General features: G+C 42.7%; 1 pseudogene; it reads right to left on the bottom strand.

The window, feature by feature from the left end:
• Positions 1–14,218: 14,218 nt before the first annotated feature.
• Positions 14,219–83,547, bottom strand: LOC103112485 (cytosolic iron-sulfur assembly component 2B-like; annotated as a pseudogene).
• Between the last annotated feature and the right edge of the window lie 52,226 nt (positions 83,548–135,773).

Genomic DNA, 135,773 nt, shown 5'->3' with positions numbered 1-135,773 from the left:
TGGGGAATGTTATGCATGTACAAACTATTGTATTTACTGTTGAATGTAAAGCATTAATTCCCCAATAAAGAAATAAATTTTTAAAAAAATAATAAAAAAAATTAAAAAAAAAAAGAACAGAAAGGAAACCACAAAGCAGAATTTGGCCTGGAGCTGGTATATTGCACCAAAGTAAAGACTCGGAGGTGGGAGCTGTGGAATCACACACGTGCAAGACCCCAGCAGCAGGGGAAAAAGTCTCCATTGTGCCAGGGAATAGGAGAAAAAAAGCTTTCACTATTCTTATTTTGCTAAAGCTGGAGAGAAGGACTTAAGACCAGGGAGTGATGGAGATGAGTTAGTGCATGAAGACCAGACCCTGGAAGTTGAAGTACAGTGTCAAGACATTTAAAGGGGGTGGGGGACTGGGCAGATTAAGTGCACATATTTCCACGTGCAAGGATCTGGGTTCAAGTCCCCGCTCCCCACCTGCAGGGAGGATGCTTCATGGGCGGTGAAGCAGGTCTGCAGATGTCTTTTGCTCTCCCTCTCTTTTTCTTCTCTCATTTTCTGTCTGTCCTGTCCAATAAAGTAGACAAGATGGATTCCAGGAGCAGTGGCTTCATAACACAGGCACAGAGCCCTAGTGATGACCCTGGTGGGGAGAGAGAGACAGAGAGAGAGAGAGAGAGAGAGAGAGAGGGAATTAAGGAGGTGGGGAGATAAGTCAGCAGGTAGAGGCTACTTCATCATGTGTGAAGTCCTGGGTTTGACCCCTTGCCATCACATCCCTGGGACAGCAGGGGGACAGTGCTAAGGGAGCTTCCTGGGTGGCAGGGTGGTGCCTCATTGTTTCTCTCTCCCTTTCTCTCTCTCTCTCTCTCTCTCTCTCTCTCTCTCTCTCTCCATTTCTAAGTCTATAGAATGAAGAAAGAAATCTGGTAGGATTGGGACTAAGAGGTGGTACACCCAGTTGAATACACACATCGCGGTGCATAAGGACCTGGGTTCAAGTCCTCTGCTCCTCACCTGCAGGGGGCCAGTTTCACAAGCAGAGAAGCAGGGCTGCGGGTGTCTCTCTGTCTCTCTTCCTCTCTATTTCCTCATTCCCTCTTAATTTTTGTCTATCGGTGGGGGGGGGGGAATGACCACTGGGAGTGATGGATTCATTGTGCAGGTACCAACCCCAGTGATAAAACCCTGGAGGGAATTTAAATTAAAGAAAGAATAAAAGAAAATCTGGCAGGATTGAAGTAATCTAAAGGAATTCGAGCACAGACTTGTAACATCAGAGTAAGCTGGAAGGCATTAAGTGTTCAGAAGGCATTGCAAAAAGAAGCCTACGTTTTGCAGGAATACTCCTTAGGAGACAGACATGGCTGTTCCCTCCACCCCACAATACATCGCCCCAGGCTTGGGGCGGGGGGAATGGACCTGATGGTTGCTTTGTGGTGAAAAAATAATTCAGTGTGTGGATGTCTTTCCAGTCTCCACTCTAAGGAGACGCTTGCATCCCTCACTGAAGGAAATCTGTGGATTAAAAGCTTCAGTTGTCATCTGGATTTTAACTTTCTCTCTGGGCCCACAGGATCTCTGGGACCTTGGCCATTGTCCCAGGGGTGCGGAGGCTCTTTTATTTGAGATGAATCAATAGGATGCCGCCTTCAGTACCCTGTGAGCAGACCTCCTCACGTCCAATAATGAAAGTGATATTGACCCAGCTCAGCGGTGACGGTTCCGGGTTCAAATGCCACAGACACTTTGAAGAAAATGTAAGAGACCTAGTTCACCCCCCAAAAATGTGGGGAAGGGCATTTTAATCTTCTTGAGGGAGGGAGAGAGAGAGACAGATAGAGACAGAAAGACAGAGAGACAGAGAGAGAGAGATCCAGTTTTATTACTTTGAGGCAAAAGCATCTCCTCTGACCACCAACAATGACATACCCTTTTGCCCTAATTAATTGCAGTCTGAGAGCCGAGCTGAGCTTTTACTTACCTTTCTTAGAAATGCAGAAAGAAGAGCATAAAAGGACTAGTCTCTTGTCACCTGGAATCAGTATAGATTGTTGCTGCTTCTGTAAAAGACTCCCATGCCCGAGCCTCCAAAGTCCCAAGTTCAGTCCCCCCATACCACCATAAACCAGAGCTGAGCAGAGGAGGCACTTAGGTGAGGTACACTCACTGTCTCATTGATTTTTTAAATAAATTGAATATTTATTTATTATTGGATAGGGACAGAAAGAAATTGAGAAGGGAAGAGGAGAGAGGCAGAGAGAGACAGAGAGACAGAGACAGAGAGAGAGAGGCCTGCAGCCTTGCTTCACCACTCATGAAGCTTTCCCCCTACAGGTATAGACCAGGGGCTTGAACGCTGGTCCTTGCACATTGTAACATTTGCATTTAACCAGATGTACCACCACCTGGCCCCTGTCTCACTGATTCATAGGCTGAGGAGTATAGCTGTTCTCTCCAGGCTCTGCTGAGGAAGGAGCTGTCTCCTTTCACTCATGGGGCTGTTGGCAGGCTTCAGCATCTTGTGGGCTGCTGGCCAGAAGCCTCACTCAGTCCCTTCATGCAGGGACCTCTCCACTGTAGCAATTCACTTCATCGAAACTAAACAGCCAAGCAACCAAGAGCAGGAGCAAGATGTGAATCAGAAGGCATTTCCCACCACATCTTGAGAGAGCTGCCCCGCCACCTGTGCCGGCTTCTTCTCACAAGTCACTGGTTAAGTAAGGGGGGAGGACGCTGCACGTGGGAGTGGGTGGCAGGTGGTGGGGATCTTGGGTTTCCATTTTTTTTTTTTGGAAGCAGCTTATCACAGAAGCAAAGTTAGAGAAGGCTTTGGTGGACTGGGGAGGGGGGCTGTTACTTGGTGACAGAGGAATTGGCCCTACTTAGGATTTCATTTCGAAGCTTGAAGTCTTATCTAGTGCCCTTTAGATATAACTGGATGGTGACTTAGGAGTATGCTTTAGTGTTGAGGAGATTTTGTTCTGACACTTGTGAGAAGTAGTAAGGAAGGGGGCCAGGTGGTGGCACTCCTGGCTGAGCACACACAGCACTGTGCACAAGGACCAGGGTTTGGAGCCCCTACTCCCCCCTACATGGGAAGAAGCTTCATGTGTGGTGAAGCAGGTATGCAGGTGTCTCTCTTTCTTTCTCCCTTTCTGACTCGCTCTGCCCCCTCTCAATGTCTCTCTACCCCATCAAATAAAAGTTGAAAGAAAAAGAATAAAAGGAAAAATGACCTCTGAGAACTGTGGATTCATAGTGCAGACACCGAGCCCCAGAGATAACCCTGGTAACAGTGTGTGTGCGTGCGTGTGTGTGAAATGAATGTAATCAATAAGGGAAAAAAGTGGTAAGGAGACTTTATTCCAGACTATTGCGATAGGGAAGAGAGATTGACTTCCCTCAACTCTAAAGAAAACAGAGACAAATAGGGGTCAGGTGGTGGTGTACCTGGTTGAGCACACATGTTACAATGTGCTAGGTCCCGGGTTCAAGTATCCAGTCCTCACCTTCAGTGGGAAAGCTTCACAAGTGGTGAAGCAGGGCTACAGTTGTCTTTCTGTTTCTCTCCCTCTCTGTTTCTACATTCCTCTCAATTTCTGGCTATTCAATAAATATAATATAATTAATATAACATAATGTAATATAATATAATTAATAAAATAAAATAAAGAGACAAGTAAGGATTCACATCCAATGGGTGAGGGGAGGCAGTGGGTGAAAAACTACCAATAGGAAGTTGACTAGGGGTCAAGGAAGGGGATGAAGCGGAATGGATTAGCTATCGAGAATGGGGGTGAGAAGAGTTTAATGGGATGTCAGGAAGGGGGAGATTCTTGATTAACTGGCAAAGCAGAACTCTTTGCTAAGAATAGGCTCAGCAGGTCCAGGTGAAAGCTCGTCTGAGAAGACTCAAGGTGGAGGATGGAGTCTTTGTGAACTGTCTTTGGTTAGTATCTGCATGTCTGGGACTCTCTGAATCACTTGCAAGCCTCAGTCTGTTTAATGGTCTATACTCACACGTGGTAGGGATGCTGTGACCTCCTTCACTGCATTCTTCTTCTCCCTCCTCCTCTTGCTCCTCCTCCTCTTCCTCCAGAGAGAGAGAGAGAGAGAAAGGGAGAGAGAGAGAGAGAGAGAGAGAGGGAGAGAGAGAGAGAGAGGGAGGGAAAGGGAGAGAGAGAGAGAGAGAGGGAGAGAGAGAGAGAGAGGGAGGGAAAGGGAGAGAGAGAGAGGAGAGGAGAGGAGAGGGAGAGGGAGAAAGAGAGAGAGAGAGGGAGGGAAGGAGGGAAAGGGAGAGAGAGGGAGAGGAGAGGAGAGGGAGAGGGAGAGAGAGAGAGGGAGGGAGGGAGAGGGAGAGGGAGAGAGAGAGAGGGAGGGAGGGAGAGGGAGAGGGAGAGGGAGAGGGAGAGGGAGAGGGAGAGAGAGAGAGAGAGAGAGAGATTATAGCACTGAAGCAATGTGGTGTGGGCTGGATTTGAACCTGGGTCATGCACATGGCAAAGCAGTGAACTAACCAAATAAGCTATTTTGCCAGCCCCAGTGATCTTCATTCTTGTCTCCAGAATACTATCTTCTGAAATTGAAGCTCTTTCTGCCAGATGAAAATCATGCTAATCTTCTGGATGCTTCAGGTGATTAAGGCAGAGCCTCCATCTTGATTCTTGGTAGAGATCTCTGTGTCACAAAGTCTCTGTTGAGTGGTTTTGCTGTCTTGTTCCTGTGCCAGAGGCCAGCCCAGTGACCCCTTGACCTAAAAATCCCAAGCTTCACCCGAGAAAGTCTGATCTGACCTGCCTGTGGACAAGGCAAGGGGAGCTTTGGCTTCTTTCCGTTATCAGTCAAATCGTAACCTTTCTCCCAAAGTAGTCCATGCCCATGGGCCAGACTTTTAGGAACATCTGTACCCTCCAGCCCCCAAACTCCCCTGAACACACCCGTAGTTAATCAACCTGGGTTTGTGACTCTTTGCTCAAGTAAAGGTTTCAGTCACATGGAGATTTCTGAGCTTCTCAGCAAGAATGTTAGACACTTTGAAAGGGTTTGGACCTTGGTTGGTGACTTGGGGACAGGCTCAGGGAAATAGAAGTTTTGCTTTGAGTTGGGTCTCGGTACTTCCAGCACCGAGAAAGAAGACTAGAGCTTTGGGAAAAGCTGAAGTTGTTCAAGTGGCAGCTGTCCTTCTCCTTCTCCTTCTCCTTCTCCTTCTCCTTCTCCTTCTCCTTCTCCTTCTCCTTCTCCTTCTCCTTCTCCTTCTCCTCCTCCTCCTTCTCCTCCTCCCCCTTCTCCTTCTTCTTCTTTTTTGTTTCCAGGGTTATCACTGGGGATTGGTGCCAGTCTTATGAACCCACTGCTCCTAATGGCCTTTTCCCCCACTTTATTGGACAGGATAGAGAGAAATTGAGAGAGGAGGGAAAGAGAGAGATAGAACTTGCAGCCCTGCTTCACCACTTATGAAGCAACTCCCCTGCAGATGGGGAGCGAGGGCTCGAACCTGGATACTTGCACGGTCCTTGCTCTTCTTACTATGTGTGCTTAACTGGGTGTGCCACCCCCTGCCCCCCACCCCCACCCCCACAGATGTTCTTCATATTAGCTAAGAAGAGGGGTATTTAATCAGTCTCACAGCAGCCTGGTCTCTGTTTTTACTTAGACAAAACTATGATGTGACTTTGCTCGATGAGCTGTCTATCACCATCATCACCAGCAGGGTGATTGCTAGGGCTTGGTGCCAACGCTATGAATCCACTGTTTCTGGCAGCCATTTTTTTCCCTTTCTATTTTATTGGATAGGACAGAGAGAAATTTAGAGAGATGGGGAGAAAGAGAGAAGGAGAGAGACACTCACAGGCCTACTTCACTGCTTGTGAATTGTCCTCTCAGCAGATAGGTAGTGGGGCTTGAACCTAGGCCCTTGGGCATTGTAATGTGTGCATTTCAGTTGGGTGTGCCACTGCCCAGCCCCCCTGGTGAATGGGTCTAATGTTGGCATCCTGGGAGATAGTTTTTTTGTTTGTTTGTTTTTATTTCTTTATTGGGGGATTAATGTTTTACAGTTGAAAGTAAATACAATAGTTTGTACATGCCTAACATTTCTCAGTTTTCTACATAACAATACAACCCCCACTAGGTCCTCTGTCATCCTTTTACAGGACCTGTACCCCCCTCACCCCCAGAGTCTTTTATTTTGGTCCTGTAAGATGGTTTATGCCCAACGGGAGGACACCATAATCTGGGTGTGAGTGTCATGCCAACTGCCTACAGCATGCAGGCTTAGATGTGAGTGTCAGTTCCCAGGTGTCCAGGGGCCTTCATTTTAGAGCACTGTCAGCAAAAACACATTCTCTGCTATGAACTGAGTTGTGTTCCCTTGCCCCACATTCATATGTAGAGTCCTAGCTCCCCATCTCCAATGTGGTTATATTTGGAGAGAAGGTTTTACAGAAGCAATTAGGGTTAAATGAGGCCACAAGGGAGGGGCCCTAGTCTGATAGAGTTGGTGCTTTTGTGATACCAGAGATCTTGTGTGCAATCTCTCTCTGCCTCCCCCCCCCCTTTCTCTCTCTCTCTCTCCCTTTTATCAGAGCACTGCTCAGCTCTGGCTTATGGTGGTGCAGAGGGTTGACCCTGGGACTTTGGAGTCTCAGGAATGAGATTCTCTTTGCATAACCATTATGTCATCTCCACCCCCCTCCATGTATGGTGCACACATGAAGGAAAGGCTGTGGGAGAACTAACAAAGGGGCTGCCATCTACAAACCAGCAATAGAGTCCTCACTAGGAACTCTGAAAATATGCTTCTGTTATTTGTTTTAAAAATATTTTATTTAGGGGTCAGGTGGTGGCATACCTTGTTAAGTGCACATGTTACAGTGTGCAAGGACCCAGGTTCGAGCCTGTGGCCCACACCTGCCGGAGGAAAGCTTCACGAGTGAGTGGTGAAGCAGGGCTGCCAGTGTCTCTGTCTCCCACCTTCTCAATTTCTCTCTGTCTCTATCCAATAATAATTAAAAATAGATAAAAATAAATACAGCATCAATTCACTAAAATATTTAATTTATTTATTTAGGACAGAGACTGAATGAAGTTGAGAGAGAAGGGGAAGGTAGGAGGGGGGAAAAGAGAGACCTCTGAAACACGCTTCACCGCTCATGAAGCTTCCTCCTATAGGTGGGGACTGGGGGCTTGAACTAAGGTCCTTGAGCATTGTAATGTTGGTCTGCTTCTAATTCTGCTTCTAAGACCCCTTCTGTTGCATTGCTTAATGCTGTGGTCTATTTACATAATCACTGCTTTACCTGAGACCCGCCCTTCCTACAGGGCATTGGTTTAATCTCCACTGGTTAGATGCAAGCTTAATACTTCCGAGCACAAGTGCTTTTTCCCTCTCCCCACCCCCTATCCTGCATACTTCCTCTTCCGACCTGACACTTCTGCCTCAGGAGATATAAAGGACAGGATTTTCTAATGAAGAGAGATTAGACTGATTGCACTGCATCCCCGCTCTTCAATAAAGATTGCACTGCGTCCCAGCTCAGCCATGAGTCCCTGGCCATCTGTCTCCCACCCGTGAAGCTAGCCAGGCATCTGGCGCCTGAACAGGGACTGGCATTGTAACATGTGTGCTATACCAGGTGCACCACTGCCTGGCCCCTGCTTCTTTTGTTTAAGGCTCTCTGGTCACTTTCTGACTGCAGGGAGAATCAGACCAAGGCAGTGAGACAGGCACCTGTCCCTTTTACTCAGCTCAGAGTGGCCACCCACCTTTCCCTTCCCTGCTTGGTTCTTCTTTCCACCAGCAACATGTTAAGATAGTTGATTGGTTCTTGTGGCATTTATCATGTCACTTATTGAGGGTATCTATTAACTTCTACTGTGGTGGCTAAGCATTTAGCTTTGCTATACTGCTTCCTCTCATCCACACTCCTCCAGTTTCAGTGCAATTTTTGGTTCAGGACATGTGGAGTTTACATTACTTTCTGAATTACTAGGAAAACTGTCAGGACAACATGTCTAGAGTAAGTGAAAGGGGAGAAAGATTATGTCCTGAGAATAAGTCTCTGGAGAGAGTGGGTGGAAGTAAGTGCATCAGAAATGTTCACCCCCCTCCCAAACCTTCCCAGCAAACACTGTGTTCCTGGGCTTGCATACAAAGGGATGGTGCATCAAGAAGACTAGAGGCCTCAGAAGTGTTCTTCCTGCATTTTGGCTTCCCAGGGAATGGAGATTTGGAGCAAGAATGCTCCTTCCTCTACAGGAGTCTGCAGTGTACATGTGGAGGGATTCAGCTGTGTTGCTGAATCTGAGACTTTCCAAGACTCTCTGGTTTTCACATCTTAGTATTTATTTATTATTTTATTATGTATTTTATTAGTGATTTCGTGTTGATTTACAAAATTATAAGCTAACAGGGGTGTAATTCCACACTGTTCCCACCACCAGAGGTCTGTGTCCCCATTCCCTCTATTGGAAACTGAAGCGGTTATTCTAAGAACACAGATAGAGGTTGACTATTATTTCTATAACTGTCTGTCTGTCTTTCTATCTATTTTTAAAAATATTTATTTATTCCTTTTGTTGCCCTTGTTGTTTTATTGTTGTAGTTATTATTGTTGTTGTTGATGATGTTGTTGTTGGATAGGACAGAGAGAAATGGAGAGAGGAGGGGAAGACAGAGAGGGGGAGAGAAAGACAGACACCTGCAGCCCTGCTTCACCACCTGTGAAGCGACTCCCCTGCAGGTGGGGAGCCGGGGGCTCGAACTGGGATCCTTACACTGGTCCTTGCACTTTGTACCACATGCGCTTAATCAGCTGTGCTACCGCCTGACTGCCCTATTTTATTGCCCATTTTTCCCCTATGGTCCTGCCTTCTTTTCTTTTCTAAGTCACATCTACACCTCTTATTTATTTATTTATAAAATGGAAACATTGACAAGACCATAGGATAAGAGGGGTACATTTCCACACATTGCCCACCCCCACAGCTAATCCCCTCCCTTGATAGCTTCCCTATTCTTTATCCCTCTGGGACTACACCTCTTACTACTTCCAAGTGACCTTTCTTTTTTTCCCCTCTTCTCTCTCCAGGTCTTGATGGAATTGGACTCAGAGCCCTCTGATTATCTTCCTCTAACATTTCTCTAACATTTCTCTGGGGGCAGGTATGGATCAAAATTCTTTATGGGGTGCAGAAGGTGGGAATTCTGGCTTCTGTAATTGCTTCACCACTGGACATGGATGTTGGCAGATGGATCCATACCTCTAGCCTGTTTCTGTTTTTCCCTAGTGAGGCAGGGCTCTGGGGATGTAATGTTCTGGGACATGGTAGTTGAGGTCGTCTGCCCAGGGAAGTCAGGATGGAATCATGGTAGCGTCTGCAACTTGGTGGCTGCGGCTTAGTGAGTCTCTGAAGAAATCCCAGTTGTAGCTTGTTGAGTTTTCAGGTGATTTTGGTTGCTTTTTTTTTCTAGTTTGTCAGGGAAGCAATCCAAAATGGTTCCTATTCTATGATCACAACTCCGGAAGTTTCCCACTCGCCATGACTCTTATGTCAACTCAAGGGCCTAGGATCACTGAATACGCAGGTCAAAGAATGGGCATTGTGGGAAGATCAGAGTAAAATGTGGTGCTGGTCAGATTCTACTATGACTTACCCTTTGAGTTGGAGACTACCATTACTGCCATGTTCAATGTCCTGCCAGACAATAGACTTTAGAAATGATGCCCACACAGCCTGAAATTTGATGAGCTATTCTCATGCTCAGCTGAGCTCATTTCAGAGCATTCAGACTGTACCACAATTAGCTGCTGACACTATCCGAAAATAATATCAAGCCAGGCCAGTAATTATACACTGCAAGAAACTATGTATAGAAAAGCTCATTCACTTGTGTGGTGGCGCAAGTTTCTGCAGTGGGAACATGGAAGACCGGATGGGAGTGAGTGTTTGTGCTGGTATGAAAACCCAACTGCAAAGACTTCACTAAATATTTAACCACAGCCTACTGGAAAAGCATCAAAAGTCTCTTCTGGGTGGATGGGTCAAGGGGTGGAAAAGGTCAGGTCTTTCTCAAGTGTACCTGTAGGTGGCGCTGTGAGAGGAGGCTGACACTGGTTGTCATCTATTGATGCTGGGGCTTTAATCCATGGTAAAGCGCATACTACCTACAGGATTATCTCCTCGCCTGTGCCAGTTGTCAACAAATGGAAGTCCAGATCTGATGCTTTAAGATTTACTGCTTTCTGGTTCTTTTGTCACCATCTTCCTTCTCGATTTCTGGATGTCTCTACCCAATAATTAAATAAAGACAACACACACAAACAAACAACAACAAAAACTCTGGTCCATATTCCCAGAAGGATAAAGAATAAGGAAGTTTCTAATGGAGGGGATGGGATACTCTGGTGGTGGCAATTGTATGGAATTGTATCCCTGTTATCCTAAAATCTTGTTAATCATTATGAAATCGCTAGACAAAGAAGACTTAAATTAGAGTCCAACATTAGAAGGGAGTTTCAAAGACCATAAATGTCAGGGAAGCAAGAGGACATTTCTATTCTTCTTCCTCCTTCTTTTTTCTTTTTACCTCCAGGGTTATTGCTGGGTCTCAGCGCCTGCCCTACGAATCCACTGCTCTTGGAGGCCATTTTCCCCATTTTGTTGCCCTAGTTGTTGCCCTTGTGTTTGCAAGAGGACATTCCTTCAGGGAATGATGGTGCAATGAACAGAAGCCTTGAATCTGAGCAAGAGGCAGTGACTCATTCAGGACACACCCCCTGGTCAAGCCAGGGAGAGGACATCCCAGCCAAGACACACCAGAGGGCAGAGGCCCAGAGATGTGGATTCTACTCTGAAAATCTGACCTGTATCAACTACCCCTATCTTCTAATCTTTCCAAGAAGGAAGGATAAGAGCTAGCACCTTTTCGAGTTTGTAAAATCTGTGTCAACATCTTAGTCCCTTCAAAGGCTTTCTCATAAAATATCTTGTGACCTACAATTTGCTTCTGTAATTTTTGCTCAAGATCAAGTCCACACGGATTGGCTAATAATTGGCTTATAATGGCCTAACACAACACAGATGGTTCACTCAAGTGTGAGTAGTTTAGGGATAGCTCCTCACAAAGATCTGGGCAGCATGTGGTCACCAGAAGGCTGATCAGAACTAGTCAGTCACACTCTGCTCAAATCCAACGGAAGCAGACGTTAACCTAAAAATCAGTCTGAAGTCCAGGTCTTCCCAGACTGTTGTTGCATCAAGTGTCACTCACTTTTCCTTTCAGTCAAAATCTTTTTGTCTTCCTCCTCTTCTTCCTCCTCCTCCTTCCCCTCCTCCTTGCTTTCCTCTTTCCCTTCCACTTTCCCCTCCTTTTGTCTTTTGGAATGATCTCAACACACTTTTTTTTTTTTCTGGAATGTTTTCTTGCTTTTGGCTCACTAGCAATTTCTTTCTTTTTAAAGATTTTGTTTATTTATGAGAAAGATAGGAGGAGAGAGAAAGAACCAGACATCACTCTGGCACATGTGTTGCCGGGGATCGAGCTCGCTACCTCATGCTTGAGAGTCCAAAGCTTTACCACTGCACCACCTCCCGGACCACTTTCTGCGTCTTCACTTAGAGTCACGCTATGGTGTTGATTCTCGACATGGACCAAGCTCCTACAGCACAGAGCACCTGTCACTACACTGGGCAGAACCAGAATAGTCACACAGCACATGTTGTCAGGATTGCTTTCATTCTGGCCAAGGATTAATAAACTAAGATGTGTCATTTCTCACCATTTCAAAAATGTTTTATTTATTGGACAGAAACAGAGAAATTGAGAGGGAAGGGGAGGTGAAGAAGAGAGACACCTGCAGCCCTGCTTCACGAACACTTATGAAGCATCCTCCACCTGTAGGTGGGGGCCGGGCTCTTGAAGCCAGGTCTTTGCATATAATATCATGTATGTTCTTGCGGGTGCTACTATTTCTGACCGCTTTTAGAAGATTATAAAGAGGGGCCTGGGCAGTAGCGCACTGGGTCAAACCCACATAGTTTGAAGCTCAAGGACCTGAGCAAGGATCTGGCCAGTTGCAGTCCCCGGCTCCCCACCTGCAGGGGGGTCGATTCATAAGTGGTGAAGCAGGTCTCCAGGTGTCTGTCTTTCTCTTTCCCCCCCTTCTTCCCTTCCTCTCTCAATTTCTCTCTTTCCTATCCAACAACAACAATAGCAGTAGCAACAACAACAGTGAAAAGGAGATAGCCTCCAGGAACAGTGGATTTGTGGTGCTGGCACTGAGCCTCAGCGATAACTGTGTAGGCAAGAAAAAAAAAAGATTATATAAGAGAAAGCAGTATTATCATCGCACCAGTCAAGTTGATTTACAAATCACCCTTATTTATGACTATGCCACAGACTTTGGTCATTAAATGAAGTCGGGTTTCTCTATTATAAGTCTCTTTCCTTCCCTCCTCATTTCTTTCTTTTCTTCCTTTCTTTCTTTCTTTCTTTCTTTCTTTCTTTCTTTCTTTCTTTCTATCTTTCCAGAACACTGCTCAGCTCTGGCTTATGGTGGTGAGGGGGATTGAACCTGGGACTTTGGAGCCTCAGGCATGAGAGTCTGTTTGCAGAACCATTATGCTGTCTCCCCTGCCCTCTACCATAAAGTTTCTCTTCCCCTATTTCCTTTTTCATACTGTGCTTTGGAGAAGGAGGCCAATGAGTGGGGTTTACAGAGTTTAAATTTCATTAAAAAATTTTTAATATTGAAAGGACAACAGTGTTCGTATTATTATTTTTTAACATTATTATTTTTGAGTACATTTATTTATTTTTTTTCTGTTTTCATTTTTTAAAAAATTTCTTTATTGGGGGATTAATGTTTTACAGTTGACAGTAAATACAATAGTTTGTACATGCATAACATTTCTCAGTTTTCTACATAACAATACAACCCCACTAGGTCCTCTGTCATCCTTTTCCAGGACCTGGACTCCCCCCCCCACCCACCCCAGAGCCTTTTACTTTGGTGCAATACACCAACTCCAGTTCAGGTTCTACTTGTGTTTTCTCTTCTGATCTTGCTTCTTCTTCTTCTTCCTCCTCCTCCTCCTCCTCCTCCTCCTCCTCCTCCTCCTCCTCCTCCTCCTCCTCCTCCTCCTCTCTCTTCTTCTTCTTCTTCTTCTTCTTCTTCTTCTTCTTCTTCTTCTTCTTCTTCTTTTACCAGAGCATTGTAAGCTCTGGCTTATGGTGGTTCGTGGGACTGAATCTGAGACCTTTAGTGTCTCAGGCAAGAACTTTTTGTATAACCATTATGCTTTCTCCCCAGCCCTGATTTTTCTTTTCTTTTTAAAATTAATTTAATAATGATTGACAAGATTGTAGGATAATAACAGGGGTACAGCTCCATACAGTTCCCACCACCAGAGTTCTGTATCCCATCCCCTCCATTAGAAGCTTCCCTATTCTTTATCCTTCTGGGAATATGAACCAAAGATCTTTATGGGGTGCATAAGGAGGGAGGTCTGGCTTCTATGATTGCTTCTCCACTGGACATGGGTGTTGACAGGTTGAGCCATCACCCAGCCTGTTCCTATCTTTCTCTAGTTGGGTAGGGGTCTGGGGAGGTGGGGTTCTAGGACACATTGGTGAGGCCATTTGCCTAAGGAAGTCAGGATGGCGTCATGGTAGCATCTGCAGCTTGGTGGCTGAAGAGCATTAAGATATAAAGCAGAGGGGGTCAGGCAGTGGTGCAGTGGGTTAAGCGCACATGGTGCGAAGTGCAAGGACCGGCATAAGGGTCCCGGTTCCAACCCCCAGCTCCCCACCTGCAGGGAAGTTGTTTCACAGGCAGTGAAGCAGGTCTGCAGGTGTCTGTCTTTCCCTCCCCCTCTCTGTCTTCCCCTCCTCTTCTCCATTTCTCTCTGTCCTATCCGACAACGAACAATATCAACGATGGTAATAATAATGACCACAACGAGGCTACAACAACAAGGGCAACAAAAGGGGGAAAAAATGGCCTCCGGGAGCGGTGGATTCATGGTGCAGGCACCGAGCCCAGCAGTAACCCTGGAGGAAAAAAAAAAAGATATAAAGCAGAACAAATTGTATAATAATTAGGAACCCGAAGCTAAGAATATAGCGGATAAGATTTGGGGGTCTCTATTTTGGAAAAAGCTAGGAAGTCTATTTTATTTATATTTTTTATGAATATAAATTAAAGGTTTTTTACAAAAATGTGATATGTTAGTTTCTCATAGCCAGTGATTCGAGAAAAGACAATGGGTGGAACTGGGAGCTAATAAGCAAACTTAGGATAGAGATGGCAGGCATTGGTTCACCACCTCCAGCAGATGGGTGTTTTCCAAGGCAGCTGCTACCTGCTCTTTATCTGCAAGCTGTTTGCTCACTGCATGTTCCGAGGCATGCGTCCCTGCTGTAATGTGCACGTCCATCTTGAAACGCTGGGGAAAGGATCGCGAAGCTTGACTTTGATGGCCAGGCCAGTAAGGGTGGCTGTGCTGCAATGTAAGATGGTAGGTGGGAAGGCAACAGCCACAGTGCTCTCTGGGTGGCTCACCTGAACTCGTACTTGCTCTACTATGTTCAGTTCTTCCAGTGTCATTGGAGGCTCCAGTCACTGATGGAACATATCAGCAAAGATCTTGCACGTCAGTGCTGTCAGGGACGTCCTCATCCTCCTCGCCCGCGGTCACTGGTCGCTCCCCAGAACGCTCATAGATGAGAGCATTAGTGTTCTCCAGGAGGCCGCCCTCCAAGCCGTCCTGTACCGCCCCCCCCCATGCTAGCAGGAAGTCTATTTTAGATGAGATTGAGTGTGTTCAGGGTGGTATGGCCTTAGACAGGAAGTCTATTTTAGGTATATTCCAAAGGCCTCATGTTTTTACTAATTTTTGCCTGAGCTCGACAGCTAACATGCAGGAGGGCTAAAGGTATTGTCTGGGGAGATGGTTTCAGAATTGGAAATAGGACTAGAAAGTTGTTGAATCAGGGCAGAGAGTAGCTCCCAAGTATGGGAAAAGTTATAAATTCCATTAACTGTAGACCCCATCGATGTGACCTAGGGTCCATGTCTAGTCACATTCAGCACAGGAGCCTGTGTAACCTCTGCATCCCTGCCGGTCTGAGCTCCCAGTCCATGATCATAGCTGGGAACATTCTAGGCTGCACTCATTTCAGGACCAGTCTTCCTTGAAGAGTGGGGCAGTCTCTACTTTTGTTGTTCTACAGTGAGGGCAAGGTTCTGAAGAGGCCCACAAGGTCCTGATGATGACCAGTCATCAGCCCTGATTTTTCAAAATCATTTGTGGTCATCTCTTTTAGGGAATTAGCAGAATTACAAACTACAAAAACGTTATTTGCAAGTCACAAGAGGAGGATTTTGTCATTGATGTTTTCCTCCTATTGAAGTAAAGTAAGAAAAGGGTTACGAGGAGCTATTATGTTCATATTAGGTAAACTAAATGGATGCGCCTGCTTGTCCATGCCAAACTTCTGTGACTATTTTTTTTTCATTAGGGGATTAATGTTTTATAGTCGACAGTAAATACAATAGTTTATACATGCATAACATTTCTCAGTTTTCCACATAACAATACAACCTCCACTAGGTCCGCTGCCATCATGTTCCAGGACCTGAACCAGCCCCTGGATCCCCAGAATCTTTCACTGTAGTGCAATACATCAACTCTGTTACTATTTTTTTTTTGTTGATATTTTAAAAAAAAATTTTATCCCGAAGGAAGAGTTTGAGAGAATCAGACCAACCAATTGGTCACATAGAAAATGACTAGTTTGGCTTATAGTCCCAAAGATGGTCTTTGAGGTAGTAATCTGAGCAAAACTGCTGTGTTCCACAGACAATGTGAGAAGCCACACACAGGACTGTTGTCTCATACCATGCACTGCCTCCGCCCTCAAGAGCTCTGGAAGCTCTCCTGGTGGTAAGGCTGAGGCAGATGGGGTGTTCTGAAGAACAACTAGAGCATTTATTTTGGCTCCAAAGCTGGTTACTATTATAGGAGGGAGAAAAAAAAACTGGGCAGTAACTAGTTGTGGCAGAAGGGACGGCCTCGACAGATGAGCCTGATATATTATTTTAAGAACTTTCTTCTAGAGCCAAGTCCTAACACCTCGTTGCTTTATGCAAAGGAATGTGCTTTATGCTTTTATGCACATTTTCTTTAGAGAGCTTGGTCTCCTTGAAAATGGTGGAAACCAATTGCATAACTGTGGATCTTATTTTAACAGAAAAAAAAATGGTGGTGCTTTTGCTTTTGATTGTACAATATAACGTCACAAGGACCGTCATCTTTCTATATAAGTGACATTCCTTGGTTAGTTCCATTTAAAAAAATCATGTGGGAACCTAGTGGCGGCGCACTCTGCTGAGGGTACATTATAATTTGTAATGACCCCTGATCATCACTGAAGAGATTTCCTTCCTCACCACTGAAGGGAGTCTTCAAGAATGGTGAAGCACTGCTGCAGGTCCTTCTCTCTCTCTCTCTCTCTCTCTCTCTCTCTCTCTCCCACCACCCCCCAACCAGAGCAGTGCTCAGCCCTGGCTTATGCTGGTGCGGGGGATTGAATCTGGGACTTTGGAGCCTTAGTCATAAGAGTCTGTTTGCATAACCATTATGCTATCTCCCTCTACCTCAGGTGTCTTTCTCTCTCCCTTTCTCTATTTCTCTTCTCTCTTGGTTACTTTCTGTTTCAACCCAATAAATGAATGAATAAATAAAATGTTTTTTAAAAAAATTCATTTGTTTGGTAGAACCACTTCTAATTGCCAAATAGTCAATGGACCCCCCTATTTCTCAACCTCCTTGGCCATTGAACTGGGGTTCTATGTTCATATTAGACCAATGAGTTGTGAGTGAAAGGACTTTTCTCACTTCCAGTTCAAAGCAGTTAAAAAGAAAATAGGTATAAACTTTTCTATCTTTCCATCCCTGTGGTGGTGGCCATTTTAAACATGGAGGAGTCACAAGAGAGAAGAAGCCTCTATCATGGAACTACCATATCAAGGCAAACATCTTTGTATAATTATTTTTAAAAATATATTTTGTTATTCTTTTCATTTTTATTTGTGATTAATAGTGGGTCACAAGAGTGTAAGATTACAATGTATGGTTCCACATTACATCTACCACCAAAGTTCTGTGCACCCACTTTCCCATCTTGAGGTGATTAAGCTTAGTGAAATAAGTAGAGAACTGCAGGACAACTACTGTATGTTTTCATTCACATATGAGATCTAGAGAACTGAAACACATGAACTTGAAAAGACAAATAAAAATAGAAGCAAGAAAACTGTTTTTAAGACTTGTGAGAACGATAGTGGTTATCTTTGGGAGATAAGATGGGGACACAAAAATAGTTTATTCTTATTCTTTTTAACTTTTAGAACATTTTATTTATTTATTATTGGGTAGAGATAGAGACAAATTGAGAGGGGAGGATAAAGACAGAGAGAGACAGACACCTACAGCCCTGCTTCACTACTCAGGAAGCTTTCTCCCTGCAGGTGGGGACCAGGGGCTTGAACCTGGGTCTTTGTGCACTGTAATGTGAGCGCTTAGCCCCCACATGGCCCCTATTATTATTGTTTTTAGTAAGTGGGAGGATGACAGAAAAGAACCATTTGCCCCTGGTATATGGTGGTACAGAAGATTGAACCTCAGGCTTCACTCATGCAAGCCCTGGCCTCTAACATTGAACTTTCTGATCTTGATGAAACATTTGCCTTGGTAAGCCACTGAGAGTTCAGTATTGTTTGGTTCCCATAGCACAAACTAGCATTATGCTGGCTCTTACTGTCATTGCAAACATGGAGAACTCCTAACCAATTCACCATGAGGGGTCCTGGAAATAAGGAGATTGATGTCTGCTGAAGATGTGGACACAGGACAGGGGTCCTGGTGGCCCTATTTTGGTATTGTTCCTTTTTCTCCATGCTGTTCTTATGTGAACACAACTGCCCTGGGTTCTTTGATGATATCAGAGACCTTTCAGAACTTCTTTCAGGGCAGGCTTGGTGATGGTTGCTTCCTTCAACTGTTGCTTGTCTGAGAAGGTTTTGATGCCTCCATCTAGTCTGAATGACAGTCTAGCAGGATATAGTATTCTTGGCTGAAAGCCTTTCTCATTGAGCACTCGGTAGATATCTTGCCATTCTCTTCTGGCCTGTAGTGTTTGTATGGAGAAGTCTGCTGCTAATCTTATGGGTTTTCCTTTGTAGGTGACTCTTTGTTTTTCTCTTGCAGCCTTCAGGATCCTTTCTTTATCCTTGTTCCTTTCCATTCAAAGTATGATATGTCTTGGTATCTTTAGGTCTGGGTTAATTCTGTTTGGGACCCTCTGGGCTTCTTGAATTTTTATGTCTTTGATGTTGTCTAGACTAGAGAAGTTTTCAGCTACTATGGCCTGGAGAATGCTTTCTTCCTCTCCTTCTCTTTCTTCCTCTGGTATGCCAATAATGTGTATATTGTTTCTTTTGAAATCATCCCATAGGACTCTGTTGTTGTTTTCAGCCTCTCTTAATCTCTTTTTGAGATCTCTTACTTCTTTTTTAGTTGTCTCTAATTCATCCTCAATCTTGCTAATTCTGTCTTCAGCCTCATTGATTCTATTCTCTCTGCCCTCTACTGTTTTCTGGAGTTCATCTATTTTGTTGCCCTGCTCTGATACTGTTTTAGCTTGTTCAGCTAGTTGCCTTCTTAGCTCAGCGATTTCAGCTTTCAGCTCTCTAATAACCATGAGATAATTAGTATTTTCTTCCATATTCTCATTTGTTGTTCCTGCTTTTCTGGTTACAATTTTTTCAAATTCTTTACTCACTCCTGTGATTATTTCCTTAGCTAATGTTTGGACGTTGAACTCATTATTTTGTGTTTCATTCTCTGGGGGACTTTTAGCTGGACTCTTGTCTTGGTTTGATTCTCCAATATTTCTTCTTGTTTTAACCATTTTGTATATTATGTTATGAGTGCCCTTTCTCAGTAATTTTCAAATTACTGATCACTATTGCCTGGATTTACTTGGGTCTAAATAAGTTAATTAAAGGGTTCACAGTGGTGGAAGTTAACAGTTGTTTCAATAGTATTTTAATCCCTGAGTTGGAGCTCAGTGGTTTAAAAGCCTCTTTTTTTTTCTTCCCTGTAGGCTATGGGAGCCTGAGGGCTTTTAAATTATCAATAGGCTTCTTAGCTTAATCACTGACTCCTGACCAAGAGATAAATCAGGGTGTGGCAGAGATAATCCAGTGGTTATGCAAAGAGATTTTCACAGCCCCTCAGCTAGGCCACTGAGGTATAGGTCTTCTGAGTTTCCTGGTTAGATCTCTGTCCCCTGGTGTCCCTCCCTGTTGCTGCTCCAGATTCTGAGGGCAGTAGCAATGGAGACTCAGAGTTGCACTTGGTGAGACTCTGGGGAGTCCTCTCCTCCCTTCAGCTGTCCCCTTGTTGTGGAGAAGACTAGAGGTGGTGTCTCCACTGATAAACTGTTGAACTGTTAGCAGTCACTTAATCTCTCCTTAGGCTCCTCTCTCCTCTGTCACCAGCCACACGTGTTTGTACTCACCGGTGATTTACTGGGTTCCTGTCGTCATTCTAGTCCTGTCTTGTTTTGGTCCCGGGTGGTCTCCTTTGGTGTTCCTAGTTGATCCGGGAGAGGAGAGGAGAGGAGAGGAGAGGAGAGGAGAGGAGAGGAGAGGAGAGGAGAGAAAGCCATCTGCTGCTCTCCCCTTCTCTGTCTTCCACTCCTCTCTCTTTGATAATATTAACAACCACATGATCTTGGCCCTAAATCACCTCAGTTCAAGGGTGGGTCACACCTGTCTTTTTTTTTTAATTTCTTCATTGGGGGTATTAGTCACATCTATTTCATTACCTCAATGAACTTGAAGTCCTGGAGAAGAAATACAGCAGGCACTCAAGTATCTATTACAAGATACACAGCAGAGTGACAAAAACCTTTCCTGGCCTTGGGGAAAACAGAAGTTGTAGGTTGTAAGTTGACTGAAAAGACAGGTCATCCCCTTTAAGCCAGTGAAGAGAAATACTGGGCTAGGGAAATAACATTGTCATTTATACAACAGACCTTCATGCCTGGAGGCACCTGAGGACCCAGGTTTAATTTCCTGCACCAATGTAAGCCATTGCTAAGCTGTGCGCTGGTTGAAACAAAATAAAACAGTTTAATGTAGCAATCAAAAAAAGTATTCTTTCTTCAGTGATTTGGGAGGTGGTACAGTAGATGGATGAATTGTTGCACTCCCAAACACAAGCTCCTGAGTTCAGTCCCTGGCATTGCATGTGCCATAGTGATAGAGAAGGAATTACAGAAGCCAGAACGCCCACCATCTGCACCCCATAATGATCCTGAGTCCATACTCCCAGAGGGATAAAGAATAGGGAGGCTTCCAACGGAGGCGATGGGATGCAGAACTCCGGTGGTGGGCATTGTGTGAAATTGTACCCCTCTTATCTAACAGATTGGTAAGTAAGGTTCCCCCCCACTCCCAAATAAATAATAAAGACTCTTCAAAAATATATCTTATTTATTTATTGGATAGAGACAGAGAAATGAGAGATAAGGAGAAGATAGAAAGGGAAAGACACAGAAAGTAACACCAGCAGCCCTGCTTCACTGTTTGTGAAGCTTCTCCCCTGCAGGAGGTAGGCCTTTCTTTCTTTCTTTCTCTCTCTTTCCTTCCTTCCTTTCTTTCTTTCTTTCTTTCTTTCTTTCTTTCTTTCTTTCTTTCTTTCTTTTTCTCTTTCTTACTAGAAGTAGCATTCAAAAGGCAGAAAAAGCATGTGCCTTGGCATATATGCAGCCTAGGATTGAGCCCCAGGCACCAGATGAAGTGCTGGTACTGGCCTCTCTCTTTTTAAAAATATTAATTAATTAATTAATTTTACCAGAGCACTGCTCAGCTCTGGATTATGGTGGTGCAGGGGCTTGAACCTGGGACTTTGGAGCCTCAGGCATGAGAGTCTCTTTGCAGAGTCATTATGCTATCTACCCCTGTTCTCTCTCTCTCTTTCCAAAAGCAACCTGACAGTGATGCCATTGTGCCTGTGCAAGGCTGAGCTCCTCAAAAGGGAAAAAAATAGCCTTTAGCCATAAGCATTCACAGGAGTTTGTGGGCTGTAAAATATAATATATATATATATATATATATATATATATACATATAAAACTTTTAAAATTGATTTAATTCTGAAGAACTAGTCTGTTGGATAGGAGGGGTACAATCCCCACCACCAGAGATCTGAATCCCATCTTGTTCATTGAAAGCTTTCCTATTCTTTATCCCTCTGGGAGTATGGACCCAGGATCATTATGGGGTGGATCATCTGGCTTCTGTAATTGCTTCTCCACTGGACATGGGCATTGGCAGGTCAGTCCATACGCCCTGCCTGTTTCTATCTTTCCCTAGTGGGGCAGGGCTTTGGGAAGGTGGGGTTCCAGGACACATTGGTGAGGTTGTCTGCCCAGGGAAGTTAGGTTGGTGTCATGGTAGCATCAGCAGCTTGGTGGCTGAAGAAATATTAAGATATAAAGCAGAACAAATTGCTTAATAATCAGGAACCTAAAGGTAAGAATGTAGCAGATGAGATTTGGGGTCTCCATTTTGGGCAAAGTTAGGAAGTCTATTTTAGGTATATTCCAGGGGGCCCATGGCTTTACTAGTTCTATGCTTGGAAAAGCCAACATTGTCTCTTTAACAGCACTCTCATGCCAAGTTCTTTTTGTTTGTTTGTTTTTAAGCACACATTACTCTTCATTTTCTATTTAACATGGACCCTCTTCTTACCCAAAAGGGATTTAAAAATAGATCACACAATACAAAAAACGTCAACAAGTTGAATGCATTACAAAAGATTCACAAAAGCAGCTGACAACAGACTTCCTCGCTAGCATGTGGTGAAGTCTTTAGTCTCTGTCTTTCTGGCTTGTCATGGAAATCCCGATTCCCTACCTATGATGTTACCTCACAGTGAAGGCTGATCTGACAGGACCTGCCACTGTAATGAGTCTAGTTAATGTCCATCAGCTTTGCCTGGGGTCCCTTTGTCTTCCAAGTTAGACTGTGTGAAGATGACAGTGCTTGAAGTCTTTCTGTAGATAAGACACTCCAGGGCCCATCTATCCCTTGAGATTGTACAATTTGTGCAAGGTAGGCAGGAGGCCAGGGAACTTGATGGCATCCATGCGTGATTAGTTGTCACCAGCTAGGCCACCTTACTCTCCTCCAAGGGGGTGACAGTCTTGATAACTGCTCAGAGAACAGGTGATCTCAGTGGGGAATGTCCCCTTGTAGGCAGAGACAACAGTTTTGACTTTCTTCGCATTGTCTGTGTGTGTGTGGGGGGGTGTCAGCTTAAATAGTTGAGTGGCTGTTGGATGACTCTCCATGCCCATCCACCCCCAAATTCCTGCACTTTTCAGGGAGACACTTTGCATCATCAAAGCAGAGGAAAGAGGAGGGGGGTATGAACAGTATTTTTCAGACCCACCTGGAGAGGAAAATGACTGGCTTGTGACTTAAACATTACTAAAAAGCCTTGATAGTACTTGAAGTTTTGGTCAAGATAATGTGCTTATGAAAGTCAGGATGGAATCACAGTAACATCTGCAACTTGGTGTCTGAAATGGGGTAAGATATAGAGCAGGAAAATTGTTTAATATATAGGAACCCAATGACAGGAATCGAGCAGATGAAACTAGGGGTCTTTGGGTGGCAAGAAACTAGGAAGTCTATTTCAGGTGTGTTCCAAGGGTCCTATGACTTTAGTAATTTTTGCCTGAGTCTGATAGCTAACATGTAAGTGGAGTAAAAGTATTGTGTGGTGAGATGGTCAGAGTTGAGAATAGGGCTAAAAAGCTGGATCAGCACATGGCGCAAAGTGCAAGGACTGGCAGAAGGATCCTGGTTCAAGCCCCCAGCTCCCCACCTACAGCGGAGTCATTTCACAGGAGGTGAAGCAGGTCTGTAGGCGTCTATCTTTCCCCCTTTCTGTCTTCCCCTCCTCTCTCCATTTCTCTCTGTCCTATCTAACAACGATGACACCACCACCACCAACAATAATAACTACAATAATAAAAACAAGGGCAACAAAAGGGAAAATAAATAAATAAATATTTTTAAAAAAGCTGTATCAGAGCAGAGAGTAGCTCCCAAAACATGAGAAAAGTATATAAATACCATTAACTATTTTCCCCATTGATCTGACCTAGGGGCCATATATATTCATATTTAGCACAGGAACCTGCGTGACTTCTGAGTCCCTGTCAGTCTTAGATTGTAGTCTATGATGCCCATATCTAGTGGAGAAGCAATTACAGAAGTCAGAAGTCCCACCTTCTGCACCTTCACAACGAATTTTGGTCCATACTTCCAGAGGGATAAAGTTGATGGGGTTTACAGTCAACAATATTTATACACCTTTCCCATATTTGGGAGCTACTCTCTTCCCTGATCCAGCTTTCTGGTCCTTTTTCCAGTCATGACATCATCTCCCCAGACAATAACTTGGATCCACTTGCATATCAGATGTCAGGCTCAGGAAAAAAAAAAAAAACAACAACTAGTATAGTCACGGGCCCTTTGGAATATATCTAAAATAGGCCTACTAGCTATCTATAAAATGGAGACCTCTAAATATTTATCTTAAATCTTTATCTGAAATATTCTAGCCTTTAGGTTCAAGATTAGTCAACAATTTGTTTGGCTTTCTATGCAAACTCTTCTTTCAGCTACCAGGTTCCAGATGCTGACATGATGCCAACCTGACTTCCCTGGGCAGACGACCCCACCAATGTGTCCTGGAGCCCTGCTTTCCCAGAGCTCTGCCCCACTAGGGAAAGAGAGAGACCAGCTGGGAGTATGTATTGACCTGTCAACGCCCATGTTCAGCGGGGAAGCAATTACAGAAGCCAGATGTTCCACCTTCTGCATCCCACAATGACCCTGGGTCCATACTCCCAGAGGGATAAAGAATAGGAAAACTATCAGGGGAGGGGATGGGATACAGAGTTCTGGTGGTGGGAATTGTGTGGAGTTGTACCCCTCTTATCCTATGGTTTTTGTCAGTGTTTCCTTTTTTATAAATAAATATTAAAAAAAACAAACACAGAAGTGGAGGGGATGGGGTATGGAACTCTGGTGGTGGGAACTGTATGAAATTATACTCCTGTTATCTTACAATCTTGTCAGTCATTATTAAATCACCAACAAAAAATTTTAAAAAGTTAAAACAACAACAACAACAACAACAACAACAACGCTCTTAACATGATTTAAGCCAACAGAGCTCCACAGAGGCCTGTGGCCAGGCTGCATCCATGATGGTTTACATTTGTTCTAGGAGGTTTCCAGATTATTCTTGCAGAAATAATTCAGGCCACTTGAAGGTAGCCAACATTTATATATTCCAGAATTAAGAGGCCGGGCAGTGGCACATCAGGCTTAAGCTCACAAATCACTCAAATTAACATCTGTGAGCATGACCTCAGCATTAGAGATGATTTTTCTCCCATTGGTGAGCGTTACTCTTATTTTGTGTTTTTTTTTAACTTTTATGCAAGAAGGCTGTGTCAAACAATTGTTTTTTTTTTTTTTTTAAATCACATTTTCTTTCTGGTAAGAGAAAAATGGATTTTTCTTATGCTATAAAGAGGGCACTCAATCTTTTTTCTCCTGTTGAGTAAAGGTGTATAATTTAGTGGTGCTATGAAACCTGTCTTCAGGATTCTGCAGATATAAACACTAAAAGACATGAGATCTTTTGTCTCTGTGTTTTCATTCTGCTGTTCCATCTCACCTGGAGATTTATTTATTTACCAGTGAAGAGATTAAAGAGAATGAAAGTAGAGGCACTAAATTATCTTTATATCTATCTCTATAAAAATCTTGATCTGACAAAAAAAACACAAGTAGAACCTGAACTGGAATTGGCGTATCGCACCAAAGTAAAAGACTCTGGGGTGGGTGGGTGGGGAGAATACAGGTCCAAGAAGGATTCAGAGGACCTAGTGGGGGTTGTATTGTTATATGGGGAACTGGGGAATATTATACATGTACAAACTACTGTACTTACTGTTGAATGTAAACATTAATTCCCCAATTAAAAAAAATAAATAAGAAAAAAATCTTAATCTGATAGAATTTTCATAAGAATTCATTTATTTATAATTTATTATAACTTGAATTATTTTGTATCTTCTGGATCCAATTCTCTACCTTTGGTTACATTTTCTTTTTAAAATTATCTTTATTTATTGGCTAGAGACATCCAGAAATCGAGAGGGAAGGGGGTGATTGGGAGAGAGATAGAGACACACCTGCAGCCCTGCTTCATCACTTGCAAAGCTTTCCCGGACTGTAGGTGGGGACTGGGGCTTGAACTTGGGTCCTTGTGCATTGTAACATGTGCACTCTCAACCAGGTGTGCTATCACCACCTGGCCCCTCTAGTTACATTTTCTTCTCGGAAAGATCAACAAGATCTACAATGGAATGAAAACAGAATTGGCTTTTTGGAAACTGGCCAAGTTGTGGTGAAATAAATGCCAAGTGATCTGCAGGCTTTGAAAAGCCTTCCTTCCTTCCATCCATCCTTCCTTCCTTCCTTCCTTCCTTCCTTCCTTCCTTCCTTCCTTCCTTCCTTTCTTTCTTTCTTTCTTTCTTTCTTTCTTTCTTTCTTCTTTTCTTTTTACCAGAGCACTGTTCAGCTCTAGCTTATGGTGGTGCCATGGATTGAACCTGAGACCTCAGAGACCCAGGCATAAAGATATTTTTGCAGGGGGCCAGGTGGTAGTGCACTGGGTTAAGCACACATAGTACTAAGTGTAAGGATCTGTGAAAGAATCCTGGTTCGAGCCCCCAGTGAAGCAGGTCTGCAGGTGTCTATTTTTCTCTCTCCCTGTCTTTCCCTCCCCTCTCAATTTCTCTCTGTCCTATCAAAAAAAATAAATAAATAAAAGTGGTCGTAGGAGCAGTGGATTTGTAGTGTAGGCACTGAGCCCTAGAAATATAGAAATAACCCTGGAGGATATATATATATATATATATGTTTGCTACCACCCTGCCCTGAAATAGTTTAATTTTAAGCCTACAGACACTAAGAACTAATCACAAACAGACCTCAAACTACTGCTTCTGACAGTGAACCAGGTCAGATGCCCAGGTGGTGTGCACAGATAAGCTCCAGGAAGACGTACGAGTGAACTGTACACATATCTTGTTCTGCCCTGGCTCTTTGAGTTGTGAAAGGGGCTCTGTAGCCATGGAAACCATCACTACTATTTTTTGATTACAGACTCTGCATGTGGTGGTCTGATTTTTTGTATAAGTACCGCTTGCTGACCGATTGCTCCACTGAAGCTCCGGTCTGATTTTTTTATGCTTGTGGTCACAGTTATTGAAAGGGCTGACTTCTTTAAAAACATTTTTTTCTTATCTTTATTTGATAGAGACAGTCAGAAATCAAGAGGGAAGGGGGAGATTGAGAGGAAGAGAGATAGAGAGACACCTGCAGCACTGCTTCACCACTTGCAAAGCTTCCCCGCTACACTGGGGGGAAGGGCTGACTTCTATGCTGGTTCTGATCCAGCCATGACAACCTATAAAAACACTCTTGTTCGGAGGGAGGGGAGGGGGAAGAAAAAACAAAACCACTCTTGTTCTCAAAGGTCATAGACCTAGAAATCCCTACCTTTTTATTAGTGATTTCATATTGATTTACAAAGTTAGGGTAAGGGATAGCATAATGGTTATGCAGAGATACTCTTATGCCTGAGGCTCTAAAATCCTAGGTTCAATCCCCTACACTGCCATAAGCCAGAGCTGAGCAGTGCTCTAGTAAAAAAAAAAAAAAAAAAAAAAATATATATATATATATATGTATGATAACAGGAGTATAATTCCACATAGTTCTCATCATCTGAGTTCTGTGTCCCCATTCCCTCCATTGGAAACTGCAGTAGTTCTCCCAAGGTTGACTATTATTCCTATAAATATACATATGTATATATATTCTTTTATTGGTGATTTACAAAACTACAGAATTACAGGGGTACAATTCCATGCTGTTCTTACCATCATAGTTCTGTATCCCCATTCCCTCCATTGGAAACTGCAGTGGTTCTCCCAAGGTTACAGATATGGATTGAGTATTATTTCTATAACTGTCTGTCTATCTATATATTTGCTCATTTTTTCCTATGGTCCTGCCTTTTTTTCCTTTATAAGTCCTTTATATCTGTTACTACCTCTAAATGTCTTTCCTTTTTTCCTCTTCTCTCTCTGGATCCTGATGGAACTGGGTTTCAGAGCCCTCTCTCTGGTCATCTTCCCCTCACATTTCTCCTCCTCTGGGAAGTGGACCAAAATTCTTCTTGCGGTGCTAAAGGTGGGAATTCTGGCTTCTGTAATTGCTTCTGTGCTGGACATGGGTGTTGGCAGGCCAGTCCGTATCCCCAGCTTGTCTCTTTCCTTAGTGGGGTAGGGCTCTGCAGGGGTGAGGCTATGGGTCATATTGGCAAGGTTGTCTTCCCAGGGAGTTCAGGATGGAATCATAGTAGCTTCTGCAACTTGGTGGCTGAAAGGCTGTAAGATATAAAGCAGGACGCAATGTTTAATAAAAAAAAGAATTAAAAAGTAGGAATAGAGAGATGATAATAGGGATTTTAGGGTGGAAAAAAGCTAGGAAGTCCGTTTTAGGTATTCTAGAGGTCCATGACTTTAGTAATTTTTGCTTGAGCCTGATAACTAACATGGAGGTCAACTAAAAATATTGACTGGCAAGATGGTGTCAGAGGTGAGAATAGGACTAGAAAGCTGGATTAGGGCAGAGAGTAGCTCCCCTAATTGAAGGAAATATATAAATAAAATTAACTGTTTACCACATTAGTCAGAGCCAGGGCCCATGTCTGTTCATATTTAGCCCAGGAACCTGTGTAACCTCCGAGTCCTTGTCGGTCTGAGCAAGCAGTCTAGATTCCTTAAAATAGAAAATCCATATGGACTTCCTCCCTCCACCGCTCCCTTCCTCCCTCCCTCCCTCCCTCCCTCCCTCCCTCCCTTTCTTCCTTTCTTTCTATATATTATTAGGGAAGTTTATGGCTTACAGTGCAGTTGTTGACACATGGGTACAATCTCTCATCTCTCTGTGAACGTTCTCAGAAGAATACTCTCACCCACAACTTAGTTCCTTTTCCATTATATTGCTACAGGACCCCAAGGTTCTCTTCACCCTCTTCCATCCTCTCTTTTTCTTCTTCCTTCCTTCCTTCCTCCCTTCCTTCCTTCCTCTCTTCCTTCCTTCCTCCCTTCCTTCCTTCCTCTCTTCCTTCTTTCCTTCCTTCCTTCCTTCCTTCCTTCCTTCCTTCCTTCCTTCCTTCCTTTTTCCTTCCACTATTTACTTATTAATGAGAAATAGAGAGAGAGAACAAGAGCATCACTGGCCACCCAAGATTTCCTGCTTATTCATACATGAATAAATAATTTTTTAAAAAGAAGAAGAGTGATAGGGGCCAGGTGGTGGCACACCTGGTTAAGTGCCCACATTACCGTGCACAAGGACCCAGGTTCAAGCCCCCAGTCTCTACCTGCAGGGGGAAAGCTTCACAAGTGGTGAAACAGGGCTGCAGGTGTCTCTCTGTTTTTCTCCCTATCTCCCCCTCTCCTCTCAATTTCTCTCTGTCTCTATCCAATAATAAATAAAAATACTAAATATATATATATATATATATATATATATATATATATTAAGAAAAAAAAGAAGAATGATGAAAAGAAAACTGCCTTCTGGAGATGCCCCGCCCATCAGATACACGAAGAAGATGGCTCTCCTCCTCTCCTCCCTCCCTGGAGCGAAGGAGTAGAGGTGGGGTGAAGGTGGATCCCAATAGTGATTCTGGGATCAACAACAACGGGGCTTAACCTTGAAGAGACAAGGCCTGAGCACTCAGGGGAGGAGGGGGTTTTGCAGGCCTCTCAGCAGGTGTACAGCTACCTCAGATGCTCCTAAGTTGTCACTGCAGAGTCAACATGCCTTTCTGGAGTTCCGTTCAACATATATTTCATCCCAGAAAAAACATAGTTCACAAGACTACTGGAGGTATCTGGCTTTACCTTAATTGTTATAAACCTAGAGATTTATGTCTCAGAATAAGTATATACTCAAACGGTGAAAGTTCAATAATTAGAAATGGCTACAAGAGTAGGAATCTCATCGACTATTAAAGAATCAGAAAACACACTGAATTCCATGTTAGGCATCTGACGTACTCCCCCCAAATAGCCCCATGTCTCTGAGTGCATCTGGGATCTTGTTCATAAATTCTGAGGGCCCAGGTGATGCACGAAAAATTCCCAGCCTTGTGCCTGGGAGATGGAGCAGTGGATGAACATAGAACTCTCAGATATGAGGGCCTGACATGGCACGTGCTCGAGTGAGGCTCTGGTTCTCTCCTCTTCACTCATAAACAGACAAGTAAACAAACCTTTCAAAAAGAAATGAATTTCTAGCCTTTTTAGAAGGAGACAAACTATAGTTCCAAATGAGCTGGAGAAGAGGAGGCTGCCCGATGTTATGAAACAAATGAAAAAAAAAGAGATTAAAAAATAGATTTAACTGTCTTGCATAATGGTTTGAAAATACCAACTGTTTTGGCTTTAGAATTATAGTCTCAGTGAATACATCAGGTAATTCTCTAAACAAAAGGGGAAAAAATCAAATAAAAGAGGAGGAGGAGAGAGAAAATCAGGCAGATTTTTGTCTTAAAATTTTCCAGAGGAATACCAAAGGAGACCACCAGGGACCGAAACAAGACAGGACTAGAATGACCACAGGAGCCCAGTAAATCACTGGTGAGTACAAACACGTGTGGCTGGTGACAGAGAGGAAGAGGGGCCTAAGGAGAGATTAAGTGACTGCTAACAGTTCAGTAGTTTATCAGTGGAGACACCACCTCCAGTCTGCTCCACCAACAAGAGGACAGCTTAAGGGAGGAGAGGACTCCCCAAAGACTCACCAAGTGCAACTCTGAGTCTCCATTTCTACTACCCTCAGAATCTGGAGCAGTGACAGGAAGGGACACCAGGTGACAGAGATCTAACCAGGAAACTCAGAAGACCTATACCTCGGTGGCATAGCTGAGGGGCTGTGAAAGTCTCTTTGCATAACCACTGGATTATCTCTGCTACACCTTGGTCAGGAGTCAGTGATTAAGCTAAGAAGCCTATTGGTAGTTTAAAAGCCCTCAGGCTCCCATAGCCTACAGGGAAGGAAAAAAAAAGAGGCTTTTAAACCACTGAGCTCCAACTCAGGGATTGAAATAGCTGTTAACTTCCACCACAGTGAACCCTTTAATTAACTTATTTAGACCCAAGTCAATCCAGGCAATAGTGATCAGTAATTTGAAAAGTACTGATAAAGGGAACTCATAACATAATATATAAAATGGTTAAAACAACAAGAAAAAATATTGGAGAATCGAACCAGGACAAGAGTCCAGCTGAAAGTCTTCCAGAGGGTGAAGCACAAAATAATGAGTTCAACATCCAAACATTAGCTAAGGAAATAATCACAGGAGTGAGTAAAGAATTTGAAAAAATTGTAACCAGAAAAGCAGGAACAACAAATGAGAATATGGAAGAAAATACTAATTATCTCATGGTTATTAGAGAGCTGAAAGCTGAAATCGCTGAGCTAAGAATGCAACTAGCTGAACAAGCTAAAACAGTATCAGAGCAGGGCAACAAAATAGATGAACTCCAGAAAACAGTAGAGGGCAGAGAGAATAGAATCAATGAGGCTGAAGACAGAATTAGCAAGATTGAGGATGAATTAGAGACAACTAAAAAAGAAGTAAGAGATCTCAAAAAGAGATTAAGAGAGGCTGAAAACAACAACAAAGTCCTATGGGATGACTTCAAAAGAAACAATATACACATTATTGGCATACCAGAGGAAGAAAGAGAAGGAGAGGAAGAAAGCATTCTCCAGGCCATAGTAGCTGAAAACTTCTCTAGTCTAGACAACATCAAAGACATAAAAATTCAAGAAGCCCAGAGGGTCCCAAACAGAATTAACCCAGACCTAAAGATACCAAGACATATCATACTTTGAATGGAAAGGAACAAGGATAAAGAAAGGATCCTGAAGGCTGCAAGAGAAAAACAAAGAGTCACCTACAAAGGAAAACCCATAAGATTAGCAGCAGACTTCTCCATACAAACACTACAGGCCAGAAGAGAATGGCAAGATATCTATCGAGTGCTCAATGAGAAAGGCTTTCAGCCAAGAATACTATATCCTGCTAGACTGTCATTCAGACTAGACGGAGGCATCAAAACCTTCTCAGACAAGCAACAGTTGAAGGAATCAACCATCACCAAGCCTGCCCTGAAAGAACTTCTGAAAGGTCTCCTATAAACCACCACAAATAGGACATATATAAAAACACTCTAAAACTCTACAAGAATGGGTTAAAATATCTTCAGTCTTTGATATCAATAAATGTCAATGGCCTGAATTCACCTATTAAAAGACACAGAGTAGGAAGATGGATCAGAAAACACAACCCAACAATATGCTGTCTACAGGAAACCCACCTAACTCAACAAGACAAACACAGACTTAAAGTGAAAGGATGGAAAACTATCATACAAGCCAATGGCCCACAAAAAAGGGCAGGAGCAGCTATTCTCATATCTGACATGATAGACTTTAAAATAGATAAGATTAAAAAAGATAGGAATGGACACTACTTAATGCTCAGAGGATCAGTCAATCAAGAGGACTTAACTATTATTAACATCTGTGCACCCAATGAGAAGCCATCTAAATACATCAAACTTCTACTGAAAGAGCTACAGCAATATATTAACAGTAACACAATCATAGTAGGGGACTTCAACACCCCACTCTCTCAACTTGACAGGTCATCCAGGCAGAAAATCAATAAAGACATAAGGGAGCTAAATGAAGAGATAGATAAACTAGAACTACTGGACATTTTCAGAGTCATTCATCCCAAGAAACTGGAATACACATTTTACTCAAATCCACATGGGTCATTCTCAAGGATAGACCATATATTAGGACACAAAGACAGCATCAGCCAATTAAAGAGCATTGAAATCATCCCAAGCATCTTCTCAGACCACAGTGGAATTAAACTAACACTTAACAATCAACAAAAGATTAGTAACAGTGCCAAAATGTGGAAGCTCAACAGTACACTTCTTAAAAACTTCTGGGTCAAAGAGGAAATCAAGGAAGAAATCAAAATGTTTCAAGAGTTCAATGAAAATGAAGACACAAGCTATCAAAATATTTGGGACACAGCTAAAGCAGTCCTAAGAGGGAAGTTCATAGCTATACAAGCACACATTAGGAAACAAGAAAAAAGTACAAGTAAACAGCCTGATCGCACATCTTAAAGACCTAGAAGAAGAACAACAAAGGAACCCCAAAACAACCAGAAGGACAGAAATCACTAAAGTTAGGGCAGAAATAAATAACATTGAGAATAGGAAAACCATAGAAAAGATCAATGAAAGTAAATGTTGGTTCTTCGAAAGAGTAAACAAAATCGACAAACCTTTAGCCAGACTCACAAAACAAAAAAGGGAGAAGACCCAAATAAATCGGATAGTAAATGAAGGAGGAGATATCACAACAGACACCACAGAAATTCAACATATCATGCGAGGCTTCTATGAACAACTATATGCCGCCAAGCTAGAGAACCTGGAAGAAATGGACGATTTCCTAGACACCTACCAACTTCCAAAACTAAGTAAAGAGGAAGTGGATAACATGAACAGGCCCATCACAGCTAATGAAATTGAAACAGTTATCAAAAATCTCCCCAGAAATAAAAGTCCTGGACCAGATGGTTTTACAAATGAATTCTACAAAACCTTCAAAGAAGAACTGATATATCTACTTTTAAAAGTCTTCGAGAAGATTGAAGTCACTGGAATACTCCCTGCCCGCTTCTATGAAGCCAACATCACCCTGATACCAAAAGCAGACAGGGACACAACCAAAAAAGAAAACTACAGACCAATATCTCTGATGAACATAGATGCGAAAATATTGAACAAAATTCTAGCCAACCGGATACAGCAGTATATCAAAAAGATTGTCCATCATGACCAAGTGGGGTTTATTCCAGGCATGCAAGGTTGGTTTAATATACGTAAATCAATCAATGTGATCCACCACATCAACAAAAGCAAGACCAAAAACCACATGGTCATATCAGTAGATGCAGAGAAAGCCTTTGACAAAATACAACATCCCTTTATGATCAAAACACTACAAAAAATGGGAATAGATGGAAAATTCCTGAAGATAGTGGAGTTTATATATAGCAAACCTACAGCCAACATCATACTCAATGGTGAAAAACTGGAAGCATTTCCACTCAGATCAGGTACTAGACAGGGCTGCCCACTATCACCATTACTATTCAACATAGTGTTGGAAGTTCTTGCCATAGCAATCAGGCAGGAACAAGGAATTAAAGGGATACAGATTGGAAGAGAAGAAGTCAAACTCTCCTTATTTGCAGATGACATGATAGTATACATGGAAAAACCTAAGGAATCCAGCAAGAAGCTTTTGGAAATCATCAGGCAATACAGTAAGGTGTCAGGCTACAAAATTACCATTCAAAAGTCAGTGGCATTCCTCTGTGCAAAGACTAAGTTAGAAGAAATTGAAATCCAGAAATCAATTCCTTTTACTATAGCAACAAAACAATAAAATATCTAGGAGTAAACCTTACCAAGAAGTGAAAGACTTGTATACTTTAAATTATGAGTCACTACTCAAAGAAATTGAAAAAGACACAAAGAAGTGGAAAGATATTCCATGTTCATGGGTTAGAAGAATTAACATAATCAAAATGAATATATTACCCAGATCCATCTACAAATTTAATGCTATCCCCATCAAGATCCTAAGCACATTTTTTAGGAGAATAGAAAAAATGCTACAAATGTTTATCTGGAACCAGAAAAGACCTAGAATTGCCAAAACAATCTTGAGAAAAAAGGACAGAACGGGAGGCATCACACTCCCAGATCTCAAACTGTATTATAGGGCCATTGTCATCAAAACTGCTTGGTACTGGAACATGAATAGACACACTGACCAGTGGAATAGAATTGAGAGCCCAGAAATGAGGCCCCACACCTATGGACATCTAATCTTTGACAAAGGGGCTCAGACTGTTACATGGGGAAAGCAGAATCTCTTCAACAAATGGTGTTGGAAACAATGGGTTGAAACATGCAGAAGAATGAATCTGAATCACTGTATTTCACCAAATACAAAAGTAAATTCCAAGTGGATCAAGGACTTGGATGTTAGACCACAAACTATCAAATACTTAGAGGAAAATATTGGCAGAACTCTTTTCTGCATAAATTTTAAAGACATTTTCAATGAAACGAATCCAATTACAAGGAAGACTAAGGCAAGTATAAACCTATGGGACTACATCAAATTAAAAAGCTTCTTCACAGCAAAAGAAACCACTACCCAAATCAAGAGACCCCTCACAGAATGGGAGAAGATCTTTACATGCCATACATCAGATAAGAGTTTAATAACCAACATATATAAAGAGCTTGCCAGACTCAACAACAAGACAGCAAATAACCCCATCCAAAAATGGGGGGAGGACTTGGACAGAATATTCACCACAGAAGAGATCCAAAAGGCCGAGAAACACATGAAAAAATGCTCCAAGTCTCTGATTGTCAGAGAAATGCAAATCAAGACAACAATGAGATATCACTTCACTCCTGTGAGAATGTCACACATCAGAGAAGGTAACAGCAGCAAATGCTGGAGAGGGTGTGGGGTCAAAGGAACCCTCCTGCACTGCTGGTGGGAATGTCAATTGGTCCAACCTCTGTGGAGAATAGTCTGGAGAACTCTCAGAAGGCTAGAAATGGACCTACCCTATGACCCTGCAATTCCTCTCCTGGGGATATATCCTAAGGAACTCAACACATCCATCCAAAAAAAAAATCTGTGTGCACATATGTTCTTGGCAGCACAATTTGTAATAGCCAAAACCTGGAAGTAACCCAGGTGTCCAACAACAGATGAGTGGCTGAGCAAGTTGTGGTATATATACACAATGGAATACTACTCAGCTGTAAAAAATGGTGACTTCACCATTTTCAGCCGATCTTGGATGGACCTTGAAAAAATCATGTTGAGTGAAATAAGTCAGAAACAGAAGGATGACTATGGGATGATCTCACTCTCAGGCAGAAGTTGAAAAACAAGATCAGAAAAGAGAACACAAGTAGAACCTGAAATGGAATTGGCGTATTGCACCCAAGTAAAAGACTCTGGGGTGGGTGGGTGGGAAGAATACAGGTCCATGAAGGATGATAAATGACATAGTGGGGGTTGTATTGTTAAATGAGAAACTGGGGAATGTTATGCATGTACAAACTATTGTATTTACTGTTGAATGTAAAACATTAATTCCCCAATAAAGAAATAAATTAAAAAATTTTTTTTCCAAATTTCTTGGATTTTAATGACAAACTTGGTAATACTCATATTAGTAATTTTCTAATATGAGTTATAATTTACATATCCATACATTATATACAACTTATGTAATTGAGGTATAACATATATACCCAAGCCCCCTAATCTTAAGTAATTAACTCTGAAATTTATGCACCCATATAACCACCATTCAAATGACACTTGGAATATGTCCAGCACACTGGAGAGATTTCTTTTGTTCTTCCCCAACCAGGTACTCCTGGCCCTCCACCACCTCAATTAACCTTCCTTTGGCCCTCTTACCCCAAAGATGGACATTGCCTTTTTTTAAATTGCACATAAACAAGGTTATGCACTCCATCCTCTTTTTTTTGCCTGGTATTTTTTTGCTCAGCATTTTGTCTCAGTGATTTACCCTTACAAGTAGCAGCAAAATGTTTTACACAGCTGTGTAGTATTCTAATGCATGAATGCAATCACACATATCTTTTTTAAAAATTATTTTGGTTAATCTTTTATTTATTTCTTTCCTTTAGTTGCCCTTGTTTTTTTTCTTGTTGTAGTTATTATTGTTGTTGGCTAGGACAGAGAGAAATGGAGAGAGGAGGGAAAGACAGAGAGGGGGAGAGAAAGACACCGCAGACCTGCTTCACCGCCTGTGAAGCGAATCCCCTGCAGATGGGGAGCCGGGGGCTTGAACCGGGATCCTTAAGCCGGTCCTTGTGCTTTGCGCCACCTGCGCTTAACCTGCTGCGCTACTGCTCCACTCCCAATCACACATATCTTAATAGCAGGGGTACATTATGAGAAATGTGTCCTCAGACAGTATTATTATTATTATTATAATTATTTTGAAATCAGTTTCTCTTTTATTTTAGTAAAAAAAAATCCCAAAATATTGTCATTGTAATATATAACAGAGTAGCTATGAACAAGATTTGACATTAATTTTTGGACCAATTGTTCAAAACTTGGTGTGCAATTTACACACAGGTGCATCTCAGCTCAGGCCGGCCCCATGTGCAGTGCTCAGTAGCCACTCCCAGGCTGAACTGCCTGCCCCTTTCCATTCATATCCACCCTTCCATCAGTCTTGGGGTTTCTTTACAGTTGGATTATAGAATATACAACAACTCTCTTTCCAAATCTTTTTTTAAACATTACTTTATTGGGAATCAATGTTTTACATTCGGCAATAAATACAATGGTTTGTACATACATAACATTTCTCAGTTTTCCACATAACAATACATCCCCCACTAGGTTCTCTGTGATCCTTTTTGGGCCTGTACTCTCCCCCGCTCCATCCCACCCACCTATCCACCCAAGAGTCTTTTACTTTGGTGCAATACACCAACTCCAGTTCAGGTTCTACTTGTGTTTTTTCTTCTGATCTTGTTTTTCAACTTCTGCCTGAGAGTGAGATCATCCCATAGTTATCCTTCTGTTTCTGACTTATTTCACTTAAAATGATTTCTTCAAGCGCCATCCAAGATGAGCTGAAAATGGTGAAGTCACCATTTTTAATAGCTGAGTAGTATTCCATTGTGTATATATACTACAACTTGCTCAGCCACTTATCTGTTGTTGGACACCTGGGTCAGGTTTTGGCTATTACAAATTGTGCTGCCAAGAACATATATGTACACAGATCTTTTTGGATGGGTGTGTTGGGTTCCTTAGGATATATCCCCAGGAGAGGAATTGCAGGATCATAGGTAGGTCCATTTCTAGCCTACTGAGAGTTCTCCAGACTGTTCTCCACAGAGGTTGGAGCAATTTGCATTCCCACCAGCAGTGCAGTAGGGTTCCTTTGACCCCACAACCTCTCCAGCATTTGTTGCTGCTACCTTTTCTGATGTATGACATTCTCACAGGAGTGAAGTGCTATCTCATGGTTGTCTTTATTTGCATTTCTTTGACAGTCAAAGACTTGGAGCATTTTTTCATGTGTTTCTCAGCCTTTTGGATCTCTTCTGTGGTGAATATTCTGTCCATGTCCTCTACCCACTTTTGGATGGGGTTATTTGCTTTCTTGTTGTTGAGTTTGGCAAGCTCTTTATATATTTTGGTTATTAAACTCTTGTCTGATGTATGGCATGTAAAGATCTTCTCCCATTCTGTGAGGGGTCTCTTGGTTTGGGTAGTGGTTTCTTTTGCTGTGAAGAAGCTTTTTAATTTGATGTAGTCCCATAGGTTTATACTTGCCTTGGTCTTCTTTGTAATTGGATTCGTTTCATTGAAAATGTCTTTAAAATTTATGTGGAAAAGAGTTCTGCCAATATTTTCCTCTAAGTATCTGATAGTTTCTGATCTAACATCCAAGTCCCTGATCCACCTGGAATTTACTTTTGTATTTGGTGAAATATATATAGTGGTTCAGTTTCATTCTTCTGTATGTTTCAACCCATTTTTTCCAACACCATTTGTTGAAGAGACTCTGCTTTCCCCACTTAATAGTCTGGGCACCTTTATCAAAGATTAGATGTCCATAGGGTGAAGGCTTATTTCTGGGCTCTCAATTTTATTCCACTGGTCAGTGTGTCTATTCATGTTCTAGTACCAAGCAGTTTTGATGACAATGGCCCTATGATACAATTTGAGATCTGAAAGTGTGGTGCCTCCAGTTCTGTTCTTTCTTTTCAAGATTGTTTTGGCAATTCTAGGTCTTTTCTGGTTCCAAATAAACATTTGTAGCATTTGTTCTATTCTCCTAAAGAATGTGGTTGGGATTTTGATGGGGACAGCATTAAATTTGTAGATGGCTCGGGGTAGTTTATTCATTTTGATGTTGTTAATTCTTCCAACCCATGAACAGGAAATATCTTTCCATCTCTTTCCAAATCTTAACAACTTTACACTGAATCACAAAGAAAAACAGGGGAGTGGGAAATATGGAAGATACTACTCTCTTCTTAAAAGTGCTTCATATTTATCTTATTTTCTCTTTACATTTTCTCTCTTTCTGGGTTTCATTTATTTATTTATTTTTAAAATTTATTTTATTATGGGATAGAGACAGAGAGAAATTGAGAGGGGAGGTGGAAATAAAGAGTGAAAGTGACAGACACACATGCAGTCTTGCTTCACCACTTGTGAAGCTTTCTCCCTGCAGATGGGCACCAGGGGTTCAAACTTGAGTCATTGCACATGATATGCTCAGCCAGGTACCCAGCCCCCTCCTTAGACAATTTTGTCATGTGGATGATCTAGAGTGTTACTACGTAAACCTACATGGCTCAGAATACCACACACTTGGTTGTATGGTATATTCTGTCAAGATCTTTTCTGTTTATGTGGTTTATTATTGATTAAAACATCATTATATAGTACATGAATGGTTACTACATTTATGTATCTCTTCTTCTGTAGATGAATACTTGGGTTGCTTTTGGTTGGTGACTATTTTGAATAATGCTTCTGGTATATTCTTACGATTTTCTTCTAGTAAAGATAACCAGCTATTTCTGCTGGGGTTATGCCCAGAAAATGCCAAATAACTCTACTTAGCTTGGTAGGTACTACCAAATGGCATTTGAATTGGTGGAAAAAGTCATCTTTCCTTCTGTGACATTCCAGTTGCTCCTCAACCTTGCCAACACTTGCTTTTATCTTTCCTTTAATTCAAGGTATCCTGGTGGGTATCTAAGAGCATCTCACTGTAGTTTTAATTTGTGTTTCCTTAATAATTAACAAAGTTGAATACCATAGCGAATATTTACCAATGAATCCTAATATTACTACTACTCTTTTTTTCTGTATTTTTCTTAAAGTCCTACTATTTACATATTTATAGTCAGATCACAGGGGCTGGGTGGTTGCACACCTGGGTGAGTGCACATGCGATAATCAGATCACACCCAGAATTCTGTGTCTTTTCAATCTGATATTTGCAGTCTGCTAGGACCCTCACATTTATCTTTTAAAGTGGCTTTAAAAAAAACATCCCACAGGGGTTAATAGAGTGAATAGAATTAATGGACCTCGCCATTTCTCTCTTCTTGAACTTTATGTCCATTTGCCCTGTAGCACATTGTTGTTGAATAATACAGATACATTGCCCTTGGCAATGTTTCAGCAGAATGGAAACCAACACTCAAGGAACTTGAGGTGCTTTGAATAGGATTTCTACTTCATTCTCAGCCTAACCTACAGAAGTGAGTGTTCTTTTTAAAAATATTTATTTATTTATTCCCTTTTGTTGCTCTTGTTTTATTGTTGTAGTTATTATTGTTGTTGATGTTATTGTTGTTGGCTAGGACAGAGAAATGGAGAGAGGAGGGGAAGACAGAGAGGGGCAGAGAAAGATAGACACCTGCAGACCTGCTTCACTTCTTGTGAAGCGACTTCCCTGCAGGTGGGGAGCTGGGGGCTCAAACTGGGATCATTACACAGGTCCTTGCATTTTGCACCACCTGCGCTTAACCCGCTGCACTACTGCCTGGCCCCCATGAGTATTCTTTCTATTTTACAGGTGAGGGACCCGATACTCAGATATATGACTTCCCTTGATCACCTGCCCTGTAGGTGATGAGAAAGGATTTCCAGCCCAGGTTAATTGCACCAGAATCCTGAATAGACACAATGGTCCCACCCAAGTCACTGCTCATCCCTGGAGAAGGTTCCCATCCCACCTCTTGGTTCTCCTTGGAATCTCTCCTGTGCCAACTGCTCAGCTCTGCTCTGTCTCACTGCTTCAGATTGGGGTTCCAATGCTCTGTTCAAAATATGTTTCTTTTACACTGTCTTTTACTTTTACTATTTTTAGAATAACACATGGATCAAAGTTGGTGCAGGCCAGGGACCATATGTAGTATGGTAGTTCTTTGGAATTTCAATTCCAGACAGAACCAGGCACATGCTTTTTCTGAGCATCGAGTGAGGACTTAGAGGGAAAGGGCTCTTTTCTAGCACCTCAGCTTCGAGGTAAATTCCAAGTGCCCCAAGTTTGGGTGAGAATTACCTAAGTGAGATGAACAAAGACACAGAGCTCACACATATCCTCTCTCTGGCTCTTAAAAGACTTACTTTCTGGACTGAGCATAAGAGGCAGTGTTGCTTCCCTTGTTTTGCTCTCACTTCCCCGTATTATAAGTTTGATGAACTTTACCTAGTAATGAGCTTAGAGCTCGTATAGAATAGTGGTTTACAAACTCATTCATTTCTTATTTCTTTTCAAACAATTGATGGCTTTTATTTCTTTTTTCATATTTCCTATTTAAAATTTTTATGTATTTTTTATAGAGACAGAGAGAAATTGAGAGGGGAGGGTGAGGTAGAGAGGGAGAGAGACCGAGAGACACCTGCAGCCCTGCTTTACCTCTTGTGAAGCTTCCCCTCTGCAGGTGGAGACTGAGGGCTTGAATGAGGGTTCTTGTGTATTGTAACATACGCGCTTAACCAGGTGTGCTACCATCTGGCCCTTGATGGATTTTATTTCTAGAGCAATGTAAATGGGGTATGGGTATCTGGGACTGCTACCCTGTGTTAGCCTTTAAGAGTCGGCGAGACACCACCCAGCTGGTGCTAACCCAAAGGCTTTATCTTATATTCTTCAAGGAATGATGTGACAGAGATGACGCTATTTAATTACCAGATCAGACACTGGTGGAGTCTCCAGACAAATGCTATATCAAGCAAGAATCTGGGTTCAACCCATTCATTTTATCTATGAAGAATGTTGAGTGACAAGGAAACTGCACACTGGCAGCACCAGAACTTAACCAGGGGACATTCAGCTATGCTGCTCACTTATTGCTTCTTAGCAAGAAGAGAGTAATGATGGGAAGAACAGTAGGCTTAGCACTCAGAGATCTGGATTTGGGTCTTGGTTTTGCCTCTAGTTCTTCTGTAACTTTTATATCTGTCTGGCCTACAAGCTACAATCTACCTTTGTCTATGAACAACATAGCCTTCTGCTTTTGGTCAAATGACCTCACTCTCTGGTTATCACTCATAAAGCATGTTATGTTTGACTATTCTTGGGGAAGGGATGTTGGGAACTGGGTGTTTACCTCCCAAAAGTCTTCTCCTGTGTTCAGTGTACATGTCAGTATAATCAGAATTGGTTGACACAGCTATATCAGCACTAGTAAATATACCCAGCACTTCTGAATCTTGCTGTGGATGAACTTTGTTTGAATCACAGTTCTCTGAATGCCATGGACTCAATGTGGATTTGGAGTTGAAACCAGTCTTTCGACTCCTCCAGAAGCCTGGTCTCTCACCTCCTCCAGAAGCCCATCTTTGGGCTGTCCTGCACAAGCATGGTGATGCTCTTCCGACCTGACTCCAATCAGTGCCCACTCCCATCTTTCCCCATTGCCAAGTGCATACACAGGGACAGGCTCACTCCTCAGATGCTTTATGCTCTTGCTTTGTTTTTGATCAGGAGGTTTCTTGTCCCTGGAATGTTCTTTTTCTGTTGGGTGAATTGCCACCTGCCACTCAGGACTGGGCTCCAATGTATCACTCCAACTTCTCTTGACCCCAGATTATAGTTCTTGGGTATTCTGTTGTAGTGGCTGGCTCTCTCAAAGGGTTCCCCTGCTCTCTGTGAGGTCATTGGGGGCAGAAACATATGCTGTTCCTCTTAGGACTCCCAGCATGTAGGTCTGATAGTCTAACCTAAGAAACCCATAAACATCTGCTAAGTGAATAAAGTAGCAATGGGTGCTTTCTGCCAAAGGAGGACATCTACTGCAGAGACATTTGACTGAGGTACTCAGTTCTGGTGTAACCTCTGTCAGTTAGTAATGCAAGCATGACCTTTAATAAGACTTAGTATCTTTGAGACTAGTTTGAGTAACATGCCTTTGAACTTGAATTTCTAGTTCTCTCAGAATTTAAAGTATCTTACCCCCACTTCTGTTTCTGAAGTACTTTTGAACCAAAGGCAATCTCAACTTCAATCTAGTTGGGTTATTACATAAACCTACTAATAACTTGTTTGTACGTTTGTATTTAAACTTGGAGCAGGGACATATTATTAAGATGTGAAAAAGAGATTGTAGAATCTGATGAAGCAAGGTTGCCACTTCTCTCATAAAATGCAGGACTTGGGGGCTGGAAGATAGCTACTGGGGAGAGCACACAATTTGTCATGTACAAGGTCCTGAGTTCAAGCCCCCATACTGGACAAGAGCACCAGGAGAACTTTGGTGAGTATAAAGCAAGGCTATGCTCTTTCCTTTCTCGTTCTTTTCCTCTTCTACATTCCTTCCAACTCTGTCTGAGAAGGAAAGACAGAAGTCCACAGGGAGCATTGGAATCACACTAACACAAGACCTTTTTTTTTTTTTTTTTAAGAGTACATCAACTAGGTATTTCCTTATGTTTTTATTTAGAAAACATTCTTCACTAGACAGACATTAGGATTATTGAGCTTTCCAGTTCTTTAGCCTCTCCTTTGCAAAATGTTATGTCCTGATAAAAATTGTCTCAAAAAGAAAAAAAAAACATTTTGTGTGCTTTCTTGACAAAAAGTACACATGATGGTAAATATGGCCTAATCAGGAAAAGTTTTCAAAGTGAGTTTCTAGAATGAGGTTTTGTTGTTGTTGAACTGTTGCTGTGCTTGAAAGAACTGAATTTAGACAGCTTTTCCTCTATGTTAATTTATTTCCTGGTGAAGCGGAAGGCCCCATTACTAAGATTTATTTTTATTATGACAGCGATGGTAATGGAGTGAAGAAACTGTATCTACATTCTGATTCAGCTATTCAGTTATGCCATTTCCCTGTAGGAATGGTACCAACTGCACTGACCAGAGGTCTAATGGAATATACTCTAGCAGCTAATGTTCTGTTTGCAGTCTATGCCAATAGCTCCGTCACCTTAAATTTTGTACTAGTTAGCTATAGCTGCATAACAACTTCAAAATCTCACTGGCATTCAAGGATAAATATTTCTATTTTTAAAAATACTTTTATGTATTTATTATTGTATAGAGACAGAGAGAAATTTAGAGGAGGGGGGCAGATAGAGAAGGAAAGCAGCAGAGAGACACTTGCAGCCCTGCTTCACCACTCATAAAGCTTTCCTCTTGCGGGTGGAGGCCAAGGGCTTAAACCTGGGTCCTTGTGCACTGTAATGTGTGTGTTTAACCAGGTGTGCTACTGCCTGGAACCAGGGATAAATATTTCTTACTTGCTTATAAATTTCCAAATCAACTATGTTTCATGTTACTCTGGGTTGATCTGGGGGACTGTGCTTCAAATAACCCTCGTTCTCCTGGAACCAGTAGTCTGTCCAGGGCTTCCTGTCTGTTGGTAATGAAGAACTGGAGAACAGGCCTCAGTATGTAATAAGTTATTTTTAACCTCTCTTTAATGAAGCAAGTCATGTAGCCAAGTGGGATGTCAGAGGATGGCAAGGTCTACTCTACCTTTCTTTGTAGAAGTCACTGCAAGGTCATGGGACAAGGGTGGGGTAATAGGAAAGATTGAAGAGCCGGTGCCAATAATTTAAGTGGCTAGTGTATTGTATCTGACCTATTTAGATTATATTTATATTTGGTATATACCAAAGTGAAGCCATTTTCTGTATTGTTTATTCAAAATAGTTTACTTTCAACAAGTATGGTTGACTCACTACTTCTGCCCACACTGTCCTCAGATGTTAGGGAAAATGGTTTCTTACTTTCTTCTAAAGCCCTTCTAGTCTTTTCATAAACATCACCCACTGTGTGTGTGTGTGGGGGAGAAGATATGGTTTTATCTATAAACACAAGCAGGTTTGTTAATATTTATTTATACAAAGTACTGATCATGCTGTGGCTTATGGTGGTGCTGGAGACTGAACCTGGGACCTTGGAGTCTCAGGCATAACCCTTATGCTGACTCCCCTGTCCCAAGTCAGTTTTTCATAACAGTTGTTTGGGATCTCTTGTATCTCTTCCACTTTCTTCCTTCTGTCCAGAATGTGTTCTTCTGGGAGCAGGGGGTGACTTACCTCAATCTGTCAGATGCAGGCTTCCCTGTCAAGTCTGCTTGCCATACACCAGGCTGGCAGTGGCACCTATCGTGGTGGTGAAGACTGGGCAGGAGACTGGCATACTTTAATGATGACTCTTTAGTCACTAACAGGCCACCCATCATCTGGGGCCCTAGTAGGGGAGTCCTGAGATTCCCACACAGACATGATGGGCCTAGACCTCAAACAGATCCCTCTCTCCATAGTCACTGGTCATCTCCATCAGGAACAACACAATAGACCCCTTTGTGGACCTCCATAGGACCTTGCCCTCAATGTGGATCAACAATGGTAGAGAATATTCTATCCTCCAAAGGGAGGCTGGATAACATACTCTATCTACCACCTGAGGAAGATGGGTCCTGAAACTGGGGCAGCTTGGAACATTCCTCATCATGATCACAGAATGTGAGCTCAGATCTACAGGGATGCAGAGGTTACATAGGTTACTAAGCTGAATATGAGCCCCAGATCAAATCGATGGAGTCTATAGTCAACAATATTTATACACCTTTTCCATATTTGGGAGCTACTCTCTTCCCTGATCCAGCTTTCTAGACCCTTTTCCAACCATGACATCATCTCCCCAGACAATAGCTTGGGTTCACCAGCATATCAGATGTTAGGCTCAGGAAGAAACTAGTATAGTCATGGGCCCTTTGGAATATGACTAAAATAGGCCTAATAGCTCTCTTCAAAACAGGGACCCCAAATCTTCATCTGCACTATTCCAGCCTTTAGGTTCATGATTAGTCAACAATTTGTTTGGCTTTATATGATAACTCTTTTTTCAGTGATCAGGTTCCAAATGCTAGCATGATGCCAACCAGACTCCTCTGGGCAGATGACCCCACCAATGTGTTCTTGAGCCCTGTTTCCCCAGAGCTCCGCCCCACTAGGGAAAGAGAGAGAGAGGCTGAGTGTTGAGTTGGGAACTATTAACATACAAATGACATCACCCTGAGGTGGGACAGACAGAGAAGGGACCTGGAGCAGGTCGCTCTCTTTGGCTGCTGCTTCTTCTGCTGGTCAGAAGCATCTCGGTGGAGGTGCTCCAGGTATCTGTCATGGCTACTTCTCCTGGGAACTGAACACATGTGACTCTGTTAGCTGGTAAACGTTTAGACCCCTCTACAGCCATGAGCAACCTTTACCAGAGCCGATAATTGTTTATCTTATGGGACTAAAGTTTTGATAACTATACTCAGACTTTATGGACCTAGCGTACTCTTAAACCTTGATGATAAGTGCTTATTTTGCCTTTTACCTGTCTCACTAATAAACTTTGTACTGTTTACACCTGTTCCTGGCTCCCTGCTGTGAATCCTTAAGCTCCACAGCCCCAACAAACTCCTTTTAAAGTTAAATAACAACAGCTGAGAGTATGAATTGACCTGTCAACACCCATGTTCAATGGGGAAGCAATTACAGAAGCCAGACCTTCCACCTTCTGCACCCATAATGACCCTGGGTCCATACTCCCAGTGAGTTAAAGAATAGGGAAGCTATCAGGGGAGGGGAGGGGATACGGAGTTCTGGTGGTAGGAATTGTGTGGAGTTGTATCCCTCTTATCTTATGGTTTAGTCGGTGTTTCCTTTTTACATAAAAAAAAATAGTATGTTATATGTTCTCATGACCAGGGAGAGTCCAATAGCCCTCCTGTCTAGCCTGGCTTTTCCTTTTTCTTCAGAGGCTGGGCCATCAAACATGCCTGAGTCAGGGTGATAAGAGGAAAAGAGAATGATGTTAATGGCATGTAGACCCTCCTGTGCACATGGAGAGACCTGGCAGAGCTAAATTTCACAGTGTTCAAATCCACCTTTAAGTAGCTCAGTGAGTGCAGAGAACTGTGGAAGAGAAGAAAAGATGGCTGTAAGCAAGATTCCCCGAAAGGACACTGTAAAACAAAGGCACCTAGATTAAGTCCTGCCTTCTCTGCTGACTGGATCTTCTCTGAGAGACAACTGAAAGGGAGATATTTCTCTCAGAGTAAATGTTTATCAAGAGATGGTTGCACAGGGCTTGGAGAAGGGAGCAAGCAGGAGCTGTCAGAATTGCTGGTGTGAGCCAGGTGGTGGTTGTAGAGAGATTTTTGCATTGACTGGGGACCTACACCTGACGTTGTGATTTCTAAGTCTGTGTTCCCCAGCCAGTGGGCATTTGAATGAGAAAGGGAGTCTCTGGTTTGAGTGCCACGATTAGACGTCTGATTTCTGTTTCTGGTGGGTTTATTGAGAGGAATCAGGAGCGAACAAGGCAAAGGATGCCCCCTTTTAGCTCTGCTGGTTGGGTTCTAAACTGACTATTTATATGGAAGAATTACAGGCTTGGTCATGTTCCAGGGAGATGAGCATTTATTGGAACAAAGCAGGAATAGAAAAGAAAGAGGAGGGGGTCAGGGCTTCAACACCCCAACTCTCTGAACTTGACAGATTATCCAGGCAGAAAATCAGTAAAGACATGTGGGAGTTAAATGAGGAGATAGATAAACTAGAACTATTGGACATTTTCAGAATCATTCACCCCAAGAAACTGGAATACACATTCTACTCAAGTCTACACGGATCATGAAAAAATGCTCCAAGTCTTTGATTGTCAGAGAAATGCAAATAAAGACAACCATGAGATATCACTTCACTCCTGTGAGAATGTCATACATCAGAAAAGGTAGCAGCAACAAATGCTGGAGAGGTTGTGGGGTCAAAGGAACCCTCCTGCACTGCAAATTGGTCCAACCTCTGTGGAGAACAGTCTGGAGAACTCTCAGAAGGCTAGAAATGGACCTACCCTATGACCCTGCAATTCCTCTCCTGAGGATATATCCTAAGGAACCCAACACACCCATCCAAAGAGATCTGTGTACAGATATGTTCATAGCAGCACAATTTGTAATAGCCAAAACCTGGAAGTAACCCAGGTGTCCAACAACAGATAAGTGGCTGAGCAAATTGTGGTCTATATACACAATGGAATACTACTCAGTTATTAAAAACGGTGACTTCACGGTTTTCAGCTCATCTTGGATGGCTCTTGAAGAAATCATGTTAAGTGAAATAAGCCAGAAATGGAAGGATGACTATGGGATGATCTCACTCTCAGGCAGAAGTTGAAAAACAAGATACAGGTCCAAGGATGACAGAGAACCTAGTGGGGGTTGTATTGTTTTGTGGCAAACTGAGAAATGTTATGTATGTACAAACTATTGTATTTACTGTTGAATGTAAAATATTAACCCCCTAATAAAGAAATAAAAAAAGAACTGTTCTTACTGCTTCTGCAAACAGAGGACTAGAGAGAGCTGTAGTGTTGTAAAGGAGAAGGAAAATTTGAATGGCTGTCCCCATGGTTGTAGATTCATCATAGTTAAACTTGACAAAACACTGGGGGTAGGGGGCCAGGGTAAGTGCTCATATTACAGTGCACAAGGACACAGGTTCAAGCCTCTGGTCCCCACCTGCAGGGAGAAAGCTTCATGAGTGTGAAGAGTGCTGCAGGTGTCTCTTTATCTCTCGCTCATTTATCTTCCCCTCCCATCCCAAGTCGCCTCTATCCAATAAAAAGAAATTGGGGGAGAATAGCATGATTTTTTAAAAGGAATTTTAAACTTTATTCAGCTTAAATGTTGGGGAGGTGGGGAGAGAACTATATGTAGAATTACAGGCAGGCAGCACACCAGGCCTCACCCACAATGGCAACTGACTTTTTATAAACTTCTGAGGCCCTGCCTTTATTTCCTTTTTAAGCCACGCCCACACCCATTACAACTTCCAGGTGTCTCGCATATTTCCCCTTCCCTCTCTAATAAGGGAAACAAGGCCTTCCTCAGGTGTTCCTTTTTTTTTTTTTTACTGTGATCCTTACGCTGGTCCTTGCGTTTCGTGCCACGTGCGCTTAACCCACTGAGCTACTGCCTGACTCCCAACACTGTTTTTTATTTATTTTTATTTTTTTATTTAAGAAAGGATTAATTAACAAAACCATAGGGTAGGAGGGGTACAACTCCACACAATTCCCACCTCCCAATCTCCATATCCCACCCCCTCCCCCGATAGCTTTCCCATTCTCTATCCCTCTGGGAGCATGGACCCAGGGTCATTGAGGGTTGCAGAAGGTAGAAGGTCTGGCTTCTGTAATTGCTTCCTCGCTGAACATGGGCGTTGACTTGTCGGTCCATACTCCCAATCTGCCTCTCTCTTTCCCTAGTAGGATGGGTCTCTGGGGAAGCTGAGCTCCAGGACACATTGGTGGTGTCTTCAATCCAGGGAAGTCTGGCCGGCATCCTGATGACACCTGGAACCTGGTGACTGAAAAGAGAGTTAACATACAAAGCCAAACAAATTGTTGAGCAATCATGGACCCAAAGCTTGGAAAAGTGGAGAGGAAGTATTAGGGAGGTACTCACTGCAAACTCTAGTATACTTCTGCTTTCTTACTTTGGTGCCATACTCCAAACTCAGTCAATTTCTGCTTTGCGTTTCTACTTCTTTTTTTTTTTTTTTTTTACATGCATAACATTCCCCAGATTCCCATTTAGCAATACAACCCCCACTATTTCATTCATCATTTTTCATGGACCTGTATTCTCCCCACCCACCCACCCACCCCAGAGTCTTTTACTTTGGTGTAATACTCCAATTCCATTTCAGGTTTGACTTGTGTTTTCTTTTCTAATCTTGTTTTTCAACTTCGGCCTGAGAGTGAGATCATCCCATATTCATCCTTCTGTTTCTGACTTATTTCACTCAACATGATTTTTTCAAGGTCCATCCAAGATCGGCTGAAAACGGTGAAGTCACCATTTTTTACAGCTGAGTAGTATTCCATTGTGTATATAGACCACAACTTGCTCAGCCACTCATCTGTTGTTGGATACCTGGGTTGCTTCCAGGTTTTGGCTATTACAAATTGTGCTGCCAAGAACATATGTGTACACAGATCTTTTTGGATGGATGTGTTGGGTTCCTTAGGATATATCCCCAGGAGGGGAATTGCAGGGTCATAGGGTAGGTCCATTTCTAGCCTTCTGAGAGTTCTCCAGACTGTTCTCCACAGAGGTTGGACCAATTGACATTCCCACCAGCAGTGCAGGAGGGTTCCTTTGACCCCACATCCTCTCCAGCATTTGCTGCTGTTACCTTTTCTGATGTGTGACATTCTCACAGGAGTGAAGTGATATCTCATTGTTGTCTTGATTTGCATTTCTCTGACAATCAGAGACTTGGAGCATTTTTTCATGTGTTTCTCGGCCTTTTGGATCTCTTCTGTGGTGAATATTCTGTCCAATTCCTCCCCCCATTTTTGGATGGGGTTATTTGTTGTCTTGTTGTTGAGTCTGGTAAGCTCCTTATATATGTTGGTTATTAAACTCTTATCTGATGTATGGCATGTAAAGATCTTCTCCCATTCTGTGAGGGGTCTCTTGATTTGGGTAGTGGTTTCTTTTGCTGTGCAGAAGCTTTTTAATTTGATGTAGTCCCATAGGTTTATACTTGCCTTAGTCTTCCTTGTAATTGGATTCGTTTCATTGAAAATGTCTTTAAAATTTATGCGGAAAAAAGTTCTGCCAGTATTTTCCTCTAAGTATCTGATAGTTTCTGGTCTAACATCCAAGTCCTTGATCCACTTGGAATTTACTTTTGTATTTGGTGAAATACAGTGATTCAGCTTCATTCTTCTGCATGTTTCAACCCATTGTTTCCAACACCATTTGTTGAAGAGACTCTGCTTTCCCCATGTAATAGTCTGGGCCCCTTTGTCAAAGATTAGATGTCCATAGGTGTGGGGCCTCATTTCTGGGCTCTCAATTCTATTCCACTGGTCAGTGTGTCTGTTCATGTTCCAGTACCAAGCAGTTTTGATGACAATGGCCCTATAATACAGTTTGAGATCTGGCAGTGTGATGCCTCCGGTTCTGTTCTTTTTTCTCAAGATTGTTTTGGCAATTCTAGGTCTTTTCTGGTTCCAGATAAACATTTGTAGCATTTGTTCTATTCTCCTAAAAAATGTGCTTGGGATCTTGATGGGGATAGCACTAAATTTGTAGATGGCTCTGGGTAATATATTCATTTTGATGATGTTAATTCTTCCAACCCATGAGCATGGAATATCTTTCCACTTCTTTGTGTCTTTTTCAATTTCTTTGAGTAGTGACTCATAATTTTCAGTGTACAAGTCTTTCACTTCTTTGGTTAGGTTTATTCCTAGATATTTTATTGTTTTTGTTGCTATAGAAAAAGGAACTGATTTCTGGATTTCAATTTCTTCTAACTTAGTGTTTGCATAGAGGAATGCCACTGACTTTTGAATGTTAATTTTATAGCCTGACACATTACTGTATTGCCTGATGATTTCCAAAAGCTTCTTGCTAGATTCCTTAGGTTTTTCCATGTATACTATCATGTCATCTGCAAATAAGGAGAGTTTGACTTCTTCTCTTCCAATCTGTATTCCTTTAATTCCTTGCTCCTGCCTGATTGCTATGGCAAGAACTTCCAACACTATGTTGAATAGTAATGGTGATAGTGGGCAGCCCTGTCTAGTACCTGATCTGAGGGGAAATGCTTCCAGTTTTTCACCATTGAGTATGATGTTGGCTGTAGGTTTGCTATATATAGACTCCACTATCTTCAGGAATTTTCCATCTATTCCTATTTTTTGTAGTGTTTTGATCATAAAGGGATGTTGTATTTTGTCAAAGGCTTTCTCTGCATCTATTGATATGACCATGTGGTTTTTGGTCTTGCTTTTGTTGATGTGGTGGGTCACATTGATTGATTTACGTATATTAAACCAACCTTGCATGCCTGGGATAAACCCCACTTGGTCATGATGAACAATCTTTTTGATATACTGCTGTATCCGGTTGGCTAGAATTTTGTTCAGTATTTTCGCATCTATGTTCATCAGAGATATTGGTCTGTAGTTTTCTTTTTTGGTTGTGTCCCTGTCTGCTTTTGGTATCAGGGTGATGTTGGCTTCATAGAATCTGGCAGGGAGTATTCCAGTGTCTTCAATCTTCTGGAAGACTTTTAAAAGTAGAGGTATTAGTTCTTCTTTGAAAGTTTTGTAGAATTCATTTGTAAAACCATCTGGTCCAGGACTTTTATTTTTGGGAAGATTTTTGATAACTGTTTCAATTTCATTAGCTGTGATGGGCCTGTTCATGTTGTCCACTTCCTCTTTACTTAGTTTTGGAAGTTGGTAGGTATCTAGGAAATCATTCATTTCTTCCAGGTTCTCTAGCTTGGCGGCATATAGTTGTTCATAGAAGCCTCGCATGATATGTTGAATTTCTGCAGTGTCTGTTGTGATATCTCCTCCTTCATTTACTATCCGATTTATTTGGGTCTTCTCCCTTTTTTGTTTTGTGAGTCTGGCTAAAGGTTTGTCGATTTTGTTTACTCTTTCGAAGAACCAACATTTACTTTCATTGATCTTTTGTATGGTTTTCCTATTCTCAATGTTATTTATTTCTGCCCTAACTTTAGTAATTTCTGTCCTTCTGGTTGCTTTAGGGTTCCTTTGTTGTTCTTCTTCTAGGTCTTTAAGATGTGCAATCAGGCTGTTTATTTGTGCCTTTTCTTGTTTCCTAATGTGTGCTTGTATAGCTATGAACTTCCCTCTTAGGACTGCTTTAGCTGTGTCCCAAATATTTTGATAGCTTGTGTCTTCATTTTCATTGAACTCTCGAAACATTTTGATTTCTTTCTTGATTTCCTCTTTGACCCAGAAGTTGTTAAGAAGTGTACTGTTGAGCTTCCACATTTTGGCACTGTTACTAATCTTTTGTTGATTGTTAAGTGTTAGTTTAATTCCACTGTGGTCTGAGAAGATGCTTGGGATGATTTCAGTGCTCTTGAATAGGCTGATGCTGTCTTTGTGGCCTAACATATGGTCTATCCTTGAGAATGACCCATGTGGATTTGAGTAAAATGTGTATTCCAGTTTCTTGGGATGAATGACTCTGAAAATGTCCAATAGTTCTAGTTTATCTATCTCTTCATTTAGCTCCCTTATGTCTTTACTGATTTTCTTCCTGGATGATCTGTCAAGTTGAGATAGTGGGGTGTTGAAGTCCCCTACTATGATTGTGTTACTGTTAATATATTGCTGTAGCTCTTTCAGTAGAAGTTTGATGTATTTAGATGGCTTCTCATTGGGTGCATAGATATTAATAATTGTTAAGTCCTCTTGATTGACTGATCCTCTGAGCATTAAGTAGTGTCCATTCCTATCTTTTTTAATCTTATGTATTTTAAAGTCTATCATGTCAGATATGAGAATAGCTGTTCCTGCCCTTTTTTGTGGGCCATTGGCTTGAATGATAGTTTTCCATCCTTTCACTTTAAGTCTGTGTTTGTCTTGTTGCGTTAGGTGAGTTTCCTGTAGACAACATATTGTTGGGTTGTGTTTTCTGATCCATCTTCCTACTCTGTGTCTTTTAATAGGTGAATTCAGGCCATTGACATTTATTGATATCAAAGATTGAAGATATTTTAACGCCATTCTTGTAGAGTTTTAGAGTGTTTTGATATATGTTCTATTTGTGGTGGTCTGGTTGTTTATAGGAAACCTTTCAGAACTTCTTTCAAGGCAGGCTTGGTGATGGTTGCTTCCTTCAACTGTTGCTTGTCTGAGAAGGTTTTGATGCTTCCATCTAGTCTGAATGACAATCTAGCAGGATATAGTATTCTTGGCTGAAAGCCTTTCTCATTGAGCACTCGATAGATATCTTGCCATTCTCTTCTGGCCTGTAGTGTTTGTATGGAGAAGTCCGCTGCTAATCTTATGGGTTTTCCTTTGTAGGTGACTCTTTGTTTTTCTCTTGCAGCCTTCAGGATCCTTTCTTTATCCTTATTCCTTTCCAATCTAAGTATGACATGTCTTGGTGTCTTTAGGTCTGGGTTAATTCTGTTTGGGACCCTCTGGGCTTCTTGAATCTTTATGTCTTTGGTGTTGTCTAGAATAGAGAAATTTTCAGCTATTATGGCCTGGAGAACGCTTTCTTCCTCCCCTTCTCTTTCTTCCTCTGGTAAGCCAATAATGCGTATATTGTTTCTTTTGAAGTCATCCCATAGGACTCTGTTGTTGTTTTCAGCATCTCTTAATCTCTTTTTGAGATCTCTTACTTCTTCTTTAGTTGTCTCTAATTCATCCTCAATCTTGCTAATTCTGTCTTCAGCCTCATTGATTCTATTCTCTCTGCCCTCTACTGCTTTCTGGAGTTCATCTATTTTGTTGCCCTGCTCTGATACTGTTTTAGCTTGTTCAGCTAGTTGCCTTCTTAGCTCAGCAATTTCAGCTTTCAGCTCTCTAATAACCATGAGATTATTAGAATTTTCTTCCATATTCTCATTTGTTGTTCCTGCATTTCTGATTACAATTTTTTCAAATTCTTTACTCACTCCTGTGATTATTTCCTTAGCTAATGTTTGGATGTTGAACTCGTTGTTTTGTGCTTCGCCCTCTGGAGGACTTTTAGCTGGACTCTTGTCCTGGTTCGAGTCTCCATTATTTTTTCTTGTTGTTTTAACCATTTTATATGAGTTAACAGTTTTTTCAATCCCTGAGTTGGAGTTCAGTGGTGTAAAAGCCTTTTTTTTCCCCCTGTAGGCTATGGTAGCCTGAGGGCTTTTAAACTATCAATAGGCTTCTTGGCTTAATCAATGACTCCTGACCAAGAGATAAAGCAGGGTGTGGCAGAGATAATCCAGTGGTTATGCAAAGAGACTTTCACAGCCCTTCAGCTATGCCACCGAGGTATAGGTCTTCTCCTGAGTTTCCCGGTTAGATCTCTGTGCCCTGGTGTCCCTCCCTGTTGCTGCTCCAGATTCTGAGGGTAGTAGCAATGGAGACTCAGAGTTGTACTTGGTGAGTCTCTGGGGAGTCCTTTCCTCCCTTCAGCTGTCCCCTTGTTGGTGGAGCAGACTGGAGGTGGTGTCTCCACTGACAAACTGTCGAACTGTTAGCAGTCACTTAATCTCTCCTTAGGCCCCTCTCTCCTCTCTGTCACCAGCCACGCGTGTTTGTACTCACGGGTGATTTACTGGGTTTCTGTGGTCATTCTAGTCCTGTTTTGTTTTGGTCCGGGTGGTCTCCTTTGGTATTCCTAGTTGATCCGGGAGAGGAGAGGAGAGAAAGCGATCTGCTGCTCGTAGCTCCGCCTCCAGAAGTCGAATCCCTCAGGTGTTCCTTGCAGTGTTCCCTCCCTTATCAGTGTGTGTGTGTGTGTGTGTGTGTGTGTGTGTGTGTGTGTGTTGGGGAGGGAGGTGTTCCTGGTTATAAAAGTTCCTGGTGTTCCTGGTTATAAAAGTTCTGGGTCCTAGTTCAGGGCCCTCTGGTCATCTTCCCCTTATAGCATGACTGCACTGGTAGTGCTGGGTAACTAGACCTGAGAAACTGAAAGCCATAGAATTCAGGCTTCTGTCATTTAGCCCTGGAGGCTGGCTACTGGCTTTGGAGGACACAGGGCCCCAGCACAGACCCAGTTTCAAAGATAACTCAGCGGAGCTGGGAGGGAAGTTAGGTCAGGGCTCAGCTGTACTGGCAGAAGAAGCTGAAATAGCACTCAGCAGCCTTGCCCCCCCCATCTCTCCTTTCTTTCTTTCTTTCTTTCTTTCTTTCTTTCTTTCTTTCTTTCGTAGTTGCTCACATCATCTTCAGATTTGGGAAGTGCAGTTTCTCAAAGAATTAGTCCATGTCTCTAACTGGGCCTTGGAGGAGCTTCGTGCCCTGTGGATGCTCGTGGGGTGACAGCAGGCTGTGACATGTGGGCTCACATCCCTGGGGAGGGCTGGTGCACTTGGAGGAAATGATTGTATGAAGGGGGCTGTGGTCCTCCGTGTTCTTTTCCAGATGTCTGTGGACAGGCCAGTTGTGCACAGACTCACAATGAACTTTCCCCCACCTCCTTCCACCTCCTGTCTCTCCCCTGGGATGCCCACACTTGACCCTCCACCCACCCACTGGCTAGAAGGCTGACCTCACAGAGACATCCTCTATCCGGATGTTGTTGGTTTCTGGCTTCGAGGTGTTGAGGGGGCAGGAACAACTGGCTGGGACCATTCCCCAGTTCCCTCCTGTGGGTTCTAGACTGACTCCTACATGGCAGAGTCGCAAAGAGAGACAGTCACATTCCAAGGGGAAGATGGACATTTACTGGGAGAAAGTAAGAAGAGTAAAAGAGAAGAAAGTACAAAACAAGACAAGTAGACTTACAGACCAGGCACACACACACACACACACACACACACACACACACACACACACGCTCTGAGCTTCCTGTTTGCAGTTGTCTGTTTCTCTTTCTCTCTTCCTCCCCTTCCCTTCAATTTCTCTTTGTTTTATCAAATTAAAAAAAAAAGGTGAGTAGTGCTCTGGTAAAAAAAAAAAATTAAAAAATTAAAAAAAGAGAACATCTGTGGCACACCCTGTCTAGCTTCCCATTGGTCTGCCACCAAGATCACCATGTGTGGTTACTTTATTAAAAACTCCTACAACATGTGAGATGCTTCTAAAAACAACTCCAATCAGCCGAGACCCTAGTCGGGGAGTCCTGAGATTCCCAAACAGACATGATGGGCCTAGACCTCAAATAAATCCCTCTTTCCATTGTTACTGGTCATCTCTATCAGGAACAACAGAAGGGAGGCTGGACAACATACTCTATGCTACACCTGAGGAAGATGGGTCGATATTGGGGCAGCTTGAAACGTTCCTACTCATGAACACAGAATGTGAGCTCAGATCTACAGGGATGCAGAGGTCATATAGGCTCCTAAACTGAATATGAGCCCCGGATCAGATCAAACTGATGGGGTTTACAGTCAACAATATTTATACCCCTTCCCCATATTAGGAAGCTACTCTCTTCCCTTATCCAGCTTTCTGTCCCTTTTCCAGCCATGATATCATCTCCCCAGACAATTACTTGGATCCACCTGCATATCAGATTTCACACTCAGAGGGAAAAAAAACTAGTATAGCTATAGTTCCTTTGAAATAGAACTAAATATGCCTACTAGCTATCTACAAAATGGAGCAACCCCCCCCCCTTCATCTGCACTATTCCAGCCTTTAGGTTCATGACTGGTCAACAATTTGCTTGGCTTTGCATGTTAACTCTTTTCAGCCACCAGGTTCCAGATGCCAGCATGATGCCGACCAGACTTCCCTGGACAGATAACCTCACCAATGTGTTCTGGAGCTCCACTTCCCCAGAGCCCTTCCCCACTAGGGAAAGAAAGAGGCAGACTGGGAGTATGGATCAACCTGTTGATGCCCATGTTCATCGGGGAAGCAATTACAGAAGCCAGACCTTCCACCTTCTGCATCCCACAATGACCTTAGGTTCATACTCCCAGAGTGTTAAAGAATAGGAGAGCTATCAGGGGAGGGGATGGGATATGGAGTTCTGGTGGTGGGAACTGTGTGGAGTTGTACCCCTCTTATCCTATGGTTTTGTCAATGTTTCCTTTGTATAAATAAAAAAAGGAAAAACAAAACTAAAGAAGAACAACAACAACAAAAAAAACTCCACTGCCATTTCCTGGTGCTACCTTTTCTGTGCTCCCCACTGGCTTGGGGGAACATTTTATAACGTGCAACAAAGTGTCCAGACTTCCTGTCCCTAACAAGTTGCCTGCTTTTGAGCCCACCGCTGCTGGAACAAGCATCCAAGAAGAGCTGGGAACTTGCTTGTTCTGGCAGCGGTGGTTTCCCCCTAGACACAGGAGGACCCAACTCTTTGTGACCCGCCAGCTAGGAATGGAGGTGTCTTCCTGCTACCTTTCAGCCTGTTTCTAGGAGTCTGCCCACAGCCTCGAAGTCACCTTGCTTTCAACTCTCTTTGGACTGACCACCTGCTTTCTGCTGTAGTCCTGACTGAGGCCCCCAAGGGCCACTTTGTCCCCTTTTGTTTTACCCCAGCATCTGGATGCAGTCTCCTGTATATATTCACTCCTCCTTGACCTTCTTTTCTCCCTCTGGGGTGGGGGTTGGGGGTGCCACCCAGCTCGCTGCACTTTCTCTGGGCCGTTTTCATGTCCTCCCTGCTCTGCTCATCCCTGCACAAGGTCAGGCCTGTTTCTCTTTCTTTCCATGCAAATATCCCCCTGGATGATATTGTTATCATCATCACCATCACCATCACCATCACCATCACCATCACCACCATCATCATTATTATTTATAGTACTGTGGAATGAACCAAGACTTGTACATATGCAATACTTCTGAGTAGCTACCTAGGCTTAATTAAAAGAATTTATTTTGGGGAGCTGGGCGGTAGCGCAGTGGGTTAAGCACAGGTGGCGTAAAGCACAAGGACTGGTGTAAGGATCCCAGTTTGAGTCCCCGGCTCCCCACCTGCAGGGGGGTCGCTTCACTGGCAGTGAAGCAGGTCTGCAGGTGTCTATCTTTCTCTCCCCCTCTCTGTCTTCCCCTCCTCTCTCTATTTCTCTCTGTCCTATCCAACAATGATCACATAAATAACAAAAACAATAATAACTACAACAACAACAAAACAACAAGGGCAACAAAAGGGAAAATAAATAAATATTTAAAAAGTTTAAAAAGTGTATTCATTTTGGATAGAGACAGAGAGAAGATGACAGGGAAGGAAGAGAGAGAGGGAGAGAGAGATATAAAAATCACCTGCACCATTGACTCACCACTCATGAAGCTTCCCCCCTGCAGACGGGGCCTGGGGGGCTTGAACCTGGGTCCTTGTGCATGGTAATGTGTGTGCTTAAGCCAGCCTCTCACTGTTTCTTTCTTAGCTGTTGGTTCTGAGCCTCAGTGAGGACAACCAGTGAACCTAAGCAGAGGTGGGATGGAGCCACTTCCTGCCTCCCCAGCTAGCTCTTCTGCACCCCCTCTTTCCCTCTTGTCTTTAAGCTTGACTTGAACTCAGCGGAACCCTTGAGCTTCTAAAAGCAGCATCTTCTGACTTCAGGGAATTGAACTGGAGCAGAACACATTTCCCCTCCGCCTCCTCCTTTCTGTTTCTGCTAACTCATTCATCAGAGACATTTGTCTTCCTCTGACTTTGAGGCTCTGTTTGTGATGTGATTCACTGGGATTCTAAAAATTCTTCCTCTCTCCCCCAAGTGCTCTATTTTAAACACTGGTATCCTAACGGTGCAAGATGAAAGTGAGAAGAGTGAATTTACTCCAGAGCTTTCTGCTCATGAGAGAAATCAGCAATAGGAATGACGGTTTGCATTGTACTCTGCCCTCAGGGAAGAAGTCCCAACCCCCCCACATCCCAACCCCCAGGGGCCAGTCTTTACTGCAGTTCAACTGTGGGTCACCACTGTTTACCCAGCCACACCTCCTTCAATGCAAAGCCCGTGAGAGTCTCAGCTCAGGAGTCTAGCTCTGGCATCCAAAGGACCTAGTTTTATAAGCTAGCTGGTTCGGTGATCTTGACGAGTGGTGTGGTGTCCCTGAGTCTCTGTTTCCTCAACTGTCATGTGGAAATGACAGACATGAGGGCTGGAATTTATCTTACGAGCAATGCTTGGTGTTGCAGGTGCTGAAACCCTGGCCAGCTGATGCCGGGATAGCCTGAGGGTACTTCTTCCCGAGCTAGTGCTCTCTGGGTTGGAGAGAACTCAACTGGAGCCAATCTAGGCTGCTGCGTGGGAGAGGGATCAGGAACTTGTGCCGCACTAACTTCGCAGGAGATACACTCTGGAACTCTAGGAGCCGGAAAGCAATTTCCAAGTGTCTTTAATCAGAAGAGCAGCTGTTTTTATACTCTCCAAGTAGGGTGGAAACAGGATGTAATATAGAGAGGGTGGAGCGAAAAGTGACTGGTGGAAGATCAGGGTGTGACAAAGAGAGGATCAGGGTGTGACAAGGAGAGGATCAGGGTGTGACAAGGAGAGGGGGTGGAGCAGGTGAGAATTCTACCACTAAACCACCAATGCCCTGGAGGGAGTGTGGTGCTTTATGTAAATGTAAAAGTGATTTATGTAAATAGACCAAAGCTTTGAATGGGATTAAATCTATCCCTATATAGGCATATGGTTAAGCAGAAGCCAGGGGGAGCTGGCATACTATCCAACAAGCTGACATATCTACGTATGTAATATGCTGAGGTACAAGACTGTATGTATCTCCATTTATTTGAGTTTTTATTACTACCAGGATTATTTCTTGGGCTTGCTGGCTGCATGCTGAATCCACCCCTACTGGTGACCATCTCTCACCTCCTCCCTTTTAATTGATTTTTTTTCTTTTTTTCTGCTAAGAGAGAGATAAACTGCGAAGAGGGTGGGAGAGATAGAGCTATATAGACACTGCAGACATGCTTCACTGTTCAAGAATCTCCCCTCCCCATGCAGGTGGGGACCTGGGGCTTGAATCTGGTTCCTTGAACACAGTCATGTGTAGGCTCAACTGGGAATGCCACCACTTGGCCCCAAGATTGTATATACTTTAGAGGGAAATTCCACACCTCTTCCAGATGTCTGTTACCATACCATGCCCACCATCACCCAACTATCTCTCTATCACAATCTCTCTGTCCTGTCAAACCTTTCCCCTGCTGCCCTCTGGTAACCTCAGTTCTGTGGTGAGAATCTCAGGTTTTGTTCTTAATTTAGTAATGCTTTACAAGATCATACGGTGACGGGGCATAGCTCCACATAGCAACCACCAATACAGTTCTGTGTTCTCTGCATAGTGCTCACCCTGTTCACTGCAAAGATAACCACCATAGTTTTCTTTTTTTTTTTTTCTTTCCTCCTCCAGGGTTATTGCTGGGCTCGGTGCCTACACCATGAATCCACCGCTCCTGGAGGCCATTTTTTCCCCCTTTTGTTGCCCTTGTAGCTTTGTTGTGGTTATTATTATTGCCCTTGTTGACGCAATTCGTTGTTGGATAGGACAGAGAGAAATGAAGAGAGGAGGGGAAGACAGAGAAGGGGAGAGAAAGATAGACACCTGCAGACCTGCTTCACCGCCTGTGAAGCGACTCCCCTGCAGGTGGGGAGCCGGGGGCTCGAACCGGGATCCTTACGCCGGTCCCTGCGCTTTGCGCCACATGCGCTTAACCCACTGCGCCACTGCCCGACCCCCCCACCATAGTTTTCACAAAGTCTTAGCTATGGTTTGAATTTTTTTTTAAACGAGTTCATGTATTTCAGTTCCTTATGTTGTACATATGAATGGAACCATACACTAGTTTCTTTCAGAGAAACACAGGTCATTTGGTAACAGATACAAACCATAGCAACACAGTCCTTGAATACAAATACCAAATTAAAAAGCTTAAAGATATTATATTTGATCAGAATGATGAGAACAAAAGTTGTAAGAGAGATTAAAAATACTAGAAAGGGACATCTTTTAATAAGACATAGAAGAATGTATGCATTGGAATGTGTTATATATGCAAGGATTATATATATAATTTCCTTTTTAAAAATATTTATTTATTTATTTTGCCTCCAGGGTTATTGCTGGGGCTCGGTGCCTGCACTAAGAACCCACTGCTCCTGGAGGCCATTTTTTCCTATTTTGTTGGCCTTCTTGCTGTTGTTATTGTTATTGTTGCCATTGATGTTGTTGTTGGATAGGACAGAGAGAAATCGAGAGAGGAGAAGAGATAGAGGGTGGCGGGGGAGAAAGACAGACACCTGCAGACATGCTTCACCTCCTGTGATGCGACCCTCCTGCAGGTGGGGAGCTGGAGACTTGAACCAGTATCCTTTCTCGGGTCATTGCACTTCGTGCCAATGTGCGCTTAACCCACTATGCTATCGCCTGACCCTCATAATTTCCTCTTTTGACTTAAAAATTTTATTTATTTATTTATTTATTTATTGGGTACAGACAGAGAGAAATTGAGAGGGGAGAGGGAGATAATGAGAGAGACAGAGAGACCCCTGCAGCCCTGCTTCACCACTCGTGAAGCTTTCCCCCTGCAGGTGGGGACTGGGGGGCTCAAACCTGCATCCTTGCTCACTATAACGTGTGTGCCTTAACCAGGTGCACCACACCGGGCCCCTAGACCTATAATTTCTGTGTAAATATATAAACATATCCAAGAAAGTCTTTCTTAAACTGTTTTTGTCTTACTGTTCTTTGTTCAAACATCTTCTGCCCGTCTCTTCCTCCCCTCTCACACTTTAAAGCTGTCTCACATTTCTGTGGCTTGTGTTTCTGGGTCCGTTTTACTGGGTGTCACCTTGTCGATAGGTCATTGTTCTTTCTTTCTTTCTCTGTGGTTTGCTTTGGCCACCTCCTTTGCTTTGCCTGTAATGCACCTATAAGTGAGATCATCTGGAACTGGCCTTTCTCTTTCCGATTATCTCAGCTTGACACCTTCCAGTTCTCCCACCTTGCTGCCAAGACCTCCTCTTCCCCCTAGAGCTGGGTATTATTCCACGGGGTACCAAGACCACAACTTCTCCACTCACTTGTCTGTCATTGGCTGACTAGCTCTAAAATTTAAATTTATTTAATAGAGTCAGAGAGCAATTGAGAGAGAACGTGAAGTGGGGAGGGGACAGACACATGCAGCATTGCTTCACTGCTCATGAAGCTTCCCTACCTCCTGCAGGTGAGGACTGGGGGCTTGAAGAGGAGGAAGAAAAGGAGTTTGAGGAGGTACCTGGGATTGAACCTGGGATCTCTGGGGATGCAAATCCTGCGCTCTAATGTGTGAGCTATCGCTCCAGCCTAGAAACCTTTATTTATTTATTTCTTGAAGCTGGATGACTTCACCACTCCTGAGCCAGCCATTTTCATTCATTCAGAGACGAAGAGAAGGAGAGACACACAGCACCAGGACTCTGCCCGGTGAGCAGTCTCTCTGACCCCTTTCTCGTCTTTCCCAAATTAGCAAAGGCTTGCCTAGCACACCACTAATAGGGGCTCTGACCTACTTCTTTGACCAGGTTGCAATTTTGTTAATAGGGTTAGGATCCAATGAATACAATGTTAATTGTCTGGCATCTATTAATACCTCAGTAATACTTTTTCTTCATACGGAAAATTTCCTGGCTTGTGATTAGCCTCTTGAGGTCAGTTGAATTAAAAAAAAAATCTTGAAAAATAAATCTTGCGGGAGTCGGCGGTAGTGCAGCGGGATAAGCGCATGTGGCACAAAGCGCAAGGACCCGCGGAAGGATCCCGGTTCGATCCCCCAGCTCCCCACCTGCAGGGGTGTCGCTTCACAGGCGATGAAGCAGGTCTGCAGGTGTCTGTCTTTCTCTCCCCCTCTCTGTCTTCCCCTCCCCTCTCCATTTCTCTCTATCCTATCCAACAACAACGACATCAATAAAAAGTAACAACAAAAAGAGCAACAACAGGGAAAATAAATAAATGTAAAAAATATTAAAAAAAACAAAAAATAAATCTTGCTGGAGTTGGTTGGTGGTGCACATTACTATGTGTAAGGACCTGGGTTCAAGGCCCCAGCCCCCATTTTCAGGGGCTAAGCTTTACAAGTGGTGAAACAAGAGGTCTGCAGGTCTCTCTCTTTCTACTTCTCTTTATCTCCATTCCCTCTTGTTTTCTCTGTCTCTATCTACTAAATAAATAATAAAAGTCTTTTATTTATTTATTTTATTTATTTATTTTTGCCTCCAGGGTTATTACTGGGGCTTGGTGCCAGCACAAATCCACTGCTCCTGGAGGCTATTTTTCCCATTTTGTTGTCCTTGTTGTAGTTGTTATTGTTGTTATAGCTGTTGTTGTTGCTAGATAAGACAGAAAGAAATCGAGAGAGAAGGGAGACAGAGAGGGGGAGAGAAAGATGGACACTTGCAGATGGACACCTGCTTCACCGCCTGTGAAGCGACTCCCCTGCTGGTGGGGAGCTGGGGGCTCCAACCGGGATCCTTATGCTGGTCCTTGGCGCTTTGCGTCACCTGTGCTTAACCCGCTGCGCTACTGCCCAACTCCCAATTATTTTTATTATTTCGCCAGCATTATGGCTAGGATTTGGTGCTAGCACTACAAATCCACTGCTCCTGGTGTCCATTAATAATGAAAAAAATTAAAAATTAAAAAAATGATGATGAAGATGATTAATGCCTCCACGGTTATCACAGGGGCTCGGTGCTGGCGCTACGAATCTACACCTCCTGGCAGCTATTTTTTTACTTTATTGGATAGGACAGAGAGAAATTGAAAGAGGAGGGGGAGATAGAGAGGGAGAGAGAAACGTAGACACCTGCAGAACTGTCTCACTGCCTGTGAAGCGGCCCTTCCCCCTCCCCCAGGTGGGGAGCCCGGGGCTGGAACCCACATCCTTGTGTGGGTCCTTGCGCTTTGAACTATGAGCCCTTAACCGGGTGCGCCACGACCTGACCCCCATAAAAAAATGACCAGGTAGTCTTTCCTTTTCCAACAACAGTATATTCTGGAAACGCCTGGAGCCTGGCTTTCAGAGTGTGAGGGCCTCTGCCCCCACAGCTTCTGCATCACCTGAGAACCAGCTCGCAAGGCGATTCTCAGGTGCAGCCCAGGTCTCTGCCAACAGCGGTGTGGGGCGTGGCTCCAGCCCTGCAGGTGACTGGGAGGCTAAATTAACACCTGAGTTCTCCCTCTAACCCAGCAGAGCTGCAGGCCAATCACCTCCTCCTGGGTGATCAAGCCTTCTGTTGATTCAAGGTTTTGTATAACAAACAAACACCAACCCCCCAAAAAAAGACCAAAAAACAAAACAAAACAAACAAAAACCAACAACAAAAAACTTGGCTGCTTCAGCCCAAAGCCCCTGTTGCTTCCTGTCCCCTGCTATCCCTTGTTCCTTCACAAACTTGAATGATGGCTGGGGGTAGATAGCATAGCGGTTATGCAAAGGAGCTGGGGTATATAGCATAATGGTATGCGAAGGGACTTTCATGCCTGAGTCTCTAAAGTCCCAGGTTCAATCCCCAGCACCACCGTAATTCAGAGCTGAGCAATGCTCTGTAAGAAACAAAAGAGATATAAAATGACTAACTTATCGTGCTCTCAAGTCTCCGGCAGGGCTCTCCAGGATAGAGACTCCAGAGTGGGTGACAGACACTATTCCGGGTCCTGGCTCTAGGTTTGCCAACCTCCCTGGGAGGAAGGTAGATGGTTATCCACAGCCAAGAGCATCTTTTTCAGTTAATTCCCACCCCACCCCCCACCCATGCTTAATCCATTGCTTCTGGCGGCCACTTCTTCCCCATTTTTACTGGACTGGACAGAAAGAACTTGGTGGTGGGGGTGGGAGACAGAGAGGAAGAAAGGGCAAGGCAGGCTTTTTCTGGAATGCTTTAGTCCCCCTGCGTTTCCTGGTTTGTGGTTTCATGGCAATAGTGCACATGAATGCTTTGTCTTCCTCTGATCTGGGTCATTTGTCAGAGGAACAAGGTCTGAAATAGACATTCACTTGACCTATCAGTTGCTCACCTCTTGTGGGTAGTTTGCCCCCTTGCTGAGGCCCCACAATCAGCTAGTGCTGAGAAAATCACTCCCAGGCGAACACTGCACCCTGGACCAGTGATCCCATTTCCATGGAGAATTCATCCCACCCCCACAGGCTGTACCGACTCCCAGCAGCCAGGCATTCTTAGTTGAATTTCCTGGAGGCTTCTGCTGAACTAGAAGCAAGGGCAAGTCGTCACTGGTTGTTTCTCTGGGATCTTTGTTGGTTTCCTGTCAATCTGAAATCTACTGATGGATGGTGGAATTCTTTGTATTTCCTGTACTATAGCTTTTTGTTGTTGTTGTTGGTTATGTAATCTTTCTAATTCAGACTCTGACTTACAATCACACATTCTTTCAATTCAGATTTTTATGTATGTATTTACTTATTTATTTTGGGTAGAGACAGAGAGAAGTTGAGAGGGATGGGGAGGAGAGAAAGACACCTGCAGCTCCGCTTCACTGCTTGTGAAGTTTCCCTTTTCCAGGTTCCTTACATATGGTAATATGTCTACTTACCTGGGTGTGCCACCATTTGGTCCCCTTGTTGTGACCCCAAAGGTCCTGTGCCACCTAGGAGGGAGGAGGGGGATGCTGGTGGGGCGGGGGGGGGGATAGGATCGCTGACTGAGCTTATCACCACACGGGACCAGCACCTGCCTTTCTGTACCTCCTGCACCCCACAATTATAGCTCAGCAACTTTACCTCTTTGGGGAACTCTGACAGGGCTTCCCCATCTCCCCTCACCAACGCAGAGGGTGTGTGGCTATCCCACCCACCTCCCCTCTACACCTCTCTCTTGCTGTCAGCGTCCTGCAAGTGAACTCATCCTTCCTAAGTGGCTTCTAGAACAGTCAGGACAGCACCACCAACAATCTGATGCACTGGTGCTCCCTGTGAGCCAGGTAGACTGGCCTTTCCCTTCTACCTACTGCACTGCTGACAGTGAACGACGTAGACAGGTGGCTTCACCATCTTCAGTGGGAGCCTGCTGGGAGCTGGCCCTTTCAGCAAATTCCACCAGGCCTTTTATTTCTCTTCTTTCTCCTCCTCTTCCTCCCCTCCCTCTCCTTGCCTCCTCTTTCTCCTCCTCCTCCTCTTCTCCTATTCCTCTCATCCTTTTTCTTCTTCCTACCCTCTTCCTCCTCCCCTCCTGCTCCTTATCCTCCTTTCTCCTTCTGCTATTCTTTCTATTCTCCTCTCCTCCTTCTATTCTTCTTCCTATTCTCTCCTCATCCTCCTTCCCTTTTCTCCCTTCTCCTTTTATTCTTCATCCTACCCTCCTGCCTCCCTCATTCATTCATTCATTCATTCATTCATTCATTCATTCCCAGGGGTGTCTGTGACTCCATCTGTATTGAGACACAGCCTGCTGACTCACCCTCTGGGTCTCAGTGGTGCCAGGGAGGGGTGGCTGTGATTCTCAGCTGTTCTCCCCGAGGACATGTCACAGATGTGTGTGTGTGTGGGGGGGGGCAGCTGGGGTCACTGGGACTCACCTGGGAGTCAGCCCGCCCCTCTCCCCATGCCTGACATCTGAACCTCAGCCTCCGCCCCACCCCTCAGCCCACTCTCCCCCAGCTCCCTTCCAGACCCGGAGAGATGATCATAAAAAAGCTGCTTTTTCTTTGTTTAGACTCTAGCAAGAGTCACTCAGAGTAATTTAGCCCAGGACGAAGTGAAAACACCAGCTAGCCAAATCAATACACCAGACACCAGCGGACCACCGAGTACCCCGCCCCGCCACCCCTTGTACTGCGTGACGGGGCGCAGCGCCTGCCCACGTGGAGGGAAAGGGGTGCAGCCCAGTCCGCTTCTGTCCCGCGTGAGCCCAGAGGCAGGGGCTGACAGCGAGGCCATGGCGCCACCTAGTGTCCAGTGCCGGCACTTCACTGAGCGTCATATTTCGTTTATTTGCAGAAACTTGGATTTGACAGGACTAGGGATTCTTTTTCTTCTTTTTTTCTTTAAAGGAGACATTAACAAAACCGTATGATAGGAGGGGTACAACTCCACACAATTCCCACCACCAGATCTCCATATCCCATCCCCTCCTCTGATAGCCTTCCTATTCTTTATTCCTCTGGGAGTATGGACCCAGGGTCATTGTGGGATGCAGAAGATGGAGGGTCTGGCTTCTGTAATTGCTTCCCCACTGAACATGGGCGTTGACAGGTCGATCCATACTCCCAGCCTGTCTCTCTCTTTCCCTAGTAGGGTGGGGCTCTGGGGAAGCAGGGCTCCAGGACATATTGGTGGGGTTGTCTGTCCAGGGAAGCCTGGTCAGCATCATGCTGGCATCTGGAACCTGGTGGCTGAAAAGAGTGTTAACATACAAAACCAAAAAAAAAATTGTTGAACCATTATGGACCTGAAGGCTGGAATAGTGCAAATGAAGTGTTGGGGGTAATCACTGCAGACTATTGTGTACTTCTCCTTTCAGGTATATATTTTGCCCTAGTTTATGGATACATGTGAACATATGCTCTATCTCAGGAGACCTGGTCTATATCTAGGTTTTCGGACTTTGTTAGGAAGTGAGCCACCTGGAATGGAATTAGAGAATCCTATGAAAGGAAAGGTCTCACCCGAGTGATGAAGCTGAAGGGTTGTCGTTCCACACCTGAAGTCTCTGGACACAGTTTGAAGTGAAGCATGCTGGGGTGGCATTGATTAAGTTGCGATCGGTGGATGTAATATTATTTGATATGAATTGAGAGGAGCATGCAGGAAAGTGCTCCCCACCCTAAGGTTACAGGACTGGGGGAAATATAGGCTTTATAGTGGAAATGTGAACCTGCTGTCTTAGGGTTCAAGAAGACAATAGATAATCATTGTTATCATCACATTATTTGGTAATTGGGTTAACTTTGAAAGGTCCCTTTGTTAGGGTTTGTTGTATAATACCCAGCATCTTGTATATAGCTGTGCCACTGGTTGCTTCTGTTCTACCTGGTCTAGGCTTTTGAGAGAATCAACATATCAAAGACTCAGCCTATGTATTAAAAAGACTCAGTTTGTGTTTTTAAAAGTTCGAGGCATACAATCAGTTTTTCCCCTCTCATATTAATGAGTGGTTTAGATAACTGTAATTTAATAGGAGTGTCCATAGACACCATTCCCACCACCAGAAGACTGTGTCCCATCCCCCCCCCCCACCACAGGGTTTTTACTTTGGCGCCCTAAGGACTAAGGATTCTTTAGAGCTGTAATTTCTCACCTCTTCAGCATGTGCTACCACACCTTGCCTCTCACCCAAGCACCAATCTCCCTCCACCAAAGTCCCCTGGATCCCCTCTCTCATGGAGGCCCAAACCCCACCTCCTCCTAGGGCCACTCAGCTCAGTCTGCTCAAGTCTGTAGTCTGAGGCCAAGGGCTTGTGTTCCTTTGATGGAGTTCTGTTCCCTTGTATGTCTTTCTTTCCAGTGTTCTCCTTTCATGTAAACCCGTTTAGCATTTCTCTTTCCTTTCTTTTTCTTTCCTTTCTTACTTTTGCCCTCCCTCCTCCTTCCTTAGTCTCTCCCTTACTCTCCCCTCTTTTTACCCCTTCCCTTCCCTTCCCTTCCCTTCCCTTCCGTTCCCACCCCTCCCCTCCCCTTCCCTCTGTATGTTCCCCCTACTATGCCCCTCTTTCTTGCCTTTCTTCCTCCTTCCTTTCCCTCTTTCTTTCTTCCTTTCTTCTTTTCTTTCCTTTTTCTTTCTTTCATCGAGGCAGTGGGAGAGTGAAAGAGACCAAAGCACTGAAGCTTACTTCAATACACATGTAACTGGCAAAGCAGTGCGCTATCCAGGTGAACTATTTTCCCCAGCACTTTTCTTTCTTTTATATATAAAAAAAGAACATTAATCATTTAATTTACTTGTTTTGGATGGAGAGAGAAAGTGAGAGGAAAGAGGGAGATAGAGAAGGCCAGAGAGAGAGAAAGAGAGGAAGGGAGGAAAGAAAGAAAGAAAGAAGACAAGCCAGGCAGCAGGAATGGTGAAGTTGTACAGACACAAAGGCTCAGAGGCGTGTGCGCCATCACTGCCTCCTCGATCAACAAAGCATCGGATACTGGGGACAGAACAAGCAGTGTGTTTCAAATAATATATACTTTCCAGTGATGGAAACCTATTTATTTATTTATTTATTTTCCCATTTTTTGCCCTTGTTTTTGACATTGTTATGCTTATTGATATCATTGTTGTTGAATAGGACAGAGAGAAATGGAAAGAGAAGGGGAAGACAGAGGGGGGAGAGAAAGACAGACACCTGCAGACCTGCTTCACCGCTTGTGAAGCTTCCCTCCCTCAAGGTGGGCACTGGGGGATTGAACCCAGGTCCTTGTGCACTGTAATGTGTGTGTTCAACTGAAGTACCACCACCTGACTCTGTTATTATTATTTTTACAAGCCATTTAAAACATTTAAGTTGGTGGCTAGTAGTGGTTTAGCAGAGTGTAAGATCACGAGATATGCTTCCACGCTGCACTCACCACCAGAGTTCTGTGTCCTCATCTCTCAGTGATAACCACCATAGTTTCCACAAAGTCTTAGAGACAGTTTGTTTGTATGTTTTTTCCCTTTTAGATAGTAATAACAATAGTTTGTTTCCAAAAGAAAAAAATATTTTGGCATTTTAGCCAACAACTATTGTGCATTGCATTGAAATAATTACAGTAATAAAAATCCAATGGATTATGGACCCAAAACATTTTGTAACATCCCAGTGAGCTGCAGAAGGGGGAGTGGAGTGTCCTGGGAGGTGGGGCCATGGAGAAAGCACTGGACTCTCAAGCATGAGGTCCTGTGTTCAATCCCTGGTGGCACTTGTGCCAGACGGATGCTCTGGTTCTCTTTCTGTCTGGCATTCCATAAATAAGTAAATATTTGAAAGTGGAACTGAACATTTTCGGGGGGGGAGATGACTTTAGCCTTGAGCAATAATCCAGTAGTCACTCATTTCCTTACATAGCTGTCCCTACCATAAATGCAAACCATTCCCTTATAACGTCTACCCTGAGGAGAGTGTAAGCAAATACCCCATTATCCATCACTTTGCTATTTTTAAAGGTGTCAGCTATATGCATTGATACAATGTGTCGTACAGGGCGGATTAGATGTGCGGCACAGAGGAGGTGTGAAATGTGTTCCGTGAATAAACTGGAAACATGTCTGCTCCATCTAAAGACAGATTGGGACAGCTATCAGTAACGTTAGAGGAAAATGTCTCCTTGGACTTCTAACCAAATACAAGTCTTTTAGCTTGTATCTTCAGGGTGTGTGTCTGTGTGTGTGTGGGGGGGCTTTCATTTCTGACAGATTAAAAAAATATTTCATTTCAAGGTGGAACTGAGGTTCTGACATAGTGATACTTTTCTAATTTTTTATTATCTTTATTTATTTATTGGATAGAGACAACCAGACATAGAGAGAGAAGGGGGTAGCAGAGAAGGAGACAGACAGAGAGATGCCTGCAGCCCTGTTACACCACGCGTGAAGCTTTCCCCCTGCAGGTGAGGACCTGGGGCTTGAACCTGGTCCTTGTGCCCTGTAACGTGTGTTCTTACCAGTTTGCTTCTGTTTTGTTTGGATTTTTTTTTTCTTTTTGGCAATTTCATGTGAGTCAGGTCTCTAGATTCCACATATGAGTGAGACTAGGCAGTAGCTGTTTTCATCTCTTTACTTATCTTGGCAAGTATAATCACCTCCAGTTCCTTCCATTTTGTCTCAAAGAGCATAATATCATCTTTTTTGACTGCAAGGTAGTATTCCATTGAAAAATGTATATCCCATAACTTCTTTTTTAAAAAAATTATATTTATTTATTTATAGAGACAGCCAGAAGTCAAGAGGGAAGGACTTGATAGAGAGGAGGAGAGACAGAGAGACACCTGCAACACTGCTTCACTCACAACACTGCTTCACTCACTGCTTCACAACACTGCTTCACTCACTGCTTCACTTCACTGCTTTCCCTCTGCAGGTGGGGACTGGGGGCTCAAACGCAGGTCCTTGCGATTTGTAACAGGCGTGCTTAACCAGGTGCGCCACCACTAGCCTCCTATCCTATAATTTCTTTAGCCAGTCATCTATTGATGGCCATTTAGGCTGCTTCTACTCTTTGGTTTTTGTGAATAATGTAGCTGTGAACATAGGGGTGCACATGTCTCTTCTAAATAGTGTTTGACTCACTGGATAAAGGCCTAAGAGTACTACTGCTGGGTCATAAGGTTTGTTTTTTTAAAATTTCTTTATTGGGGAATTAATGTTTTATATTCGACAGTAAATACAGTAGTTTGTACATGCATAACATTCCCCAGTTTTCCATATAACAATACAACCCCCACTAGGTCCTCTGTCATCCTTCTTGGATCTGTATTCTCCCCACCCACCCACCTCAGAGTCATTTACTTTGGTGCAATACGCCAATTCCAGTTCAGGTTCTACTTGTGTTTTCTTTCCTGATCTTGTTTTTCAACTTCTGCCTGAGAGTGAGATCATCCCATATTCATTCTGACTTATTTCACTTAACATAAATTTTTCAAGGTCCATCCAAGATTGGCTGAAAATGGTGAAGTCACTATTTTTTTAATAGCTGAGTAGTATTCCATTGTATGTATGTATATATATATATATATATATGTATTACAACTTGCTCAGCCACTCATCTGTTGTTGGACACCTGGGTTACTTCCAGGTTTTGGCTATTACAAATTGTGCTGCTAAGAACATATGTGTACACAGATCTTTTTGGATGGGTGTGTTGGGTTCCTTAGGATATATCCCCAGGAGAGGAATTGCAGGATCATAGGGTAGGTCCATTTCTAGCCTTCTGAGAGTTCTCCAGATTGTTCTCCACAGAGGTTGGACCAATTGACATTCCCACCAGCAGTGCAGGAGGGTTCCTTTGACCCCACAACCTCTCCAGCATTTGCTGCTGCTACCTTTTCTGATGTATGACATTCTCACAAGAGTGAAGTGGTACCTCATTGTTGTCTTTATTTGCATTTCTCTGACAATCAAAGACTTGGAGCATTTTTTCTCAGTGTTTCTCAGCCTTTTGGATCTCTTCTGTAATGAGTATTCTGCCCATGTCCTCTCCCCATTTTTGGATGGGGTTATTTGCTTTCTTGTTGTTGAGATTTGCAAGTTCTTTATATATTCTGGTTATTAAACTCTTCTCTGATGTATGGCATGTAAAGATCTTCTCCCATTCTGTGAGGGGTCTCTTGGTTTGGGTAGTGGTTTCTTTCGCAGTGCAGAAGCTTTTTAATTTGATGCAGTCCCATAGGTTTATGCTTGCCTTAGTCTTCTTTGTAATTGGATTTGTTTCATTGAAGATGTCTTTAAAATTTATGTGGAAAAGAGTTCTGCCAATATTTTCCTCTTAAGTATCTGATAGTTTGTGGTCTAACATCCACGTCCTTGATCCACTTGGAAGGGTCATAAGGTTTAAGGACTCTCCATCCAGTCTTCCAAGAGGGCTGTCCCAGTTTGCACTCCCACCAGCACTGGAGCAGAGATCCCTTTTCCCCACAACCGCTCCAACACCTGTCATTTTGGTTGTTGATGGGAGCCATTCTCTCAGGGGTGAGATGGGATCTCAGTGTAGTTTTAATTTGCATTTCTCTAGTATTCAATGAAGCAGGGCTGCAGGTGTCTCTCTGTCTCGCTCCCTCTCTATTCCCCCCGCCATTACACTCAGTTTCTGGCTGCTTCTATCCAGTAAATAAATAAAGATAATAAAAAAAAACCAGTTCATCAAAGAAACCAGATTATCCATTGCTTCTGATTTTCTCTTGCAGTTTCAGTGACATGGAGATTTTTGAATCAGTCATCTGGCACCCAGAGCTGTCTCCATGTTGATTTCACTCTTGATGAAGGTGCTGGAGACTCTCAATGTGAATCAGATGGCCACAGCCAGCCCAGTGGTCTGAGGCTCCTTCTGTGCAATGTGGCTGCCAGAAGCCCACCCCTCTCAACGGGGAGAGGAAAGAGAATCTTTGTGTACATACTCCCTGGAACACCTGTAAGTGCACATGTTACAACATGCAAGGACCCAAGTTTGAGCCCCCGGTCCCCACCTGCAGGGGGGAAGCTTTGCGAATAGGGAAGCAGTGTTGCAGGTGTCTCTCTGTCTCTCTACCTCTCTTATTCCCCCCCCCCTCCAGTCCCTGGGGCTCACATCACCACTTCCGGTGACCATTTTTTCCTTGCCTTTTTTTTTTAATTTTAAATTTAGATTAGATAGGACAGAGAGAAATTCAGAGAGGATGGGGGACAGAGAGAGGAAGAGAAAGATAGACACCTGCAGACTCTCTTCACCGTTTGTGAAGTGTTCCCCCTTCAGGTAGGGTGTGGAGGCTCGAACCTGGGTCCATACGCCTATCCTTTCACATAGTACTATGTGTGCTTAACCGGATATGCCGCCGCCTGGCCCCTCTCTCGCCTTCTCTATCACCCCCTTTCCTTTCAATTTCTGGCTGTCTATTCAATACATAAATAAAGATAATAATAATAAAAAGAAGGCCTTAAAAGATATATGTTCCCTGGAGTACTACTCAGCAATTAAAAAAGACAACACTGTGTCTGTCAGGCCGAGGGGTAGGTTCAGAGAGCTGAGGGGGGTTGGCTCAGAAAGGACAAGCTCCTTTATAGGTGGAGCAGACACTAGTCTGCTAGCGAGTCCCCACTTGTCAGTTCCTTCATTAGTGTTTTCCCAAAGAGCCTTTATGCTTTCGGCTGACTCCAGGTGCATCACATCCTTCCTATCAGGTGTAACAGGTGTCGTGTGCAAAACATGGGCTTTGAGCCAAAGCTATACACTGGCTTTGAGGCAAGGTGTGGCCTGTCCTGACAGTGTCCTTCAAGACAAAATGGAGGTGATTATGCTTACTGAAATAAGTGAGAAAGTGAAGGATAACTGCTGGATGGCTTCAGTCATATGTGGAATATAGGATATTAAATTGAAACACATCACCTTGGGGAAATAACGTTAATAGTTCATCTCTAAAATCTTGGGAGAACTCTGGTGGCTATCACTGAGGTGGGGGAGAGATAGAACTTCGATGCTGAGAATAGTGTGGACTTATGCCTCTACTGTCTTATAATTTTGCAACTGTTATTAAGTCATTAATAAAACGATTAAGAAAAAAAAAGGGACCAGGCAGTGGCACACCTGGTTAAGTGCACATGTCAGCATGCACAGAGACCCAGGTTTAAGCCCCTGGTCCCCACTGCAGAGGGAAAGCTTCATTCAGTAGTGAAGCAGGTCTGCAGGCATCCTTCTCTCTCCTTCTCTAGCTCCTCCTCCTCTCCCAATTGCTCTGTCTCTATCCAATAAATATATACAATATTAAAAAAACACATGAACTCTAATAAAAAGAAGAGAGTCCTGCTGAAGTAGCAAATATTATTAATAAAATGCAAATCAACCTAAGGATATCAAACTAATAATTTCTTTTCACAGATAAAATCAGTGTGAATATTATCCTGTAGGACTCTATGAACCTTCTTGATGTTAAGAAGATTTTTATTTATTAATGAGAGGGGGGAGTCGGGCGATAGCTCAGCAGGTTAAGCGCAGGTGATGTGAAGCACAAGGACCAGCGTAAGGATCCCAATTCGAGCCCCCGGCTCCCCACCTGCAGGAGAGTCACTTCACAGGTGGTGCAGCAGGTCTGCAGGTGTCTGTCTTTCTCTCCCCCTCTCTGTCTTCCTCTCCTCTCTCCATTCCTCTCTATCCTATCCAACAACAATGACAACAATAAAAACTACAACAATAAAACAAGGGCAACAAAAGGGAATAAATAAATAAATAAATAAATGAGACAGACAAAGAGAAAGAACCAGAGAATCATTCTTGTGTATGTGAAGGCGGGGGGTCAAACTTGGGACCCCTTGCTTGAGCATCCAACACTTTATCTACTGCACCAACTCCTGAGCCACGTTAAGATTTTTTTTTTTTTTTTTTAAAAAAGATGTGTCTCATGATCCAGAGAGGGTGAGAGAAGGGGAGGGAGTGATGAAACGGAGGAAATAAAGAGGGCGGGGGAGGAAGAAGATGACTGCAGTTTAGAGAGAAAGAAAGGAGATGTAGCTTAGCAATGGCCCCTTGATATTCATAAACTCTTAGTAAAGCATTATGGTGTCACCAAGATCCAAGAACACTGATGTTGGAGCCCGGAACCGAGGGCTACTTGAAGTCTTGCCGGGACTGGAGTTGGTGGGTTTCCAGTCTCTTCTTGCTCCATGAGTTGGAGTCCAGGCAGATGGAAGAGTGGGAGAGGGTATGAAGGGTGGCGAGAGAGAGGGAGAAGCTTTGTGTCTATTGCATCTCTTAGCAGAATTTCAAAACTTTATGGCTGAGAATTTATTAAAAAGCTTCCTGATGAATAAACATTTCTGTTTGTAAGATGATGTTTGGGGGAATTGTCTTTATCTTCAACTTTGCTATATTTATTAATTTTTTTTCTATTTATGAGAGAGAGTGGGGAGAGAGAGGACCTGAACACTGCTTAGTTCTGACATAAGGAGGTGCTGGGGGTTGAACTTGGGGCCTCTGAGACTGCAAGAATGCAAGCTCTGTGCTCTAACAGTCTGAGCTAGCTTCCTGGCCCTCAACTTTGCTTTCTTTTGATTCTAAATTTGTTCTGGTGTCTGAGAAAATGATAGTAGTACACGACATTAACGTTAAGAGTTAGAAAGATGTAGGAACCGGGTAATGGCACACCTGGTTGAGTGCCCATGTTACAATGCATAGGGACCCAGGTTCGAGCCCCCAGTCCCCACCTGCAGGGGAAAAGCTTTGTGAGTGGTGAAGCAGGGCTGCTGGTGTCTCTCTGTCTCTCTTCTCTATCTCCCCCTCCTCTCTTGATTTATGACGGTCTCTAATCTATAAAGATAATAAAAAATTAAAAAGAATTAGGTGTTACTCATTCAATTAACTACTTATTTAGCCAGCATAACAGCACATAAGCAAATATGCATAACTGCTACCAGGAGTTTGCTGATTTTAAAACGAACTACTCCTATTTATGACAAATCTCTGATCTAATATATTCTTCACCTGGACTAGTTTTTGTGACTCTGATTTTTGTGCATAAACTAAGAGTCTCAGTGCCCTACTCAGCATTGTAAAGTTGAACAGTTTGCTGCTACCACTGATGGGCGTTCTCAAACCATTAGCAGGTTGGCTAGGACTGCCCTCTTGAAAGTTTTAGAGAGGCACAGACCTCCCCCCACTTTTTTGTTCCATTGATCTTTGGGGGGGGGCTGTGCGTTCTCACCCAGGGATGTCAAGTTTTCTTCTCATCCTCATTTTTCATCAAGAGCTGCTCAGATGCTTCATTTACACACCAATAAATACACACCCAGAGGGGTGTTTGACTCCTTCTTCTTCTTCTTCTTCTTCTTCTTCTTCTTCTTCTTCTTCTTCTTTTTCTTCTTCTTTTTCTTCTTCTTCTTCTTCTTCTTCTTCTTCTTCTTCTTCTTCTTCTTCTTCTTCTTCTTCTTCTTCTTCTTCTTCTTCTTCTTCTTCTTCTTCTTCTTCTTCTTCTTCTAGCGTTTGCCCTTCTTCTGTAGCCAGTCAACCGCATCAGGTTGAGCCTGATGCAAAGCCTCGAGACCTCCTTTGAATCTGGAGAGGTGGCAGTCGTTGACTATGTGGGTCATAGTCTGTCTGGAGCCGCAGGGGCAGTTCGGGTCATCTCTGGCTCCCCAGCGATGGAACATAGCGGCGCACCGGCCATGGCCTGTTCGATAGCGATTGAGGAGGGCCCAATCATAACGTGCTAGGTCAAAGCCGGGTTGACGCTTGCAGGGGTCTGTGATGAGGTGTTTGGGATGCATTGGATCGACCTTCCCGTGGTGCATCTCGTGAGTACCCATTCATTGGGGAAACTGACGATCCTTCCTAGCCGACTGAATCCACATGGATCCCAGTCACTTTCAAAGCCAGCAACAAGCAGCTCCTGCCAGCTTTCAAGCTGTTGGTCCTGCTCTTCGAGTCCTCCAACTCAATGTTGAGGGGCTGTCCTCTGCCAAACGCGTTCTTATTGGTCAATTGGCGATACAGCATCAGGCAGATGTTATCTGCCTACAAGAAACACATATAGCAGTTGATGAAGCTGCTTGATTCACCATCAGTGGATTCGATTTAATATGCTGTAATCTCCATCATAAACATGGCCGAGCCATCTACGCCAAATCGTGTCTTGCGGACGTTTACCATATGGGTGTTTGACTAGTGACAAGAATCACAGCCATAATGAGGTGGGAGGGAGCCATGAGCACATGTGGTCAGAATAGCAGAGACACTGCTTAGAAAGCAAAATAAAGACCTATAACTAGAAAGACCTATAACTCGTAAGAAACTCTACAGGCAGAGTTAGAGAAACTCTTTACGAAAAGAGACAGAAAAAGGGAGCCAAGAGTAGGTGTGGCAGGTAGAAAACAAATAACCAGACGGTGGATTGCAGCTCACCCAAAGCATCAGTCACATTCACATTTCTACTGGCAAGTGTAAACATCTGAAATCAGTGGTCTCAATTACCACCTTCAAAAACCAGAAAGAGATTAATAATAATAATAATAATAATAATAATGTAAAGTAAGCAAAAGAAATGAAACCCTAAAATGAAGACCAGTCATAAAAAGAAAAGTGTGAAAATCAATCAGTACCAAAACTGGTTCTTTGAGGAGGGAGAGAGGGAGGGAGAGTGGGAGAGAGGGAAGAGAAAGAAGGGGAGATGGGAATGGGGGAGAGAAACCACAGCATTGCTTCTCCACTCATGAAGCTTTCCCCCTGTACATGGGGACCATCCCTTGAGCTTAGTACTGTGTGAACTTAACCAGGAGTGCTACCACCTGCTTCCCACCAGCTATTATTATATATATTTTTTTCATTTATTCGCTCTCCCCCACCCCCATCCCCCGCCCAGATGACACAGATGCCCTGTGTTAATGCATTGGAACACTAAGAATGAACACAGATGGCAAGTCACATTTAGGGAAAAGGGGTGTTCTGTGGAACTCCTAAATGCCAACTTCCAAAACACGAGATGGCTCTCCTAATGTATTTTAGACTGGAGTTAAAAATAGAGCAACTCGTCAGAATGACTGAGAAAGATGACAATCACTTTCCAAGCAACGTACGCATCCATCTGGGCTCTGCCTGACAAAGTCAAGGAAGGCTGGGTGCAGACCGCACAGGACACAGCTAATAAACACCGCATAGAGATGAATGCCTTCTGGCTTTGAAAAGAACCCAAGGCACGTTACAAAAAAAGTGGACATGCCTCCTTTGGGAAAAGCAGCTAGAAATGACTTTAAAAAAAAAGAATCACTGGAAACGTGTATCAGCTAGTTGGTGTCAGAGGGAAGGAAACTCCCCCACCTCCCCAAATAATGCTAGCTAGGATTCTGGCTTGCGAGTCCTTGAATCATGTTGCTTGGGCGTTGATGCTTTTCAGCTGCAGCGACCTGATGCAAGAGAAGGTTTTACTGAACTTGCCTTTGCTGTCTAATAGAAGACCTCCACACGAAACTCAGCTGTCACAGGTCTCCTTGTCTCTTTGCAGGGAGTTTCAGCAACGAGGGACACTGGATCCACTGGATCCACACAGAGACTGCAAGTCAACCTCACATCCAAGCGGATTCTGTCACAAACTATTAGATCTTCCATCTGCTCCTCGAAGGACCCATCCATCTTTCTGAGGGCTCATTTACTCTCCCTTGAAAGACCTCTCCGCTTCCTTCTCTCCCTCCCCCTCTCATTCTCTCCTCTCTCCCTCTCCTGCTCTCCCTCTCCTCTCCTTCTCCCTCTCCTTCTCTCCTTCTCCTCTCCTTCTCCCTCTCCTTCTCTCCCTCCCTCCCTCTTTCTCTCCCTCTCCCTCCCTCTCACCTTCTCTCTCTCTCTCCCCTCTCTTTCCCCTTTCCCCGTTAATGTAACATGGAAGCTTGGATTCTAACCCAAGCTGTCCCTTGCTCCCTGAATGTCTTCGTGTCTATACAAGGTGCACAAGTTAACACACTCCTGCTTGTTTCTCTCTTGTTGTTCTGCCTTGGATGATGGGAGTTTTGGCTCAGAGCTCAAAAGTGTAGAGGGGAAAATGACTTTTTCTCTCTGACAGTGTGAGAACACTCTGCACAGCAGTACAAGTGATGTGGCCAACTTAGGCTTCTGTTGAGATGCTGAGATGATCTAGAGTCAGGATTGTGGTGCTGAATTCCCTGGGGTGGGGGTGGGGCAAGAAACATGCTTTGGGTGAAAGGTCAGAGGAGGGAAGTGATGGAAGCAGAAAGAGCACAGGCTTGGCAATGTTTGCTCCTTCAGTGTCATTAGCTGTGGGCACCCAGCTCATTTTTCCCATCCATACGATGGACATTTGTCAGTGCTGACTTGCTTATCCTCATGAATGAACAGACTTCATTCTATTTATGTGTGTTCAGTAAAAACAAAATCTATAAATACTGTACAGCTATCAAGAACAATGAACCCACCTTCTCTGACCCATCTTGGACAGAGCTAGAAGGAATTATGTTAAGTGAGCTAAGTCAGAAAGATAAAGATGAGTATGGGATGATCCCACTCATCAACAGAAGTTGAGAAAGAAGAACAGAAAGGGGAACTAAAAGCAGGATTTGACTAAATCTGGAGTAGGGCACCAAAGTAAAAACCCTGGGGTGAGGGGTAGACATGCGGCTTCCTGGGCCAGTGGGAGGTGGGGGTGGGTGGGTGGGATGGGACACAGTCTTTTGGTGGTGGGAATGGTGTTTATGTACACTCCTAGTAAAGTGTAGTCATATAAATCACTAGTTAATTAATATGAGAGAGGGAAAATTGATTGTATGTCTTGAACTTTTTAAAACACAGACTGAGTCTTTTAAATATATAGGCTGTGTATTTGATATGCGGACTCTCTCAAAAGCCTAGACCAAGTAGATCAGAAGCAACCCGTGGCACAGCTATATACAAGATGCTGGGTATTATACAACAAACAAAAGGGACTTTTCAAAGTTAACCCAATTTCCAAATAATGTGATGATAACATTAACTCTCCATTGTCTTTTTGAAACCTAAGACAGCAGGAACCTCACATCTCCACTATAGAGCCTCTACTTCCCCCAGTCCTGGAACCCTTGGATAGGGAGGGCCCACTTTCCCGCATGCCTCTCCCAATCCATATCAAATAATATTGCATCGGCTGATCACAACCTAATCAATGCAACGATTGCCACCTCAACATGCTTCAGCTCAGACTGTGTCCAGAGACTTCAGGTGTGGAATGACAACCCTTCAGCTTCATTACTCAGGTGAGACCTTTCCTTTCATAGCATTCTCTAATTCCATCCCAGGTGGTTCACTTTCTAACAAAGTCCCAAAACCTAGATATACACCAGGTTCTGTGAGAGAGAGCTTATGTTCACATATATCCATAAACAAGTGCAAAATATATACCTGAAAGCAGAGTACACTAGAGTTTGCAGTGAGTACCCCCCCAACACTTCCTCTCCACTATTCCAACCTTTGCGTCCATGATTGCTCAACAATTTGTTTGGCTTTGTATGTTAACTCTCTTTTCAGCCACCAGGTTCCAGATGCCATCAGGATGCCGGCCAGGCTCCCTGGACTGAAGACCCCACCAATGTGCCCTGGAGCTCTACTTCCCCAGAGACCCACCCTACTAGGGAAAGAGAGAGGCAGACTGGGAGTATAGACCGACCAGTTAATGTCCATGTTCAGCGGAGAAGCAATTACAGAAGCCAGACCTTCCACCTTCTGCAACCGACAATGACCCTGGGTCTATGCTCCCAGAGGGATTGACAATGGGAAGGCTATCAGGGGAGGGGATGGGATATGGAGATTGGGTGGTGGGAATTGTGTGGAGCTGTACCCCTCCTACCCTATGGTTTTGTTAATTTATCTTTTCTTAAATAAAAAATAAATTTAAAAAATCTATATTTTCATGGTCTTTTAGAGAATTTGCAAAAACATTTTCATACTTATCAGAGATTTGCAGCTTAAAATTTTTATTAGTGATTTAATAATGATTAACAAGATTGTAAGATAACAGGGGTACAATTCCATACATTCCCCACCACCAGAGTTCCATGTCCCATCTCCTCCATTGGAAGCTTCCCTATTCTTTATCCCTGTGAGAGTATGGACCAAAGATCTTTATGGGGTGTAGAAGGTGGAATGTCTGGCTTCTGTAATTGTTTCTCCACTGGACATGGGCATTGGTAGGTCAATCCATACTCCCAGCCTGTTTCTATCTTTCCCTAGTGGGGCAGGGCACTGGAGAGGTGGGATTTCAGGACACATTGGTGAGGTCATCTTCCCAGGGAAGTCAAGCATCTGCAACTTGGTGGCTGAAAGGTGGTAAGATATAAAGCAGGACAAAATGATTAATAAGCAGGAACCCAAAGGTAGGAATACAATAGATGAAATTAGGGGTCTTTGTGTGGGAAGAAGCTAGGAAGTCTATTTTAGGTATGTTCCAAGGGACCCATGACTTTGGTAATTTTTGCCTGAGCCTGATAGCTAACATACAGTTGGACTAAAAATATTGTCTGGGAAGGTGGTGTCAGAGTTGATAGTGGGCAGGGGTAGACAGCATAATGGTTATACAAAAAGACTCTCGTGCCTGAGGCTCCAAAGTCCTAGGTTCAATCACTGGCACCACTTCTTCTAGCGTTTGCCCTTCTTCTGTAGCCAGTCAACAGCGTCAGGTTGAGCCTGATGTCAAATTTCGAGACCTCCTTTGAATCTGGAGAGGTGGCAGTCGTTGCTATGTGGGTCATAGTCTGTCTGGAGCCGCAGGGGCAGTTCGGGTCGTCTCTGGCTCCCCAGCGATGGAACATAGCGGCGCACCGGCCATGGCCTGTTCGATAGCGATTGAGGAGGGCCCAATCATAACGTGCTAGGTCAAAGCCGGGTGGACGCTCGCAGGGGTCTGTGATGAGGTGTTTGTTCTTTACCTCAGCTGACTGCTAACTCTGTTTCCAAGAGACTGGAACAGAGAAGTTCAGTGTAGGCGTAGGGGACCAGATTGGGTGACGAGACGTCAAGCGTTGGACAGGGTGGGCGAAGATATCCGCGTATATTGGCAGGTCCGGTCAAACGTAGACGTGGGAAATGAACTTAGATGATGCCGCATCCCGACGAATATCTGGCGGGGCGATGTTGCTAAGAACTGGCAGCCATGGAACCGGGGTGGAACGGATGGTTCCAGAAATGATCCTCATGGAGGAATATAATTTGGAATCGACCAAGTGGACATGGGGGCTACGGAACCATACTGGGGCACAGTATTCTGCAGTGGAATAGCATAATGCCAGAGATGATGATCGTAGTGTGGAAGCGCTCGCGCCCCATGAGGAGCTGGCCAGTCTTGCAATGATGTGATTCCTCGCGCCCACCTTTGCTGCAGTTTTTATGAGATGTTCGTGAAATGACAGGGTGTGATCGAGAGTAACGCCAAGATAGACTGGCTGGGCTTCATGCCAGATTCTCGTATCGCCAAGCTGCACATTAAGCTCACGCGAGGCCGAGGCATGGTGTAGATGGAAAACAGATGATACCGTTTTTGCAGTGCTAGGGATTAGTTGCCATTTTTTACAGTAATCAGATATCAGAGACAAGTCTTTCGTGAGTGTTTCCTCGAGGATGTCGAACTTGGATGCCTGAGTTGCACAGCAGATGTCATCGGCGTAGATGAACTTCCTTGAAGAAGTTTCTGGGAGGTCATTGATGTAAATATTAAGTAGCGTAGGAGCCAGAACAGAGCCCTGGGGGAGGCCACTTGAGACAAGTCTCCATCTTGGGGTGCATTGGATCGACCTTCCCGTGGTGCATCCCGTGAGTACCCATTCATTGGGGAAACTGACGATCCTTCCTAGCCGACTGAATCCACATGGATCCCAGTCACTTTCAAAGCCAGCAACAAGCAGCTGCTGACAGCTTTCAAGCTGTTGGTCCTGCTCTTCGAGTCCTCCAACTTAATGTTGAGGGGCTGTCCTTTGCCAAACTGGCACCACGATAAATCAGAGCTGAGCAGGGCTCTGGTAAACAACAACAGAACAAAACAAACAAACAAATGAAACCTTTATGCTAATTTCTAAAGAAGCTGGGCCAGTTTACATCCCCACTAAGACCATCCTGCTCTAATGATTATAGCTGCACTGTATGTCCACCTAACTCCTAGGACAAAGCTATACTCATTCTTTTTCTTTTTTCATTTTTCACATTTGTGATTAATAGTGAGTTACAGCCTTGTAAGCTCACAGTGTATGGTTCCACACTGAAGTCACCACCAAAGTTCATTATTAAATCACTTAAAAAAAAAAAAAAAAGACAATGTGCCCAGGAAGAATAATGCTACTTGGAAGCAGTAAGGACCCAGTGCTGAGTTAATGGCCCGGTGAAAACATTCTGTACTTTGTCTCCAGAACAGAGTCAAATCCACCAGATGGGGCTCTGATATTAGTTAGACTCCGTGGCTGAAAATGCCAAGTACTTACTCTCATCTTTTGAGAAAGAAACTGCATTAACCTCCACGAGCATTTGCCGGAGATAAGGAGACGCCTTAATAAACATCATCATCATTTAGGATCTCTCACTCTTGTGTGGTGATTTATAGTGAAGGTGGCCAATTTGCTGAAAACTCGAGGCATCTAAATTGTCGAATTAAACCCAACCCAAGCATTTCTGAATTAAGTCCTTCTGTAAGTAAGCTCTCTTTGGAGGAGAGGCTCATACATTTACACACAAATGGAGGCATTTTGTAAGAGTGCTGCTCAATCTTTGACATGATTTAAAATGTGAACTGTGTCAAATAATTTGAAATCATTGCTAAGCTTCAATATATTCAGTTCAATTCGACAGTTGCAATAGGTTTTGTTTTTTTAAAGGTTAGACATTAAGATGACTTATTTATTATTATTTATTTTCCAAGGCAGGGATACAAGCTTTTCCAAGAAAACATTTTGCTTCCCCATTTCTGAGGTTTCAACTTAGAAGCCTGAGTCTTTTTTTTTTTTGGGGGGGGGCTATGTCCAGGACTCAGGACTTCTTTTTGTTCATTCTAGAAAGGATGTGCACTTGAGAAGACAGATGTGCTTTGGTTTGGGCAGGGGGTTTGGTGGGGTGAGGGGTATAGACACGAGACTAAACTGGATTAGACGCTCGGCCGTGCAAGTGGTGCCGTCCACAGAGTCCTGCTTGAGAACTTCCGTTGGCTGCATCCATACACAGGCCCAAAATACCAGACAGAGATAGGTGATTTGTTTGCTTTCTAATGGTGGTAAAACAAACAAAAACCACAGCATCAAATTCATATTTTTCACGTGTGTGTGTGTGTGTGTGTGTGTGTGTGTGTGTGTAGCTGTGCTTGTACAATTTTATCACCGTGGGATAGTTTTTATTTTATCTATTTATTTTTGGTGATTAAACTGGTGGCTTTATTCACTTTTTTCTATATTCTTTTCCTGCTATGTTCCTTTTTAAAAAATTTTTATTAGTGATTTAATGATGGGTAACAAGACTGTAAGATAACAGGGGTATAATTCCACACAGTACCCACCACCAGAGTTCTGTGTCCCATCCCCTCCATTGGGAGCTTCCCTAGTCTTTATCCCTCTGGGAGTCTGGGCCGAAGACCTCTAAGTGGAACAGAAGGTGGAAGGTCTGGCTTCTGGAATTGCTTCTCCACTGGACATGGGCATTGACAGGTCAGTACACATCCCCAACCTGTTTCTATCTTTCCCAATTGGGGTAGGGCTCTGAGGAGGTGGGGTTCCAGGACACACTGGTGAGGTTGTCTGCCCAAGGAAGTCAGGTTGGTGTCATGGTAGCATCTGAAACTTGGTGGCTGAAAAAGCATTAAGATAGATACAAAGCAGAACAAATTGTATAATAAGCAGAAACCTAAAGGTAAGAGTGTATCAGATGAAATTTAGAAGGAGCTAGGAAGTCTATTTTAGGCATATTCCAAGGGGCCTATGACTCTTCTACCTTTTGCCTGAGCCTGACAGCTAACATGCAGGTGGGCTAAAAGTATTGTCTGGCAAGATGGTGTCAGAGTTGGGAATAGGGCCAGAAAGCTGGATCAGGGCAGAGAGTAGCTCCCAAATACGGGAAAAGTATATAAATACCGTTAACTGTAAAACTCATCAATCTGACCCAGGGCCCATGTCTATTCGCATTCAGCACAAGAGCCTGTAACCTCTGCATCCCTGTTGGTCTGAGCTCACATTCCATGGTCACAGCTGGGAACATTCTAGGCTGCACTCATTTCAGGAAAGCTGCATTTTAAAAATTGCCACCAAGGTTATTACCAGGACTCAGTGTCTGCACAACAAATCTACTTTACCTGGTAACCATTTTTCTTTTTTCCTTCCTTTCTCTCTCTCTCTCCTTTCTTTTCCTTTGATAGACACAGAGAGAAATTGAGAGGTGAGGGGAAGAGAAGAGAGACACTTGCAATACTATTTCACTGCTCGTAAAGCTTCCACCCTTCAAGTGGGGACCTGGGTCTTGAACACCGGTTCTTATACATGATAACATGTATTGGTGTGCCACCAATCTGCCCCTGGAGCATGTTGAAAACAGAGACAGAGAGACACCGAACAGCTGAGCCTTTGCTAGTGCCACATACACTCTCTTGTCATGCTGGGACTGGAATTTGGACTCTCTCTTTGGCCTTATTTCAACCCTTTTTAAATTTCCTAGTGGTGACTACATTTGCGTTATTGTACATCTTTTTCTTTCCTTATATTTTATTTTATTTATTTATCAAGTAGACACGGAGACAAATCAGGAGGAAGGGAGAGACAGAGAGACACCTGCAGCATTGCTACACCACTCATGAAGCTTCCCCCCTGCTGGTGGGCACCAGGGGGCTTGAACCCAGGTCCCTACACATGGTAACAGGCGCTCAACCAGGCGCACCAACACCCGACCCCTTTTTACATCTACTTTTAGAACTCTCCTCATTTTGAAAAATGAATTGAAACTGTCACCACCAAGCAGCAACTCTCCAGTCCTTCTCTCTTCCCACCCCCACAGCTGCTGACAACCAACCACCCTCCCTCCACTTTCTGTCTCTATGAGCTGAACCACGTCAGACACCTCAAATGATGATGGAGTCAGGTGGTGGCACACCCAGTTGAGCGTACACATCACCATGCTCAAGGACCTGGGTTCAAACCCCTGGTCCCCATCTACAAGGGTGAGGCGATGAGGGGAGGGAGATTGCTAAGTGGTGAAGCAGGGCTGCAGGTGTCTCTCTTTATCTCTCCCTCTCTATCTCCTCCTTCCCTCTCAATTTCTCCTTCTGTCCTACAAAAAGAAGAAAAAGGAGGAGAAGAAAATTAAAAGAAAGAAAACAAGAAATCAAATGAGTGGAATAATAACCATACTCTCGGGATTGAGGCAGTAATCATGTACGTCCTTTTGTGGCTGGCTGATTATTTCTCTTTCTCCCTTCTTCCTTCCTTCCTTCCTTTCTTCCTTTCTTTCTTTCTTTCTTTCTTTCTTTCTTTCTTTCTTTCTTTCTTTCTTTCTTTCTTTCTTTCTTTCTTTTTCCCTCCAGGGTTATCTCTGGGGCTCAGTGCCTGCACTATGAATCCACTGCTCCTGGAGGCCATTTTTTCCCATTTTGTTGCCCTTGTTATTGGACAGGACAGAGAGAAATCGAGAGAGGAGAGGAAGACAGATGGGGGGAGAGAGAGATAGACACCTGCAGACCTGCTTCACCACTGCCAGGGCCTAGAACCAGGATCCTTAGGCTGGTCCTTGCACTTTGCGCCATGTGCACTTAACCCGGTGCGCTACTGCCCGGCCCCCTGCTGGCTGATTTTATTTAGAATCAGGGCCTCAGTTTCCAGCCACAGGGGAGCATGTAACAGGATTTCCTTTCTTTTATAAGGCTGAACAATCATAATGAATTGTATATTCCACTTCAGGTGAGTCCATTCTTCCATCAACTGACTTTTAAGTGGCTTGCACTTCATGGATGTGAATGGTGCTGCGGAGACGCTGGAACGCAGAGACCTCTCTGCTTCCAGTCCCCGTGGGTTTATATTAAACCCAGAAGTGTGAGTGCTGGATCATACGGCAACTCTATTTTTAACTTCCTGAGGAACTGCCTTACAGGCCTCCAAAGCAGTAGCATCTTTTCACATCCCAAGCAACAGAGTACAGGGTTCCAATTTCTCCACAGCCATGCCAACACTTTTTTTTCTCTCTAAATAATCATGTTCAAGAAGTTTTTACTAGTCTTAGAAACCATGCTGGTAGGAGCTAGTAGTGGGAGAGACAGCATTTTACAATGAATGCAAATGCACAGAGGTATTTCTTAAAATATTTTTTAAAAAATTATTCATTTATTTATTGGATAGAGATGGAGAGAAATTGAGACAGAGAGACATCCGCAACACTGCTTCACCACTTGTGAAGCTTCCTCCCTGCGGGTGGGGACCGGGGCCTTGAACCCAAGTCCTTGTGCACTGTAACATGTGTGCTTAACCAGGTGCACCACTGCCCACTCCCCATATACATATTCTATATAAAATATAAATGTAAGACATAGATTTGCATCGCTATCGACATGTAGATAAATAACAGATGGCTAAAGGGAAAATGGATGGAAGAGACCAGAGGAAACTAGTTCAGTCCTACCAACAACTCCATACTGAGCACTCGTATGTGGGGTAAAACATTGTGGTATATTGTTATTATAGCAAATTTAAAATTATTAAAATATCATGCTGTAAAAATGAAATTAAACCAGTTCAGAACTGTATCAAGGGGAGACAGCATAATGCAAAATGGCTTTCCTGCCTGAAGCTCTGACCTCCCAGCTTCAGTCCCTTGCACACCATAAACCAGAGCTCTGGGAAAAGCAAACAAACAAAAACCACCGCCACCATCAACGACAAAAAGAATCCTATCATGTAAAAAACAAAACAAAACAAGACTCCAATATGTTCTTTCTTATTCCTGTCTCTATTCATTCTGTCCTTTATAGTGACTACTAAGTACAATTTTCTGGTATCCATTTACGATAGAAATGCTTCCTTAGCTCTGTGACTAAGCCAACATCTGCTTCAGCTGACTGTGGCCAAGCCAGCCACTTCTCCTGGTGGTTTGCTGAAAGAGCTGTGAGGGAGTAACTGCATCAGAGACATGATTTGTCCATGTTCATGTTCACTGTGTGAACTTGAAGCCACCTGCCTGGCTTTTTGGGCAAAAAAAAAAAAATCCATTGTTTATAGGAAAAGCTGGTGTCCAGCAGAGGACAGACTTCATTGAGTCAGACACTGCTAGCTGACACCTTTAGAATAAAAGAGCCTTCTCTACCCAGCCCCCAACCTACAACTCAAAAATTGGAAGGAACCTGAGGAACCTGGAAGCAGCCACTCATGCTGACCCCTTACTTCGTGGACACTAAAACAAACCTCCAGGGTTGGCCCAGTCCTTTAAAAGATTCTTTCTAGTTTACAGCACTTTTATTTTTATGATTTTTACCTAAACACATTGAAACGTAAAACTAGGGTAACACTCTTATGTTTACAGCTCTTACATAATGATTTGTAATCAATTTCATAAAGTTAATGCAAACATTCAAAAACATTGATTAACATTAATTGACTGTGGGATAAGTGGCTATTTTTGCTATAACTGAACTGGTACTTACTACCTGAAATGGGTAATGAAGTTAGCCTGCGTATATCCCCAAGGGTAGTGAGGTTAATACATTTTCCTGCTGCGTTTTCCTATTCAAAGTGCGAAAAAACCTTGGCTTGTATTGTGGATTATTTCAGCATCAGTTTGTTCTCATTTTGTGATAATGCTTTAAGGATTAATCTCACTTTTTTTTTTTCTCTTTCAAACCTTTGATAGCTTTGCCTGTCTCCAACGTAACTTCAAACAGAAACACAAACACATAATCAATATGAGGGGAAAAGTAGATTGAATGTCTGAGTTTTTTAGTGCATAGACTTCAGTTCCTAGAATATATTCCTTCAATCTAAGCACGTGAGGCTTCAAATTAGTAAAATGACTGAATTTTAACACCAGAATTAAATTGTGAATATATTTCTAACAATGACTTTTTTTTTTCTGAAATATTGAATCATCTATAATCTTAGACCAGGAAAACCAGAAGCTACCATGACACCAACCTGACTTCTCTGGGGAGAAGACCTCACCATTGTGTCCTGGAAACCCACCACCCCAGAGCCCTGCCCCACTGGGGAAAGATAGAAACACCTTGGGGGTATGGATCCACCTGTCAATGCCCATTTCCAGTGGAGAAACCAGACCTTGCACCTTCTGTGTCACTTAGAGATATTTGGCCCATATTCCCAGAGGGATAAAGACTAGGGAGGGGCCCTTCCGCTTCAGATCTGAAGTTGTAACCTGGTATACGGAACTCTGGTGGTGGGAACTGTATACAATTGTACTCCTCTTAGCCCACAATCTTGTTGGTGATTATTAAATCACTAATAAAGTTTAAAAATTTGAAAATGTAAGCAGTGAAATCTAGGGAGATAACTGGCCATAAGGCTGTCACCCAGAAAATATAGTCACATTTGCATAAACGTTGAAATAGAAACACAGTTCTTAAAAAAAAAAAAAAACCTGAGAGTTCACAGCTTGCTAAAAATAGATCTACAGATCCTTCGATGTCCCCATGTTGTTGAGAAGTAATAATATTTAAAACATTCAACGCAGATATGGAACCATTCTAAGCCTGGATACAACCAGAACTAAGGGGCATTTGCAGGTGCAACTGGTGTTTTAACGCCTCTCAAGTGCATCACTGAGGAGATGACACCACCCTGTTCAAGCTCAGGAACTCCTAGGATTGGTCAGTTCCTGTTTGAACTTTCCACCAATCAGAACTGCCCTGATGGAAAACCTTATTTGCATAATCAGACCTAGTCCACCCATTGATCCTCCTGTATAGGTTCTTCCTGGCTGCAAGTTCATCACTTAATTAGATCGTATGCATTCCTTGCCGCTTCAGATCTGAAGTTGTAACCTGGTTGCAGGTCTACCAGCCTTTTGCTGCTCTTTAAACACTGCAAAGAACAGAGAAAAAGAAAATGCACACTGCATCTGTCTGTAGTCCTGGTAATACTTTCTTTTCTTTTTGTTTGTGTGTGGTTAGTAATAGTGGACCAGCTTGTAGGATTACAGGGTGTAGTCCACATCACACCCACCACCTAAGTTCTGTGTCCTCACCCTCCCACCTCCCAAAGAAAACCGCCATAGTTCTCACAAAGTCTTGGAGACTGTTTGCTTCTGTTTTTGAGTTCTTATGTATCAGTTCTCTAGATTTAACATGCGAGTGAAACCATCTTTCGTCATCATCTCTGCTTACTTCACTAAGCATCATCACCTCCAGTTCCATCCACTGTGTCCCAAAGGACATCATATCATCTCTTTTTTTGATTGCAGAGTTGTGGAATATATATCCCATAACTTCTTTAGCCAGTCATCTGTTGATGAGCATTTAGGCTCCCCTACTCTTTGACAATTGTGAATAATGAAGCTATGAACATAGGGGTGTGCCGGGATAGCCTGAGGGTACTTCTTCCCGAGCTAGTGCTCTCTGGGTTGGAGAGAACTCAACTGGAGCTGATCTAGGCTGCTGTGTGGGAGAGGGATCAGGAACTCGTGCTGCACCAACTTCCGCAGGAGATACACTCTGGAACTCTCGGAGCCGGAAAGCAATTTCCAAGTGTCTTTAATCAGAAGAGCAGCTGTTTTTATACTCTCCAAGTAGGGTGGAAACAGGATGTGATATAGAGAGGGTGGAGAGAAAAGTGACTGGTGAAAATCAGAGTGTGACAAAGAAGGGATCAGTGTGTGACAAGGAGGGGGTGGAGCAGGAGAGAATCCTATCATAGAACCACCAATGCCCTGGAGTGCTTTATGTAAAAGTGATTTATGTAAATAGACCAAAGCTTTGGATCAGTAAAATCCCTATATAGGCATATGGTTAAGCAGAAGCCAGGGGGAGATGGCAACTACCCAACAGGGGTGCACATGTCACATCTGAGTTAATGCCTGAGTGTCCTTTGCATAAATCAGGCAAACATTTCTTACACACACTGCCTCTGCCTGAGGGGACGTGTCTCCACTGTTTAGCTGGTCTCTAAAGCTGTTTCTCCCTGGGTTCCTTACAGATTCCCGCCACCCCCTACACCTCACGACCCCTTCTTTTTTTTTTTAAGGAAACTTTGCTTAAAACTTGGACTGGGTTTGGTGTATTGTACCCAAGCAAAGGACTCTGGGGAAGGGTGGCAGGAAGAAGGCTGAAGGGGAAGAGAAGCGGCACTTTAGCTTTCAAGGGCATATACTTTTTTTGTTTGTTTGTTTTCAAGGCATGTATGATCCTCAGGGTGCTTTGTGGGTGGCATGAACTTGCTAAGTGACAGAAAATACAAGGAAACAGCTTTCACCTTTACAACAAAATGACTTCAGCCAAGGCGATCGTAAGTTTCTTTATTTTTACCTTAAAAACATCTTTTATCGAGAGGTTATTGTTTTCAGCGCAATTGTTGACATATGGGTACAGTTTCTCATCTCTCTGGATAGGTGTCTGCAAAACATTCTCAGCCCCAGCTTAAGTCCTTTTCCATCATCATCATGTACCAGGATGCCCAAGTGCCTCTTCTCTTCCCCTTCAGCCTTCTTCCCGCCATCCTTCCCCAGAGTCCTTTGCTTTGATGCAATACACCAAACACAGTCCAAGTTTTATTTTGCACTTTCTGTTTCTGTTGTTGTGTCTTAAGTTCCACTTATTTCTTTTTTAAAAAAAACATTTTATTTTTATTTTATTTTTGAGAGAGAATCAGAGAGAGAGAGAGACATACACACAGAGAGAGAAAAATATCAAAGCACTCCTCAGCTCTGGCTCATGGCGGTGCGGGGGATTGAACCTGGGACTTAGGAGCCTCAGGTGTGAGAGTCTGTTTGCATAACCATTATGCTATCTCCCCTGCCCTTAAGTTCCACTTATGAGTGAGATCATTATTCATCATTCTGTTTTTGTTTTATTTCATTTAACATGATTCCTTCAAGCTCCCTCCAAGATGAAGCTAAAGAGATGACGCCATCTTCATCTTTCTTGACAGCTGAGTAGTGTTCCATTGTGTATATAGGCCACAACTTAACACCTGAGTAGTGTTCCATTGTGTATATAGGCCACAACTTGCTCAGCCACTCATCTATTGTTGGACATCTGGGTTACTTCCAGATTTTGGCTATTAAAAATTGTGCTGCTATGAACGTAGGTATACACAAATCTTTTTGGATGGGTATGTTTGCTTCCTTAGGATATATTCCCAGGAGAAGAATTGCAGACTCATAGGGTAGGTCCATTTCTAGCCTTCTGAGAGTTCTTTGGACTGATCTCCACAAGGGTTGAACCAATTGACATTCCCACCTGCAAAGAAGAAGAGTCCCTCTACCTCCACAGCCTCTTCAGCATTTGTTGTTACTTTTCTCAGGTATGACATTCTCACAGGTATAAAAGGGCATTTCTGTAGGGAAATTGTGAGGGTGTGATAGAGCCTGGCAGGGCTTGACCTGAGGGGTGCTTCTATCCTGTCAGTCTCTCTCTCTACTGAGAGGTTGAGCAATGGGGAACGCGAGGACCCCAAAGGTTTGCCTCGTCTTATCAGACTCCCTTTCCTCACAAAGCACCCTGCATTTTTCTGCCTCTAGGAGCCTGGCATTCCTTAAAAAATTAATCCAGCTCCCCCTGCTCCACTCTGCATTCCTTGATACTATGGCCCATCCTTTTATTATCTACATATCAATCTTCTGCTTTGTCTAACAAATGACTTAAGGCCTCCACCCTATTCCCCCACCCACTCTGCTCATTTAATATATTCTTTTTCTACCCTCAAGACCGCAGGGTATTATTAATCCTACCAGTTAAACCCCTAGCAACAGTTGCCAAGGAAGTCTCTACCTTTTTCACCTTTCTCCACCCCTTTCCTAACCATATATGGTATTGTCAAACCACTTCCAACTTGGCTCTTCTGTGTTCCCACCTGGAGGAGCGCGCGGGCAGACTGGGAGGCTGATGCTGGCCATTTCGGTTTGCACCACGTGGCTTAACCAGGTGTGCTACTGCCCGACTCTGGGGCACTCGGATGAATTAAGATTTAAATTGCCTTGCCACCATGAACTTAGTTCCTTGGTCATCTCTCTCTTGCATCACTAGCCCGATACATTTCATTGGTGTATTCAGTTATTTTGATTCTTCTTCAGAGAGCATTGAAGAAATGTCATAAATACTTGACTGTGCTTCCATTAGAAAGTGTTCAGGGACTATTCTTCTTTCTCTCCCTGGGGTCCTTTGTTCCTTTGGTTCTTCCAAAATGTCTTGTCCCTCCTCTACTTTCTCTTCTTGACAAAAATGTAGCCATCATCTCAGAGGGTCTAGCTGGAGCTCTGAACTCTACAGGTATTTGAAGACTTGTCATCAGGATTATAATGGATCAGAGCTTTAAAAAAAATTTTTTTTAATTATTTTCCTTTCGGTTGCCCTTATTTTATTGTTGTTGATGTCATTGTTGGATAGGACAGAGTGAAATGGAAAGAGGAGGGGAAGACAGAGAGGGGGAGAAAAAGACAGACACCTGCAGACCTGTTTCACTGCTTGTGAAGTGACTCCCCTGCAGGTGGGGAGCCAGGGCTCGAACCAGGATCCTCATGCAGGTCTTTGCGCTTTGTGCCATGTGCACTTAACCTTCTGTGCTATTGCCTGACCCCCTGGATCAGAGCTTTGAACTACAGTTCACTGTCTCTCCCAAGACAGGAACCCTCCAATGTGTTTATATGTCTCTGTTTTTGAAAATTTGCAAATGTAAGATGTGCTTATGTATGTCCCCCACCTTCCCAGGACTACTCAGCTCTGATTTATGGTGGTGCTGGGGATTGAACCTGGGACCTTTGGTGCCTGAGGCATGAAAGGCTTTGTGCACAACCATGACGTTGTCTCCCTAGCTCCATATGCATTTCTTTAATCCCAGATTGCTCACATGGTCTCCCTCTCAAAATCATGCTCTTCCCTTATTATTATGTAATCATTTTTATTTACATTTAAAAAGGAATTAGGAAGAAAACACAGGTGTCTGATAGCTCTGTCTTTTCTAGAAAATAGTCACTAGCACTAAACAAAAAAACAAGTGGCAAGGTAAAGTCAATGCATGGATGTGGCCCAATAGCATAGACACTCAATATAAGCAGAATAGACATTTCTTTTTTTTTCAAAATTTATTTCTTTATTATTGGATAGAGATTGAGAAAAATTGAGAGGGGAGGGGAAGATAGAGAGGTAAAGAGACAGAGAGATACCCACAGCCCTGGTTTACCACTTGTGAAGTTTTCCCCCTGCAGGTGGGGACCAGGGGCTTGAACCTGGGTCCTTGTGCACTGTAATGTGTATACTTAACCAGGTGCACCACTGCCTGGCCCCTGAATAGACATTCCTAACTCTGTTCTGACTCCCTGGTAGTTCTGTCTTTAGATAATTTAAATCTGATCCAAAGTAAACAGGAGAGAGGAAATAATAAGGTGCAATTTAGAAACAACTGAAAAAAGACAGAGAAAAGCTTTACTGAAACCCAAAATTGGTTCTCTGAGACTATCAATAAAATCAATAGTCTTAGACAGACTGTTCAAAAGGAAGGCGGTAACATGACAATTCTGGAAATGAAGCAGTTTTATGGGGGGAAAAAAGATTAGGTATCTCAAATGAAACAGACAAATTTCTTTAAAGACACAAATGACCAAAACTCACTCAAGATTAAATAACTTGAATAGACCTATACCAATTTTACAAATTAAATTTGTAGTTCAAAGCCTTGCAGCCAAGGAAGTTGGTGAACCCTTTCAAACATCTATGAAGGACGTGATAAGTCCACAAATATCCTTCTAGGACATTTAAGAGCATCTAGTGCTTCCGAGTTAATTCTTTTCTTTTCTAAACACATTTTACTTTATGGGCACCACACTTGTATCCAAGGTTAAGATAGCCATTGAACCAATTTTTAATGATAAAAGGGTTGGTTTCCTAAGTCATGTATTATTATTATTGATATCAGTTGCATGTATTTTTTTTCTGAATTGTCACATTTTTTTAAAGGAACTGAGAGGGGCTGAGTAGTGGTGCACCAGGTTGAATGCACATGTTACAATGCACAAGAACCTGGGCTCAAGTTCCCAGTCCACCTGTGGGGGGGCTAGCTTCACACACAGGAAAGCAGTGCTGCAGGTGTATCTCCATTTTGGAAATAGCTACCAGGTCTGTTTTAGGTATATTCCAAAAGGCCCATGACTTCATTAGTTTTTGCCTGAACTTGATATTTGATATGCAGGTGGACCCAGATTATTGTCTAGGGAGATGATGTCATGGCTGGAAAAGGGCTAGGAAGCTGGATCAGGGAAGAGAGTAGCTCCCAAATATGGGAAAGGTGTATAAATATTGTTGACTGTAAACCCTATCGATTTGAGTGCTAAGAGGCTTGATTGTCCATAGCTATCAGCATCTCCTCCTCCATTTACTCTTAACTGGACTCCACCTGGTTTCTCCCTGTCACCCTGCAGCCTGAGAACTTCTGAAAGCAGTAAACTAGAAACTTAGAACCTTCATTTAATTTATTTCCTATCTCGTGGGGACCACTGGCCTTTACTGCCTGCTGTCCAGGGTCTTGACCACTATGGGTTCATTGTTTGTTCAGCTTCTTTTCCTTGTTTTTGTTGTTGATTTAGACAGCAGGGTAAGTTTGTTCCCTACTCCTCGGAGTAGAGGGGAGATAGAAATCTTATTTTTGCTTTCTAGAAGATCATCTTAAAATGTCCCTGCTCCCTCCAATCCTTGGAAAAGTATCAACACTATTAGAATCCAAATCTTGAAGATCTTTAAAAAAAAAGTCACTTTGGAAAACATTAAGACTGCCACCTTTTTCCAGGACTAGGCAAACTTATAATGTGCTCCAAGTATGTGAGTCTGCAAATCTGTTATGTCTCTTTTCTCAGAAGATCATTCATTTCACTCATGCTATCAAATTGACTTAATGAGCTCCAGACATAGTTAAGACTCTAAGCCTTTAATTTCATCGGGGCACTTACCTATTTCTATCTTTTTGTTCTCTTCATTAAATTTTTTTGGAAGGAGATTAGAGCTTTTGTTTTTTTCTTGCTTTTTTCTTTCTTTTTCTTAGAGACACAGTTCTTGCATGTATTTCTTAGGTAGATAAATCCAGGGATATTAAAATCTTTTTTTTTTTTTCATATCTTGGGTGGAACTTGAAGGAATTATGTTAAGTGAAATAAGCCAGAAGGTGAAGGTCAGATACAGGGTGATCTCACTTACTGGTGGAATTTAAGAAGCAAAGCAAGAAAAGGGAAGCACAGGTGACACTTGGGCTGGGTAAGGTGTTTTGCATCGAAGCAGACGACTGTAGACTCGAGGGGTGGAGGTGAGGAGAGACCATTAGTTACCCAGGGCATAATGTTGAAGAGAGACTCAGGGTGGTGGTGGGAGTGACACGCAGATGCCTATCAGTGAGAGACTAAAAACTGCACTTATGAATCAACAACTGTACTGTAAACTATTATTATTATTATTATTATTATTATTATTATTATTATTAATTTTTTAACCAGAACACACTGAGTGGCTCTGGCTTATGGTAGTGTGGGGGTTTGAACTTGGGTCCTCAGGGCCTCAAACATGCTATCTCCCCCCAACATGTAAAACATTATTTACGCAGTAGAATGATTGGGAAAAAAAGACAAGGAAACTGAGGAAACTGCAGATTTATAGATCTGTGAGACCTTCCGCAAACACTTTTCTACTCTGTTTTCCAAATTTCATCCATGGCTGACAACTGGTGTCTCAGAAGAGAGGGTTTATGGCAAGGTAGAGATAACCAGGAGGAACCAAAGTGAATGTCATGGCAAATGTAGAAAGACCAAGCTAAACATCAACATGGAGTCTTTCCTGCTCAGTTGTCATCGGGGAACTTCTCAGCATACCCCTCTCCATCCCCAAGACTTATTCTGTTCCTTCCTGTGGACTCAGAAGTTTATATTTTAGACCTTAATACACTGAAATTTTTAAAAAAGATGAGATTGCACCATTAAGGACAAAACAGATGGGTGGAAGTGGAAGTAATTATGCGCAATGAAATAAGAGGTGAAAGACAATTAACTACTGGATGGCTTCACTCATCTATGGAATATAGTGAGCTAAAAGAAATGAACTCTCAAAAACAGTCTCTGACTTTTAAAGAACTGTAGTGGTTGTTAGAAGGAAGAAAGTACAAGGAACTTTGGTGGTAAATGGGGTGAATTACACACGAGCACACACATACCATACATACACACACCTCTCACTGTGAAACTATGTCCCTGAAAATTTAAACTTTTTAAATTATGTTTATTTGTTTATTGGATAGAGACAGCCAGAAATTGAGAGGGAAGGGGGTGATAAAGAGGGAGAGAGAGGGACCAGGTGGTGGCATACCTGGTTAAGTACACATGTTACAATGTGCAAGAACTTGGGTTCAAGTCCCTAGTCCTCACCTGCAGGGGGAAAGCTTCACAAATGGTGAAGCAGGGTGTCAGGTGTCTCCCTGTCTTTCTCTCTATATATATCCCCCTTCCTCTCAATTTCTGGCTGTCTCTATCAAATAAATAAAGGTAATAAAGAAATTTAAAAAAAGGGAGAGAGACAGAACAGAGACTAGCTGTAGCACTACTTTACCACTCACAAAGCTTTCTCTTTACAGGTGGGGACCATGGGTTCAAACCCGGGTTTTTTCACATTGTAACGTGTGCTCAACCAGGTACGTCACCATTTGCCCCCCTCCCCAAAATATATAAGGCTGTAAACCAATGTAAATCACTACTAATAAAAAGGAAAACAAAAATAAATAATAACAGCAGAAAAAAAGAGGCAATGCTAATAACAAAGGGAGAGGAATAACCTAGATTCTCAGGTGGGGAAGGAAAATTTATTTTTCATTTCTTCAATCTCTTCCAGGAACAAGAAAAAAAATCAGAAATGAATATCTCCATAAATTATCTTGCCATGTGGGTTTATCCATACACTGTAGATACTGTTTATCTTCCTTTTAAAATTACTCCTGAGTTCCACAGAGCTGAGTGTCTTGTGAAATTTATCATCGTGGAATTACCTGCTGCTGCTGCTGCTGCTCCAGAAATGTCAGATTCCTGAATTAGTGAGATGGAACGTCATGATGGAATGCCTTTTGCTCTGTGAGGTATATGGAAACCCACCTGCTATTATGTAGGAATATCCATCCACATGCAGATGCTTGAAATGTGATCTTTGAAACATTAACAACATTCTCCTGCCCTCCAATGTGGAAACTATTTTAGGCAGGTGTTTTGAGAACAAGAGTGCCAGGTTCCACCCTTCTATTTTTTTTTTCTTTCTGTAACACAAACTTGACAAGCCATGAATCTGAGATTCTACTCTACATGCTCTTCAGAATCAGAATAAGTCCTCAACCTGGTCCTCTTAGGTCTCAATGGTGTAGAATGTTCATCAGGAATGGGCCACTGGAATAGTGGTGCACATCTGAGGTTGTGGGGCCTGTCTGCTTGGAATATGGGTGTCTTCTTGTTCTCCAGCAAGGAAAGTGGACATCAGGGCTGAGGAGGGAGTTTGCTTGACTATGTGTGGACTGAGATTTCTTTTTTTCTTTTTCCTCTCTCTCTCTCTCTTCCTTTCCTTCTTCTCCTTCTCCTTCTCATCATCATTATTATTATTTTAGCAAACTAATGCTCATCTCTGTTTTATGGTGGTGTGAGGAACTGAACCTGGGACTTTGGAGCTTCAGGTGCTAGAGTCTCTTTGCATAACCATTATGCTATCTACCCCTACCTGTATTGGGACTTTAATTCAATAGAACTATGTACAGGTGTCAGAAGGTGGATGCCAGTGTCTCCCTCTCTTCTCCTTCAAGGGGCAAAGGTCTTGCAGGAGTTGGGATGGTGTGTCTCTGAGTTTAGTGCTCAGAACTGCTTGAACTACCCACTCAAAAACCCACACTGGGATGGGGGGGAGGTTGCAGTGTGACAACAACTGTCCCAATGGGTCAGTGATAATGGATATGAAAGCCATGACTGTTCGTGAGTGACCCTTATTTCCTGTGGGTGACATCAGCTTTCCTGCCAATGAGCTCTCACTTTCCTTCCTTCTCTCACTTCTGTCTCCACCCTCTCCTGCTCCCTCTTTCCCCCTTCTACTCCTCCTCCTCCTCCCCCCGCCTCCCCTCCTCCTCCTCATACTTCTTTTCTGTCTCTCTTCCTTCTGTCCTTCATTTTCTTCTGCCTCTTCCCTCCTTCTCCTTTCCTTCTTCCTTCTGTTTTCACTTTCTTCTACAAGGACAACATCAAAGTTGACCTCTGTGAGGAAATTATTGGAAACTTTTCTTTTTTGAATTTCTTTATTGGGGAATTAATGTGTTACATTTGACAGTAAATACAATAGTTTGTGCATAACATTCCCCAATTTTCCATATAACAATACAGCCCCCACTAGGTCCTGTGTTAGCCTTTTTGGACCTGCATTCTCCCCCCCGCCACCCCAGTCTTTTACTTTGGTGCAGTACGCCAATATTGGAACCTTTTCAGCTGGGATTTACAATCCAGAGTTATGGTTTGAGCATGACAGTTTCCAGCAGTGTCTAAGACATTAAGAATATGTGTTATGGGATCTGAGAGGTAGCTCAGTGGTTAAAGTTTGGGCTCTGCAGCACGAGGTTGTGAGTTTGATACCCAGCATTGCATGTACCAGAGGGATGTTCTTGCCCTAGCTCCCCCCCCCCGCCCACTGATTTTCAAAATAAGAACATGTGTCATATAGGCAGAATATTTTAGTGCCTTCCTGAAGGAGAACACACAGCATTTTGCTTTGGGGCTTGTATTATTGGAAAGAAATTAGTATACATAGATAGATAGATAGATATGATAGCCTGGATCATAGACTTAGCATCTGAGCAGAACACTGAGAATCTTGTTTTTTATAGGCTACTGTAAAGTTGTCATTTATGTATTTGGGGCCCATGTGTGAGCATGAGATACGGTATAAAGGAACTCATCTATTAGTTATATAAATATTTCTCCCTCCCTTCTGTGTAGATTCACTTTCTTTTCTTTTTCTATTTTTTAAATTAAATTATTTATTTCTTGGATAGAACCAGCCAGAAATTGAGAGGAAGGGGGAGGTAGAGAAGAAGACACAAAGACAACTGCAGACCTTTTTTACCACTTATGGAGCTTTCCTCTTGCAAGTGGAGACTGGGGGCTTGAACCTGGGCCCTTGAAGATTTTAACATGTGAACTCAACCACGTGTGCCACCACCTGGACCCTCTTTTTCTATTTTATATGATAGCACTGAGAAATTGAGAGGGAAGGGGAAGAGAGAGAGAGAGACACCTACAGATCTGTTTCTTTGCTTGTGAAATTTGCCTCCTGCAGTTGTGGGAGCAGGGCTTGAACCTGGGTCCTTGCACATAGTAATGTGTGTGCCCAACTGGGTGTGCCACCACCTTGCCCTCTGGGTTCACTTTCTTGTTGAATATAAACATCTCCTTTGCACTTCCCTTCCCTGATATATTTCTCTTTTGAAATTTTATTTTAATTATTTGTGAAAAGAATTCTTTATTATATACATAGATAGATAGATAGATAGATAGATAGATAGATAGATAGATAGATAGATAAACAGGACCAGAACATCATTCTAGCACTCTGGCACATGCACTGCTGGGGACCAAGCCCATGATCCAACTTGAGGGTTCAACATTTTACCCCCTGTGCCAACTCCCAGGCCACAAAATTATCTCTTTTTCTTTCCTCTCCCTCCTCCATCCCTAATTCCTCCTGTTGTTTCACTTGCCTCTCCCCAACAAGGAGCAGAAGACAGATGAGTTGGGGGGCAATGCATCATCCAAGCTGAGGGGTGAGCCCCACCTGTGCGGGTGAGCCCCACCTGTGCACTCCCCTCCTTAACCCAAGGGGAAGGCAGGTCGGTCCACACTCCCAACCCGTCTCTCTTTCCCGGGTGGCGCAGGAATCTGGGCATGTGGGGCTCCAGGACACACTGGTGAGGTCATCTACCCAAGTCTGGTTGGCATCGTGGCAGCATCTGCAACTTGGTGACTGAAAAAACATAAGGATAGATGCAAACCAGAACAAATTCTTTAATAATCAGGAACCTAAAGGTAAGAATAGAGCAGATGAGATTTGGAGTCTCCATTTTGGAAAAAGCTGGTAGGTCTATTTTAGGTATATTCCAAGGGACCCATGACTTTATTAATTTTGGCCTGAGCCCAACAGCTGACATGCAGGTGGACTAAAAGCACTATCTAGGGAGATGGTGTCAGAGTTGGGAATGGACTAGAAAGTTGGGTCAGGGCAGAGAGTAGCTCGATCTCCTTCTCCTTCTCCTTCTCCTTCTCCTTCTCCTTCTCCTTCTCCTCCTCCTCCTCCTTCTTCCTCTTCCTCTTCTTCCTCTTCTTCCTCTTCTTCCCCTTCTTCTTCTTCTTCTTCTTCTTCTTCTTCTTCTTCTTCTTCTTCTTCTTCTTCTTCTTCTTCTTCTTCTTCTTCTTCTTCTTCTTCTTCTTTTTCTTCTTCTTCTTCTTCTTCTTCTTCTTCTTCTTCTTCTTCTTCTTCTTCTTCTTCTTCTTCTTCTTCTTCTCCTCCTCCCCTCCTCCTCCTCCTCCTCCTCCTCCTCCTCCTCCTCCTCCTCCTCCTCCTCCTCCTCCTTCTCCTCCTTTTTTGTGAGCCACCAGCACGCAGAAAGGTATGGAATGTGTGAGGACAACTTGAGATTGAAGATGGGAAAGAGACAGTCAATGGAATATCTTTCTGATGTGACATGGTGGGCCAAGGGGAGGAGCCACCCAGGGCTTTCCAGAGATATTGGGGCGTGATCCAATGGTCTCCTTTCAGTCTGATGGCGGGGTTCCATAATCCTGGGATATTCTTGCCTTGTCTCTTTACCAACTGGTTCCCATCCATCCTTTGGACTTTGGTTAAATCTCACTGTGCTGAAAACTTTCTCCACACTACCATTGCATGGGACCTCTTGTGTTAGGCTTTCCCTTGTTCCTCTTTAAAAAAAATATGTTAGGGGCTGAGTTGTAGCACACCTGGTTAAGTGCTCACATTACAATGCTCAAGGACCCAGGTTCAAGCTCCCAGTCCCCACCTGCAGGGGGAAAGCTTTGTGAGTGGTGAAGCAGGGCTGTCTTTCTGTCTCTCTCCCTCTTGATTTCTGGCCGTCTCTATCCAATAAATAAAGATACTAAAATTAAAAAAAATATTTTACTTGTTTATTCACTTGATAGAGACAAAGAGAACTTGAGGGGAAGGGGAAGACAGAGAGGGAGAGAGACAGTGAGACACCTAAAATACTGCTTTACCACTTGTGAAGCTTTTCCCCCCTGTAGGTAGGGAGTGGGCCTTGAACTCAGTTCCTTGTGTGTGGTAATGTGTGCTCAGCCAGGCTGAGTGTGCGTGGTAACATGTGCACCACCACGTGCCCCCCCCTTTTTATTTCTTGAGAGTAAGTATCTCTGTGGGAAGCCACACCCTCTCTTTGTATTTGCTGGTTTCTACCTCAGTGTAAGTCCCACTGCTAGACAAGACCCTCATTCAAAGTTAAAGTTGGAAACTTCCTAAGTTGGCACAGTAGCTACACCAGTGAGGTATGGACCCATGGGATGGAGGCTAAAACATCAAGAAATGACTTAAACCTCACTAATGTGTCCTGGACCCCTACCTCCCCAGAGCCCTACCCTACTAGAGAAAGATAGAAACAGGCTGGGGGTATGTCAATGCCCATATCCAGCAGACAAGCAATTACAGAAGTCAGACTTTCCACCTTCTGCACCCCATAAAGATCTTTGGTTCACTGGGGGCCAGCAGTGGCGCAGCGGGTTAAGCGTATGTGGCACAAAGCGCAAGGACCGACTTAAGGATCCTTGTCCGAACCCCCAGCTCTCCACCTGCAGGGAAATCACTTCATGAGCAGTGAAGCAGGTCTGCAGGTGTCTATCTTCCTCTCCCCCTCTATGTCTTCCCCGCCTCTTTCGATTTCTCTTTGTCCTATCCAGCAGCTATGACAGCAACAATAACAACATCGATAAATAACAAGGGCAACAAAAGGAAAAAAAATGGCCTCCAGGAGCAGTGGATTCATGGGGCAGGCATGCAGCCCCAGTGATAACCCTGGAGGTAAAAAAAAAAAAAAATTAAGATCCATTCTTGCAGAGGGATAAAGAATAGGGAAACTTCCAATGGAGGGGATGGGATATGGAACTCTGGTGGTGAGAATTGTATGGAATTGAACTTCTCTTATCCCACAGTCTTGTTGACCATTATTAAATCACTAATAATAAAAAAGAAGTTGAAAAATAAGAAAACACAAAGCAGAACTTGGACTGGAGTTGGTGTATTGCACCAAAGTAAAAGGTTCTAGGATGGAGGGAGGGTTCAGGTCCTGGAACATGATGGCAGAGGAGGACCTAGAGGTGGTTGATTGTTATGTGGAAAACTGAGAAATGTTACACATGTACCAAATACTGTATTTTACTGTTAAACCACTAATCCCCAATAAAGAAAAATGCTTAAAAATAAATTACAAGGTAAATATTTATTTTTAAAAATATTTTATTTATCTATAAGAAAGATAGGAGGAGAGATAGAGAAGGAACCAGACATCACTCTGGTACATGTGCTGCCAGGAATTGAACTCAGAACCTCATGCTTGAGAGTTCAGTGCTTAATCCACTGTGCCATTTCCCAGACCATGCAAGGTAAATATTTCTATCCAGAATTTGCTTGACTTGGAATCTCTGCTCTCACTGAAAGACTTGATGATAAATGTAGGGTGGATAGCCTCTTACCCATTTTTCCCATTCAGCCCCAGGCATGGAAATCTTTTGCATAGCTACTATGTTCTCTCCCTGGCCCCAGATCAGAGTCCTCTAACCTGACAAGTGGATGCTGCTCTTATGTCAGTCAAAGTTCAGGGCGCCAGTATGCCAGGCTAGCTTTGCGGGTGAGAGACTGACGAGCAGGGACTCATGGCTGAGTGGAGAACAGTATTTATTGACGTGGAACACAACGCAATCTAAGCTATCTCTAATCACAATCTTCTCCTTCTCTCTCTTTCCTCTCTCTCCTGTGGCGGAAGAGTCAGGAACAAGGAAGTACATAGGATAGGGGGTGGGGAGAAGGAAGAAGCTCTAACTAGCAAGGACTAAACCAAAATCTCCCGGAGGCAGGGGGAGTGAGACCAAACCAATGTAACAGAATGACCATGTAAATAGACCACAATGTCAAGCAATGGAACAGAAGGGATCCCAGAAGCAGGACTAGAAGCAGACCAACACTTTTGCTAAGTAGTTTACCTTCCAGGTGCTGGACCTTTCCTTAGAAGACATGTTCTAAAATGAACCTGCTTCCCTGGGCTTATTTCCCTCATTCTTCTAACTAGTTCTGCATCTTGGCAAACCTTGTGCAAAGAGAATATCTCATAGAAACAGGTTGGCGTATGGATCCACTTGCTAAAACCACAGCCAGCAGAGAAGCAATTACAGAAGCCACAATGCCCTCCTGCACCCCATAAAGAATTTTGGTCCAGACTCCCAGTGGGGGAGAAGTGATAGGGAAGGTGACCAGAGGGCTGTGAATTCCATCAGGACCCAGAGAGAGAAGAGGAAAAAGGGAGGGACATTTGGATGTAATTATAGGTGTATGTGTGACTTGGAAAGGAACAGAAGATGGGACCATAAATAAAAGGCAAATATATACTAATATAGACAGACAGCTGTAGAAACAGACAGTTAACCCATTATCTGCAACCTTAAGAGAACGGCTGTAGCTTCCAATGGAGGGACTAAGGATCCAGAACTCTGCTGGTGGGCATGGTGTGGAGTTGTGCCCCCTGTTATCTTGTAATTTTATAAATTAATATTAAGTCACTAATAAAAATAATATCTAAGAGCTTGGCATGAAAACAAAAGTCTTCCTCATTAACCAGGATGAAAGAACTTGGTGCATTCCTGACCACCTGTTTCCAGAACAAATCTCTCTTTTCACAAGGATGCTTTGAAAGGCCTGTCAGAGTGGAGCAGACAGACAGAAGTTGTGCGAAGTTGTACCCCTCTTATCCTATGGTTTTGCCAATGTTTCCTTTTTTTTTTATAATTTTTTTGAATCTTTATTTATTGATTTTGAATAGAGACAGAGAGAAATTGTGATGGGAGGGGATATAGTGCAGAAGAGAGACAGAGAGACACCTGCAGATCTGCTTCACCACTTGTGAAGCTTTCCCTCTGCAGGTGGGGGCCAGGGACTTGAACCCGGACTTGAACCTGCAATGTGTGCACTTAACCAGGTGCGCCACCTCCTGGCCCCTTAATGTTTCCTTTTTATAAATAAAAAATTAAAAAAAGAATCACCCAGAATCATGTGGAAGGCAGTGTGACCTTTCCAAGAGCCAGTCTTGACCTTTCAAGTCAGTCTTTACAGCGCCAAAGGGAAGCCGGCTGAGAGGCTTTTCATTAGCAGCAGTCCTGTTGGGAGGCACAAAAACTTTCAGGAACCAGGACATTCCTGTGACCTTCCTGGGATGCTTACACTCCCTATAATTAACAGCATGGGGGAGCTCTTGCTTTGTGGCGAAGGGGAGGAAACGGCTGTCCCTGGAGTGAGAGAAAGCTCAGACAGGGCACATCCAGAGCGCCCAGCTCCAGAGAAGCTGGGGTGGTGGTGCCCTGCTCACTGCTCAGCAAAGCTTTTCTCATCATCCAGGTTCCCAGTTTACTGCTGGGAACTTCCCAGGGGAGTTGCCCACTGGAAGTGTGTTTCTGTCATCCAGGCTTTGTGGTTTTGTCTGTCTTCTTCCTCCTCCTCCTCCTGCTCCTCCTCCCTTCCCCTTTTTCTCTCCTCCTTCTCCTCCTCTTTTTTCTTCTTTCTTTTTTTCAATTCTTTATTAGTGACTTAATAATGATTCACAGAAGTATAAAATAACAGGTGGGAGTCGGGCAGTAGCACAGCAGGTTAAGCGCATGTGATGCAAAGCACAACGACTGGCGCTAAGGATCCTGGTTCGAGCCCCCAGCTCCCCACCTGCAGGGGAGTCACTTCACAGGCAGTGAAACAGGTCTGCAGGTGTCTATCTTTCTCTCCTCCTCTCTGTCTTCCCTCCTCTCTCCATTTCTTTCTGTCCTGTCTAAGAACAACGACATCAATAACAACAACAATAATAACTACAACAACAATAAAAATCAATGAGGGCAACAAAAGGGAAAATAAATAAATATAAAAAATTAAAAAAAATAAAAGTAACAGAGGTATACTTCCACACTATTCCCGCCAAAAGAATTCTGTTTCCCCATTCCCCTTCCATGGAAACTGCCATAGTTCTCCCAAGGTCATAGATATGGGTTGAATGTGTGTTTGTGTGTGTGTGTGTGTGTGTGTGTGTGTGTGTGTAAACACGTCCCCACCCCCATTTTTATTCACTTCTACTGCAGTCCCTTCACTTCCTTTCTAAGCTACACATACACCTATTACTACTTTTGGGTGTCCTCCTTTTTCCTCAGATAAGAGAAGCAGTGCCTGACTTTCCCTGGTGTTTACAATTTCTCTTCCATATCAGTGATGGTTTGAAAACAAAGATTCCTGGTGACAAGCATTCTGGGTCCCAGTGGAATTGGGGTTCCAAACCCTCTGGTCATCTTCTGGTCATTACCTCTCTGGGAGTATGGACCAAAAATTCTTATGAGGTGCAAAAGGTAGGAGTTCTGGCTTCTGTAATTGCTTCTCCACTGGACAAGGGCACTGGCAGGTTGATCAGTACCCCAAGCCTGTTTCTGTCTTTCCCTAGTGGGGCGGGGCTCAGGGGAGGTGAGATTCCAGGACTCATCTCAGGCTTTGTTTTTAAAGGGGCAGAAACCCACAGGAGGCACATGACTCCTATGACCATCCAATCAGGAGCCAGCTGGGCTGCGGCATCTCTTGGCAGGGCCCTGCAGGTGTTGTCAGTGTGTGTGCACAGGAGAGTGGACGCAAAGGATGTAGGAGCAGGAGGAACCACCCACAGAAGAAGCTGGGCATCCAGGCAGGCTGGAGAAGTAGCTAGAGAGACCCAAGGATGAGGTGCTCTGGAGTCTTAAGAGATGGTGGTGGTTCTGTTGTAGGATTCATCCCCAAAGACGAGACCAGAACTGGGTGTGGTAAAAAGAGGAGTTTTAATACACCAGTGTGTGAGAGATCTGGATCTCTCCAAAAAGTTCTCTATATAAGGAACAACACTCCTTATATAGAGTTCCACATCTTGGTCACAAAGAGAATGCAGACATTGGCACACTGCAGGGCCTGTGATCTTAGGCCCTGGTGCTAGCTGGATACAGGGGTCTTATTTCTTCTGGCTAGGCTGGATTCCTCCCTAACTGCCCTGCTTAGGAATATGGAGGGAGGAGGTATGGTAGCTGCAGGCACTGATGGCTGTGAGGCCCGTCGGGCACAGAGGAAAGACAGACTTAGGCTCTATGTTCTCGTATCACAGAAGAAATACAAATCTCTACCAGGCACATAGATGAAAATATCTACAGAGGGTGGATCAGGAGATTCTGTGTTCATCTATTTTTACATTTCAGTTCAAGGTTATATATGAATAGCATCAACCTGTCAACGCCCATGTTCAGTGGGGAAGCAATTATAGAAGCCAGACCTTCCACCTTCTGCATCCCATAAAGACCCTGGGTCCATACTCCACAGGGTTAAATAACAGGAAAGCTATCAGAGGAGGGAATGGGATACGGAGTTCTGGTGGTGGGAACTGTGTGGAGTTGTACCCCTCTTATCCTATGGTTTTTGTCAGTGTTTCCTTTTTACAAATAAAAAAAAAGTATCATCTGGTATACACTATAGGATCAACAGGGCTTAAGACTGAACAAATGAGCTCTGAGTTCTGTACATAAAATATGTTGAAATTTATAACAAGTCTTATATTTGTGATGTAAAAAGTATCTATGATATTATTATTCAAAGACACACTATAAAACATTATATATATATATATATATATATATATATATATATATATATATATATAATAGGGACAGAGAGAAATTGAGAGGGGGAGAGAGAGAGAGAGAGAGAGATAGACACTGACAGCATTGCTTCACTACTTGTGAAGAGAGAGGCTATGAGGGGCCAGGCAGTGGCACACCCGGTTAAGTGCACACATTACAGTGCACAGGGACCCAGGTTCAAGCCCCTCGTCCCTACCTGTAGGGGTTCGAAAGCTTCATGAGTGGTGAAGCAGGGCTGTAATCAGTGCCTCTCTCACTTTCTCATTTCATCTCTATCTCCCCTCCTATCTCAAGTTCTCTCTGTTTCTATCTAATAATAAATAAAAATATTGAGAGACAGAAAGGGAGAGAGGGGGAGAGAGAGAGGGATAGAGAATCTTTGAGAGAGTCTGTTAGGGGGCAGGTTATAAGTAGACAATATGAAATATGCACAATGGTGTCAGAGACCTATATTCTATCAAGAGGATCAGAGCTGTGTACGGTAAATTTTATGCAATGGATATTTTCCCTTGACTTAGAGAAAACAAAATTATCCATACGAATTACTGTGGCCACACTTCTCCTGCTTTCAGATTATAATTAGAATTGAAAATGCTTAAGAAATATCAGTATGCCTTCCCCACCCTGCCCCTCTCAGCTCCACATTGTATGTGGGAATGCTTGTGGGACCATCTCGTGGGGGGGGGGCAGTCTTCTGGGATGCCATTTTGACCTTTATTTTAAATGGCTTAATCATGGCAGCTAAAAAGAAAACACATATTAGACCCCCCCTCAAAGAACATCAAAATAATGCATTAATTTGGGAGGAAAAAAGTGACTCATATGTGACCTTGTGTAATATTTGACTTTTTAAATGCCACATGTAACACTTATCTGGTTTGTAGCCCTGCTGGGAAATGGTTGCATCCAGCAAAGATAAAAGGTTTCCAGCTGGGATAACTAGCCTATAATTAGTGATGCATTTTCAAAAGGGAAAACCAGAAATTAGGGGAGACAGTTGATGTAAAAATCTCTACATTTCTAAAGTGTGTGTGTGTGTGTGTGTGTGTGTGGTGTGTGTGTTGAGAGCATGGCAGTCTTAGCTTTCTGTGGATGAGTGTTACACACACACACACACACACACACACACACACACCCCAGTTTCTCTTGCCAGAGTATTTGAGAGTCAGTTTTCTTCTTATTGACTTCAACAAAACTCACTGGAAAGCAAATCTTAGTCTTGTGAATTTGTGATATTGTGATATGACAAGAGATACATATTGAGTCTTCAAGCTGGGTTCTACCACTCCTTTTTCTTTCTCTCTTTTTAAAAAAATTTTATTAGTGATTTATTATTGATTTACAAAATTACATGTCAACAGGGGTATACATACACTCCGTTGCCACCATCAAGGTTCTGAATCGTCAGTCTCCCCACTGCAAGCCACTACGTGAGTAAGCCATTGTCTCTACAATTACCTGTCTACGTTTATACATAATTGCCCCACTCTTCTTCCTGATCCAATCTTCTCTTCCCCTCCAAGCCACTCATGACAACATTAATACCTCCATATGCCCCTCTCTTTTCTCTCCTCTCTCTCTGGGTGCTGATGATGTCTGAAATGATGGTGAGAATGCTCTGGATGGGAAAGCCAGAGCTTTGTGCCGATGTTGCCTAGCAACCAAGAGTCATACTTTCTTTCCCTAACCCCCAGTTTTTTTTGTTTGTATAATTCTCCATCATGTGAAGCAATTAATCAGGGGCTGAGGTTTGCATTTCCAGTTTGTGTTTATACCTAGGAGATGGAGACACTTCTTTCTGGATATTTAACTCTTCCACTGGGCTCTAGGTATCCATCATTGAGGGTCTCCTTCCTCCAACTGGGGTCAGCATCTCTGGTTCTATCATGAAGGCTGAGCACTGGGGAACTCTTTCCTTTTTGACCATGGATGCCACAGGGGGGTTGGGAGAATGAGGTTTGGGAGAATGAGAGAGAGAGAGAGGGAGAGAGAGAGAGAGAGAGACAGACCCCCCACAGTACAAAAGCTTCCTTCAGTGTGTTAAAGACCCAGCTCTTACCTGGGTTGAGCACATGGCAAAGCAGTCAACTATCCAATGGAGCTAATTTTTTAAAATGTGTATTTTTTATTTGCGATTAATAGTAGTTTACAGGATTTTAAGATTACTATGTATAGTTCCACACTGCGCCCACTACCAAAGCTCTGTGCCCCCACTCTTCCACCTCCCAAGGTAACCACCAGTTATCACAAGTCTTACAGCTTGTTTCCTTCTGTTTTTCGCCCCTCTAAGTTCATGTAAACCAGATCTCTAGATTACACATATGAGGGAAACCATGTGGCAGCTGTCTTTCATCTCTTTACTTATTTTGCTAAGCATCATCACCTCCAGTTCCATACATTTTTATCCCAAAGGACACAATATCAGCTGTGTTGATCACAGAATAATAGTCCATGGAATATATATGCCGTAACTCCTTTAGCCAGACATCTGTGGATGGGCATTTAGGCTGCTTCTACTCTTTGGCTGTGTGAATAGTGCAGCTATGAACATAGGGGTGCGTATAGCCCTTCAGATTGGTGTTTCTGTGTTCAGTGAAGCTATTGTGCCAGGCTCTGCTCCCTCATCCTCTTTCACCTCCTTCTGCACCTTCTCCTTCTCCTCTTTCTTTTTCTTCCTACCAGGGTTATTGCTAGGGCTCAGTGTTTACACGACTGCATTACGTCTGATGACCATTTTCCATGTCTGCCTATCTATCTATCTATCTATCTATCTATCTATCTATCTATCTATCCATCTATCTATCATCTATCTATAAGCTGTATTTACTTACTTATTGGATAGAGACAAGGAGAAAACAAGAAGGAAGGGGAAAATAGAGAGAGAGGGAGAGAGATAGCTGAAGGAAGCACTGCTTTGCTGCGTGTGCGGCTTTCTCCCCTTGGAGGTGGGAACTGGGGTCTCAGATCCAAGTTCTTGCACCTGGTAACTTGTATGCTTTACCAGCTGCTCCACCACCTAGCCCTTCCTAAGTGTTTTTTTTGTTCAAATTACTTTATTTATGTTTTTACTAGTGATTTAAGATTTGTTTTTACAAAGGCATCAGATTTCAGGAGCATTTTCATAGCCACACTTGGTGCATACAAATAATCACCCACCCTCCCTCCCACACACACACCGGAGCTCTGTCTTCTGTCCCCTATCACACTCCCTAGAACTGCCACCCTGTGCTTGTTATAGTTCTCACACTGTACAGGGGAGAATCTGGTTCTCCTCACTTTTTTTTTTTTGGTTACAAGTTCAGTTGTTTTAGTCATCCGTATTCCAGACACGAGCAAAACCACCCAGTAGGTGTCCTTCACCTCTTATTTCCCTCAGAATAATTTCCATCCATTTTGTTCCAAATGAAGCAATCTCCTCCTTTCTGATTGGAGAGGAACCTTCCATTGTGTATCTATATTCCGTAACTTCCTTCTTCAGTCATCCATTGTGTGGGCATTTAGGCCATTTCCATACTTTAGCTGTTGTAAACAACACAGCTATAAACATGGGGGTACATGTATCCACATCATTAGAGAAATGCGCATCAAGACCAGGATGACACACTCCCTCACATCTGTGGGAACGGTTTAAGTCAACAAAGCAGGAAATGACAATGGCTGGTGAGCATGTGGAGAGAAAGGAACTTTGCTGCAGTGATAGTGGGAATGTAGACTGTCCCTATGGAAAGCAGTTTGGACAATACTTAAACAAATATGGGACTATCACCCATCAATACTCTTCCTAGGCAGATAATCCCAAGGACTATTTTATTTCATTTTATTTTTCCTGAGCCATATCCTTTCTTTTCTTTTTTTAATTAATGACTTAAGATTGATTTACAAAATTAGAAGCTAGTATGGGTATAATTCCACACTGCTCCCACCACCAGAGTTCTGTGTCCACCCCTCTCCAGCAAAAACTGCAATAGTTCTCCCACAAATATGGACTGACTATATATTTATTCTACCCCTATCATCTGTCTATCTATTTTATCTATCTATCTATCTATCTATCTATCATATTTGCCTAATTTTATTCACTTTTATAGCCTTCCTTTCTAATCCACACCTACACCTGTTACATCTTTCAATTTGGACCAATATTCTGTATGTCACTCGCTTCTCTGAAACTTCTCTTGTCCTTTTTCTTTTATAAACAGATGGAGACATTATCTGAATTACTCTTTTGAAGGAGCATTATTGAATTAATATATCTAAGTCAAATGATTTCTGGGTCTACTTTCCAATTCTAATTTTTTTTTTTTTTACACAGATTCATTCTTCAAATAGCATGCTATCAGCAGTTAAGAAAAAACTTCCAGGAGAGCTGGAGAGAGAACATGATGCTTATGTAAGAAGACATTACTCTCTGAGTTTCCAGGTTCAATACCTAGCACCACCATAAAGCAGAGATGAACAATGTTCCGGTAAAACAAAAGAATATATATGTATGTACATATATAATAAATCTATATATATATAATAAAACTTACTTTAAAAATCCAAAATTCTCCCTCAATTTGGGATAGGGCATGTATCATGGATGATTCTCACTAGTAGTTTAAATTTATTTGACTGGGCCAGGAAGATAGCATAATGCTAATACAAAGAGACTCTCATGCCTGAGGCTCTAAAGGCCCAGGTTCAGTCTCCTGCACCACCATCAGCCAGAGCTGAGCAGTGCTCAGCTGCCACCAGAGCTGTCACTCATGCCTGCACAGTTCCTCTGCCCACATGAGACACTATTTATTTGCTTAGTTTTTAGATTGAAGGTAAGAGGCAGAAAGAGGGTGAGAGAGAGAATGAAAGTGGAAGGGGGGAGAGAGAGAGAGAGAGAGAGAGAGAAGGAGAGACAGCACTGCTCTACTGCTTGGGAAGCTTCCCTGCTGATGGCACTCCCATGTGGAGCTGGGAGTTCCAATCCTGGTCTGCTCCAGCATGATGAAATGTGTGCTGTACCAGATGAACCATCCCTTGACTTCTCTTACTTTTTATTTTATGATGGTGGTAGCATTGGCTTACAACACTATGTATAATTTTAGGGGTACAGATTCGTATCTCTTCAAGTCACCCCCTATTGATGGGAGGAAACACCAGTCTGCTCTGAATCAAGCAGTGGAGATGGGCCATGTGATGGGAGGGGTGCCATCTAACTCCCCCTTGTGCTCCAGTACCAGATCCACTCTTAGATTGGAATCAAATGTTTGATAGTGTATTCTTTTTTCTCCTTTTATAAGGGTTATTTATTTATTTATGAAAGAGAGAACCAGAGCATCGCTCTAGCACATGCAATGTTGGGTATTGAACTTGGTTCAACACCCGGGGCCTCTAAATCCAATGCTGTATTCACTCTGCTATCTCCTGGTAAATTGTGGATTTTTTCCCCTCTTTAACTTTAATTGAGAGGTCTAATGCTTTACAATGGATTCATTGACATATGCATATGGTTTTATTCTGTACCAGGCCCCCTAAGTTTTCTCCCTTTCCTCCCTCCCTTACCCTCCCCAGAGTCCTTTGCTTTGGTGCAATACACCATGTCCAGTCCATGTTTCACTTTGTGCTCTCCCTCCACATCCCTACTTTTTAAAAATCCTGCTAATAAATGAGATCATTTGGTATTCATCCTTCTCTTTTTGGCTTATCTCACTCAACATGTGCCTGGCTAGCTTCCCAGGCGAGAGAGAGAGAGATGACCAGGGACTCATGGCTGAGCTGGGAAGCAGTATCTCTTTATTTATGAGCGAGGATGTGGTTCAACAATCTAATCTCTTCTAATCACAACACAATTCTGTCCTGCATCTCTCCTGAGGCGGAAGAGTCAGGAAAAAGGATGTACGTAGGATAGGGGCGGGGAGAAGGGAAAAGCAAACCAATGAGGATTAAACCAATGTCCTGGAGGAGGGGGGTGCTTAGTTAACAGTGGTTATGTAAATAGAACACAGTGCCAAGCAGGGGGGACCAAACCAATGAAACAGAAGGGGACTTAGAAGCAGAATTTAGAAGCATACCAACAACATGATGTCCTCAAGTTTCATCCAAGAGGATGCAAAGGAGACAACTTCATCATTCCTCTAAAGCACACAGGTTTGACACTCAATTGATTATTTACTGTCTCCCTGAGATTTCTGAGTGCTGTTGGCTGTCTGGGGTTGTCTTCCTTATGCCCTTTAGTAGTATGATCTCTGTTCTTCCATGGTGGAAGGGAGGCGGGCTCCACCCACTCATATTCTGTGCAGCAACAGCTGTAAAGAGACAAGACAGCTTTCTCGCCCATTTCCAGAATTCTTCATGGCCTGTGAGAGCTTCATAAGTGCTGATTGAATGTAAAGATAAGCCGAGGGAAGAATGGGGTGTATATAAGCCCAGTATATCAAGACTATCAAGGGTTACCACCTACTACTGTCTACAATGTGGGTTCTCTCTTTACATATATGTGTGTATGTGAATATAAACACACATACGCACAATGGATGCATTTTTGATAAGTCACTTCTGTGCCAAATCTGTCAATACATCATAGCTATTTATTTGTGCTTAAGTATGCATTGAATGTGAAGTAAGCTCAAATTTGGGGTGACATGTCACACAATTGTTTATTATTTCTCTAATAACTTATTTTTAATATTAATTAATTTTTCACCAGAACACTGTTCAGATCTGGGTTATGGTGGTACAGGGAGATTGAACCTGGAAACTCAGAGCCTTAACATGAGAATATTTTTTGCAGAACCACTATTCTATCTCTCCTACCACATTTATTTGTGTTTTTTTTTTTTTTTTGAGATACTGGAATCTCATGTATGTATGATTTCACTGCTCCCAGGTTGACATTTTATTCCCTATGTTTTATTTTGGAGAGAGGGCCACAGAGTGTAGGAGAGACACCACAGCACTGCCCCACTATCTGTGGTACTTTCCCTCATGCCAAGGGGCTCCCATGTGGTGATTATACTCGAACCCAGTGCCTTCCATGGGGCAAGGTGGGTGCGCTAATGGGTGAGTTTTTCTTCCAGCTCTAAGACAGCACCTAAAGGAAAGTTAGACACAGTAATTATTGTCAATGGCTTACTGTGTTGCTCTATTGTCCTTTGCAAAGCAAGCTGGGAGAAATGGTGGGTGGGTGAGAGACCTTTACTGAGAGACCACTGTTCTTAGCAGGATTGCTTTACAGCCTTTCATTTGAGCACCTTCCAGTGCCAGCAACATGGGGAGAATGTGCCCCATGGTGTGTGTGAGTCATTCTTGAGTACAGTGGGCAACACAGCCAGGGTAGCATTTACGAATGCGACAACCAAAGTTGGAAGGAAGCCAGCTCGGGAACTAGCTAAAGGCACAAAGGCACATGCTGTACTGACCAAAAAAGCTCTCCGCTGTTAGTTTCTGTTAGTTTAAAAGGTCTTTTTGACCTTTGGGTATCACAGCCCCACTTTTGTAATGATTTGCACATGCTCTATCTGGGATGAAATGTCTGGCATACCACTCAGTCTTAACTAGACATAATGGCTGTCAACTGACTTGAGTCCACCACTATCTACTGGGTCTGATAGATGCTGCCATTGCTATGGAGATGATCTATCTATGACTCACACCCTCAGGCCAGCAGGAGGAAAAAAAAAACTTTAAGCACACAAGAATTATCTTGAAAAAAGGACAGAAGAAAGAACTAATTAGCTGGACAGTTGAGGGAAGCTTTGTAGTGGGGAAAAACACACCTGAGACTTGAGATCAGATAAGTTTCAGTATGTTTTATGGCCACATTAAGATGGCTTCTGATATCATGAATGAACTTTGGGACTGAGATCAAATGGTGGGGAATAGGCTGGTAGACAGAAATTGCTACTTATCAACAATAACTACATTTTCAGGACATATATGCATATATACATATATATTTAACGTTTGATTATCTTTATTGGATAGAGACTGAAATCAGGAGGGAAGGAGAGATAGGAAGAGAGACAGAAGGACACCTGCAGAGCTGCTTTACCACTCATAAAATTTTCTCCCTGCAGGTAGGGACTGGGTGCTCAAACCTGGGACCTTGTGCATTGTAGCACAAAAATATTTTATTTACTTATTTTGGATAGAGACAGAAATTGAGAGGGAAGGGGGAGAGAGAGGGAAAAGGAAAGAGAGTCATCTATAGTACTGATCCATCACTCATGAAACTACTCCCTACAAATAGAGGACTAAGGGGTTTAGACCCAGGTCCTTACACATGGTAATGTGTGTGCTCAATCAGGTACTCCACTTGCTGGCCCTGTTTTTGTTGTTTTCTGTGAAATAGTTGTCTGTTGTAGAATACTTCCTTTAGTTATGGTAGACCAAGATAGGAACTAAGGCAGAATCTGGGAGCAGAGGTGGAGAAGTTGAATTGTTTCACACAGTATTTTATGGTCAAAGAATTGGGAAAACGAGAAATTTTGATGAGGCAGGAGGGGAGAACACAAGAGGAAGTGAGAAGTCAATTAGGTCATGGAGAATGGTTCTCTAAATGGCCTGAAATGGTCAGTGGAAAGAATCATTAGTAGTGAAGTGATTGAAGGAAATAGTTCTCCAATCTTCGCTGTTGAGATAATCAGGCTGAGTTGACCCTGAAACTTCATGAAATCTAATGCATGCACAGTGGTTTTGTTGAAAACTAGTCAAGAGTTCTTTTCCAGGGCTGCTTGTTTGTGGTGCAGGAGAGAAAGTAGGCAAAAGGTCAAGAAAATTCTCATTGGAGCAGGTTAATAGGTGAACAGCTCTCAGACCAGAGGTGGGTTTGAAGAAAAAAAAAAGCTTCTGGAATTTGCTAAAAAATCTTTGACAAGAGCATTCAACTATATCCCAACATGAGAACTCATGGTGATTTCATCCACGTATTGGAGGGTAAGTGAGGCTTCCAGGTTTTTGTTCAAGCTTCAATGTGAAATACTGGATTTGTCATACACTGTTACCTTTTCTATGCCAGTGGCTGGCCTGATAATAATTACTAAATGCCATTGTATATGATAAAATAACAGTCTTGACACAAAAACGTAGATTCTCTGAAGCTGAGATACCAAATTAATCCCAGTCACATATATATATATATATATATATATATATATATATATATATATATATATATCTCCTGTTTTGTTTCATTCTGGTCACATATTTTTGGAATGAGATGAGGTATAAAGTGAGCAAACAAACAAAAGCACTTAAAATGAACTCTGATATACTCACTATGATAGCATTGGTTAATTGTGTGGGTTAAGATGTGAATTTATCTGATCCTTGGCCAAACACTCTGATTTTTGTCACCCATGATTTATCACAGCTTTGGATTAGTAAATATCTTTCACGTTGGAGATTGCTGTGTTTGGCAATGTGCTGCTTAAGTATAAATTAGGAATTTGTTTTTATCAGCTTCATCAAGTGTTGGAGGAAGTCCCATAATTTGTCTTCTGGGAAGAAGCACAAAGGTTTTTTTTCTTGAGTCCTAATGAGAATCAACAGAACATTTACTAACAATTTACTGTGTGCAACAAGTTGCACCAGGAACTGAAGAAAAAACAGATGCAGATTCCTTTTTCTTATTTTTATTTTAATGTATTTATTTATAAAATGGAAACATTAATAAGACCATAGGAGAAGAAGGGTACAATTCCCATCACCAGAACCCCATATCCCATGCCATCCCCTGATAGCTTTCCTATTCTTTAACCCTCTGGGAGTATGGACCCAGCGTCATTATGGGGTGCAGAAGGTTGAAGGTCTGGCTTCTATGATTGCTTCCCCGCTGAACTTTTTTTTTTTTTTTTTTTTACCAGAGCACTGCTCAGCTCTGGCTTTTATGGACTTGGGAGCCTCAGGCATAAGAGGTTCTTTGTATATCCATTATGCTATCTACCCCACTCTTCTTTATTTTTTTAATTTGGGGGAATTAATGGTTTCCCACTTAATGGCAATGTTAATAGGAAACACAATTATTCATAGATATGCAAAATTTCTCAATTTTTTGCAAAGCCCTCTCACCCCAGCCTACATCCTCTTCCACCAGGACCTGAAAGAACCTGAAAGCCACCCTCCCCCTTCCTCAGAGTCCTTTAATTTGGTGCAATCCACCAGGCCCAGTCCTAGTTCTGCTTAGTGTTTTCCCTTTCTGTTCTTATTTCTCAACTTCTGTCCATGAGTGAGATCATCCCATATTCATCCTTCTCTTTCTGGCTGATCTTACTTCAGATGATTCCTTCAAGCTCCATCCAAGATGAGGTGAAGAAGATGAATTCACCATTTTTAATAGCTGATTAGTATTCCATTGTGAACCACAGCCAAAGAAATTGAAACAGTTCTCATGAAACTTCCAAACAATAAAAGTCAGGTCCTTGTTGTGAAACACAGAAACCATTTTGGTGTTGCACTTTCTTGGTTCTGCCAAGGACACCGTGTTTGGTAGCCTGGCAGCATCAATTTATTGCCTTCTTTGCTGTTTACTGAACTGCTCTAGGGTTTTTAAATATATATATATTATTATTGATTTACAAGATTATAAGATAGTAAGGTATAATACACCACTCCCACCACCAAGTTCTGTGCTCTCTCCCCCTTCCAGTGGTAACCACCATCATTCTTCCAAAGTCATAGATACAGGATGAGTGTGTATATGTATATGTATATGTATATATATATATATACCTTTTTCCCCAAATTCCTGGTTTTAAATTCTCTCCATTCCACATGAGTGAAATCATTCAGAAGCTGTCCTTCACATCCTTTCTTTCTTCACTAAGCACAGTCATTGCTAGTTCCATGCATTTAGTCAAAGGAGACATTCTAGTCTGTCTTAACTGCTTGAGTATATGTTCCATTGAGCATATGTTCCATGATCTCTACTACTACTTACTACTTTTCTTCTTCTCCTTTTTCTCCTCCTCCTCCTCCTCCTCCTTCTTGCCTCCAGGTTTATTGCTGGGGCTCAGTGCCTGCACTACAAATCCACTGCTCCTAGAGGCCATTTTTTCCTAGTTTGTTACCCTTGTTATTGTTGCCATTGTTGCTGCTGTTGTTGGATAGGACAGAGAGAAATCGAGAGAGGAAGGGAAGACAAAGGACAAAAGAAAGATAGACACCTGCAGACCTGCTTCACTGCCTGTGAAGCGACCCTCCTGCAGGTGGGGAGCCAAGGGCTTGAACCAGGAATCCTTGAGCCCATCCTTGTGCTTCATGTCATGTGCGCTTAACCTGCTGCGCTACCACTTGTCCCTATTTTTTCTTCTCCTTCTCCTCCTTCTCCTTCTCCTTCTCCTTCTCCTCCTTCTCCTTCTTCTTCTTCTTCTTTCTCTTCCTCTTCTCTTTTTCTTCTCCTCTTCCTTCTCCTCCTCCTTCTTCCCCTCCTCCTTCTTTTTCTCCTCTTCCTCCTCCTTCCTCTTCCTTCTCTCCTCCTCCTTCTTTTCCTCCTTCTCTCCCTCTCCTCCTATTTTTTGTATTCATAAGACTCAAATTAGTAATTTGTATCCTGTTGTTAAAGGCTTCCCCCCAACTCTAAGTATTCCTCATAGGGTTTTTCTCCCCCAGTCTTCTAAACTTTTAATAGTGGGTGGACATTCATCTTCCCTTTTGGACTGGGAAGAAGGCTGCCTGTTAGGGGAGCTTTGTGGCTACAGATAAAATTCATGTGTAAACTGAGGGTATGCATGATACTGCCCACACACAATATCTCATTAGAACTATTTTCTAAATAAAATAAACAATAAAAAAAAAGGGAATGCAGTTTTGCTATGGAGAAGTCTAGCTAGCTCTGGTTGAGGCAGATTTATTTTGTTGTGTAAGGAAATATTCACTCATTTCTGATTAAGAGTCTTGACTAGGTATATAAGTTGACATTATCTTCATGGGCCACAGACATAATCCTTTTATACTCAGAATATGATATCATGAAATATGTTAATGATTTTCCTTTAGTGTTGATATATGTACCACCCCTGGGATCTGACCTAATTATGCTAGGTCAGATGTGTTTATTTATTATACCTGACTTATTTGCTAATGCTTGATTATATGTTTTCCTACTAATGTGACATATGTTCAATCCCCAGCACAACCGTATGCCAGAAGAGGTTGTTTCTCTCTCTCTCTTCCCCTACTTGCCTCCATTCTCTCCCTCCATCCCTTAAAAACAAACAAGTAAGTATTTTATAGTCAACCCAGCTTTTGTATGTATGTAGTATCTAGTTAAACAAGTGGATTTAGGAGTTTTATGAGTGTGTGTGTGTGTGTGTGTGTGTGTGTGTGTGTGTGTGTGTGTTTTAGCTCTTAACCAGTTAAATAATGTTGGATGTCTGTGTCCTCTAAAATTTTTTTAAAATTTCTTTACTTGGGAATTAATATTTTACATTGGACAGTGAATACAATAGTTTGTACATGCATAACATTTCCCAGTTTTCCACATAACAATACAACCCACCACTAGGTCCTCTGTCATCCTTTTGGACCTGTATTCTCCCCCCACCCACTCCAGAGTCTTTTACTTTGGTGCAATATGCCAATTCCAGTTCAGGTTCTACTTGTGTTTTCTCTTTTGATCTTGTTTTTCAACTTCTGCCTGAAAGTGAGATCATCCCATATTCATCCTTCTGTTTCTGACTTATTTCACTTAATATGAATTTTTCAAGGTCCATCCAAGATAGGCTGAAAATGGTGAAGTCACCATTTTTTATAGCTGAGTAGTATTCCATTGTGTATATATAGCACAACCTCTCCAGAACTTGTTGCTGTTACCTTTTCTGATGTATGACATTCTCACAGGAGTAAAGAGGTATCTCATTGTTGTCTTTATTTGCATTTCTCTGACAATCAGAGACTTGGAGCATTTTTTCATGTGTTTGTTGGCCATTTGGATCTCTTCTATGGTGAATACTCTGTCCATGTTCTCTCCCCATTTTTGGATGGGGTTATTTGTTTTCTTGTGGTTGAGTTTGGCAAGCTCTTTATATATTTTGGTTATTAAACTCTTGTCTGATGTATGGCATGTAAAGATCTTCTCCCATTCTGTGAGGGGTCTCTTTGTTTGGGTAGTGGTTTCTGTGGGATTATGTGAAAGCATGGTAGAGCTTAGAGGAACTCTTCCCATCCTTGTGAAGGAGGTCTGGAAAGACATCCCATGTGTCAGTCTCTCCCTTCTAGGGATGGAGCTAAGAGGGAAAGCTTCCATGACTCAATTTCCTCTTGTTAGTCTCTCAAAGCTTCACAAAGGCCTGCAACCTCTCACAGTTAACTCATTCCCCTGCTGCAGACCAACTGGCTGCCTGCTTGTAAGTTCACTTAGAGTTCACTACGTTCACTATCAGTTCACCACCTTTTGATCACACACATAGGCATACTCCATCACAAGCCTTACCAGTACCCTGGCAGTGAGACCCCCACACCTTTCTTTCTTGTGCTTTGATATCTACGATTTACATCAAGCTCTGTCCTTCTCTGCTTTATCTCACCCTACTGGTTTTACCATTATGTTTTTCTTAATACCTTTAGATAATTAACATGTCTTGCATCATGGAAATTAATTGCTCTGACCTTTCTGTATCTCATCAATTCTTGTCATTCCTACCCCTCCCCACCATAGGGGCATCTGACCTTTAGAACCGTGTGATTTCCGACATATGTGAAAAATGTCCTTGTTCTACTTGTTATAAAAGCTTGTGCTTATCCCAAATAAAGTGGAAGTTCATACCTGGGTTTCCCCTGGAGCTTCTTTCTGCATCACGTGGTCACTAGAACCGGTGACGGGAAGGCCAGCAGTTGCCTCGGGTTGTGAGGCCACCCACGTGAGTGCCAACAGTTTCTTTTGCTGTGTAGAAGCTTTTTAATTTGATGTAGTCCCATAGGTTTGTACTTCCCTTAGTCTTCTTTGTAATTGGATTCGTTTCATTGAAGACATCTTTAAAATTTATGCGGAAAAGAGTTCTGCCAATATTTTCCTCTAAGTATCTGATATTTTCTGGTCTAACATCCAAGTCCCTGATCCACTTGGAATTGACTTTTGTATATGGTGAAATATAGTGGTTCAGTTTCATTCTTCTGCATGTTTCAACTCATTTTTTCCAACACCAATTGTTGAAGAGACTCTGCTTTCCCCATTTAATAGTCTGGGCACCTTTGTCTAAGATTAGATGTCCATAGGTGTGGGGGCTTACTTCTGGGCTCTCAATTCGATTCCACTGGTCAGTGTGTCTATTCATGTTCCAGTACCAAGCAGCTTTGATAACAGTGGCCCTATAATACAAATTGAGATCTGGGGGTGTGATGCCTTCAGTTCTGTTCTTTCTTCTCAAGATTATTTTGACAATTATAGATCTTTTCTGGTTCCAGATAAAAATTTTTAGCATTTGTTCTATTCTCCTAAATAATGTGTTTGGGATCTTGATGGGGATAGCATTAAATTTGTATATGGCTCTGAGTAGTATATTCATTTTGATGATGTTAATTCTTCCCATGAACATGGAATATATTTTCACTTCTTTTTGTCTTTTTATATTTCCTTGAGTAGTGACTCATAATTTTCAGTATACAAGTCTTTCACTTCTTTGGTTAGGTTTATTACTAAATATTTTATTGTTTTTGTTGCTATAGTAAAAGCAATTGATTTCTCGATTTCAACTTCTTCTAACTTAGTGTTTGCATAGAGGAATGCCACTGTCTTTTGAATGTTAATTTTGTAGCCTGACACCTTACTGTATTGCCTGATGATTTCCAAAAGCTTCTTGCTGGATTTCTTAGGTTTTTCTATGTATATTATCATGTCAGCTGCAAATAGGGAGAGTTTGACTTCTTCTCTTCCAATCTGTATGCCTTTAATTCCTTGCTCCTGCCTGACTGCTATGGCAAGAACTTCCAACACTATATTAAGAAGTAATGGTGATAGTGGGCATCCCTGTCTAGTACCTGATCTGAGGGGAAATGCTTCCAGTTTTTCACCATTGAGTATGATGTTGGCTATAGGTTTGCTATATATAGACTCCACTGTCTTGAGGAATTTTCCATCTCTTCCCATTTTTTGTAGTGTTTTGATCATAAAGGGATGTTGTATTTTGTCAAAGACTTTTTCTGCATCTATTGATATGACCATGTGGTTTTTGGTCTTGCTTTTGTTGATGTGGTGGATCACATTGATTAATTTATGTATATTAAACCAACCTTGCATTACTGGGATAAACCCCACTTAGTCATGATAAACAATATTTTTAATATACTGCTGTATCTTGTTAGATAGAATTTTGCTCAATATTTTAGCATCTATGTTCATCAGAGATATTGGTCTGTAGTTTTCTTTTTGGTTGTGTCCCTGTCTGCTTTTGGTATGAGAGTGATGTTGGCTTCATAAAAGGTGGAAGGGAGTATTCCAGTGTCATCAGTCTTCTGGAAGACTTTTAAAAGTAGAGGTATTAGTTCTTCCTTGAAAGTTTTGTAGAATTTATTTGTAGAACCATCTGGTCCAGGACTTTTAATTTTTGGGAAGGTTTTTAATAACTGTTTCTATTTCATTAGCTGTGATGGGTCTGTTCATATTATCTAATTCATCTTTACTTGATTTTTGAGGTTTGTAGGTATCTTGGAAATCATCCATTTCTTCCAGGTTCTCTAGTTGGAGGCATATGGTTGTTTATATAAGTCTCCCATGATATGCTGAATTTCTCTGGTGTCTGTTGTGAGTTGTCTGTTGTGATATCTCCTCTTTCATTTATGGTCCAATTTATTTGGGTCTTCTCCCTTTTTTGTTTTGTGAGTCTGGCTAAAGGTTTGTTGTTTGTTCCCTTTTTCAAAGAACCAACATTTACTTTCATTGATATTTTGTATGGTTGTTATTTTCAATGTTATTTACTTCTGCCCTAACTTTAATTATTTCTGTCTTTCTGCTTGCTTTAGGGTTTCTTTGTTCTTCTTCTTCTAGGTTTTTAAGATGTGCAATCAGGCTGTTTATTTGTACTTTTTTCTTGTTTTCTAATGTGTGCTTGTATGGCTATGAACTTCCCTTTCAGTACTGCCTTAGTTGTGTCCCAAATATTTTCATAGCTTGTGTCTTCATTTTCATTGAACTCTCAAAACATTTTGATTTCTTCCTTTATTTTCTCTTTGACCCACAGGTTGTTAAGTAGTTTACTTTTGAGCTTCAACATTTGGGACTATTACTAATCTGTTGTTGATTTTTAAGTGTTAGTTTAATATCACTGTGGTCTGAGAAGATGCTTGGGATGATTTCAATGATCTTGATTTTGCTGATGCTGTCTTTGTGGCCTAACGTATGGTCTGTCCTTGAGAATGATCCATGTAGACTTGAGTAGAATGTGTATTACAGTTTCTTGGGATGAATGACTCTGAAAATGTCCAATAGTTCTAGTTTATCTATCTCCTCATTTAGCTCCCTCATATCTTTATTGATTTTTCTGCCTGGATGATCTGTCAAGTTGAAAGAGTGGGATGTTGAAGTCCTCTACTATGACTGTGTTGCTGTTAATATATTGCAGTAGCTCTTTCAGTAGATATTTAACGTATTTAGATGGTTTCTCATTGGGTGCATAGATGTTAATAATTGTTAGGTCCTCTTGATTGACTGATCCTCTGAGCATTAAGTAATGTCCATCCCTATCTTTTTAATTTTCTCTATTTTAAGTCTATCTTATCAGATATGAGAATAGATATTCCTGCCCTTTTTTTGTGGGCAATTGGCTTGTATGATAGTTTTCCATCCTTTCACTTTGAGTCTGTGTTTGTCTTGTTGAGTTAGGTGGGTTTCCTGTAGACAGCATATTGTTGGGTTGTGTTTTCTGATCCATCTTCCTACTCTGTGCCTTTTAATAGGTGAATTCAGGCCATTGATATTTATTGATATCAAAGATTGAAGATGTTTTAACACCATTCTTGTAGAGTGTTAGGGTATTCTGATATATGGCCTATTTATGGTGGTCTGACTATTTATAGGAGACCTTTCAGAACTTTCTTCAGGGCAGGCTTGGTGATAGTTGATTCTTTCAACTGTTGCTTGTCTGAAAAGGTTTTTATGCCTCCATCTAGTTTGAATGACAGTCTAGCAGGACACAGTAATCTTGGTTGAAAGCCTTTCTCAAAAAAAAAAAAAGAAAGAAAGAAAGAAAGAAAGAAAGCCTTTCTCATTGAGCACTCAATAGATATCTTGCCATTCTTTTCTGGCCTGTATTTTTGTGTGGAGAAGTCTGCTGCTAATCTCATGGGTTTTCCTCTGTAGGTGATTCTTTGTTTTTCTCTTGCAGCCTTCAGGATCCTTTCTTTATCCTTATTTCTTTCCATTCTAAATAGGATGTGTCTTGGTGTCTTTAGGTCTGGGTTAATTCTGTTTGGGACCCTATGGGCTTCTTGAGCCTTTATATCTTTTATGTTGTCTAAACTAGAGAACTTCTCAGCTATTACATCCTGAGGAATGCTTTCTTCTCTTCCCTCTCTTTCTTCCTCTGGTAAGCCAATAATGTGTATATTAATTCTTTTGTAGTCATCCCATATGTCTCTGTTGTTGTTTTCAGTATCTCTTAGTCTCTTTTTGAGATCTCTTACTTCTTTTAAATTGTCTCTAATTCATATTCAAACTTGCACTCCACTCTTGTATTGACTTTTGATATAGCTCTCACCTGCAAAAATATATGGACCTTTACGTAAGACACACTGAAGCCACTTCTAGTTATGACTTGGTTTGTATTAACTAGGAGAAGCATGCATTTGAAGACCAGCTATTTCCTCTTGTTCATCTGACATGAAGTGGTGGAGTGGGACGGGCTCATTCCTTGCAGTTTTCCCATCCAAAAAGGGGATGGAAAGAAACAGTCACACTGGGTAGAACTATGCTCAAATCCAATGGGTAAGTATTGCTCAGTCCTCTGTGCAATACTTAGAGTGATTATGTATTCATTTATTTACTTATTGCCTTCAGGGTTATCACTGGGGCTCAGGGCCACTGCTCCATGTGGGCATTTTTTTTAACTTTTTTTTTGGATAGGACAAAGAGAAATTGAGAGAAGAGCAGGAGATAGACAGGCAGAGAGGAATATAGACACTTGCAGACCTCTTTACCAGTTGTGAAGCGTCCCCACTGCATGTGGGGAGTGGGGGCTTAAACCTGGATCCTTACATGGGTCCTTGGGCTTAGCACTCTGTGCATTTAACTGGGTGTCCCACTGCCTGCCTGACCCCTAGAGTGACCTTTATTAGTCTGAACTTGACCCCTGGGGTAAATCTCCATTTTATCTGTCTCATGACTCTGATCTCTGGAAGGTTCTTTTTTTATCATCACATTTTGTGGTAGACATTAAAAGGGCTAATATTTCAGTCTGCCTTCTGCCACAGTTGGGAGACAGGGGCCATTGACCTGGGGGAGGAGAAAAAAATATATATATGTTCAGAGTATTAACTCTAGCACCTTTGAAATGGGGAAAAAAAAACCAACCAAACAACAACAGAAGGAAAGGAAGGAAGGAAGAAAATTTAGTTTATTAAGTTATAATAGAAAAAAAAAACATGGACATTTCCTCTTACAGTGTAGTAATACTAGGAGAAAATAGACTGAAAATTAAAATCTATTGAGAGTTTTATTCTTTTTATAAATAATTGTTAATATTGTTTTTTATTTATTATTTGTAGAGACAGAAATTGAGAGAGGAGGGGAGATAGAGAGGGAGAGAGACAGGAGACACCTGCAGCCCTGCTTCACCACTCGTGAAGCTTTCCCCCTGCAGGTGGGGAGCAGGAACTTGGACCCAGGTCCTTGTGCACTGTCATGTGAGTGCTTAGGCATGTGCGCCACTGCCTGGCCTAGGAGTTTGAAATTTTCAAGGGAACTTTGGCTCAGAGATTTGAAATCACAGCAAAATGATAGGATATATAGAAAAAAATGGCACCAGAAGTACTTTTTGTTATTATCTCTGGGATCTTTGTAAAGGATGCTGAGTGACTGAAAAAATGACTTCTGAAAAAGTACTTGGACGTGTCTCATTGATTCCCCCAGAGTGTATGAAATTAATTCTAGAGGGCTAAGAGGTGCATCCGAAAAGGAAGTTTAAGTAGCACAATAGGGACTGAACATTTAGAAAACTCATGAAGTTTTTGACAGACTTGCATTCTGATTTCTGTCCTGTGAATATTTGGTCTATGTTTTTTTGGTGGATAGGTATTTTTAAAACTATACCTTTATTATTTTTTTCAAGTTTCTTGACTTATTCTCAGTGCTTTTTCCCCTTAGATTCAGCCTTGTCTTCAAGAAGGCACCAAAGCAACCATTTCTGGATGACTTAAAAAAAAATACTAGATAATTTCAAAATGGGGACTAACCCTAAAGAAGTCTTTTTTTTTTTCCCTCTGATGCTCTTAGCCATGCTTCAAATATTCATTCTTCTTTGTGATTTTTAAAAGTATATTATGTAAAGGGGAAATAATATAAATAGTATGTGAAAGAACTTCCATGCTGTTGAAGTAGACTGAAGCCAATTAAACATGACTGGGTTTTGGTTTGCCTTTTAAAATCAGCCTGCACAAGATGTGAAAGATTTATACAATGAATACTAATTTCCACCATGAATACTAGCTGATTAAGTGAGAAGTTCGTGACATTTTTTTTTAAATAAAAGGTTGGGCATTAGATTTTCATCAATAATTACCTCCTTGATTAAACTATTATTGTGAGAGGAAATAAAATTGAACCGGAGTCATTTGGCGTTTTGGAATGTAACTCTATATGAACATTAGCATTTTTTAATGATGCTGTTTTATGAAAATAGCACTTTTTGCACTGGAAAAGGAGAACAGTATGAACATATCCTTTTAAAAAGTAATTTTACCCTTCCATAGAATTTTGGAGTGCTGGTTTTTAAAGAATATTTCTGTTTCTCATGATTCAAAGAATTCAAAAAATTTTTTGCATTTATGCGACTGAGAAGAAAGGTGTCACATTATATTTTAGTAAAATAATTCTTTTTTCTTCTTCTTCTTTTTTTTTAATCTTTATTTATTTATTGGGTAGAGACCGCCAAAAATTGAGATCAGGAAGGGAGATAGAGAGGGAGGGAGACAGACAGATACCTACAGACCGGCTTCACCACTCGCAAAGCTTTCCCCCTGTAGGTGGGGACCAGGGGCTCGAACCCGGGTCCTTGGACACTGTAACATGTGCACCACCACCCAGCCCCCTTTAGTAAAGTAATTCTTATTATTTGGTATCTACTCTTTTTCTTCATTTGAAGATACTTCTTCCATCTGACCTTAGGCATAAGTGCAAAACAAACAAGACAACTGCATCATCAAATTTTAAAGCAGTAATTTAGAAATAAAAATATAGTTTTCTTTATATTCTTCTCAAGAAAGATCACTTTTCCTTCCCTTGGGAATGGGCTGCATTCAGTGACTTACTTTGAACGGTTACAACATGGTGGAAGATCTGGGTTGGGGATTCCAAGATTAGGTAGAGAATTCATTGTGATTTTTTTTTTTCCCTTGGCCTCTCTCTTTTGCCTGAGCCTGACAGTTAACATGTAGGTGGGCTAAAGATATTGTCTGGGGAGATGGTGTGAAAGTTGGAGATAGGACTAGAAAGTTGGAACAGGGAAAAGAGTAGCTCCCAAATATGGGAAAAGTATATAAATATTGTTAACTATAAACCCTTCGATCTGATCTGGGGCCCATAGTCAGCACAGGAGCCTATGTAACCTCTGCATCCCTGTAGGTCTGAGCTCACACTGTAGTCATAGCTCAGAACTTGTTGTTTTAAACTGGTAATTTGTTAAATAGCAATAGATAGCCAAAGGATCCAACATGACCAATTTCATTGGTCATAAACACTCACTAATAAACTCTCTATAAACACTCACTAATACAGACCTCAAATCCATAGAGCAAAAAGCAGCCAACCTAATACCCATTACTTGTTTGCTTCCATTTCAGTTTCCTCCTCCCCCCTCCCCCCAGGGAATGAATTTGAAACCTCTGGTGCCTCAGGCATGAAAGCCTTTTTGCATAACCGTGACACTAACTCTCCAGTTCCAGTTTTCTGGCTCTGTTTTCAAAGATTTTCATATCCCTAGGAAGAGCTGAACCAATATTTAAGAAAATGACATCTTTCTGGATTTAAGGGAGGAAAAGAGGTAGACATTTTCACCCTTGGCTCTTGTCAAATAGAAGTGGTTCAGAGAGGCAGTGTTAGTAGCCTAAGTGACTGTGGCAAGGACTTCCAGGAAGGAAGGGATTGAAATGAGAACTTCTCTGACACTTATTTCCTAAATATGCTGCTAGTTAATAGAAATACCACCACTGTCCCCAATCACAACAATATGGATTCAACATTCCATGGCTTGTCTCGACAACAAAGCTATGTGACCTTAACTGTAGAGTGTCTAACGTGACAGCTCTTGTTTGATCAAGGGACCACGGGCAGTCTCAGGGCTCGGGACAGTGGGGAAAAGAAGAAACAGAAATGTTAGCAGGTAGTCATATTGTGCGAGTGGTCCACCTCCTCCCCCAGTCTCAGTGGGACCGAGGCAGGCTACACTGTGATGAACTTCAGTGGGTTTATAGACCAACAGAAATACCACTTCAATCTCTGCCAGAAGGAGGCATCTTGTGACATATGTTCCACGATCAAACAGTTTTTTCCCTCCAGGGTTATTGCTGGGACTCAGTGCCTGCACTATGAATCCACTGCTCCTGGCAGCCTTTTTTTTCAATTTTGTTGTTGTTGTTACTGTTCTTGCTGTTGTTGTTGGATAGGACAGAGAGAAATTGAGAGAGGAGGGGAAGACAGAGAGGGAAAGAGAATGATAAACATCTGTAGAATTGCTTCACTGCTTATGAAGTGACCTCCTTGAAGGAGGGGAGCTGGGGGCTTGAACTGGATCCTTACACCACCCTTGTGCTTTGTACCATGTACATTTAATTTGGTGGCTACTGCCTGCCCCCCCCCCCAATCCTTTTTATTTTAATTGTCTCCTGGGGGTTGGTGCCTGCGGTCCATCTCTCCCAGTGGCTATTTTTTTCCTTTTTTCCCCCCCTTTTTTATTTGCTAGGACTGAGAGAATTTGAGGGGGAGGGGGACATAAAGAGGGAGAGAAACAGAGAGACACCTGTAGTACTGGCTTCACCACTCTTGGAGCTTCCTACCTGCAAGTGGGGAGCAGGAGCTCGAACCCAGATCCTTAAGCACCCTGTGCTCACTGGGTGCACCCCTTCCCCCATGATCAAACAATTCTACTCTCCATCTACAGTCTGTTCTCCTTGAGACTGATAGACCACTTCCAGGAGCCTGACTAGTAGGAAAATGTCTTTCCTTCCTCCCGTTTATCTCCTCTTCTTGATCTGGGGCATTTTAGATTTAACTCTATCACTAGAATGGAGGCCTGCTCTAAAAATCTCTGTTCTGGTAACAGTAAGTGCAATTGGCTTCTTTTTTTTTTAATTTTTTTTATTTAAGAAAGGATTAATTAACAAAACCATAGGGTAGGAGGGGTACAACTCCACACAATTCCCACCGCCCAATCTCCATATCCCATCCCCTCCCCAGTAGCTTTCCCATTCTCTATCCCTCTGGGAGCATGGACCCAGGGTCATTGAGGGTTGCAGAAGGTAGAAGGTCTGGCTTCTGTAATTGCTTCCCCGCTGAACATGGGCGTTGACTGGTCGGTCCATACTCCCAGTCTGGCAATTGGCTTCTTTTGATGGACGATCAGAATGTATCATTTAGAAACAGTTTACTTCTTAGAAAAGGGGTCTTGCCGCATACAGCCATTGGGAAGCTTAATGAGCACATGTAATTATTATAATTTATGAAATAAGCTCTCTCAGTGGGATCCAGTCACTCAGAAACCATTTCCCTTCTTACTGTTGCCTTTCGACAGTACCATCCCAACCCTCATTTTGGATCTTTCAGCCCATTTTGAGTTAATCCCATTGCTTTGTTATTCACCTACATGTTTTACTTTCATATGCCTTTTAGAATTTTTTCCTACTAATTATTCTGGTTAATTTAAGAGGTGCCCTTTCTTGTTAAAATACTTAATTGTGGGGGTCGGGCGGTAGCGCAGTGGATTAAGCGCATGCGGCGCAAAGCACAAGGACCGGCGTAAGGATCTCGGTTCGAGCCCTCGGCTCCCCACCTGCAGGGGAGTCGCTTCACAGGCGGTGAAGCAGGTCTGCAGGTGTCTGTCTTTCTCTCGTCCTCTCTGTCTTTCCCTCCTCTCTCCATTTCTCTCTGTCCTATCCAACAACGAACAACATCAACAATGGCAATAATAATAACCACAACGAGGCTACAACAACAAGGGCAACAAAAGGGGGAAAAATGGCCTCTAGGAGCGGTGGATTCATGGTGCAGGCACCGAACCCAGCAATAACCCTGAAGGGAAAACAAACAAACTTAATTGTGGTTAACTATATCTGACATAAAATTTACCATCTTAATTTTTATTTTCAATTTTTAATCAAAACACTGCTCAGCTCTGGCTTATGGAGGTGCATAGATCGAACCTGGGACCCTACAGCCTCAGACATCAAAGTCTTTTGCCGAACCATTATGCTCAACTCCATCTTCAACATTTCTAAGTTCAGAAGTATGAAGTACATTCCTAGTGTTGTACAATCACCATGAGCAGCCATTTCTAGAACTCTTCTTATCTTGCAAAACTAAAGTACTATACCCAACAAGAACTCATACCCATTCTGTCTCCCTGGCCCTTGGTAACCTCTATTCCACTTTCTGCATCTGCTGCTTTGACTGCTCTAATGTAAGTGGATATCTGTCTTTCTGTGATTGATTTATTTTCCTAGTGTGATTACAACGAGGTCCACTTATGTTATAGTGTATGTCAGAATTTCCTTCCTTTGTAAGACTGGATAACATTCTACTGTATGTATATACCACATTTAATTCACCCATTCACTGCTTCCTTCTGTTGGCTATTATAAATAACCAATGAATGTCTGTGAATGTGGGTATACAAATAACTCTTTACAGCCCCCCCTCTTTCTTTCTGCCATTCTTCTTCTTCTTCTTCTTCTTCTTCCTCTTCTTCTTCTTCTTCTTCTTCTTCTTCTTCTTCTTCTTCTTCTTCTTCTTCTTCTTCTTCTTCTTCTTCTTCTTCTTCTTCTTCTTCTTCCTCCTCCTCCTCTTCTTCTTCTTTACATAAAGGCAGAGAGGCAGAGAGGTAGAGAAAGGATTAAGGAGATCATAGCACCAAACTTTCTTTCAATGTGCTGGTGGCTGGGCTTGAATCTGGGTCTTGTACATGGCAAAGCAGCAGCATGCTTTCAGTTTTTTTTGGAAGATACCCCAAATTGGAATTTCTGGGTTGTGTGATCATTTCACACTTCGTCTCTTGAGGCTCTGTTACACTGCTTTCCATAGCAGTAACACCATTTTTTAAAATGTATATCATTTTTATCTATAAAATAGAAACACTGACAAGACCATCCTCAGTGTGGATCACCAATGGTAGAGACTGGTCCATTCTCTGAAGGGAGGTTGGATAACATACTCTACTTTCCACCCGAGGAAGATGGGTCCTGAAATTGGTGCAGCCTGGAATGTTCCTACTCGTGACCACAGAATGTGAGCTCAGATCTGCAGGGATGTAGAGGTTACATAGGATCCTGTGCTGAATATGGGCCCCAGACCAAATCAATGGGGTTTACAGTTAACAGTTATATACTTAGGGAGTCGGGCGGCAGTGCAGCAGGTTAAGCGCCCCTGGCGCAAAGCGCAAGGATTGGTATGAAGATCCCTGTTTGAGCCCTTGGCTCCCCACCTGCAGGGGAGTCACTTCACAGGTGGTGAAGCAGGTCTGCAGGTGTCTTTCTCTCCTCCTCTCTGTCTTCCCCTCCTCTCTCCATTTCTCTCTGTTCTATCCAACAACGATGACATCAATAACAACAACAATAACTACAACAATAAAACAACAAGGGCAACAAAAGGGAATAAATAAATAAATATTAAGAAAAAAACCAATTATATACTTTTCCCAGATGTGGGAGCTACTTTCTTCCCTGATCCAGCTTTCTAGTCCTTTTTCCAACTATGACACCATCTCCCCAGACAATAACTTGGGTCACTTGCATATTAGATGTCAGGCTCAGGCAAAAACCAGTGAAGTCATGGGCCCCTTAGAATATACCTAAAATAGGCCTACTAGCTTTTTCTAAAACAGACACCCCAAATCTTCATCTGCAATGTTCTTGCCTTTAGGTTCATGATTAGTCAACAATTTTCTCTGCTTTATATCATAACTCTTTTTCAGCCACCAGGTTTCAGATGCTACCATGATGCCAACCTGACACTCGCTCAACTGCCACTGGTCATCTCCATCAGAAGCAGCTATACCATTTTACATCCCCACCCATAGTATACAATACTCCCAGTTTCTCTGTATGGTTGCCAACATTTGCAACTCTCTCCTATTTTGGGTGGGAAGGATCCTGATGGGTGTGAGCCTGTAACTTACTGTGGTTCAGTTCTGTTTTAACATATGAATCAGCTTTGTGTCAAGGTGTCAAGCACTCATTCAGTGCAAATGCTACTCCCCTTCTCATTCCCACTCACTGCAGAAACAGGCGTAGAAATCAGTTCTGGTCAAAATGGAAGTGAAGACTGATTTGGATCCTTTGCTCTCCTCTCTCCTCTCCCTCATTATAAGGTGTTCTTTTTGGCCTTTCCAGCACTGAACACAGAGGAGGAAAGGTTAGTGGAGGAGTGAGGAGTTTGACATGACCACAGCTACTCCTGCAGGCTGAGCTGGGAGTGCAGGCTGTGACAAGACAGCCTTCTGCAAAGGTAGGGGGTGGGAAGGGGCTGTCCATGGGCTGGACTACGGAAAGCAATTGGGTTTGAGTCATCTTGGAAGGTCCCCACATCTAAGAGCTAATGAATCTCTCCCACATGAAGTCTGGTTTGTGTCTTCTGTTTTGGATACACGGATGGGTGAGTAGGAGCATAAGAGCCGTGAAGAGTCGCACCTGGGTTCCCTACAATCTCATGGGTCTCGTGGAAGCCAGTCTGATTGATTTACAAAGCTAGATGTTTGGGGGTCTTGGTGCAGATCGAAAAAGTTGAGGTACCCAATGCAGGGTTTGAACCCTTTTTCTATCAGGTAGAAGTTCTGGGTTTTGGGTTTTGCTCAGGGTTGAAATTTATAATATATATATATATATATATATATCAGTTTCTCCTATACACTTACTTGTTTTAATGGGAGAGACAGAAAATGTAGGAAAAAATATATAGATAGGCAAGAACACTGCTCAGATCTGATTTATGGTGGTGCTGGGGATTGAGCCTGAGATCCCAGAGCCTCAGGCACAAGCCTTTTTTGCATAACCATTATGCTGTCTCTCCTGACCCTTTTCTTATCCACTTCTATGTTGCTTTTTTGTTTTGTTTTTTTCCCTCATTTGCTGGAATATGTAGGAGGAGTCATTCAGCTGTTTTTTTTTTTTTTTTCCCCCCTAGAGAGACTTGTTCTGTCTGTAGCTGTAGATTTGGTGCATCTGTGGAAGATAGAGTGGATTCCGGGTCATTCTCTGTCGCCATCTTGAAATGGAGTTCCCAGAGAGCACTGCTTTACAGGAATGGCCCACAGGGCTAGTTAGCCCTACTGGGAGGAGTCCAGAAGGATGTTCTACTATCGGTGGGTGCTAAGGAGAGATCCTATGGGTCTAGTCAGAGGGACAGTGCCAGGAACTGGTAAGCAATATGGCCCTGATGAATTCCAAGTGCTTCATAAGAGCCTAAGTCCGCAAGCATTTTGACACATGCAGCCCTCCCTCCCAGAGGACAGTAACACCAGATTGTATCAGCTCTGTTCGGATCAGATTTTTCTTTCCTCCTTCCCTTACCTCTCTCACTCTCCCTCCTCCAACCTGTTAAAAACAGGTAGTGCATGAGGAAGAAGAGAACCTGGAGAGAAACCTCACCTGCCTCTTGTCATCAGCAGGTATCTGGGTCTGACCCAGAGTTCCATTTAGAGAAGCAGCTTCACACTGTGTGAGCGAGGGGTGGTTGGGTCTTTTAATCTAGCTAAGTGGAAGGGTGTTTGCTCCACCTGACAGGGCCATGGAAACTGTTGTCTGGCTCATGTGTTGTCAAGGGGGGAGATGAAAGTGTCAAAATGGTGGTCATGGGTAGGATGAGGAGAAGGTTGTTTCACCTGTGTGTATTCTCCTGAACCCAACTTATCCACAGTTAAAAAAAAAAAAAAAAACCCAATAGAATAGAATAGGTACTGCCTCAGTAAATAGGATATGTTGTGTTATCATTGCTACTTTCAATATTTTATCGTGACATCACTTTTAAAAAATTTGCAGTGCATTGCATTAAGTTTCAGGTGTACATTATTGGAAGTCAATATGTGTTTATACTATATGAATCTCATGATCAGAAGTCCAACTCTAGCCTTCAACATACATTTGCCCTATTTATTTATTTTACTTTAAAAATTTTTATTAGTGATTTAATAATGAATAACAAGATGGTAAGATAACAGGGGTACAATTGCATACAGTTCCCACCACCAAAGTTCCATGTCCCATCCCTTCCATTGGAAGCTTCCCTATTCTTTGCCCCTCTGGGAGTATAGACCAAAGATCTTTATGGGGTG

Source organism: Erinaceus europaeus, chromosome 5 (genome assembly GCF_950295315.1).
Source record: "Erinaceus europaeus chromosome 5, mEriEur2.1, whole genome shotgun sequence".
Lineage (NCBI taxonomy): Eukaryota > Metazoa > Chordata > Mammalia > Eulipotyphla > Erinaceidae > Erinaceus > Erinaceus europaeus.
This window is presented reverse-complemented; position numbering and strand designations above follow the sequence as displayed.